This window comes from Aquarana catesbeiana, linkage group LG02, assembly GCF_042186555.1.
Source record: "Aquarana catesbeiana isolate 2022-GZ linkage group LG02, ASM4218655v1, whole genome shotgun sequence".
Classification (NCBI taxonomy): Eukaryota; Metazoa; Chordata; class Amphibia; order Anura; family Ranidae; genus Aquarana; species Aquarana catesbeiana.
This window is the reverse complement of record NC_133325.1, coordinates 242650665-242794843: the sequence shown is the minus strand read 5'-3', so window position 1 is coordinate 242794843 and position 144179 is coordinate 242650665. Positions and strand designations below refer to the sequence as shown.

Sequence of the window (144179 nt, the reverse complement as noted above, 5' to 3'; positions counted from 1 at the left end):
ACACAGTGGTCTTGACACGTCCGCACTTGGTCGGTGACGTCAGACACCGACCAAGTGGGGGGCCTATGAGGCCAGCCAGTCCAGTCTCACATCAGCTGGATGACAGGGGCGACCATTGTGCGCTCTTATTTTGTGCAAGGTAAATTTAGCTTTCCCTACAATGCATGATCTGACCTCTGTCTTGACTGTGTGCAAAAGTGTCTCTTTCGGTTCTTTTTTGGGTTGTTTCAGCCTTCTCCAGTGTAACTGTTTATATATCTTTCAATATTCCCTTGTCTTCTACTTAATCATCACCGATTTACTGCTTAACCCCACCAACATCACTTGCTAATCTGTTTACAGTTGTTCCCATATACCTCAGTATACTCGAATTGCTTTGCATCTTTTTTCATAGTGGACAGTTCAGTGCCGGGTTTACACGTTCAACTTGCAATTTGAATTACTGGCGCCCCTGTACCCATACCTTGTTTTAAGCAGAGTTTATGTAAGTACCCTTGAGGCTATGTTAGCCCCCTATATTGGACAATGTTATGTCCAATTATATTCATTTTCTAAAAATTATTTTAATCTTTGACACAGCTTGGCCCTTGTATTCCCCCGGTAGCCGCACAGAACCCCCCTCTGTCACGCTTACTGGACTGGCCCGGGTGTGTGCATCCTACCAGGCTCCCTTTAGTAAGTTGGTTGGGACGTATAGGCTGGGAGGGCTTTGAACCATGACACATGATCTGGAATATGTAATTGTTATGTCTATTACTTGACCACTGATTATTGTTTATGTATTTATTACTACTAGAGCCATTGTTTACACTGGTGACCATACAACCCCTGAGGAAGTCAATGTTGGCGAAACATGTAGGGACGTGATATGCATCAGTGACCACCTCATAGAAAATGGATACTATGGCCAGTACCAGTTAATATATGTACTCTGCTTTTTCCTTTATGTGCCTTATTTCTTTGCAATGTACCCTTGTGATAAAATGTATACTTTTAAAGAAATCTTTTAACTTTTACATTTTTAAATCTTTTTTACTTTTAAATCTGTACTTGTTTATATGTGGCACCATTATAATCCCTAACAAAATCCCCTTCCTTTGATTGGGTATATGTAAGGGTATACAACATTTTTGCTTTTATTTTGCATATTAGTCCATATAGATTTATCACTTTACTGATAATGTCATTTCTTTTGTATTTTGTATTTACTGGCTTATTTATCAAAATGTATGTATATCTAAACATGTTTTCATTTTTGAATAGAGAGCTGAATGGTTACATTTATTTTTTTCTCATTGTCTGTTACCCATTGGGTAGAATTCTCTCTACTTCCAGTTTTCCAGAGTTGCAATAGAAAGTGAAATAGCAGTTCTCAGAGTATGGGGAATGCCTTTTTAGATAGTTGTCACCCTAACAGGTGTTCGCCTTAAGAGATTTCCACCTCTTGTTATGGTGACAACTGTAAAATTTTGGATATCCCCCACATTCTGTCCACATGACAATAGCCACCAGGGCAAACAAAGAGGGTGAATCTCTGCATTTGGGAACATAAAGCAATAGAAACCTGACAGAGGCTGTAACCCTTCTTTACGCAAAAACAAATAAAACATTTTGGCTGTAGATACTTAAAGCAGTCCAAAGGGCAATGTTATTCAGAGTATAGTACCCTGCAGTAACTAATCAAATTTCACACACCTGAAGTCAAATGAGGTGATTTCTGATTGGTTTCCTACACTTAGCCATGGCTGGCACTACCACTAGGCGAACTAGGCAGCTGCCTAGGCCACAGCCACGGCCAATAGTTTCATAGGGAGGAGAGTGTGCAGAGTGGCTATCACTCATACTGCTACTGAATTCTGCTTTGGTACATTTCACTGTGTCAGTGGGATACCGGCTGCTGGGATGCTATCTCCATTCCCACGCCTGGCAATAGAAGGAAGAGCAGCACTGTCACACAGAGTCCCTTCTCATAGCATACGTATTTACCTATTAGAAGCCTTAGTAAAGTACAGAGATTGGATTATACGTAGACGGAATGGCTCTGTTTCCAGGAAGTAGTACTGAGCTATACAGTGAACACAGCTGTAACCTTTCTAGCTTAGTTTGTTCCTTTTCCTTCACTGAAGGTAAGGACATCTTGGGTCCTATTCCCACTCCCCTTTTATTTTGACTACCTCTCCATGCATAGACCTCTATTATCAGCTCCGACCTGCTTAGCCAGCTTGTCTGCCTGGATTAGCGGGATCATGTCCAAGCAGAGCGTCACTGTGGTCCAGACTACCACCAACAGCAGTCCAATGATGAGAAAACACCACTCAAGGTGTGAGTGTTGCAAGTCTAGTGTTGCTTCCAAAGCAGAGATGCCCGCTTGGCTCGCCTCCGAGATCAACAGGGTAAATTGAATGAATGGTTGCACACTCAGGAAAGATGGCAAAATATTTATTGTAGTGATCAACAAATAAAAGCATAAACAGCACAGCAAGCACCAGAGCACCAGGAGATAAAAATGTTAACGCGTTTCACACAGATAACAGCATGCTAAAATGCGTTAACATTTTTATCTCCTGGTGCTTGCTATGCTGTATATGCTTTTATTTGTTGATCACTACAATAATGATTTTGGCATACGGCCAAAAGCAGCAGTGGCCAGTAGAGCATCCTGGGACTGGTGGAAAGAGAATATTCCGGCTCTATCTCAGCCATACTGAAGCTGTGCCAAGAGGGTAAGAATCCGCTCTCCTCTGCTTTATGAGTGTAATCCAGAAACTTTGTCATCAGGGTGCTGGATGTAACCAATAGTTGTGCTAATGTTTGTAGTGGAAGAACTCACAGCAGCTTCATTACAGGTTGCCTTTCTAATTATAAAACTACTGTTGAGATTCTTTGTCAAATCTGCACCAAGCTGCAGTTATTAGTGTTATTAACCTGTTATTGATCATGTTACACATATGCGGTCGAAAAGAGGGTGCACGTTAATGTCCACACGCTGCCCATATGTGTCTATGGGCAGCAGAGCTTTCTGTGCTGAGAACATGCACAATGTGCGCTCCCAGCACAGTGACTGAGCTGTCAGGCAGCTCTCAGACTCCTCTAATGGTCAAAAGCCAGCAGGACCAGCTCCCAATCATGTGACCACTGTGAAGAGCAATCACAGTTATCACGTGATCATCTGGCCCAGCTGGGGCTGGGCTGGAAGGGGTTAAATCCTAACATTTTATTAACAATCCTAGCAGCTCTTGTTTGGGGCTTTCTCTTCTTTAAAACTTTTGATTTCTTCTTAATTCCTCAGATCTTAAAGTGGAACTTCACTTACTATAAGAAGTTCCACTGATTCTCCTCCTCAGCCTCCCCTTTTGTGTGTATTTTTTTTTATTCTTTTTTTTTTTTTTTCTTACAGGTACGCGCTCCAATTCGAGTGGAAGTGCAGGTCCCCGCTCCCCATCCACAACCTCCTAGGACACATCACAACACTGCAGGACCATTTCAAAAGTGCAACACGGCATGTACGACGTACATGCACAGAGGGGAGCTGGCAGTGAAGTCGCAGGAAGTCACAGTCGGCTTCTCACAGTCAACATGGGAGTGCCAGGGACCTAAAGACCAGATAAGAACAGGCCCAGGTGAGAACAGCGCTGGATTCGGCACAGGTAAGTGTCTTTTTATTAAAAGTCAGCAGTATTTGTAGCTGCTCATTTTTATTTATTATATTTTTTATTTTTTACTGAAGTACCGCTTTAGGATCGCTTCTCTAGGTTTTAATTACCACTGCCACTGACCACCAAAGTGTATGTGGAAGAGGTTAATTAACACTGTCACTGACCATCAATGCAGGAAGGGGGTTAAAGTGATTGTGAATGCAAAAAAATGTCCCCACCAGCACTTCTGGCTCCTTCCCTCCGGTAAGTGCTATGTGGGCTTTTTATGAATGGGCTGAAAATCACACTGCAGGGGTATGCACAGAAATGTGCATGTTGCTATGTGATTTTGGTGTGAACCAGCCCTTAAAATTCATAATAGATGGGGGGGGGGGTGCGCAGTATAGCATGTTCGCCCTGGGAACTGAGTTTCCCTACTCTCTGCTGGCTTCCCCACACACTCCGTCGATGTTCTGCAAACAGCTGCAGGATTGGATGATGTTAGCTGGAGACAAAGCCATCTCCTGCAAACTTCAGCCAATGCCACGATGAAAAGGTATCCAGCCAATGGAGTGCTGGAGAAGCCATGCTGCGAGCAACATCACTTCCTCCCAGCTCCCCAATCTGTCGCCACGTGGAGCTAACATTGCCAAGGAGGTGAAAAAAGCATCCCTGCACAGGCTGCATTTGCTATATGTTAATAAATGTATCAGTAGTTGACTTGGACTGCAAATCTTTTGCTCTTTTTAATATAATACTGTTTTCAAAAATGTTTAAGTTTTTTTATTTTTTTGAGGGGGTGGGGGCAAGTAGCTGGTCTTGCCTAGGGTGCAAAATAGTGTAGCACCGACCTTGCACTTAACACATTAAAATGGCTCTACCATAGCTCGGGCAAGGATTAAATCATTTAGGGGCACTCTAGGGGGTGAGAATCCATCCACCTCACTTCAAATAAGCTATGCTGGTAATGCAACTGTCCAAAGGTATCTGCGTTACTACTTCATGCAGATGCCTTAGTGTGGTTCCATGCATTAAGGTAAAAAACCTTCTGTCGGCAGCTAATAGCTTTGCAGGAGCATTGTGTATGGAAAATGTCCATGATGGAGGGGAGAGAGACACCAATAATCTTTTTAGCAGTCTTCACTAGCCTCTGCAGGGTCTTGCGGGCAGCAGTACTGCAGTTCCCATACCAGACAATGATGCAGCTGGTCAGCATGCTCTCAATGGATCCCCTATAGCATGTAGTAAAGATGGGTGGAGGGAGACTGGCTTTTTTAAGGCGGTGGAGAAAATATATGCGCTGTTGTGCCTTCTTGGTTAGTGACGTGATGTTTGTTGTCCAGGTAAAATCCTCTGAGATGTGCACTCCCAGGAATTCAATCTATCCACAGTCAAGCTGTCGATGGTCAGTGGGGGGTGATCAACAGAATTTCTCCTGACATCCATCACAACCTCCTTTTGTTTTGCTTACATTAAGGGACAGGTTGTTTGTACTACACCACTTAACCAGTTGTGCCACTTCCTCTCTGTAGAGTGTTTCATCATTGTTGCTGATGAATAAACCTACATAACCCCAAAGCCCAATCTCAGTCCAGCACTATGCACAAGATCAGCGGCTCTCTCCACTCTCTCTTTCCTCACTGGCCATTGAGGCAGCAGTGAGAGCCATTGGTTGTCAAGCACAGCCTATGAGGGGAGATCGGGGGCGGGGCAGAGGCACGCTATGTGTGTGAATGAACAATGGTTTAAGCTCGTATGAGTGTCCTCATAGTGAGCGGCACTCAGCAAAGGTGAAGGAGCCAGGAGCACCGGTGGGTTACCCGAGAACAGGAGGTTTGGAGCTGCTCTGTGTAAAAGGTAAGTATACCATGTCTTGTTATTTTTTTTAAAAATGTTCCCTTTACAATCACTTTAAGACAGTACATATGTTACTGGCCAGATCACCAGGTGAAATAAAGGAAAGAGCCTAAAAAAAATAAAACAAATGCAGCCACAACATCAATGGATTTGGGGTTTAATACCACTTTGGGTATGTGTGCCACTTCAATTCTTCGAGAGAGTCACATGAAATGTTTCTCTATCCATCGTTTTTGGTAACACATCTACCTTCTGTGCTTAGCCTTATTTATTACCCCTCTATAAAATTATTTGAAAATGCGCTTTGATGATACCATTCCACCATAGTGAAGATGAAGGTTTTACAACAATATCTTCACTGAGTAGGATGTACAATAGCATTATGTATTGTAGATTCTTATATCAAACATAGTCATGTACATATTTTTGCTATGTAACTAAAAATGAATTACAAAACAATGTTTACATTAGCCTGATTAGATTCCAATAAATGTTTAACTTAATGTATCTTTAGCATCATGTTGCTATTTTTAGCTTCCCTATTTCCATTATTGTGCCATGCAGTAAACTGCTGCAGTAGGAGTATCTCATTTCAGTATGGTTTATAGCAGCTATTGATCCAGATTTGCAAAGCTTCTATCCTGGTCTACATACAACATTAGCATCATACATCAATTTTACATCAAAGAATTTGATGTTGTATTGTATATATTATTAATTTTGTAATTTCTAATATTTGTAGTTGTCAGCAGCATTTCCTATGCGATAGGTGTGACTTGAACTGTTTGTTTCCAGCTTGCCTAATTAATTAGATTGGTGCATACAATTTAATGCTGGGTACACATGGGCAGAAATTCAGATGAAAATGATTAGTTTGGCAAGAACCAGCTGACTTTTGACCCATATGTACAGCTCCCTGTCTCATCAGTGCCATCTTAAGAGCATTATAGGCCCCCAGGCAATACAGTGCGCTGGAGCCCTGTCTACACAATCACGCACGAGAATAAAAATGCAAATTATCAATAAGGCTAATGGTGTGTGAGAGAGAGGGGCTGCAATGGTGAGAGAGAGAGGGGCTGCAATGGTGAGAGAGAGAGAGGGGCTGCAATGGTGTTTGGACCAGTGCAGCCTCACCAGTGCACATCTATGCAGCCTGACCAGTGCAGCCTCACCAGTGTGCAGCTATGCAGCCTGACCAGTGCAGCCTCACCAGTGTGCAGCTATGCAGCCTGACCAGTGCAGCCTCAACAGTGTGCAGCTATGCAGCCTGACCAGTGCAGCCTCACCAGTGCACATCTATGCAGCCTGACCAGTGTGCAGCCTCAACAGTGTGCATCAATGCAGCCTGAACAGTGTGCAGCCTCAACAGTGTGCACCAATGCTGCCTGACCAGTGTGCAGCCTCAACAGTGTGCATCAATGCAGCCTCAACAGTGTGCATCAATGCAGCCTCAACAGTGTGCATCAATGCAGCCTCAACAGTATGAATCAATGCAGCCTCAACAGTGTGCATCAATGCAGCCTGACCAGTGTGCAGCTTCAACAGTGTGCGTTAATGCAGCCTGACCAGTGTGCAGATATGCAGCTGACCAGTGTCCATCAGTGAGAGAAAAAAAATCCAGCACCTTAATTCTTCTGCCGTTCTCCCTCTGCATGTCACTTGGTACTGGCCGCAGGCAGGAGTTTAGTGGGCAGTGCCACGCTGGTTCGAAAGAGGAATCCAGCGGCTGTTCTCCCGCCGCCCCATAGGCATATCACTCCACAGAGCAGGAACCGGTTTAGTGGGCGGCGCCATGATCGGAAGGAGGAGCATCGCTTTGCGGCTGCCGGCGTTGTTTCTTTTCAGGTGGCAACAGCAAGCACCTAGCCCAAAGCGGCCCCAAGGCACTGAGGGCAGCCGGCCTACCGGGAAATTTCCTGCTATCCCGGTGGGCCAGTCCGGCCCTGGCACTGAGTGCAGGCGGCCTTGGCTGGGGTCGCTGGTCAGATAGGGCCCCCCGGGCAACTGCCCACCGTGCCCATGCGAAAAGATGGCCCAGTTTTTTTGCGTTAAGCTGCTGAGTTGAAGGAAAGAAAAAAAAAAACGTATAGCGTGTACCAGGCTTAAGGCCAGGCAATACGTGGTTCAAATCTCAGGCGGTTCAGCAGTAACTGGCATAGATTTGAACCATTAGTAGGTAGGCTGAATGTACCAAGTTGATCGACTGATCAACTTGGGTACAACCAGCTTGCTGGATTCTCTTGTGATTATCCCTAGCGACTATAGTCACTAGGGATAATCACTGTCTTCTCCCGGCGGGGATGGCTTCCCCTGCCCCCCCCTCCCCCCATGGAAAAAGACAATGGACCCGTGGTTGCAGGAAATAAATTTGCTCCGTGTATGGCCAGCCTAATGCCCCGTACACACGGTCGGACTTTGTTCGGACATTCCAACAACAAAATCCTAGGATTTTTTCCGACGGATGTTGGCTCAAACTTGTCTTGCATACACACGGTCACACAAAGTTGTCGGAAAATCCGATCATTCTAAACGCGGTGACGTAAAACACGTACGTCGGGACTATAAACGGGGCAGTGACCAATAGCTTTCATCCCTTTATTTATTCTGAGCATGCGTGGCACTTTGTCCATCGGATTTGTGTACACACGATCGGAATTTCTGACAATGGATTTTGTTGTCGGAAAATTTTATATCCTGCTCTCAAACTTTGTGTGTCGGAAAATCCGATGGAAAATGTGTGATGGAGCCTACACACGGTCGGAATTTCCAACAACAAGGTCCTATCACACATTTTCCGTCGGAAAATCCGACCGTGTGTACGGGGCATAAGACACATTACAATTCAAGAGAAACAAGGAAAATTACTTTGCAAAATGTTAACACTGTCTAGTAAATAATGCAGGCATGCTTAAAGGGCAAGAAAGCCTTCAGATAAAGTATATTTACCCACTCTGCTTAACCTGCTGATCTAAACTGCTCTCCTTACTTGATTATCACAGCTGTGTCCTGCTGCATTGTTAAATCCTAAAGCTGAAAACGGTTGCCATTGACTGAATCTTTATGGTGAGCCCCATAGACTTCTATTAGACCAATCATCTGTGCATATCAAGTTTCGGGAGCTGCCATTGCTTACTTGTTGGATCTGGGGTTCATATCCAGATCTGGCTTTACTACCTAAACCATCATGGAGCCCGTGAAAACTGAAAATTCTAAACAAGGATGATAGTCCCTTACAAGCAAAGTCATCACTTTAACACCTCGTACACACGATACGGAAATCAGAAGAGAAAATTTGTATTCTGTGGATTTTCGGATCCTTAGTACGGTGATTTCGACAGCCGATTTGACTTTTTCGTCAGACAAAAGCTGGATGTTCAGACTATAACATTTTTGTCAGATGTGAACTCAAAGTCTGATTTTCAGACGGTCAATACAGAAATCGTCACACAAAAGTTGCAAGAACAAACACGCATGATCGGAATCAAGGAACGACTGGGAAGAGTCTTGTAAACTACTGTTTGCAATCTAGAATTAACATTCGTGATGCAGCAATTGATGAAATGTCGAAATGCAGTGCATATGCCCATCTTATTTAATGGGATAATAATGAAGCTGCTTTGCTGGTGATACTGATGTAGTTATGCCAAACGTATTTTAAAAGGCTTTTGTTTTGTACGATCTGAAAATCGCAAATCAAGGATCACCAAACTTCTACTAACACGAAATTAGCAGAAGGAGCCCAAAGGTGGCGCTTGAGAAATTAACTTCCTCTTTATGCTCTCATAGTACGTCACTATGTTTGTGTTTGTCAAACGACAATTTGCAGATAGTATGCTAGACAAAATCCTGCACACGTGCTTTTGACAAAAGTCAGACGCTCGGTCGTACAACAATTGAACCGTGTGTACGAGGCCTAAGTCCTATAGGACCAATATACCAAATACTATTTAAAAAATTGTAATGAACATAGAGTTAAAGAGAACACATATATATAAAAAAAAAAAAAAAAAAAAAACTTGCAGATCCTTTTAATGCTTTAGAAAATCAGGCCCATAGAAATATGTCGATATTGATTTGGTGAAAACTAAAGGCTGTGTTGTCATGGCTAGAAATAACATAATTGCCTAGGGTGGATGGTACGTCTGAGCTCTCGGAGTAGTGCTAGCCTCTCAGCTGTTTGGCCTCACTGTGTACAGGTTTCCCACATTTTGTCTGAAAGCAGAAAACCTTTTGAAAAGCTTAGCTCATCTTCTCCCACACTTACTTTTTCTGAAATGGATTAGACATTATTTTGATATGGAAGATTTTTAGTTAATTCAGTGCCTTTAAAGTGGATCCCCAGGCTAATGCTGCCTGTCCCTGACCTGATAAAAGTACATTCTGTCTATGTTCCCTATATAGATAACATGTTTTACATTATTTTATGGTACTTTATATTTTAGACATTGATCTTTTAGACACAAGATATTTCAAATATAGGGGTGTAAACTAAAATCCTCCTCTGTATATGCCAAATCTACTTTATCACTTTGTGCTGACTATGCATCAATATCCAACTACATTGCTAGACTGGATTTCATTAATTACTGCTGTTAGCACAACAAAGCTGTTGTAATTTACATGAGAGTGTTTTTTTTTTTGGTTCTACCCAAAAAATACAATCCTTTTAGGGGATGAGCTATAATTAAAGATGATATGATCAAGTCTACAATTACATACCCTTCCCTCTGTGGAAATGTAAATTGTAGACTAAAAGCTTTCTTGTAAGACAGCAGATGCAGATGTAATTGTTTAAAATATTTAACACATTTGCTGCCAGCACAATTAAGGCTGAAAGAGCTCACTAATGCCCAACCTATTATCAAAATAATATCTTTAAACATCACAGTGAGTTTAGATACTGAAAGCCTGTAGTACCTGTTTTTCTGCTGTTTTTGTACCTCTTGGTATGGCAGTGTTCCTAAAATTCACGCCCTCAAGCCATTTTGTGATATTAAAGAGTGGTCTTAAGATTAAAAAATGATATGTGCAATCCTTATAAATACAGTTCAAGGGTCTGATTAAAGATTAATTTCAAGTATGGTATATTTTTTACAAAGTTACATTAGTCTAGCTTAGACCACGGTAACTATGTATATACCATACCTGGCCAATGTCTCTGAAGGCTGGCAATCACTGAAGTAGACAGAGCTACTCTAGGGATCTCCACTTGCTTTCATGTCCTGCACTTAGTGGCCAGCCTGATGCATTGGGAACACATGAGGTTGGCCACTCAGCATGGGCACCATTGTGTACTTCAGTGATTACCAGTTTCCAGGGACATTGGCCAAGTTTGGTAAATGTATAATTAGGATATGCATATTAGGTACCCTCTTAACTAATGACACCACAACACAACTTATTCACTCCCCATCTCCCACCTTGACTACTGCAACTCACCCTTCTTACTGGCCTACCTTTACACAGGCTATCCTCCCTTCAGTCTATGATGAATGCTGCTGCTAGACTTCTATACCATACTACTGGATTTGCGGCTACTCCCCCTCTCTGCCATTCTCTCCACTGGCTTCCGCTAACCCAAGATATAGAATTCAAAACACTAACCAAAACATACAGAGCCATCCACGTTTTTTTTTACCTCAGCTAAATCACCAATCTCATCTGTAGATATTGCCCAAATTGTCCACTCTGTTCCTCCCAAAACATCCTGCTCTTTAGCTCCCCTGTTACCTCCGTCCATGCTTACCTCCAGAACCTCTCCAGAACCTCTCCAATCTGCTGGAACTCCCTACCCCAGTATGTCCAGTTAGCTCCTAACCTGTCCACCTTTGGGTGATCCTTAAAAACTCATTTATTCAGGGAAGCCAACCCACCTCCACCTATAAACTGCTCTGGCCACCTCCATCAAATCATCTCCGACAGCTATTACCCATTGTACCACCTTCCTCTCCCTTTAGATTGTAGGCTCCATGAGCAGTGCCTTCCTATTCCTTCTGCATTGAACTGCATTGTAATTGTACTGTCTACCTTTGTATTATAAATACTCTATAATAATAATATTAATAAAAATTATATTTGTCCAACCTGAACTAATGTAACTATGTAAAAATATTCCATATTTCATTAATAAGGCCTGAAGTTAGGTTAACACAAACATCATGTCCAGGTGTATTTTAAATTGTATTTTCCCGTTGGCAGCCAAATTGGTATTACACCTTTTTTCTATCTGTTATGCCCTGTACACACGGTCGGATTTTCTGACGGAAAATGTGTGATAGGACCTTGTTGTCGGAAATTCCGATCGTGTGTACACAAATCCGACACACAAAGAGCCACGCATGCTCGGAATAAATTAAGAGAGGAAAGCTATTGGCTACTTCCCCGTTTATAGTCCCGACGTACGTGTTTTATGTCACCGCGTTCAGTACGATCAGATTTTCCAACAACTTTGTGTGACCGTGTGTATACAAGACACGTTTGAGCCAACATCTGGCGGAAAAAATCCATAGATTTTGTTGTCGGAATGTCCGATCAATGTCCGACCGTGTGTACAGGGCATTACATGTTCTCTTTCACATAGCATAACTAAAAAAAAAAATATTGCCTACATTTTTCTTGATTTTCTTGATATTTTTGGAAAATTCCAATTTGGAAGTTTTCCTCTGCTTTTTAAAAAGGGCTGGGGAGATTAGCACAGCTAAACACATTTGTGCTGTGGTGGCAGATCACATTATGACTTGTAAATTAGATTCAAACTCTGTACTAACAAAGGGTTAACGATCTAAAAGCTGGGCTTCTGAATTCTATGTTAAAGAAGAACTGCAGTCTGTTCACATATTTTGTAATAAAAACATCTTTGCCATTCTGAAGCTTCCCTCCAACCATTTTGCGTATTATTTTATACATACTGTGATTCTGTACGTGCTAAATATTCTGCAGAAATCCCTCTCCACTGAGTCTGGCTGCAACCATTTTAACTGTGTGCAGCTGAAGGTGCTGCCTGTTCACTTCCTGTATTTACACAGACACACAGGGGCACACCTCCAGCTCTGCAGCTCTTATTGGCCCTCTTATGACTCATCCTCCCTCCCTTCCTGGAAAACTCTCACGAGAGTGAGAAAGCTGTGCATGATGTCATAAGCCTAAGCTTTTTACCAGACAAGAAACGGGACGTGGGCTGTATAAGGTATTTACTGGCAGAAAAAAACATGTTTTACTATCCAAAGTTAAAACAAGAATGGCAGAAGATTTAATAGATGGAAAGTTGAAAAAATGACTGAAGGTCTGCTTTAATGAGGTGAAACTCAGTGTGTCCCTTGTTGTCAGTGGAAATTCCTATCATTGTTCAAAGTAGCTTGAAGTCTGCACAGGGCCTGTTCCAAACACCTAGAAAGGTAAAAATACATATTATTTAAAACATTTTTTAGACGTGCTGTCCTGTTCCTCCCTCCTTCTCGGCAACCAATCAGAACGCTTCTTGCTTCCTGATTGGCGGAGAGACGATTCAGTGTTAGAATAGCGAATATTTCGCTATTCTAACACACCTGGGTAGGCTCCGAGCGCAATGCTCTGCGTCCAGAGCCCACCCTATTTTAAAGCCTATCAGAGCCTCTGCCTCTAATCAGGTGCTTCAAAAAACAAAAACCTGCCGCTGTAATTCATGCACCCAGTATCCTGAAAGGGGCCAGACGCATGAATAGGGGGTGGCGGCAGCGATGGAAAGGGGAGGCAGGACCTGTGCACCCTTAATGGACATGCCGCCCCTGGTTGTGTGTCTCTCAAATTTATAGAATCCAAACATCCCTCATTTCATGGGGCAGTTTTATGTGTTGAACATTTGTGTTTGGAGTGTATGTCATATAAAGGCTTCATTTTTCAAAACGGAACAACTATACCTAAAAAAAGAAAATCAAAACCTATGAATATACTTTGTTTGTGCCCATAGATGGCAAAGGTGGCTTTTCCCTGGACAGTTTTTTGCTGCACATTATTTCCACTATTGGCCATCTAAAACAATGTTATGTATAATAGATGTGATCCTAGCAGAAGGATGTTGCTTTGGGCATTAAAAGCTGTGCGGCCCCAGTGATGGAAATTCAGCCCTGAATGTCCCAATGGCTTTTTAAGTAAATGTTTTAAAAAACCAGAAGCATTTAAAAATGTGATGTTAAATGACTCGTAAAAAAATGTCCATAATTCATTACCGTCTGCTTAAATACTCCATTTGAGCAATATCATGTTCTTGGGACTGGATGTTAATTCTAGTATACACTGACACAAAAAACATAAAAATGTAAAAACCGCAACATAATAATTAGGATTACAAACTGATATGCTTTTTCTTTTTTTTTAGGCTTATTGCAGAATTCACATGTTCTAATGTACTCTTACTGCTGCTACCAGTACATCAACTGTATTTAATTAGCCTTACAAGTACATTCTCTTCTTTTTACTCAGGCAAAGCAACTCCCCTGGATGTATTTCAAGCTACCCACACATCTGCCAGTTACAAGGCAAATTTTAGCTGATTTTAGCCCTGACCTGGTTATCACAGCCCTGTTTACCACAGCATTTTAATATCCATTCATATATAAAATAAGTGAAATGAAAGCTTCAAGCATGTGATGAACATATTTTTCATTGAGTTTATTAATCAACCTATTACATATAATTACTCAAGAACCCATGATGCATTTTTGTCGGAGACAGGGCTGCTTTTCCTATTTATGGCAAAGAACCCCCCCCCCCCCCACACACACACATATTTCGTGACAGCTGTTATGAAAGAAGGAGCAAAAGAGGTTTTTGTTCCTTTATTGAATTCTCTGCATGAAGGTAAAAAAAATCCTCACTACCTAGCCAACCCTACATCGCTAAACACTTAGCTGATCTGTCACCGATCCAACGCTGTTCCATCTGCAATATCGCTCCTCACTCTTCCTGGTCTCAAAGGAGATGCAGGCTGCAGAAGAAACCATTGGCTCCTGCTGCTGTCAGTAAAACTCCTATGAGGAGAGTGCGGGGGTGTGGCTTACTGGTGTTGTGTCTATGGACACACACAGCCCAGAATAGGACCAAGCTTGCACAAATGCCCCTTAGCAGCGCCGGTGGGAAACTGCCAAAGAGGAGGTGCAGGGTCGCTCTATGCAAAATCATTGCACAGAGCAGGTTAATATAACCTCTTTTTTATGTTTACACAATTCCAAATCGTGTGGCAATCACTGCATACATAACATGCAATGCAAGTTTGGGTGCCATTATCCTTTATTCCCACCCCAAATGCTGCAATTCTGCAGACGTTTGTCACACGACAGGATCAAGCAGCAGCCGCAAACCGCACCTTTAAAATTTGTGAGAAGCTTGTAGCCTGAAAAGGACAAGCGTGCCTAGGGCAGTCTGCTGAAATACATTGTTTGTGTATTTTGTGCAACAACTACATCAACCAGTAGATGGCAGTGTTTATAAGTTTGTAGCAGCATCTATAGTTAAACTCTATCTGTCTATCTCTATAATAAAAAGTTCCTGTCTGCAGTTAAACAGCAGCAAAGCCCATGTGGACTGTGCACTGTTTGTTCTGGAGGGCTTGTGACGGGAGTCACTTTAGGCAGGAGGCTTGTGGCACCCAGCTTACCTTAGAGACCACTGGAAACTCCTTGTCTGGCTCCCCCAGCCCCTCCTATGTGTAAATAACCCTGTGTCTATTAGAGGCACAGGGTGACTGAGAACCACAGTCTGGTCTGCACTAACCAGACTCACCGTACAACCACACCGGACTCAGCATTTTGGGTTACCCCTGTTATCCAGGGTTCTATATGTGTGGTTTGTGTTGAAAGAATTAAGGGGCACTTTCACTTGGGACAGTAACATGTCTGAACAATATCCCCCAAGAAATATATGAAGATAAATTAATTCCACCTTTCCAACTGCTGGAATATTGTATGAGCTTGGTCTCATAGACAGTTGTAGACTTTTTACGAGATTGTTTGAGGTGTGGCAGTATCCCATTGTTCTATTGTTCCTGTCTGCCTTGGCAACCTATTATGGAATGTATATGTGTTTCTAGCATGTAGACCAGGGGCAGGGTGGAGAGAGGGGCCTAAGACGGTCTACTGATGAAAAGTTTGAATATACCTGTGTGTCATGTTACTGTAGTAGGTAAAGTTTAACCTGCCTTGTGTCATTATGCAGAGAAGGGGGAATTGTCCTCTGAGTGTATATCTCTTTGTGCCTGTGTTTGAATAAACGGTCTTATGCTTCTCTTCTCTTCCTACACTGATGCCTTAACAAGTGACTGGGTGGGCTAAGGGACCTTGGATCATGCTGGTATCGGGCAAAGGAAGCTTTTACGGTGGACATACTCCTCTTGACTATGGGTCTGTTACATTGGTGGTAGCAGTGGGATTATGTTTCCTTCCTGTGAACACGTCCAAACCACCACGGGATCCAAGGTCTGGATAGCAGGAGAGAAGAGGTACAGATACCAGCTGCCGTGGAAGAGGAATTCAGAAGGAGGTTGCGAGAGATGCAGATACAGCACAGGGGACCAGTATGAGAGCAGGCCCTGCTGGAATGGTATGATTCTGTCCACCGCCAACTCTGGAAGAAATCGCTAGCTCGCAAGCAGCACCACCAGGGAAAAATTCTCCCCTCCATCCATGTAAGGTACTGGTCGCAGTATGAAGTGCGAGTGCTGTTATTGGGGGAACAACCAAACAAGGAGTGGACAACTGAGTTAAGCAAGCTGATCCAGGCAGAGATGCGGTTGGACAATAGATACACTGGTATGTAGCTCAAGTGTGCCCGTGGACAGTGGATGACAGCCCAATGGAAGGCTTTGACTATAGCGGCATGGGACTGTTGTACTGGAGGCTGATCCCTGACCCTGGCTTTGGGAGTGATCTGGAGTGGGGTTGGGAGGAAATCATCGAGTGCAAATACCGAAGACTGAATGTCTTGGAAGTGTTCTGGGCACAAGAAGATTTGGAGTTTCTGGCCTTTCGGGAATGGGAGCTGGAGATCGCCTAAAGACAGCTGTTAGACTCTGCTCAGCAGCAGGGTGGGGCTCCCTTTGCCTGGGACTATCCAGAAGTACCAGCCGACAGTCCTGAAATCACAGCTGAAGTGTCGGCAATGGGGAAGAGTAACAGTGTGCTTTGCTCACCTACAGCTATAGAAGCGGAGCTCTTATGGTGGATGCAGCAAGTTTAACTCATCTGGACAAACCTGTTTTTTGCACAGGATGAGCTTGGGCGGAGGAATACGTTCACCCAGCAGCCGGTTAAGGGTACGGGAGATGGAGCAGCTGGCTCATCTTCCTATTTGTGGTTCAAGGGCTCGGGAGAAGAGGAAGCCAATCTCATTCGCCAGCCACAGATCACAGAAAGTATGGATTTAATTGACTTTTCATGGAAGGATGTAACATTCGCTGAAATTCAAATTGAAGTGCTAACAACAGGGCAGAGCTCTGATAGTCTCTGCCCAGCACCAGTAACGTCTTCTGGGTTTTACGGACAGGAGATGGTAAACCTCTATCACCAGACACCAGTTCCAGAGACTAGGGAATTATTCGACTTTTCTGCTGAGAAGGAACAACCTGGTGAGCCTTCAGCAGAAGGCTGGCTTTAGAGCATGGCGCTGTTGACCTCTGCCCACAACAATCAACTCCGCAGGAGCTCCAGGGAGAGAATGCAATTGGCACCTCACTGCAGCTTGAGCTGATATCGGTGGATGAGACTGCGGTCTCCATTGACAGTAACCCAGCAGAAGACCTTGCAATAGGGCAGAGTGCTGCTGGCCTTTGCCCTCAACTAACAGAAGAAGGAATTCCTGTGGAACTGGATGGGATTTCATTCTCCACCTGTATACCCCAGGGATGCTGGGCAGTTGGCCCAGATCCCCAACAGCATGATGGAGTGAACTCAGCCACCCTGTCTTCTCTCCAGCGACTGAAAGGATTTCAGGGGGAAGGACCAGTCCGCACTTCTTCCCAGCAGCGGGTATGTTCTACGAGAGAGACAAAGTTTGGCTGGGTGAGTGTTGCTCTGTTTGGGACAATGTGTTTGTGGTACTGTGTGAGTACAGGCATTGGGGGACTGGAACTATTAACTAACTTCGAAGTCAACCCATTTGGGGTGTCCTTCTTTGTTAGTCTTCTGTCGAAAGACTTTGGAGTCACTTTGGGCGGAGGCTTGTGGAACCCAGCTTACTTTAGAGAGCCCTGGAAACTCCTTGTCCAGCTCCCCCGGCTCCTCCTATGTGTAAGTCACCCTGTGTCTATTAGGGGCACAGGGTGACCGAGAACCCCAGTCTGGGCTGCACTAACCAGACTCACCGTACAACCACACTGCACTCAGCATTTCGTGTTGCCCCTGTTATCCAGGGTTCCATATGTGTGGTTTGTGTTGAAAGAATTAAGGGGCTCTTTCACTCGGGACAGTACCATGTCTGAACAATATCCCTCAAGAAATATATGAATATAAATGAATATTGTATGAGCTTGGTCTCATAGTCTGTTGTAGACTTTTTACTAGATTGTTTGAGGTGATGCACTATTCTTCAACTACCAACCAATAAACAAACTGCACCAAAAGTGTGAATTCACTAGTGGCTTGTTCACACCACATGCAGTGCAATACTTTTTTTTCTGCATCAAAAAAGCATGGAAACTAGGGCTTTCAATGGTATAATTCACACCAGTGCAGTGCGTTCCAGTGGGTTTCAGTTCCGGGATAAAAAGTACAACTTGCTGCTTTTATACTGCACAGAATTATACTGCAATGCGGTAAAAAGCATCAAAAATGCATCAAAAAGCACTGAACCCCAGTACAGTGAAAAAACTGGAAAACAGAAGAAAAAAACACATATGGAATGCATATGGAAACTAAACAAAAATAAACTGGAATGCATCAAAAACTTGTTAAAAGCATGCATACATGCAGAAAAGCATGCGGAACAAATCTGGTGGATGTTTTTGTGGTGTGAACTGATGAGTTGTTGTTTTAAAATTAGTGAACACGAACTTTAAGGCAAATCCCATTAAAGTGGTAGTAAACGCTCCAATTTTATTTTTAACTACAGGTAAGCTTATAATAAAGTAGATTGAATGAATATCTTCTAAACATGCACCGTTTAGGAGATATTCTTGTGAGCAGCCGCCGGTGATTTCACCGACACATGTGCTCTGCAGAAACGGCATACCACGCCATTCCTTCACATACCACAACTTTCTCTCTTTTTTTGGACTTTTAATATGGCTTTATTTATTATTTATGTATTTTTTTAGACGATGATGTTTTTTTATTTTATGACACATATTGTGTTACTACAGTATACAATGAATTGATTATTTAACCATTTGCATAATTATTGAATTTACACATTTTTGGTGCACTTTGTTTATTGGTTGGTATTTGAAGAATAGCACCTTCTCATCCAGTCCCCATCAACTCTTCTCTACCTTTAACTCTCTACTTCGTCCTCCACTGCCTCCACCCACTAACTCACTCACTGCCCAGGAGATCGCCAATCACTTCAAAAATAAGATTGATTCAATTTGTGATGAAATCTCCCCCCCTTAACACCCCATGTCAACAAGTACAACCAACACTCCCCTTATTCAACACTGCTACTATAGGCAAGGTTGCCAAACTTATTTCTAACGTCCATCTAACCACTTGTCCCCTGGACCCTGTTGCTTCGCAAATACTACAGTCACCCTCTGACTCTATCCTACACTCTCTAACTCGCATCTTCAATCGCTCTCTCTGTTCTGCATCTTCCCCAACTCTCTAAAACATGCTCCAGTCTCCCTCATACTTAAAAAGCCTTCCATGGACCCTACCAATCTTAACAATCTATGCCCTATCTCTTTGCTCCCCTTTTTCTTTAAACTTCTTGAACGCCTGGTCTACAACTAACTGAGACCAACTCATTAGGAATAACCCTCTTGATCCACCTCAGTCTGAACAGAACTCCACAGAAAACTGCTCTTTTAAAACTCACAAATTACTTACTAACAGCAAAAACCAATGGACACTTTTCTGTACTCCTACATCTGGACCTTTTGGCTGCCTTTCACACCATTGGCCACCTCTCCTCCTCAAAAAACTTTACTCCTTTGGTCTCTGTGACTGCGCTCCTTACTGGCTCTCCTCTTTTCCCACTGCACCTTCAGTGTCACTTACAATTCTACTTCCTCCTCTCCTCTTCCTTTCTCCATCAGGGTCCCCCAAGTTTCTGTTCTTGGACCTCTCCTATTTTCAATCTACACATCCTGCCTGGGTCAGCTGACAACACACAAATCTCTTCACCCCTCAGCTCACTCCATCAGCCTCCTCATACATCATTAATTTACTAACAGACATATCTGTCTATTGTTGGCTAAACACATTCACCTCATTTAAAGTCCTGGGGCGATTTCCTGTTGCATATCTGTCTAGATGTCACACTACTTCCTCATACTCAATTTGTCCAAATCCAAGCTTATAATATTTCCTCCCCCACGTGCCTCTTCCCCTGACTTCTCTGTCAAGAGCAATGGCACAACCATCAACCCTTCCCCGCATGTCAGGGTGCTAGGTGTTATCCTGGTCTCTAAATTCTCCTTTCTTCCTTTTCCAAAATATGTCCCTTCCTAACCAATAAGACCACAAAGCTCCTGATTCACTCCCTGGTTATCTCTCACCTCGACTACTGCAACTCCCTCCTCATTGGCTTACCTTTAAATAAGTTATCCCCCTTCAGTCCACTACGAATGCTGCTGCCAGACTCATCCACATTACAAACCGCTCAGTGCCTGCTACCCCTCTCTGCCAATCCATCCATTGGCTGCCACTCATCCAACAAATTAAATGAAAAATGCTAATAACTTACAAAGCCATCCACAACTCTGCCCCCAGCTACATCACTAACCTAGTCTCAAAATATCAACCAAATCGTCCTCTTTATTCCTCCATAGACCTCCTGATCTCTTGCTCCCTCATCATCTCCTCCCATACTCACCTCCAGGACTTCTCCCAAGCCTTTCCCATCTTTTTGGAATCCTATACCCCAATCTGTCTTACTATGTCCAGCTCTATCCACTTTTAGGTGATCCCTGAAGCTCTTCCTCTTCAGAGAAGCCCATCCTGCCTCCACCTAACAACTGTACTTTAATTTTCTTCATCAGCTCATCCCCCACAGCTATTACCTTTTGTATCACTTGACCCACCCTTCTAGATTGTAAGCGCTAATGATTCATCCTGTATTGAATTGTATTCAAATAAAAAGAAAAAGGTGTGGGGCAAGCAGGATTTTTGTGGTACCATCACAAGACATTACAATAGTATCAAAGAATTTATTTTTATTTAACACTGTTGTTAAAAAAAATATACATTAAATTGACATAGTAAGTCCTCTAGAATGGTCAATAACCCTCTGATATGAGGTTATTCAAACCTATGGATACCTCCAAGAGTCATATGGACATTAGAAAAGTCACACTCTCAACATGTTTAGCGGTTGCCCACTTCTTCAGAAGAGGAAAACAAACAAATGGAAGAGAGGACCATACACTGAGGAGCTGAGTGTAAGCTGAGGAGTAATGGTCTGCAGTAAGAGCTGTGATGGAGGAAGAGAGATCTGTATATACCAGAGTGTATATAAGTTGTTCCAATTCTTTGTTCTAAAAGTCGTTCCAATTGATTGTTCTAAAATTCACTGGGCATCCCAAGCTTCCTATACCCCATCCAAGTTCAATCCCCTCAATAAAACAGAAAAAACAAAGCTAATGGAATGTTCATTGCCTTGGAGTGACTGAGGACTTGAATGCTGGGCTGGGCAGGGTGACAGGTGGGCTACAACACTTAGCAGCCCTAACGGGGGTACCGCTACATATATAATACAGTTCAGAGTATATAGTGCAGTCCTTATAGTATATATAATACAATTCAGAGTGTATAGTGCAGTCCGTATAGTGTATATAATACAGTTCAGAGTTTATAGGGCAGTCCGTATAGTATATATAATACAATTCAGAGTATATAGGGCAGTCCGTATAGTATATATAATACAGTTCAGAGTATATAGGGCAGTCCGTATAGTATATATAATACAGTTCATTACTACACTAAAAAGAGGCCCGCAAGCCCTGCCTGCAAAAAGCAGTTGCTAAGGCCTGGCTGAGCCAGTGTCAGGCCTAACCATGCGGTGCTAGCTGTGCCTGGGAGCTCAAGCAAGTAGAGTGCTGGAGGAGCTGAGGAGTAATGGGCTGCAGTAACAGTTGAGCTGGAGGAAGAGAGATCTGTATATACCCAAGTGTATATGAGTTGTTCCAATTCTTTGTTCTAAATGTTGTCTCACTTGATTGTTCTAAAATTCTCTGGGCATTCCATACTTTCTATACCCCATCCAAGTTCAATCCCCTCAATAAAACAAAAAAAAAAAAATGAAAGCTAATGGACTGTTCATTGCCTTGAAGTGACTGAGGACTTGAATACCGGGCTGGGCAGGGTGACAGGTGGGCCACAACACTTATTAGCCCTTACGAGGGTACCACTACATATATAATACAGTTCAGAGTATATAGTGTAGTCAGTGTAGTATATATAATACATTGCAGAGTATATAGTGCAGTCAGTGTAGTATATATAATACAGTGGAGAATATACAATGCAGTCAGTGTAGTATATATAATACAGTGCAGGGTATATAGTGCAGTGCAGAATATATAATTGCATTTTTTCTCATTGATACATGTCCCCTAGGGCAGTATCCAGGTCCCCATGCACTTTTTATGGCAATAACTTCCATAGAAGCCTTTAAAATTAGCATTTTTGATTTTTCATAATTCGTGTCCCAAAGACTTTAGTAGGGTTCTCATATTCGCTAGAACTTTTTGCCTGTTCGCAGTGTTCTGGTGCGAGCCGAACCAGGGCATATTCGGGCCATCCCTAATTGTTGGGGATCTTGCACATTATATGCTGGACACTATATGTAATATATTTTTTTGCACATTGACAATTGACAATTCGGGCCATCCCTAATTGTTGGGGATTTTGCACATTATATGCTGGACACTATATGTAATATATTTTTTTGCACATTGACAATTGACAATTCGGGCCATCCCTAATTGTTGGGGATCTTGCACATTATATGCTGGACACTATATTTAATATATTTTTTTGCACATTGACAATTGATGAAATTGAAATGTCACATAATTTATAGATTTATTGATTTATGAATTGTACAGCATATGTGATAGACATTGTATGAAGTATCGCACATTCTCACTGATTTGAAGTGCAAAACCTGGTGCAGCTCTGCATAGAAACTAATCAGCTTCCAGGGATTTTTGTCAAAGCTTAATTGAACAAGCTGAAGTTAGAAGCCGATTGGCTAACATGTAAAGCTGCACCAAATAAAGTTTGGTTAGGAAACTGTAATGAATTCTGATTGCTATCTCTCCAGGCAATCAACCCCTTGACTTTTTTTGTCTTACATTTAATTTTGTGGTTGATTTGGGTTCAGCAGTCACTTTTAGCTGGTGTCCCCTCCAGAGCAAACCATTTTTTTAATTCATTTTTTGCAAGGCTTTTTTAAGTACATTGGTTTCAAAATTGGTTATTTGAGTTTTTTTTAAATTTATGTTGATAGGGCATTTTTTTAGGTTAAACTGTTTTTTTGCTTTAAAAATCTTCCCTTTTAAAAAGTAGGCTTTTGTTTCAGGGTTTGGAATGTTGGGGTTCCAGGATTTATTGTCAAAGCTAAATTGAACAAGCTGATGTTAGAAACTGATTGGCTACCATGAACAGCTGCACCAGATTCTGAGTACTCCAATTTTAGCAAATCCCACCCATAGTGTGAATGGGCTCTAGTAGATTAAAAAAAAATTGACAGTTGCACACCTCACATTTTCCATAATAATAAAAACAAAATAAGTAGGAATATGGTTATTTATTAGTCCTTATATTGAAATACATAATACAGTAACAGTATAAAATAAAGTGAATAAGGTATATAAGGAAATTGCTTTAAAACTTTAAAATGATAGCTGAGGCAGATAAAAATGATAGATTATAGTTGATTTATGTTAGGTAAACTAAACATGTTCTGTCTAGAACATAAAAACTCAATGCAGACTTATATTTAAACATTAGCAGTTATACATAGAACAGAGGGCTAAGATACTTTCCTGTTCTGGAGAAAATGCTGCTCTTGGCTTCTTTTAGTGCTGATCACATATCTGAAGACTTAGACACAGGTATGAGATCTCAGTTTAAAGAGAGGATCGGAGTTTAAATCGGCTCATCATCTCTTGCAGCAGAGACTGTGAAAGGCAAGTATTTTAGCCCATCTCAGCAAGACAGTAGTTCGGGTTAACTTTAAATCTGACTGCTAATGGCAGCTAATCATTCTCTTATGTTCTAGTTTTCAGAAGTCAGTCATAGTGAATTTTTTGGATACATATTATTAAAAGATTAGATATGGTACTCAAAGTACTTAAAGTAAAGTTGTACAGGACAGTGATTTACTAATAACATTAAGTAGTTTACAGATGGTAGTTACAGAGGCAATTATTGATAGTATCCAAAGAAGTAACCAAACAACAAATTGTATGCCATCTGAAAAAAGCACATTGCATAAAAGCCGATAAAGAGTGCATTTTAAAAATGTTAGAAGTCAGTTGTTACTAACCTCCTAATAATATGTAGTCTATCAAGAGAAAACTCTCATAAAACAATGACAGATTCCCGGTACCAAAAACATAGCTCACCTATATGTAGCACTCTTGCAAAATTTGATTTGAATATTAATTCAAATATTTATAAAGACACTCTGTTAAAGAAAAATTCCAGGCCAATATATACATAATACTCTTTAGTCTGTAGACAGAAGTAGTGAAGTAAAGTAGAAATATTTTGCCAGGTAAAATGGGTAGAATCATCCCCAAACATGCATTCCAATTAGGCATATGTTTGCCTATATATTTTTTTTTTTACATCGTTTTATTTATATAATTAATTTATAATTTGCACATTAAAATTATGCAACTAACTGGGTTTGATTTACTAAAGGCAATTATGATTTTCACTTTGGAAGTGAAGTTGCGTTCTGCAAGGGAAATATCCCAAGAGCTTAGTGAAAGAGGCGGAGCTTCACTTTGTAAAGAATACCCAATCACGTGCAAGAAAAAAAAAACTGAATTTTTGCTTGCAGTTACACATGACTGGATGATGGAAGTCAGCAGAACTTCACCTCAAACACTATGCTCAAGGGTAATTGCCCTTGCAAAGTGCAACTGCAGTTGCAAAGTGGACAGTCTGATAGCCTTTAGTAAATCAACCCCAATGCATGCAACATTCTGTCTTGCTACAGTAAGCAAATAGATTTTTTTTCCCCAACATTTCCTATATGGGGGTAAGTTAATGACATAATTGGCAATTATAAGTCCAATTTTCCAGAGGACTGGGAAATCTTAGAAACCAGGTTACATTATGAACATTCTTTTAGTATACATATTTTGAAAAAGTCCTGAGAAAATTTTGTCATGGGTTTAAAGGAGTGTCTTCTTTTTTTTTTTTTTTTTTGACTGACAGGGTCCATGTTATGTCATAGATGTACAATTTGATGGTGTATAAACAGCCTTGCTTTTTATTAAGCAATTATTTATGTGTCGACTGCATTTGAATTTCATTATTGTTTCTGCAGATATCTAATGCTAAACCACAGCAATCCTATTTGTGTTCTTGGTTAGGGAACAGAGAACAGCTCTTTCATTCCATAATTCAAACGATACAACAACAGCATGTTCTTGGCTTTATTATTAATTGGGAACCATTGTTTTCTGTACATCACATTTTTTTTTATTCTAAAATAAGTTCTATATTAAAAATAGAAAGTTGTAAATCTTTATTGAGGAAAGTCAATAGTTCTTCCCCAGCCTTTATACATTATAACCCCAGCCATATTTAGTTACACAAGAAAAGCTATATATTGACATTGTCCGTATTTGATCTTCTATTGTTGGATATCAGATCCTCAATTTAGATGATCCATTTCTCTGAAAGAGAAAATACAGCTTGTAAGTCTACATGCAGATGGGAACACAAACTAAACTCTCAGAGCACATCAGTTTTACGGACAGCTGGATAAATAATCTGATCTGTTTAATAAAAGAAAGCTTGTATACTAAATCGCCAGAGCTAATCTGATTTGTAAAATGCCTGCTGTTAGACTTACAATGTGTTCTACAGTTCACAGCTGGCAGAATGTCTTTTTCATGCCATTCACTTAATTTTCTGCTGCACACATGTATATAATAAAAAAGCGCTACTCCAAACTTATAGCAACCAATCATTCATCACCTTGTACCTGTTTAGGGTAAAGGTGTAACCATTTAGTGTAAATGCATCCATTTAAAAAAATAAATTAAAATACATTTATTGCCAAACCAGTTTCAATTACAGTTCCATTTTAAGAATTTAACACCACTCGGTCTCAAATAAAAGTAACATAAGACCATCATGTATATTTGGCTGAAAACATTCAACCAAATATACATGATGGTATTATGTTACTTTTATTATAGACCGAATGGTGTTAAATTCCTAAAATGGAACGGTAATTGAAACTGGTTTGACAATAAATGTATTTTCATTTATTTTTTTTAAATGGATGAATTTTTAAACCCAACTTTTACATCATTGTATATACGGTATACATATATATATAATGTATGTATAGGATTTCTAGAGCACTATGGGATAGCTACAAAGAAAGCATAGCCAAGTACTTTCATTTCATACATTCTGATACCCATTAAACAACAGATAGAATTGAGTCAATTGTGCAAGTAACTTTAACATGAGCTACTGATCTCTGCAACTTCCACCTTTTCTCAACACAGGTAAGGAGCTTACTTTGTAAAGCGCTGCACAAACTGTTGGTGCTATATAAATCCTGTTTAATAATAATAATACTTTGTTGTATTTGGATTTTGCATTTTACAGCTTACCTCTAGCAGAAAAATAGCATGGTTCACAGTGAATAGTTTGTTTATAGATCCACATGCTGTCACCAGCTTTTAGATTTCCCAAGGAACCAGAACATGCTTCACACTGAAATACAAGAGATATGTTCATGTAGCTAAGATATAGAGACAAAAGCCATGTAATGTATAAACATGCTTTGTTTGCAATGATAGACATAGAGATGTTTCCCCTACAATGATGCATGGGCTAATATCTATATGTCAGCTGTAATGCAGAGACTCACCAAAGTTAATTGTATAATACACCTGTTGTAGTGAAAACGGCTTCCCTGTTCTTAGTAAGGAAGATGCAACATTTGTTTCTGAGAGTGATTCCAATGCCCAGCACACAGATTATAACCATCTAGGGCAGTGATGGCAAATCTTGGCACCCCAGATGTTTTGGAACTACATTTCCCATGATGCTCAACTATGCTGCAGAGTGCATGAGTATCATGGGAAATGTAGTTCCAAAACATCTTGGGTGCCAAGGTTCGCCATCACTGATCTAGGGTGTTATTGGGCAGACAACCAGGTTAGGACTGGGTCATTTATGACCAACCTTGTTCATAGCATTAGAGCAGTGACTCCTTACCCCTTGGTAGGTTACTGTACATAAAAAGACACTGTACCATAGATGGATGAAGTCTTGAGCTAAGGGAAGAACTCGTGCACAAGTTCTGTTTCTTGTCACCTGAGTCTATTGGGATTACATTTCACAGTGGATTAGTGAAACTCTCTAATATTTGCACTTGGCAAAGAAATGTTTTTGTGTATGTGTTTACAAAAATCCCAACTTACACCATAGTGAAATATGTAATGGAGTAAAACTGGACCTAGCAAAAAAACTGTATCTTGGTAGATCATTATTCAAACTAATGCCCTGTACACACGGTTGGACATTGATCGGACATTCCGACAACAAAATCCATGGATTTTTTCCGACGGATGTTGGCTCAAACTTGTCTTCCATACACACGGTCACACAAAGTTATCGGAAAATCCGATCGTTCTGAACGCGGTGATGTAAAACACATACATCGGGACTATAAACGGGGCAGTAGCCAATAGCTTTTGTCTCTTAATTTATTCTGAGCATGCGTGGCACTTTGTGCGTCGGATTTGTGTACACACACGATCAGAATTATTATAAATATTATAGCAAGCTCTCAAACTTTGTGTGTCGGAAATTCTGATGGAAAATGTGTGATAGAGCCCACACATGGTCGGAATTTCCGACAACAGGGTCCCATCACACATTTTCCATCGGAAAATCCGACCGTGTGTACAGGGCATTATAGTGCAGCTGAAGCCAAAACCTTTTTTTTGTTTGTTTTGTACAAAGTGTGAAAGGGTCAATACTGCCTTGGAGTATTTTCCTGTAATCATTGGGAAGTTTTACCCTGATTTACTGTGTGGTACCTGAGACAGAAGAACAGAACTCTCCCAATCAGGGGCACAGAGGAATAAAACACTTTGTAAAAGTAGAATGGGGAAGCTGAAAGTCTCTGCCTTGTTTTTGTTGTTATCTGTGTCCCGTATGGAAAGATATTTAAACTTTCTCTTTGGTTTCCAGAGCACAGATGTAAAATCAGATGTAAAATGATTACAGATGGTTACTAGATGTAAAATCTCCTCAATAGGGGCACAGCTGACAATGAAAACCTAACACTGACCATAGCCCAATTGAGTGCTATGTCATACCTTCCAACATTCTGAGATGGGAATGAGGGATACCTATTAGCAAACGTATGTAGGCATAGGACACACCCCCTGCCACGCCCACCTTAAAGAAGAATTGTGCAAAAAAAAGATTGGTTAAACCCACAAGTGCTTTTTTTTCCCACTACTATTCCTTTATACTGGCTTTTAGAATTTAGAAATGCCCTAATTTAGGAAACTGGATGAAAATTTTAGCACTATAAAAGACTTTTTGAAAATAAATAGTGCATTTTATATACAACTATACAGATTAGAGCAAAATGAGGGACAAATGAGGAGAAAAGTGGGACAGCGTGACTTTGTTCCAAATCAGGAACAGTCCCTCAAAATCAGGGACAGTTGGGAGCTATGGCTATGCTATAAGGTGAATGTTATACAGCAACTCCATCTAAAGTGTTGGATTCAGACCAATTAAGCAGAGCTATGTATGGAGAAGATATGATAATCCTTGGCAATCATAACAATTAATGGCTAAATACTCACACTCCTGTACAACTCTAATCACGATTAGTTATATTTACCTTAAAGCATGTTGCATGGCAGCTTATGCTTAAATCTTTAAGGATCATTTTGGCTTCAATGCCAAGTGGCTTCCGACAGTAAGTACACAAGTCCTTTTCAATAACAGATCTATTTAATATAAAATAGTCATCAGTTCACACATTGTTATACATACAAACCAATGTACTGTTTTTATCATGTGTTCTAAAAACTAAGTGCAAGAGTAGAAAAACTCATGACGGTCATGTAAAACTCAGTAACATTTCCTCTAAACTCAAACTATAGCATTTAGGTATATACTGATACAGCACATTTACTCATAACAGCTATATTGACACTTACTTTTTGTTACCACATGACAGAGGACAAAAGCTATTTACTTGCATGCTATAATGATGCATTTCAAGCATAGACTAGTATTAGAGAACTTCTGTTCACACCCTTTGTTTTTCTTAATATGAACATTAGCATAGACTTTTACCCACTTTGGGACCTTTCTAGGACATATCTCCAAGTAGGCTTCTCTCCCCCTGCCTCTGCTGTTATTACCAGCAATTACCTGCTGTCAGAATGGCAGGAAAAATGACACTGCACGTGCCATTGAGTAATAAAAAAATTGATAATCTATTGTTAAATTGTATTTACCTCTTCTTTCATATGCAGATCAAAGCTATGTCATTTGATGGCATTTGGCATATGGCATTAATAAAAAAAAGGTTTATTAAATAAAATGTTCCTATTTATCCCATTATTAGCCCTTAGTTAAAGCGTTTGTTACCCCAAAACATATTCCTGATATGTGCCTGCTGTACCATGTACTTGTATGAGAAAGTATCCTGTTCTCTTTGCATGCTTCCTCTATGTGAAATCACTGGTGTTCCTGTCAGTCCCTCTGCTTTCCTATTAAAAACTGGCCACACTAAGCAGGAGAACACACCGTGGTCAGTTCTCTAGCTAGGCTGGGAACTCAGAGTGTTCTCCTCCAATGCTTAGACTTGTCCTGACATGCCCCCGCTGCACAGCCATTCACTGGGAAGCTCACTGTGCTGCTGCTTCTCCTCCCCCCATCTCTTATGCAGCTGAGAACAGAGGGAATGTGATCACTTATAAAAAAAGGGAAAAAAGGTATTTATAATGTATTTTTATATCTATACACAAATGTTTTGCCTTTCATTTCTATTTTAAACTGAATGGGTTGTTTTACAAGGTGAACGTTTACAATCACTTTACCTACTTACCTACTCCCTTCCCCCCAAAGCATTCTCCCCTTAGTTATTCTTTTTATGAAGATTTTTAATATTACTTTTTTTTTACTGTTATTTTTTTTTCTATTTTAATTTACTTTGTTTTCTTTTTTCCAAAAGATGAAAAAAAAATACAAAAACATATTTCACTTACAAAAACTCTGCCATGCTTTCTACCAGAAAAAAATTATTTTAGTGGTATTTTAAGCAGTATGAATTATGGAATAAAATGTATAGTTTTGTTACAGTGAAAATACTTTTTTTAACCCAACATTGGTCAAAATAAGCATAAAATTTTTGAATACCCTCATGTCTTTTTGGCTGTAGGTTACACAGAAAATAAAATAGTATTTGCAGGATGATGTTACCAGAAGAAAGCTTTGCCCTTACCGATCAGAAGTTGAATAGACCGTTTTAATTGAATTTGATAGAATTGATTGTCCATATGTATTAGGTGAGGATTTCCTGTTAAAATAAATAGATAAAATATGGACAAAATACCAGCGTAAATTATTATTAACAAGGTAATAAAAATAATGAATTGCAATAACTTATTGCTACCAATTATAACATAGCTTTAGTTAGCCTTACTACACCAAGGGCTCATATACTAAATTTTGACTTGAGCTTACCTAAAGTGAAGTGAACATGTGTGCCTTCCAACATCCGATCATGCAGGTTTATTTCACATGTTAGTAAATCAGACCACTAACCACTAATATCTAGATTGTTATTATGAGTACGTGCACAGCATTGATTTGTTATTTTTAGATGTTTTCAGTTGATACTATGTATAATGTATGTTGTATTATATGTGTAGTAGTCATCAGCCAAATTAACATCACATTATGTGCACTTAAAGAGGAATCACAGCTTATACCTAACTAGCCTTAAAACTGTCCCCTTCCAACTTCTAACATCTATACTTACCTATTTTCAGACTGGGTATGTGATCTCTCCTGTGTTAGCCAGCAGCAGCTGCAGGGGAGAGGAGAGAGTGCTCCGACAATGGCTAATAAAGCCTAGAGAGTGCTCTGACAATGGGTAGTATAAGCCATATTAAGGTTAAAGTACTAAAGGAGTAGAGCATGTTCACTTTGAAAGTGAATCTTCACTTTGCAAAGGAATAGGTATTTGGGTCAGTATACAAGTGAAGCTGTGCTGTTGTCAATCATCCAATCATGTGCAAGTAAAATTCCTGTTTTTCTTTTCCTTGTGAGTGATTGGGTACTCTTTGCCCACTTCATTTTTACCATATTCATTAAGCTAAGTGAAAAATCCCTTTTAAAGATAAAATCCCCTTGCAAAGTGAATATATCAAGTCCATTGTGTCTTGGCTGGCTATTGGCTCTTACATGGAAGACTAAAATCAAATAAGAACCTGATCTGATCTGATTGATTCTACAGAGGAAGAACACATACCTACCCTTTCAATGTTACAGTTTACAGTAAAGAATGTTCACATGTGGCCTCATTATTAGAGTTAGATTTTATATGTACCATTATTTTATACTCCTACCATAGACTAGCCAGATGTCAGATTTATATTTACTGGAGTGCATAAAAAACTGCTCAAAATGATGAGACATTTGTGCCACAGAAAAATCGAGTTTTTAGCATTTTGTTGTACAACATATGGTGATCAACCAATACATAAAACAAGTATGCTGTACTTTGTAGGTTTACCATGAATCTTGTGTGTAGTTAACATTGGATCGAGCGCTTGGTCCATCAGTAATGTCTTTATAAGTTGTTGTTGTGGTTGTTGTAGGACGACGGGATGGAGCTTCACTATTGTCATCTGAAAGTTTGTAGGTTGTTGTGGTAGTCGAACCTCTGAATGGAGAATCTTGGGAGTCATTGGTGGAATTGTAAGTCCTGGATGTGCTAGAACGTCTGCTGGGGACATCAGAGTTGTCGCTTGTAACATTGTATGTGGTAGTTGTAGTTGAGCTACGGGATGTAGTATTGCTGCTATTAGCAGGATATTTGGTTGTCCTAAAAAGATTAAATGATGCATTTTAGGTTCATCATATAGTATACATTAGGGACCTTAGATTGTAAGTTCTTTGAGGGTAGGGACTGATGTGAATGCACAATATATATGTAAAGCACTACTTAAATTGTTGGTGCAATATAAGTACCTGTAATAAAAAATATAATAATACATCTTAAAAGTACAGTGACTACAAACAGTTGCTAAAGACTCCTTGAACACTGCAAACAGAGGCAAACAAAAATTATACTGGAGAGCTACAGCCATGTCCAGAGTCCAAAATCTAATCATTAAATACATTTACAAAGTTTTTTGTTTTGACTTAACCCACCTTTGCTGTAAAATCATTGCTTCAGCTAATCTTTTTTCTCAGACTACTTAGATTACTTTCACAATGGGGCTGCGGCCACGGTAGCACTACAGCTCATTTTAGCAGTGCTTAGCGCTGTTTAAGCGGTGCTTTTCGGCCGCTAGCGGGGTGCTTTTAACTCCCGCTAGCGACCGAAGAAGGGGTTAAAACCACCCGTGTTGCGGCACTTCTGAAGCGCTTTTCAGGCACTTCGGAAGCACTGCCCATTCATTTCAATGGGCAGGGCATTTTGGGAGCACTGTATACAGCGCTCCCAAACCTCCCCAAAGATGCTTTCTCTAAAGTCCTGCAAGTGTACCGCCCCATGTGAAAGGTTTTCACATTCGGGCGGCATTGGAGGCAGTTTTCAGGTGCTTTACAGGTGCTATTTCTAGCGCTAAAACGCCTGAAAACTGCCTCAGTGTGAAAGGAGCCTAAGTCATATCTGTTGCATTCCAGCATACTAAGCTTGATGTTGTCAGTATACCTTTTGTTCCACCAGCCCCTCCCTATTAGATTTTAAGCTTGAAAGAGCAGGGCCCTCCTAACCCACTTGTATTGAATTGTGTTGTTGCTGTATTGTCTCTCTTTATATTGTAAAGCGCTGCGCAAACTGTTGGCACTATATAAATCCTGTATAATAATAACAGGAGTTGACATTACTACTGCTTTAGAAAGGTAGAGTACTCTTGAGCTTAACCTTCCAAGTCAAATTTTGGCTCTGTTGTTCGAACCTCCAGAACCAGGAGATGGCAGTAAATTTACGCCAGAAAGAAGCTCTGCCTGTGAGACCAACTAACATGATCAGGTAACAACAACAATAGCACTCACCACATCACTATTTATTTGAGAAATAGTTTGTTTAGCAATGAAGGCCACCTCAGTAGACAGGGCAAATTCTTCACCAAAGAAGGAAAAGGAAATGCAAAGACGCACCACACATGAACACATGCAGTTTTGGAATAAATGCATTACATTTTAACCAGCAATTACCTGCAATTTTGGAATGAATGAATTACATTTTTAACAGCAATTACCTACGAGAATACAGCCTTGATAAAGGGATCCCTGAAACATGTTGCCCTTACATTTACATCCCATAATAAGCCATTCCATCTTGTATTGTTTGGAACCTCTTTTGCATCTACTGTATTTAATCAATTCTATTTCAACTTGTGTTTTCAGGCCTTCCCCTTTTCGTTAACATAAGCGATAGGACAGCTTCTGTAAAAGTGAAGTCTCTCACATGGCAATCTGTATTGAATGGTGCAGCTTCTCATATGTATGCCAAATTCTATCCAATTCACTTTACAATCACACAGTAATGGCTAGTTAAACAAAGCTATTGGCCCAGAAAAGGCCGTAAAACACACAGCGGAAATAGGTTGGACAGCTCTGTTCAAGAAAACCGACTTCTAAATATTCAGATATGAGTTACACCCCCCTTTACTGTATTAGTTCTTGTCTGGTCCCTGACCTCGATTGATATTTATAAGCAAACATTTTCAGTGTTTGCCACATAAACAACTTTATCAGCAAATATATGTAGCGCTGGTAGATTTGCAATCTACCGCAGATTAGGTAAATTTAGTAAATTGTGTGTTAGGAAGGTTAAAAGTTTGCCTCTGTTCCAGCTTGGCTGACGTTGTGTGTGCTTCCGTGCTGACTGGTGGGTGTCGCTGTTACCATTAGTCAGTGTTGGAAGGGCAACGTGTCGAAGTGTATAGATGCTCCTCTGTCTCGGAGGCAAGCTCGGTGGAGGTGGTCCTCCGAGTTGCATTCTGGGCGAGGGTATTTATGGGACAGATGCCATGTTCTAAGGTCGTTTTGCAGCCACCTGCTGGCCCTCCTGGCCGACAGGTATGCATTAAGGAGCTACCTCGTGGTCCTCCGATCAGGAGGCCCACAATGCTAAGGCACAGGGGTGGGTCCAGAAGCTTGTCTGGGGCCTACCACCGCAGCCGAGGAATGGTCCTGAGCTGTCGGTCCTGTGTGATGAAGCTGGACAGCCGAGGAGATCCCAGGGGAGGACCCGTCTTGGAGAGATCATGCAGCGTGCTGGTCTATAGAGGGGCCTGGTGACTCGGCTGGAGGACGTATCCAAAAGAAGCAACCATACAGCATAGTGTCGCCGGTTCGGCTTAAAGGTTCAGGCACTGTGACTGACTGTTTACTGCAGAAGATCTGATACATCCTGTGGCAGAGGATTGTGCAGATTTACCCCCCCAAATAAGTCTGTGGCAGAGACTTTCGATTCGTGCTGCATGCTGGCTGCTAGACCGGTGAGAGAGGCCTATCCAGGCGAGCAAAGAGTGTGTCCCATGAGGGGAATGCATTCCACATAATTATCTGAATCCTACCGGGGCATTTGTCACTAAGATTTTCGCAAGAAGATATTTGAGTTTCTCCTGAGAGTTTCCTTTTCCGTCTCTTTCCTGCTACTTCCTAAAGTTTGACTGTTCAATAAAGCATTGAAAACGTACTCCAGTGTTGGTGCGTGTGTCGTCCAGCAGTAAACTCAACGGAATCCCTAGACCCGGTACCGGTGAAACAGAGGGAAGCAAAGTGAAGGTAACAAACCCACTTAAACCAGCAGCTCCACCGTGAGTTAGTGCTACATATAATTTCTAAAATAATTTACAGATTCTCAGGACAGACCTTTTAAAATTAAATTGGAGATGAATTGAAGCTAAATCCCAGCCTCAGATTCTTTCCATACAGATCCAGTTTCTCCCGGACCGGTAGCTAAAACTTTAGGATTCATATCACGTGTCACCATGTGGAAAATATGGTATCCTGGCTAATCTAACAAGATATATTAAAGCTCTTTGTGTGAAGCCTTCAGCTTTTTTTTATAATATAATCACAGAGAGAAGAATGTATTCCTGTTACCAGGTGGATGATAGACCCTCTCAGTGTTACTGCATTGAAAAGCCTGATGCCCCGTACACACGATCAGAAATTCCGCCAGCAAAAGTCTGATGTGAGCTTTTGGTCGGAAATTCTGACCGTGTGTATGCTCCATCAGACTTTTGCTGGCGGAAAGATTGAGAGCAGGTTTTCTATTTTTTCGACGGAAAAAGTTACGATCAAAATTCCGATCGTCTGTAGCAATTCCGTTGCGCAAAATTCCTACGCATGCTCGGAAACAATTCGATGCATGCTCGGAAGCATTGAACTTCATTCATGGTCGAAAATTCAGAGACCTTTTGTGTGACCGTGTGTATGCTAGCCAAGCTTGAGCGGAAATTCCGTCTGAAAAACCATCCAAGACCAAAACCAATAGTATTAATAGATCTTAAGCGAACAACAAATTAAAGAGAACAAGTTAGAAATGGGCATTTGTATCTCCATTCTTAAAGCAGAACTATAGGCAAAACTTTTTTTTCAATTTTGGATAGAGTAGGGGAGGGTCATATGTTTTTTTTTTGCCATCTGTCTCCCATTGGGGAGATTTACCTTCACTTCCTGTTCCACAGACAAAACAGGAAGTGAGAGGAAATCCCTGCAAACAAAGGCGATCACTTGACCCCCCCCCCCACACTGGGTCACCAGAATTAAGGAGATTTCCCCCCTATTCCTTGGACAGACCCAAATTTGGGACTCTTTCTATTTTACTTTCAATGATTATGGTAAAAGAGAAAAATGGAGAGGGTGAATTTCCCTAATGGGGGCAGAGGTAGCAAAAAAAAACCCTAACAGGTATTCTAAACCCTGTCCGCTCTGTCCAAAACTTTAAAAAAGTTTGCCTTTATGTATACTTTAAACTTTTACAACAGAGTTGCCTTAACTCTAAGGGCAAGTGTGTGTGCTGCAATTGTAATCTATTTTGCCAATACAAGGCTGCAAGACTGTGAAGTTTAGCTGGCCATACTATGTATCTTTTCTTTCAGAAGGCTTAAAAAAGAAAAAGAAAACCAGATTTCCCTATTCTAATGTTTTCATTTTTACTCATACTTTACTTCACTTTACTTTTATTCTCACACTCCATGTACAGTTTCCCCTCTTTGTTTTGTTTTTCCTATTGTTTTTTCCTCCCACTCCCACCTCCCCTTTTCCTTTTCCTCACCATCTTTCACTATCCACCACACACACACCAGACAGTTCTTATTAGTGACTGCCGATGATGCTCTTATACTCCCCCAGGCACATGGGTTCTCTGTCTTCATGACTAAGCTCCGAGCGGCGGAGCAAAACATGGAGGCATGGCCTGGAGGGAGCCTAGGCTGAGGTTGTCACTTCACCACTGAATACCTTCGTTGATGTCCGGCAACAGGGGATTTTTTCCACCGGGGAATTTAGCTCAGCCTTTCTCAACCTTTTTACCCCAGGGGAGCCTTAAAATAATTTTCAGGTATCGGGGGAACCTCTGATGAAACCCATTCATTGGGGGTCAGTGGGAACAATGCCCCTTTGGTGGTCAGTGAGAAGAATGCCCTTTTTTACAGTGGTGGTAAGAATGGCCCCCTTACAGAGAGCTATCAAGATCATTGGTGTGATACCACTGGCTCCTCCAAGTGACATTGGCTCAGAACTATGTAGGCACCATCAAACAGGAGGTAAATCGGCCACAGCTCAGGGAACCCCTAGCCACCTCTGGAGGAACCCTAGGGTTCCACTTTACCCTCTTTAAGAATGGCTGCTCTAGCTGTTCAAGAAGAGTCAGTCATTAGATTGACTCCTCCTGAACAGGAATTGCCATAGATAACTCAGAATTCTGCCGGTCCCTGCTGAGCCTGACACATTTCTATCTATCTATGGCCAGTTCACACACTCTCTGCTAGAGGAGGCCAACACTTTTAATTAAAACACATTTTCAACACCTTTTTTATATGGCAAGTTTATGTTTGTCTTTTATCAGTAATGAGCCCAGACAGTGGATAGGACAGCATTTCAGGGGGAGAATTCACGCAAATAAAAAAATAACTCTTTGGAAGAAAATAGTAACAATTCAAGAATGAAGATATAGATTGTTATAAATGCCCTTTGCTCTGTTAAAACATTATCATAAGAATGTAATACTTTGTATCTATTAACTTTTGAAAAACATTAACCTGCCTATGCTTTTGAGCATATAGTCAGTGAACAATTCATTATTTTGCCAGCGTTGCAGGCCTTTTACAATAAAAATTGATCCTCTTAACAAGGCCATTCTCTAGCAGCAAACGATAAAGCAGATGCGTTGTGTCTGAATGGCTCTATTTGTGTACTATAGCAGAACAACGCATTCACAGTCTAAATTTAGAATGCATTGCTCGAACCCAGCTGAAATTAGTAACAATTGCTCATCCTTCACTCATTTTCATATGCCTGTTAATTATTTCCATGGTCTCTAAAAGCGTTTGTTATCACATTTACACCACATACAAATTCAAATCTTCCATTCGGAAATGCATTCAGTACAATTATTTCTAGCTTTCTTCACATAAGAACATGGCCTGATCATGATAAGCAGCCTTATTAAAATAAAACAGCGCTGATTAAAAAAAAAAACATGTAAATTCAGAAATATGTTGACCACCATTTTTTATCTCCTTCTGGAAATGCAAGTTGACTGGATGCGACCCTGACTCTATAGCTTCAATACAATGAGTCACTGACCCAGAACAAATATGCCAATGAGGACAGTCTTAATCTGGCCATAAATGGATTGAAATTTGGTTGGTTCAGCAGGGACCAGCCAAATTTCCAACCATCCTTCAATCAGCACATGTAATGCAACCAAGTGCTGATCAGTGTATTCTCAGGAAGAGGTAGTCCTGCTGTCGGTATACAATGACACAGCTGGGATGATTCCTGCATTCAACTTTAATGTGCGATTGGGGGAATTGGTTTAGTTCTTTTGTTCAGCCTGCTGGCTAACAAAAACAACTGAGCAATGTATGGGCAGATTTAGGAACATCAAGAGTCTTTTATGCCTCTTTGCCTCAAGAAATTTGAGGCACATATAGAAGCTACAGGGTAAGTCAGGCAAATAGCTTTTTCAAAAAATATAGGCAATAGCAGCCTCCATATTTTTAATTTTAATTAATTCAGAATGACCTCTACTAAGAATACTCAATTAAATCACATCTGTGACATAGCTTATTTTTAAAATCATTACATCTACACTTGCCACACGTTCATCTCTCGTCTTATGAATTGCTCACCTCTGCCTGCCCTTTAGTAGGCTGTATCAGCCAGTACTTCTGAGTATGGTGTAAACATGCTCACACAACACTGCTCTCCCACAATGCAGTGTTGCTTGGAACCTGAATAGACTACCTCCATACTGGGCACTGTCACAGGGAGCATGCCAACCCATATGTCAATACCAAGTTTCAGAAAGTCAGTGGGTCTGAAAACAATGATTGGCATTTGTAGAGGAAAGCGAAATGTCTAATCACAATACATCTGACTGTGGCACATTGCCTTTCATCTAACCTATTATGTCAATGCTCATATAGTTTATTCTCAACTCAACATTTAGATTTTTTTTCTCACTTTTGTTTCTAGTGACAATAGACACCAAAACAAGTAGAGAATAAACTCTTCTCTGCTTTGTCCAAAACTACAAAAAAAAAAAAAAAAAAATAACGTTTTCACCTTAGATACACTTTAAGAATAATTTATCAAACTTGCTCTGCAGAAATAATATCTTATGTATAATTAATATTCTCACCCTTTGTTTCTTTCTCCTGCTATGGCAATTAAGTCATCCAAATCTTGATTTCTTCAATGTACCAGTAAAAGAAAATTTAGAGAGGTATAACTAAACATTAGCATTTTGGAAAACATGATCCCATTACTCAAATAATGTTAAGGGTACAGTCCATCAAAAATGTATTTTTTAATTTTTGGTGGATGCTAGAGATTTAAACCACCTGACGACTTATTATATACTGTAAATAAAGTATCTGGATTTAAGATCCTGGATCTTCACGCCTACTGTTACCATTATGAGAGGTTCACCTTCTCATCCTAGACTCGCAGATGGACAAGGACAGAGTTTGGTATTACGGACTAACCCTTTAATACAAATAAGCATGGGTCTTCATTTGCAACCATATACAGAATTCTTCTGCTGGATGGAATCACCCCACCACAATCTGATCATAGTCATTACCTGAGCCAAAGTAGACATTAGTTATTTCAAAAGAAATTATATTTGTTTTGGGCAATTTTACATGTGTTTTTACATGTTTTTAGACCAATAAATAATATCAGTTTTTTACTAATTCCAAAAAATCCTTTCTTTTACAAATAACATTTAATGCAAAATGCTCTTCTGACAGGTTTTGCAGAGCATTATGACTTTTCTAAACAGAGTACAAGAATACCATTGCACACTTGCTCTTGAACTTTTGCTTACCCATTGTAGCCACAGGCTGCATGCTTGACACTGCTTACTGCCTTCTGTCATGTACCTCTGCAGCCAGCTGGAACTGACCTTGACTCAAATTCTCAACAAAGACCCTGTCTTCTGAATTGCTATCTCCACTGCTCAACTATTTACAGTCTCAGCCTATAACTCTGATCCTGTCTCCTGAATTGGTACCTTGTTGCTTGACAGTTACCAACCTTGGCGTGCCACCTATGAAGCCAAGTGAGGCAGCTGCCCCAAGCGGCACTCATGGAGGCACAGTGGGGGTATCCAAAGTTCGGCCCTGTGTATGTTCAGCCCAGGGTCACACAATATCCCTGGTTGTTATAGTGCAGGTGGCTGCCTGCACCATAACAACAAAGGGCATGGTGCTGCCTGGCCCCCTGCGTCCTAGCAACCAATAATGTTGTGCTTTACAAGCATCTTAGCAACCAATGTCACTGTGCACTGCCAACATTCTAGCAACCAAAGGGGAGTGGGTAGGTGGTTTAGGCATACCACCCCCCTTCTATTTCTGCCTAATCTGGTAGATTGGCAGTAAGACCCCTTTCACACCGAGGGCATTTTGCAGGCGCTATAGCGTTAAAAATAGCGCCTGCAATCCGCCCTCAAACAGCTGCTCCATTGTCTCCAGGGCTTTCACACTGGAGTGGTGCGCTGGCAGGATGTTGGGAAAAGTCCTGCCAGCAGCTTCTTTGGAGCGGTGAAGGAGCGATGTGTTTACCGCTCCTCCACCGCTGCTCCCCATTGAAATCAATGGGGCAGCGCTGTGATACCACTGGCAAAACGCCGCTATTGCGGCACATTGCGGGCAGTTTTAACCCTTTCTTGGCCGCTAGTGGGGGGGTAAAATCGCCCGCTAGCGACCGAAATGCGCCGCAAATCCAACGGTAAAACGCCAATAAAAATAGCACCATTTTACCGCCGACGCTATGGGCGGCTCGGTGTGAAAGCCGTCTAACATATTTAGTGACTACATTTCCTGTTCTTCTTTCTATAAATCCAATTACACTTCCCAATCAGGTGGGTTTTGAGTGTATTATATTTTTTAAATCGTATGGTATTCTTTATGTATGTCTTTGGGTACCTTTGATCTTAGGTGGAATGAATTGTATGCTAGGGATTTTCAGATATCTTCTTCAGTGAGGACAGTTTAGGGCAATTTAGAGAAGCAACAAAGCTCTCATTATATGGCACTAAGTTTTTTCCATCTTCAGTACAAGTATAGTCATCTCATAAGCTTTTTCTACACATTGTCACAATAATCTTCTAAGCCAGATTAGGATAAGAAATACTAAAAATGTTTATTTCATAGGAGTTGATCCTAGCTGAGGGGTGTCCTTAGGGGGCTAGGTTTGGGTGCTTACAGGTTTCAGCAACATAAATCCAGACCTGAATGTATTTTCATTATTATTATTTCATTATGGTGTTTATTGCTCTGTTAAAGGGTAAGTTTAGTGTTACATGCATGAGTTAGGCTGAGGTTAGTTTAGTTAGGGATTAATTTAGGTTAGGACAAAAGCTGAATTTAAAAAATATCTAAAGGCAAACATTTCTTTACTTTGGATTCACCCCATTTTCAGTCCCAAAGATAGTGGACACTAAGAAAGAGAGCGAATCCATCTGACGGGGACATAGAGAGGAATTAACTTTACAGGGGTCTGGACCTTTCCCTGCTCTATTCAAATCTAAAAATAAAAGGTTTGGCTATAAATACACTTTTAGTCATTAAGTGAGTGTCACTTTTTCAGGTGTGATAAGTAAATAATGTGGTAAAAGCTGGTCATGCTTCAAATATGTGTAACCCTTTTGGGCAACAAAACTCCCAATTCAGGAAAAAAAATGCTGATTTTTGGAAGCCAAAGACAAACACATTAACCTCAAAATGGCACATAACAGTTGTATAATAAAAATTATACAGTATATACTAAGAAAGTGCATATTAATAGCACAATCTCACTTTACTTATGAAAAACCTGAATGACAGTTGATTCAATCAATGAGCAAGTGTAAAAAAAAAAACAGTCCGGGTAAGTCCTGGAAATTTCACCTCAATCTGAATGTGTGTTTAAAGTGAATAAAGTTTTGGCACCCTGGTGAAACTACAGAAAGTCACACCCATAATTAAATTAAAAGGGCAATACCATAGAAAAGTGGACTTGCAATGTATAAGTGATGACAAGTGGAATTACCCACAAGTTTTTTTTTTAAATCTTTCTTATAGGCTCCACCAGTGAGAGCTCTGCACCACCTCCTGAGACAATCATATAGGGTTTCCTGCTATCTCTAGATTTATTTTACATTATGGATGAAACAGCTATATACCTCTCCCATTCATGATTTTGCAGTGGTGGTAGTGAGAATCGTGGGATGCAGAGATACCACTGTAAGGGCCCCTTCACACCACTAATCTTCTGTGATTATATCTTATAAATCTATTACTTATACAGTTTACTTACCCTTTATTTGTACTGATAGTGTTAGTATTTTTAATGTCAATAAGGTTGTCAAGGTTTTGTGGCCTGAAAAATATACATGCATTATTGTTTAATAGAACACTCACACTTGCACATTCATGTTTAAACAAAGCAAAACACACAAATTGTTATAATCATTTAAAGGACACCTCTACTGAGAGCAATACAGAGGCAGTCACTGTTGACCTCCTTCTAACTATATTAGTTTCCTGGCTGGCTCTGGAATCAGTACTTTCTTAGTCACTGATCTGCAACAATTATGGAGATTATAAAGCTGGAATGAATTTATAACTCCCAATCTGCATACTTTTCAGGCAGCAAGCATTTTTAGAACAGGACACAAAAGCAGTCTCCATATTCTCTCAGAAAAGTTTTTTTGTGAAACAGTAGTTAGAAGAACATACACTTAGTTGGCAGCAGCAAAATTATCTAAATGCCAGTTAGTCTTCCTAATATCCCCATGCCACTCCTCACAGTGGGGTGGCTGTATGGGCTGGCTGAAGCTGTGGTCTATGGATGTTAGAGTAGGGAGTGGGATTTCTAAGTAAATATAGGGTAAAATGCAAACCATAGACATTCATTGCCAAAAGCCAAGATAGACTCTCAGCTGTGCCTTAGTATACCATAAACCTAGATTAATAACAGAATACAAAAATAAGTATCTTCAGTAGTATAAGCTTTCTTTACACATTGTAACAATAAACTGAGCCCGTATAGGATCAGTAAAACAAGGAAATGATTGGCATAAAGTATTTGATCCTAGTGGGGTACTACCTTGGAAACTACAGTATGTTTCTTTGTATACACGATCCAGTGATGGTAATCAGCTTTGAATATAATGGATATAATGAATATTACCATGATAGTTAGGTTTAGATTTGGGACACATTTAGAGGTTAGAATCAGGTTAAAAGTTAGACTTATGAGTCAGACAGTTAGACTAATAGTAAAGGTTTAGGGGTTAATTTAGGTTTAAGGGCAATGGTGACCTTATGGGCCCATTCCCAACCATGGAAATATGCACATTACCGTAACACATGTTAACACACCATAGCGCATTAGTGCAATATGGTGCTGCTCATTTCATGCGTCGTGGAGCACTATTTTTCTAAAAATTCTACACATGCTTCGTTTTGCCTGTTCTGATGCATTGGCAGCCCATTGGAATAAAAGGAATCCCTTAAAGCGGTGGTAAAGTCACTACTGAGAAATCCTGTAATCCTTTCTTGCAGGAAGATATAATGTGCAGCATCTGTGTTTTAAAAAAAAAAAAAATTCTGAAAAATACTTTATTTTACAGCGCCACTGGGCACTCACATGACCTGCCGGCACTCTCCTTCTCCAATCTTAGCACTGCAGTGGTAGGGGCTGAGCAAGAGGAGGGGAGCAGCGGGAGGTCACGTGAGCACCCAGCAGTGCTGTAAATAAGGTATTTTGTGGAATCACTTTTTAGGGATCAGTGACACTAAAACAGTGATCAGTGCTAACAAATATGCAGTGTCACTGTACTAATGACACTAGCTGAGAAGGGGTTAACATCAGGGGCGATCAAAAGGTTAACTGTGTGCCTAGTCTGTGATTCAGTGTAGTGGGGAGGTGCTTTTACTAGTGGAAGGCATGGATCTGTGTCCTTGCTTTACAAGAACACAGGATCCATGCCTTCTGTACTCACAGAACGGCAATCTGCTTTGTTTACGTAGGCAGACTGCCATTCTGTCTGTTTACCGAAGCATTGGCGGGTGCCGGTGGATATCAAGTCCGCCGTACCTGCCGATCAACTCCCGCTGTGTAGATTCACAGCGGGAGTGGGCCGCTGGTGGTGCGCACACGCACCCCAGACTCGGATGAGTCAGATCACGTACTAAGTCACACCCATAATTCAAATAAAAGGGCAACACCATAAAAAGTGGTCTTGCAATGTATATGTGGTGACAAGTGGAATGACCCACAAGTTTTTTTTAATCTTTCTTATAGGCTCCACCAGTGAGATCTCTGCGCCATCTCCTGAGGCCATCATATAGGTTTTCCTGCTATCTCTATATTTATTTTACATTATGGATGAAACAGCTGAATACATCTCCCATTCATGCTCTTGTAATGGTGGTAGTGAGAATCTTGGGATGCAGAGATACCACTGTAAGGGCCCCTTCACACCACAATGAGATGCACTGCAGCACATTTTTACATGTTTTTACATGTTAACGCTTGTTGCGGCATACTGTGTTGGGCAGCCTATTCAAAATAAAGGGACCATAATATACCTCTATGAAAAAACATTTGCCGTTTGCAATGTTTTGCAGCTTATCATGCAGGACACTATGGGTTGCGCTGCACTACGATGCATTGCAGCACCCCTGTATTTTAAAGGTACGTTGGGTGCCATTTACAATGAATTAACCCACAGAGCGCAACACACATGCATTAACACAACATGATTTCTGTTGCATTGTAGGGTGCCGCCCAGATTTGAATTGGCTACCTTAGCACAATGCATATTAGTGCATGATATAAATGCACATAAATGCCCGTGCTTTGGACATACCACAGTGGACCGCCTTGGTTTAAATGAACCCTTACCCCTCCGACTACTAATCTTCTGTGCTTATGTCATATAAATCTATTATTTATACAGTTTACTTACCCTTTATTTGTACTGATAGTGTTAGTATTTTTAATTTCAATAAGGTTGTCAAGATTTTGTGGCCTGAAAAATATACATGCATTATTGTTTAATAGAACACTCACACTTGCACATTCATGTTTAAACAAAGCAAAACACACAATACAGAGGCAGTCACTGCTGACCTCCTTCTAACTATATTAGTTTCCTGGCTGGCTCTTGATTCAGTACTTTCTTAGTCACTGATCTGAAACAATTATGGAGATTATAACTCCCAATCTGCATACTTTTCAGGCAGCAAGCATTTTTAGAACAGGACACAAAAGCAGTCTCCATATTCTCTCAGTAAAGGTTTTTCATGAAACGGTAGTTAGAAGAACATACACTTAGTTGGCAGCATTAAAGTTATCTAAATGCCAGTTAGTCTTCCTAATATCCCCATGCCACTCCTTACAGTGGGGTGGCTGTATGGGCTGGCTGAAGCTGTGGTCTGTGGATGTTAGAGTAGTGAGTGGGATTTCTAAGTAAATATAGGGTAAAATGCAAACCATAGACATTCATTGCCAAAAAGCCAAGATAGACTCTCAGCGGTGCCTTAGTATACCATAAACCTAGACTAATAACAGAATACAAAAATAAGTATCTTCAGTAGTATAAGCTTTCTTTACACATTGTAACAATAAACTGAGCCCGTATAGGATCAGTAAAACAAGGAAATGATTGGCATAAAGTATTTGATCCTAGTGGGGTACTACCTTGGAAACTACAGTATGTTTCTTTGTATACACGATCCAGTGATGGTAACCAGCTTTGAATATAATGGATATAATGAATATATATAATGGATATAATGAATACCATGATAGTTAGGTTTAGATTTGGGTCACATTTAGAGGTTAGAATCAGGTTAAAAGTTAGACTTATGAGTTAGACAGTTAGACTGATAGTAAAGATTTAGGAGTTAATTTAGGTTTAAGGGCAATGGAAACCTTATGGGCCCATTCCCAACCATGGAAATATGCACATTACCGCAAGACATGTTAACACACCATAACGCATTAGTGCATTGTAGTGCTGCTCATTTCATGCGTGGTGATGCACTATTTTACTAAAAATTCTACATGTGCTTCGTTTTGCCTGTTCTGATGCATTGGCAGCCCATTGAAATAAATTGAATCCCTTAAAGTGGTTGTAAAGTCACTACTGAGAAAACCTGTAATCCTCTCTTACAGGAAGATATAATGTGCAGTATCTGTGTTTTTTTTTAATTATTCCGCAAAATATCTTATTTTAGAGTGCAGCTGGGCACTCACATGACCTGCCGGCGCTCACCTTCTCCAGTCTTAGCACTACAGTGGTAGGGGCTGAGCGAGAGGAGGAGAGCAGTGAGAGGGTAAGTTAGCACCCAGCAGTGCTGTAGATAAGGTATTTTGTGGAATCACTTTTTGGGGACCAGTGACACTAATACATTAATCAATGCTAAAAAATATGCACTGTCACTGTACTAATGACACCAGCTGAGAAGGGGTTAACATCAGGGGCAAGCAAAAGGTTTAACTGTGTGCCTAGCCTGTGATTCAGTGTAGTGGGGGGAGGTGCTTTTACTAGTGGAAGGCATGGATCGGTGTTCTTGCTTTACAAGAACACAGGATTCATGCCTTCTATACTCACAGAACGACGATCTGCCTTGTTTACGTAGGCAGACTGCCGTTCTGCCTGCCTACCGAAGCATCAGCGGGTGCTGGCAGACTTCAAGTCCACCGTACCTGCCGATCAGCTCCCGCTGTGTAGAATCAGTGGGAGTGGGCCGCCGGTGGTGCGCGCATGCATCCCCGACTCGGAAGTGTCAGATCACACAGTAAATGTACGGTGAGCGAAAGTTCAGGATCTTTTTTTTTTTTTTTTTTTGTTTTTTAGGGTTACAACCACTTTAAGACAAAGTGGATTAACTAAATGTACCACAAGAAGCCAAAAACTAGAACACACTACACACGTTGCAATCTGAATATACAATACCCTTTAGCTCTACCATCACCTGTAAAGCAAGGGGCTGCAGGATTGTATATTAATTCAATGGATAGTTTAGGTTCTCATGGTTTTAGGAAAATTTAAACCAAGATTTTACAGTCAGTTTGTAACTTAACACACCAACCGCAGTATAGCACACATTTTTTTAATAATAAAATGTTATAAACTCTAATAAACAGCATTTTAACAAACTACAATCAATGAATCTGCCATTGTTTTAAGCAGCCAATTGGACTAAGGATAAATTGAAAACAGAACTGGAAAACCTAACTCAACCTAATTGGGTTTTTGAGAGAATAAAGTTTTGGCAGCCCAGTAAACCTTTAGAGCCTCATCCCATGAGAGTTAAAGAGCCACCCACACCAAAAGTGGTTTTCCACTGTGGAAATTTGACTGATTTACCCACAAGTTTTTTTTTTAGATTCTTCTATCTCCGAGGTATAAAGAAACTATCAACATCCACCCAAATCAGAGTTTATCTAAAGTAATTATCAAATAAATCTAATAATTCATATGTTGTACTTACCCCTTATTTGTACTAGCAGTGTTAGTATTTTTAATTTCAATTAGATTGTCAAAATTTTGAGTCCTGAAAAATATATGTAGTATTGTTAAATAAAGCACTGAATCTAACACAAGAATATTAGAAAAATGAAATGCACAGATTATTACAGCCATTTAAAGGACTCATATCAAGAAATATGGGGTTGCCACTGCTGAACTCCTTTAAAAAATATTAGTTTCCTGGCTGACTCTTGTTCAGTATTTTCTGAGTCACCAAACTCAGAGCTACCAATCTGCCAATCTGTTTGTGGTCAGTGCCTCAGAAAAATATGAAAATCTGGCACCTAGAATTTTTCTCAGTACAAGTTTCTTTTAGGGTGAAATATTAGGGGGAAATTGAGAGAAGCATATGCATGGTTAGCAAACATCAGCAAACTGACATTTATGCTGTCTAATAATACTGTGCCTCCAGGCTTCACCCTGAGGTGATTGTATGGATTGGTTGAGGTGGTTGATTGGCTAGTACAAGGGAGAAAAATTGGTGTAGTAGATTACATTTCTGGATAGGTATTGGGTTATAATGTACAGTATACTAAGCTGTGACCTATGCACTGCCAAGAAGCCAAGTATACCATAAAAGTAGTCTGACAACCACCGAATATATTTACAAAATACAAAAAAAATATCTTTAATGTTATAAAGAGGGACAGATGGCAAAAGAAGAACTGACATCCGTTTTATCCCTTTTTATACCCTAAAGTATATAACTAATGACAAATATTTTTTTAGTTGTGGAAAGAGTAGAGCGGGATTAAAAAAGGTTTTCTTTTCTGTCTTTGCCCCATTAGAGAGATTCACTCTCTCTATTTGTCATGTTTACCCAAATTTTGGGATGTCCTCAAGATTGAAGAAATCTTCTATTGGGGACACTAGTTGTGGTGGCTCTGGTGACAACCAGGGATTCCTTCACTTTGGGGGATTTCCTCTCACTTCCTGTTTAGGCTATGGGACAAGAAGTGCATGGCATGCTCCCCTATGGGACACAAATGGCAAAAAAAAAACTATAATCCTCCCTTGCTTTATTCAAAATGAAAAACAAAGGTTTTGCCTTTAGTTCTTTTAATGCAGTTTGGTATTCTTTACGTCCCAAAGACTTTACCCCACCTTTTAGTCCCTAAAACACGATTAATGTCTCAGGGAAAAAGCTAAAAATAAAATCAGGGTGCATGATAATAATAAGTGATATATATCTCACTTTTGTTAAAACAAGCCTCGGGAAAAAAAGGTCCCCTAATGAGTCAGACCTACATAGCTTTCTCTTTCTGTATGTTTAACACACAGTCCAATTCTCTGCCTGCACATAGTGTTGACATCCTCCTTCTCTCCACTACCCTTGTTATGTTTTCATTTTAGGGGTACATAATAGCTGTAGTGGGGGGTGAGGCTACTGTGCAAGGGTGCATGGATTATAAGACTGGCTTCTCACATACTGTAGATGTCTGTTCATCTGTGTACCTATAGTAATTTCCACATATTTCAGCTATAATAATTATTTGACGCCAACACTGGGATTGCTAAATTTGGCAGATTCCATTGAAAAAAAGTTTCCTTCCTCCTTCCCATTCCTAGTTCAGCTGAATATTTTCCAAGCAAAAATCTCTATATTAAAGTAGTTGTACTATAGCAGCAGTAGTAATATTGAAGTAGCAGTAGTTGAATAAGAGGTAATAGTAGCAGTAGTAGCAGTGCCAGTAGTAGTAGTAGTTTTTATGATTATTAATATGTTAAGCAAGATAATTACCGTACCTGGACTTCGCTGCAGGTTTTTTTATGTCAATGAAGTCGCTGAGTTGATCTTCCCTAGAATATATATATATATATATACTTCTATGAGATAAGATATGAATTTGTGTTTACTGTGTACAATACTGTACTGCAAATACCGAGAGAAGAATGTACTAAATGGAATGGTGGAAATGACGGAAAGTATCAGATTATTAAAACCTTAGTGAAATTATCTTTAAAAGAATAACCAAATGTATATGTACGTTGTTTAATATTGTATAAAAATATTTGCTATGTGAAAGGCTTCAATGGTATATTGTGCATACTGCGTACCTAGTAGACTGGTTTTTGGTACTAGAAGTCAGTGATGGTAGTTTTTGGTGCAGGACATTCAGTGTCTTAAAGAGGAATAAAAGTTTTTCCCCAAATAAAAAGAGAGAACACGGCAAAAGCTGGTTCCCTTCAGACTCTCTCTCTCTCTCTTGGACCATTATGCCATCCATTACAATAAATGAGCAATAGGTGGAGTTGGAGGTGGGAGAGTTGGGTCCAAAGCTCAACTATTACATGGACTGCCATGATTTGAATTTTAATCTACATGTCTATACTTTTTAATGTACTGATTGGATTGACATGAGGTAACCTGTGATTTTATAATGTTTCATGGTTTTAAAGTTTGTATTGCTCATATTTATGACATTTACTATAAGAATCTTTTCTTTTCTGCAGATTCTGCTTAAATGTATTGTCAAAATTCTTTATACTTCTGTTACCATACTTGTTTTTACAATGGATCAATACATTCTCCCACCTTCACTTACAAGCTCAAATTTCTATTGCCATATATTTCTATCTTAATCTTATTGTATTATTTCTTAGCATAATAAATGTAAAAGAAATATATATATTTTGTTCCACCTTTTACGAGTATTCTTTGCAGTGTCTGAAATTTCAATAAGGTCATCCAGTTGATCGCTTAAAAAAAGATGAGTGTTAAAAAGGAAAATTAATTGATGTTAATAAAGTGAAAGAGAAAATATTGATGTAATTAAAAAGACAGAGAGAGCAAGAGAAAGCATAATTAATTGATATAGATGTTTAAATATTAATATATATTTTTTTCAGATCTATTAATAATGATTTACACTTAAAGTGGTATTAACCCCAAAAGCAAACATTTATTATATTATAGCTCATCATTTCTTAGATGTGGTTTCTGCATTAGTTTTCTTTTTTAAGCTTTATTTTCACCTATTTGAACCTTCCACTAAGTCCTTTTTTTTTTGAACAGAACGAGGGGGTTGATTTACTAAAATTGGAAAGTGCAAAGTCTGGTGCAAATGTGCATGGTAGGCAATCAGCCTCTAACTTCAGCTTGTTCACTTAAGCTTTGACAAAAAAAAAAACTTGAAGCTGATTGGTTTCTATGCAGCTCTGCACACTCTCTTTTTATGTAAACCCTTATCACAAAAGGAAAAATAAAACTGTTTACTGTAAATGCTTATACAGTGTTAAGCCTGGAACACATTAGAAGTTATTTTTCATTCAACCAAGTGGACTGAGCTTAAAAAAAACGGAGCAATCTTGAATTAACACAAGCGATGTTAGTGCAGCAATCTCCCCCATTGTGCCTTTATGTTCTGACAGAGAGATTGCCCCCTCCCCATCCAGAACACACTGATCAGCGCTGGCAGATATTGGCCGGCAGCGCTGATCAGATGCAGGTCGGAAACTGGTTTTCCAGCATGCCCATTTGAGAGAAGCTGAAGTTGTGAGATTGGCTTCTGTAGAACACACAGCTTTACACACAGGCCGAAAGTCGGTCGGTTTAGCAGGAATTTGGCAGATTTTCGGCCCATGTGTATGAGGCTTTAGCTAGGGTTTTGCTTCAATTTGTTTTGTGGATCTAAATCTGCTGGTACAACTAACAACTAACAGTCCCATCCCCCAGGTTGACAATGCTGCTATCCAAAGGTGTCTCTGTTGCTCCTTCATCCAGCATGTAGACACCCTAGTTCATAAAGTGTATTACTGGCCAGATCACCGGGGAAAAAACTAAAAAAATAAGAGCCCTTGCACACTGGGGCGGTTTGCAGGCGCTATTGCGCTAATAATAGCGCCTGCAAACCGCCCCGAAAGTGCCGCTGCTGTCATCCCAGTGTGAAAGCCCCGAGGGCTTGCACACTGGAGCGATGCGCTGGCAGGACGGTAAAAAAAGTCCTGCCAGCAGCATCTTCGGAGCGGTGAAGGAGCGGTGTGTATACCGCTCCTTTACCACTCCTGCCCATTGAAATCAATGGGACGGCGCGGCTATACCGCCGGCAATGCGCCTCTGCAGAGGCGCTTTGCGGTGGTATTTAACCCTTTCTCGGCCGCTAGCGGGGGGTAAAACCGCCCCGCTAGCGGCCGCATACCGACGGTAAAACGCTGCTAATAATAGCGGCGTTTTACCGCCGACGCCGCCCCCCGCCCCAGTGTGCAAGGGCTCTAAAAGTATGCATCCCCCACATCCACTGTTTGGAGTAGACTACTATATATATATATATAACAATGTATATAGTGATTATATATATATATAAAACATAAGATGAATTACCTCTCAAACATCTACCAAAACTACCAAAAAATTGAGAAAAGTAAAATGTACCCACATGTGTCTAAAGCCAGCTATATATGGATCAAAACTGTGTCTTTCCAGTATGGAACGGACAAATTTTGCCCCGCCTCCTTGCGATGGAATGTTGGCTGCCAGGAAAAGCACATTGGGCGTGGCTTTTATACACACCCTGATGTGCGCCATGACGTTATGTGCAGGCTCACCCAGCAAAAGCACGCACCCTCCCAGGCCCGCCACACAGTGCAGGTGCACACTGTACACCCCAAGCTCGCCCGAGTACTGTTCAGCCAGCTTTGGAACTGCACATGCACAGTTCCAAAGCCGACTTGCAGCCATATTTTTTAGAGGCAGTCGTTGCCCTTTTCTGGACATGTGTGAACAGGTAAAAATCTGACATTTTTTACAAACTGTCCATTGTTCAGCTTTTTTCTAAATAGGACTGCACAAATAAATAGAAGCCAATAGTGAACCAATAAGCCTTGAATCTTTGTTTTATTATGCATCTCCTTTCTGTACTATAGGTTCAAGAATTTCATCATTTAGTATACCTTTTCACACCCTTGTTTGCAGTGGGTTTGATGTCTATCAGATTGTCCATATTTTGAGCTCTGCTAAAAAATCAAAATGCAAACTTACAATGTAATGTACATCAACACAGAATAGTGTTACTAAAAGCCTTATTCAATAAAGAAAGCACATTTTTTAAAGGGAATGCATTAAGTTTATGTATATATTTTCCACGTGTTATATGATCAGGACCAAATTGAAGATAAAAATAAACATAATATTTTTTTTTAATCAGGTGAAGAGAATATAGCTGATATGTGATTATCTAATGTTCATTTCAAGCCAGCAGGTGAAGTGATATGCTTTTAGACATGCAAATCTATCTATTCATAGCTGTTCTTTGTAAAAAAAAAAATATTCTTTACAGAGCTCAATAGCTCAAGCTCACGTTTTGCACAGAACTAAATGAGTCAGATAAGTGATACACAAAGTGGCTCTAAAGGCTGAAGGTTTTTTACCTCCATGAATTCTTTGCATAAAGATAAAAAACCTTCTATGTGCAGCAGTAATCTCAGCAACCCCTAATACATAAAGTATTAATATGCAGCACTAATCTGATGTTTCATATACCATAACATATAATGGCATATGTAACATTAGATTAGCGCTGCGTTTGATTTGCAATCAACAAATGCTTGTTGGCTGTTTTTTTATGAATTTCTACTACAGTTAAAGTGGATAATTTGTGGTTTTATATAACCCCTAATACTTACCTGAGCCCCATCTTGCTCCAGCGATCTGCATGAGAGCATCGGTTCTTCGGGACTCTCCCTCCTCACTGGCTGGGACAGCCGTGGGGGCCATTGGCTCCTGCTGATGTCAATCACAGCCAGCCAGCCAATGAGGAGAAAGAGGAGGCAGGGCCAAGGCACGGCTCCATGTTTGAGTAGACATGCAAAGCAGCAGCTTGGGAGCATGCCTGCTTGCATGCCTCCATTGCAAGCTGCTTGATCTGGGGGCACTTGACAGGAGGTAGGGGCCAGGAGCGCCGGGACTGCTCTGTGCAAAACCACTGCATAGAGCAGATGAGTATGACATGTTTGTTATTTTTTTTTATTTGCCTTTAATATAATTTTAAGTGGTTTCTTGTTGTGGTGATATTTTTTCTTCTCCTTTTATAAAAGCCATAAGGCTCTGTGAATCTTGTGCCATGGGTTCACAATGGAGTTGATTTACTAAAACTGGAGCATGCAAAATCTGGTGCAGTTATGCAAAGTAACCAATCAGCTTCCAGATTTTTTGTTAAAGCTTAATTGAACAAGCTGAACTTAGAAGCTGATTGGCTACCATGCACAGCTGCACCAGATGTTGCACTCTCCAGTTTTAGTAAATCAATGCCTGTGTTTTAAAGGAAATTTAAACCTTATCTAGATTACATTTAGTTTGCTAAAATACTGCATATTGTAAGAAATCTCTGTGTTTTTTCTTTATTCGTAAGATATCGTTTTCACATTTTTAATCTTTTTTTGCATCTAGGTGCTGCTCCTCCAGCATTTTTCAGCCATTTCCTCTGTACACGTATGTGCTCCAACATCGGCTGAACATCATAGCTGTGGACCAGTTTAGTGATAGTGACAGTGATGAACAATGCCTGCACAATGTGTGTCAGCACAGCCGCTTGTAGTTTCAACCAGGGAGCATAACAGGAAGTATCTGAACAAGGACCTTAGTGACAAGATCACCCTGTGTATGCTTTTAACAAAAGCTGCAGACTTAAATAGATTCTAAGCATCTTTTGAAATTACATAGACATACTAAAATTTATGAGATATTAGTAGTTAGATTAGGATCTGCTTTAAATGTTTATTTGTAAAATAAATATAGTTTAAAAATTATAAACTATATTAGGTAAATTACAAACTATTTTAAGTAAATTAAAACAAATTGCCCAAATCCTTATTAATTTCCCCTTAAATGCAATGTCCCAAAGCAGCCAATTAGATGTCTAATGCTTGCATGTAAAATCATAGTTTCCCCCCTTTTTTTCACTACATTATTTATAAACTTGCTTGGTTTTATTCGCCTTTTTTAAAGTACACATGTTAACAGTGGCAAGGTTATAAACCACAAATCTTATCAATGTGAGCCATATTAGATAGCAACTGGCAGAGAGCTACTCTACTCTGACATCACTTATGGTTCATGAGGTTCAGGCGGCGGAACGCACGCCAAACCGCCATCTTGTTGGTGGGGTGAAAGGTGACACAGAAAGAGCAGCACACTGTTGGATCCTGCTGGTGCCAGCTAAGGCACATACAAATGTGAATGGACATTTATACGTTTTTTGTGGACATATAATATACAATAAAAGAGGGTTGCACTGTGATCTTGCCATTTTTGGTTTACTACTGTTTATGAGGATACGTGGAGGAAGATAAGTGAAGAATTGACCTTACCACTACTCGTCTTCTAGACCCCCTAAAAAGTGTTACTAGACCCACCTAACCCTGGATCTAGGATTCTGGTGAGTCATAACCACATAGGGGGATGGAGAATGAGCACAAGGCAAACCACATCTGTATGGAGTGTGAAGAGCACGTTTGAAATCAGTTTATATACATGGACTTTTGACACTATTGAACTTTTCAGTGTTTACACACCTTAATCGAAGATGTCAATACAGTCTATGAACTTTAATTGGCGTCAGAATCACGTGGGATCACGTTATTGTCTGCACTTTGTACAGAGTCAGTCACAGCTTGAGTTTTGAAGACTCATTTTATTTGTGGATATTTTATTATTATTTATGATCAAAGGTCTTTTATAGCACCTAGCACTCAAGTTGTGTATCATTTGGTAGTACTGTGTAAATTACACAGGAATTGTGTAGAACAGTAAGGGTGACACCATAAGTATTCACATATCTATCAGGAACACCTGTGGCGCAGTATATACATTTGCTTTGATCTACTCTAACAACAGCACTCAGTTTTTAATATACCCTGTAAATGAAATGTCAGACAAGTACTGTGCACACACTGACAGCTTGCCACAGGCAACATCAAAGATTGCTGTGAGACACATAGCTCGCAAACCTACATACACGCATATAGTCCAGATATGTCTTTTAGGCATGTTCATATTTGCTACAGAACAGGACGTATTGTTATGCAAAGGTCACAATTACATATCAGTCAAGTTGCAATGTAATCACTTATTGTTAATCATTGTTGAGATAGATTTGCATATTATTGGACACCTACAAACAGACAGCACAGCTTTTGTATGGATTATTTGCACTGCATGGATGATACAGAAGAGAAATGCAACATGACCAGTCTATTGCACCAGTTTCCTTTCACAACCTTTACAATATTGTTTACTGCAGTCATCGCTGTGACATGATGATCACCTTCAACCTGCATATAAACACTGCAGAAGTATCTGCAGTGCCACCTGTTAAATGCTGCAATTGCTAAATGCCATTACAGCATTAGAAAAAATAAGGATAATAAAAAGTCAAAGAATTATGATAGAAATAAATATAGCAGAAAAAACAGAGCAGGGTGTGATGTCCTTAAAAAATATAGAAATTATTTAGGTATGCAAATTAGTCAGAATGTCAAGTTAAAGCAGAGTTCCACCCAAAAGCGCTTATCTAAAAGCTTCACTGCCAGTTTCTCTTACAGGCATTGGCAGCGGCAGCACCTGAGAGCCAATGGAAACATCGGCTGGGGTGCCAACATCGCTGGATTCCAGGACAGGTAAGTGTCCTAATATTAAAAGTCAGCAGCTACAGTATGTATAGCTGATGACTTTTCATTTTTTGCTGTGGGGGGGGGGGGGGCTGCTAAATTTGGAATGGACATTTATGCATCAATGATCGCTGATCATGAAAGGGTCAAGAAATTGCAGATTCAGCAAAAAGTAATACATTTACATGAACATACTATAAAAAAATTATTTAAGGAAAATGTTTTTGACAGAATCCTGAATATGCAAGGGAGTTTGCCTGGCAAACTCAACAAAACAGTTAATTAATATTGGTGCATGACTGAAATTAAGCAGTAACTCTTTTTTCTGTAATACGGTTTAACAATATTATTATTCAATGTACCTTTTCACTCCTTTATCTACAGTAGATTTGATATCAATCAGATTATCCACATTTTGAGTTCTGCCAATAAATCAAAACACAAATGTAACATTTATGTAAAGTAGCATGGGCACATATAATTCATAGCAGCTTGGTTTTATTTGATAGAAACTATGGCATTAACAAGCCACTGGTCTTATGAGCTTTTTGGCCATATTCCCTTAGCACTGTAGCAGTAGACTACATTAGATCTCAAAGCAGCTTTCAGTGGTCCTGTGTTGAAATTGATGCTAATCATGTAAATATTTGGGGAAAATGTGCTTGTTTCATAGTTTACAAGAACTGTATAATGGAAAAATGGGGAGCTTCTGCCTGAGAGATCACCAGTACACTCTTGTTCTTTAAATCACCATCCAGAAGAGGTATACAACGGGGCTGGAGTAGCACTTGGAGTAGAAGCCGTCTCAGATAACAAGAAATATGCAGAAAAGGCACTTCCGGGACCATTGTGGAATGCACGTGGAACACGTGGAACGCACAGACCACAAATGATGTCAATAAGGGGGCAGTGATGCATTTTGGAGCATGTGCAGAAGATCCTTCTTCAAACCCATCTTGTTTTGATGGAGGAGCTTCTACAATGCATTCTGGAAGAACAGCATCAGGAGCCTGTATGATTCACTTGATGAGCCTGCTTAACATTTCACTCCTGTAAGTGTTTTTAACAAATTGTGTTACTAAAATCCTTGGTGTACTGCACATAGATGTGCCTTTTCTATATATTTCTAGGAACTGTATAATGTTGTACACATTCAAACAGACAACTATCGATGAACAAGTAACATCAGGGACAGCTGAGAGACACTCGTGGCTCATAAGCCATTGGTTTTAGACCATTTATCCTACACACTTCAATTTTTTAATAAATGCTAAATAAACTCTCATTATACCTGTATGCTATATGTAATACATAACATAAAGTCAGAAATCCACTTTCAGCAAGTTAGAGTAAGCACACTAAACATAGTTCATTTCTTCAACAGCCTTATGCAGAAAAAATAATCCTTTGTTTGGTTGAATAAAGAGCACACGATTACTCTGCTGATGCCAGGCGTGGACTCCTTGTGGAACCTTTGTAGGGTTTCCATATTTGGTAATCCAAAGTGTTGACTACTATTCCCCTTTGTTAAAGCACCCACCCACAGGGTTTCTGTAGAGTATATTATCATGTCATATCATGTCATATATCTTATTATCCCTTATATCCTTTTTATTATCCCTTTCTACTTATGAACAAATAAGAGACAAGTAAACACAGCTTATTTAACAAATATAAGTTCAAAAACAGAAAGAGAACAGAAAAAAACCCCACTAAAAGCATTAATTAAATGCAAATAAACCTTTGCATAACAAATCTGCATATTGATTTTGTGAATACCTAAAACTGTACAATACTAGTCTCAATATTGTTCCTAAATTCATATTAAGAGTAAAGACTTGCACCACCTACATATATTCCATTTTAAAAAATTGGAAAATATCTATTGGTTTTAAATATTGTGTGCTAGTATGCTAAAAGTCAGTTGCTAGGGAATTTGCAAAATACTGTATTATACTGTATTATTTACATTACATTATTATATATATAACCATGTGAGGCAGCGCTGTAACCTAAATAATAAATGTCATAAATTACCAATCATTTTTATGAAAATCAAACTCCTAAAATAAAGTCTTTAATGGAAAGTCTCATATAACAACACCCCTTTTCAGTGCAAAGAAAACTATAATCCAGCAACAAAATCATGATCACGTGATTCCACTCTTCTTTTATCACCGCAAGTGAAGCCTCTCACACTCATCTTCAGTCTCAATCACTGACTAATATTGCCTCTCATTTAAATGATTGGCAAAAGGCACTCAAAATAGTTGTCATCATCCTCACACTGCGCCTGTGCTCCTCCAGATCATCTCTTCTTTAAAATGTCCCCAAGCAGCTCATAATAAAAGAGAGAGAGGCCTTGGATAGTGTGGTAGCATCAAAAGAAAACATTTATTCCATCCCAATTAAAAACATACTCACAAAAATAGTAAAAACTAGCCCATCAAATGTACAAAATTTTCAAATACAAAAAATCATTGTGTCCACTAGCCGCCTCATACCTGCCTCTGTGCACAGCACTCGGCATCTCACCCGGTCCTCCGATCCAAGAGTCCTGGCACATCACTTCCCGGATGGGTCTGACATCACTTCCTGGTTACCGCCCAGACTAGCCTTTTCACGTTTCATCATTACGACTTTTTACAAAAGGCTGAGAGGCAATATTAGTCGTTGAGTGAGACTGAAGATGGGTGTGAGGGGTATCACTTGCAGAGATAAAGGAAGAGTGGAATCATGGGATTGTGAATTTGTTGCTGTTAATTAGACTATCATTTTCTTTGCACAATATACGGATGTTGTTATATGGGACTTTCTATTAAGGACTTTATTTTAGGAGTTTGGTTTTTATACCAATGATTGTTTGGTAATTTTTTACATTTATTATTTAGGTCACAGCGCTGTCTCACATGGCTATGTGATTGTGGTATATGAGGATTTATTTTGTTTTAAAGGTAGCAGCGTTGAACTGATTGATTTAGCACATATTGACATTATTAAGGATATTTCTGTGGCACGGTAGTTATTGCAAATTGGATTTGCAACACACAATTATTGGTTAAACACTGTATTGTTTACATTTTTAGCTTTTGAGGTATATGTCATGGCTGGATCACTGCTTCACAGAACCCCATGTATACTGTAAAGCTGTAGCTCTTTTATCCACAGAGAGAATTGTACTATCCAGCATAAACAAAAATATACATTTATACAATACAGAGCAGCAATATAGCCACGACATAGACTTCAGCAGAGGTAATGTTTGTTTACACTCCATAAATATAAAAAATCCCTTTTGTAAATTTTATAAGAAAACAGCCAAACATATTTATAACATTTTACTACTCGATCTTCACGTTCTAAACATTACATATATAAATGACACTGATGCACCACAGAAAAATTACTTCTAGAGTGGATAAATAAGCAACTTCATAATTTTTTTATAAAGAGTTCAGTTGAAGGCTTTTTATTCTAAGTTCTACTAGCCTGTATTATACTAACAGAATAATTCAAACAGTATGTTGGAACACCATATGTAACACTAATGAAATGTTGCATGATTTCATAGCTTACCCCCTGCTGCTTACAACTTTAGGGTTTGATACTTCAATGAGATTATCCAGATCTTGACTTCTGTAACCAAAAATACAGTTGTAAATGTAAAAATGCAGTTGTCAATTATTTTTCACATTCATAACCAGATGTGCTTTACATTGACAATAAAACGTGAATGTGTTTTACTGTGTATAATGTTACCAAAAGTTGGAGTGTAACCATCTATATTGGACCTTGGCTTGGATGTGTACAGCCAATGCCCAGCTGCAAAAGAGAATATTGTGACAACACAAAAATCTCACCAATTACTAGAGGCCAGCCAGTAAGAATTAGTCACAATGGGGTTGATTTATTAAAACGGGAAAGTGCAAAATCTGGTGCAGCTGTGTATGGTAGCCAATCATCTTCTAACTTCATCTTGTTCAATTAAGCTTTGCCCCAAAAAACTGGAAGATGATTGGTTTCTATGCAGACCTGCACCAGATTTTGCACTCTCCAGTTTTTGTAAATCAACTCAATGAGTTTGGGACAGGTAAAATAACACTTAGCAAGTGAATTCATTTGTAGCCGTAGCTTACCCCTTGCTTTTCACAACTCTAGAGCTTGATACGTCAATGAGATTATCCAGATCTTGACTTCTGTAACCAAATTTACAATTGCACAGTCAATAATTACTCACATTCATAACTCCAAACTGGAGATAAAGACAGCCTGTTGTCAGGCTTTGAATAATGAGGTAGTTACATATTCTTAGGCAGTAAATTCATCTTGAATTAAGCTTTCACTGACCACTGTAACTGTAGGCACTGCTGAGCAAATTATCTCCAAAGTTCATAGCTGTTCTATCAGGGGTTTAACTCATTCTGCTTCCCTGTTTACATTAGAGAATGGAGGTCTGGAAAGCTGCTGTCATTGGAAGGGGGGAGCTCTGCCTGACAGAACAACTTCAATACTTTTTCTGTGACCCATGATAAATGCTTAAGGGTCCTCACTCAGGCTGTCAAGGTCTGGTGAGTTAGATGCCACTGACTAGTGAGGGTGCAGGCTGAGGAAAGGTCCATCCAGACCCAATGTATACTGCAGAAATAGGAAGCGATAGCCCAGCCAAGGCTTACCTCACCCAGCCTGAGTGATTAGCAGGTATTACTTTTGCTGTTAACTTTGAGGTTTCATTTTTATTTTTTTAAATACCTCAATCATGCAAAATACTGCATTGCAGTCATTATATGGAGCTAACGAGCTTAGGAAATCACTGCACTTAGAATAATATAACCAGAATTTGTGAAGGATGGACAAATGCTTGTCACATTCTTCCAACATTTTTTCTTTTAACTGCTTGTTTGTGAGCGGGGCCCAGAGTGGGGTGCTCATAAAGGAATGTAGGCACACGGAGACCAGATGTTGCGGTAATGTATATTTAACAGAAAAGTTCTGACAAGGTGGTATCAGAGTCACTGCAACATGGCCAGCCTGGCACAGCAGCACTTATAAGGAGTTGCAGAGAATTCCTGCAGCACTGATCATGCAGATAGCACTCAACAGAGGAGGTGGCTGGATGGCAACAAGGAGCCTGAAGATAGAGCAGCTCCTAGCTGATGACAGAGAAGAGCGGACCCTAAACTGTACATCCTCTATGGGAACCTATTCCACTGTTAGACACATTGGGTTTGAAAACTGGAGAGTGCAAAATCTGGTGCAGCTGTGTATGGTAGCCAAACAGCTTGACATAATTAGTGACATAATTTCTAGCCGTAGCTTACCCCTTGCTTTTCACAACTCTAGAACTAGAAACATCAATGAGATTATCCAGATCTTGACTTCTGTAACCAAATTTACAATTGCACAGTCAATAATTACTCACATTCATAACTCCAAGCTGGAGATAAAGACAGCCTGTTGTCAGGCTTTGAACACTGAGGTAGTTACATATTCTTAGGCAGTACTGTAAATGAGTTTTAAATTAAGCTTTCACTGACCACTGTAACTGTAGGCACTGCTGAACAAATTATCTCCAAAGTTCATAGCTGTTCTATCAGGGGTTTAACTCACTCTGCTTCCCTGTTTACATTAGAGATTGGAGGTCTGGAAAGCTGAAGGGGGGAGCGCTGCCTGACAGAACAACTTCAATACCTTTTCTGTGACCCATGATAAATGCTTAAGGGTCCTCACTCAGGCTGTCAAGGTTCAGTGAGTTGGATGCCACTGACTAGTGAGGAAAGGTCCATCCAGACCCAAAGCATACTGCAGAAATAGGTAGCGATAGCCCAGCCATGGCTTACCTCACTTGCCTGAGTGTTTAGCAGGTATTACTTTTGCTGTTAACTTTGAGGTTTCATTTTTTTTCTAAAATACCTCAATCATACAAAATACTGCATTACAGCCATTATATGGAGCTGGCGAGCTTAGGAAATCACTGCACTTTGAATAATATGACCATAATTTGTGAAGGATGGACAAATGCTTGTCACGTTTGTCCAACATTTTTTCTTTTAACTGCTTGTTTGTGAGCGGGGCCCAGAGTGGGGTGCTCATAGAGGAGTGAAGGCACATGGAGACCAGATATTGCGATAATGTATATTTAACAGAAAAGTTCTGACAAGGTGGTATCGGAGTCACTGCAACATGGTCAGCCTGGCACAGCAGCACTTACAAGGAGTTGCAGAGAATTGGCATTATCCAATCAGACAGCTGCCCCCCTAGTGACACCTTCACCAATGCCCAGCTGCAAAAGAGAATTTTGTGACAACACAAAAATCTCACCAATCACTAGAGGCCAGCCAGTAAGAATTAGTCACAATGGGGTTGATTTATTAAAACTGGAAAGTGCAAAATCTGGTGCAGCTGTGTATGGTAGCCAATCATCTTCTAACTTCATCTTGTTCAATTAAGCTTTGCCCCAAAAAACTGGAAGATGATTGGTTTCTATGCAGACCTGCACCAGATTTTGCACTCTCCAGTTTTTGTAAATCAACCCAATGAGTTTTGGACAGGTAAAATAACACTTAGCAAGTGAATTCATTTGTAGCCGTAGCTTACCCCTTGCTTTTCACAACTCTAGAGCTTGATACGTCAATGAGATTATCCAGATCTTGACTTCTGTAACCAAATTTACAATTGCACAGTCAATAATTACTCACATTCGTAACTCCAAACTGGAGATAAAGACAGCCTGTTGTCAGGCTTTGAATATTGAGGTAGTTACATATTCTTAGGCAGTAAATTCATCTTGAATTAAGCTTTCACTGGCCACTGTAACTGTAGGCACTGCTGAGCAAATTATCTCCAAAGTTCATAGCTGTTCTATCAGGGGTTTTACTCATTCTGCTTCCCTGTTTACATTAGAGAATGGAGGTCTGGAAAGCTGCTGTCATTGGAAGGGGGGAGCTCTGCCTGACAGAACAACTTCAATACTTTTTCTGTGACCCATGATAAATGCTTAAGGGTCCTCACTCAGGCTGTCAAGGTCTGGTGAGTTAGATGCCACTGACTAGTGAGGGTGCAGGCTGAGGAAAGGTCCATCCAGACCCAATGTATACTGCAGAAATAGGAAGCGATAGCCCAGCCAAGGCTTACCTCACCGGGCCTGAGTGATTAGCAGGTATTACTTTTGCTGTTAACTTTGAGGTTTCATTTTTATTTTTTTAAATACCTCAATCATGCAAAATACTGCATTGCAGTCATTATATGGAGCTAACGAGCTTAGGAAATCACTGCACTTAGAATAATATGACCAGAATTTGTGAAGGATGGACAAATGCTTGTCACATTCTTCCAACATTTTTTCTTTTAACTGCTTGTTTGTGAGCGGGGCCCAGAGTGGGGTGCTCATAAAGGAATGTAGGCACACGGAGACCAGATGTTGCAGTAATGTATATTTAACAGAAAAGTTCTGACAAGGTGGTATCAGAGTCACTGCAACATGGCCAGCCTGGCACAGCAGCACTTATAAGGAGTTGCAGAGAATTCCTGCAGCACTGATCATGCAGATAGCACTCAACAGAGGAGGTGGCTGGATGGCAACAAGGGGCCTGAAGATAGAGCAGCTCCTAGCTGATGACAGAGAAGAGCGGACCCTAAACTGTCCCTCCTCTATGGGAACCTATTCCACTGTTAGACACATTGGGTTTGAAAACTGGAGAGTGCAAAATCTGGTGCAGCTGTGTATGGTAGCCAATCAGCTTGACATAGTTAGTGACATCATTTCTAGCCATAGCTTACCCCTTGCTTTTCACAACTCTAGAACTAGAAACATCAATGAGATTATCCAGATCTTGACTTCTGTAACCAAATTTACAATTGCACAGTCAATAATTACTCACATTCATAACTCCAAGCTGGAGATAAAGACAGTCTGTTGTCAGGCTTTGAACACTGAGGTAGTTACATATTCTTAGGCAGTACTGTAAATGATTTTTAAATTAAGCTTTCACTGACCACTGTAACTGTAGGCACTGCTGAACAAATTATCTCCAAAGTTCATAGCTGTTCTATCAGGGGTTTAACTCACTCTGCTTCCCTGTTTACATTAGAGATTGGAGGTCTGGAAAGCTGCTATCATTGGAAGGGGGGAGCCCTGCCTGACAGAACAACTTCAATACTTTTTCTGTGACCCATGATAAATGATTAAGGGTCCTCACTCAGGCTGTCAAGGTTCAGTGAGTTGGATGCCACTGACTAGTGAGGAAAGGTCCATCCAGACCCAAAGCATACTGCAGAAATAGGTAGCGATAGCCCAGCCACGGCTTACCTCACCTGGCCTGAGTGTTTAGCAGGTATTACTTTTGCTGTTAACTTTGAGGTTTCATTTTTTTTTCTAAAATACCTCAATCATACAATATACTGCATTACAGCCATTATATGGAGCTGACAAGCTTAGGAAATCACTGCACTTAGAATAATATGACCATAATTTATGAAGGATGGACAAATGCTTGTCACGTTTGTCCAACATTTTTTCTTTTAACTGCTTGTTTGTGAGCGGGGCCCAGAGTGGGGTTGCTCATAGAGGAGTGAAGGCACACGGAGACCAGATATTGCGATAATGTATATTTAACAGAAAAGTTCTGACAAGGTGGTATCAGAGTCACTGCAACATGGCCAGCCTGGCACAGTAGCACTTACAAAGGAGTTGCAGAGAATTCCCGTAACACTGATAATGCAGATAGCATTCAACAGAGGAGGTGGCTGGATGGCAACAAGGTGCCTGAAGATGGAGCAGCTCCTAGCTGATGACAGAGAAGAGTGGACCCTACACTGTCCCTCCTCTACGGGAACCTCTTCCAGTTAAACACACTGGGGTTTATTTACTAAAACTGGATAGTGCAAAATCTGGTGCAGCTGTGCACCAATCAGCTTCTAATTTCAGCTTGTTCAATTAAGCTTTGACAAAAAAAACCTTGAAGCTGATTGGTTGCAATGCAGAGCTGCACCAGATTTTGCACTCTCCAGTATTAGTAAATTAACCCAATGAGTTTGGGACATGTAAAATAACACTTAGCAAGTGACATAATTTCCAGCCGTAGCTTACCCCTTGCTTTTCACAACTCTAGAGCTAGAAACGTCAATGAGATTATCCAGATCTTGACTTCTGTAACCAAATTTACAATTGCACAGTCAAAAATTACTCACATTCATAACTCCAAGCTGGAGATAAAGACAGCCTGTTGTCAGGCTTTGAACATTGAGGTAGTTACATATTCTTAGGCAGTACTGTAAATGAGTTTTAAATTAAGCTTTCACTGAGCGCTGTAACTGTAGGCACTGCCGATCAAATTATCTCCAAAGTTCATAGCTGTTCTATCAGGGGTTTAACTCACTCTGCTTCCCTGTTTACATTAGAGATTGGAGGTCTGGAAAGCTGCTATCATTGGAAGGGGGGAGCTCTGCTTGACAGAACAACTTCAATACCTTTTCTGTGACCCATGATAAATGCTTAAGGATCCTCACTCAGGCTGCCAAGGTCTGGTGAGTTGGATGCCACTGACTAGTGAGGAAAGGTCCATCCAGACCCAAAGCATATTGCAGAAATAGGAAGCGATAGCCCAGCCACAGCTTACCTCACCCGGCCTGAGTGATTAGCAGATATTACTTTTACTGTTAACTTTGAGGTTTCATATTATTTTCTAAAATACCTCAATCGTAAAAAATACTGCATTACAGCCATTATATGGAGCTGACGAGCTTAGGAAATCACTGCACTTAGAATAATATGACCAGAATTTGTGAAGGATGGACAAATGCTTGTCACGTTTGTCCAACATTTTTTCTTTACCTGCTTGTTTGTGAGCGGGGCCCACAGTGGGGTGCTCATAGAGGAGTGAAGGCACATGGAGACCAGATATTGCGATAATGTATATTTAACAGAAAAGTTCTGACAAGGTGGTATCAGAGTCACTGCAACATGGCCAGCCTGGCACAGCAGCACTTACAAGGAGTTGCAGAGAATTGGCATAATCCAATCAGACAGCTGCCCCCTTAGTGACTCCTTCAGGGGCAAGAGGAACATGGGTTCCTCTTGCCCTCCGCTACCGGACAGTGCCACCTATGCAGGGAGGTCGAACTACACTTGCCTATATATGCATATGATGTATGATCGACAATCGTAGATGGAATAATATACAAAAAGATTAATGTTAAAAAAATTTACATTTTTGGTTGTACAAATCAGTTTTTGTGGTTGTTGCTTGTCACGTTTAGGAAAGCTCAGATTATTTGGACATTATTCCCTTTTAGCCACAGGAAAGGGATCGGTGCTGAGCCTGTACCCCAATATATTTTTGGGCCAAATTAGAGAGAAAAGCTGCAGCAGATCTGGAAGATCTGTGATTGCAACAACAATATCATATCTAAATGTCTTTAGTTAGCTTTTGGTAAAAGATCTGCACATTTGTCACCAGTTTTAGAAAAATGCACATGCAGTATTTTACATGGGTGATCTTCTTTGCATGAACCACACTTAATGTGTATAATTGCTTCATAATTTTACATTTATGATATCTGATTGATGATACTGATCATTAAACATTATTTTTTCTTTTTGTACTACCTCATTGAATTTGTATACAAATTCCTACTTTCATTGGTAATACCTTTGCTTTCGGTCAACTGCACTTCTTCTTTCTCCACTGTCAAGTATAACAGGCTTAGAAGGGTATGCCGGCCTAAAATAAATATATATATATATATACATATGATAATTATATTTATCACTGTACCATATATCAGTGCATGTTTATTTTTCATTAAGTATGCAACCACCAATGAATTATACAGTATATACACCAATGTTCAAAAAACATTAGGTATGAATCTACTATTGTCACACCTATAGAAAATAAAGTAATAATTTAAAAGCTCCATGCTGAAAATATAATGATTCCAGCATTCAGTATTTTCAGCAAGTGAATTTATGCCTGTGTTAGAAGGAGCTTAAAGCCGTTCAAAGGCAGCGAAAATGCATCTCTTTCCTGACTCATTGAAATGGAAAGCATTTGGGATCCATGCATAGTAACTTTTATCAGATGTTTTTTCACATAGGTGTTTTGCTTTATGATTTTTTTTTAAAAAACAGTTAGTTCATTTACAATTACATTCAGTTTTCCTTGAAAGCTGACATGTTGAATCAGCTATTGACTTCCTATAATTTGCAGATACAGTAGACAAAATCTTTTCAGTTCAAATCTCTGCCCATCTGTTGCAAACTCTGCTGCAACCATATTGAAGTTGATTTTTCATTTTCCACCATGGAGAATGCAGAATCAGCAGTGATACCTCCTCTCCACAAACAGAAAAATAAGAAACCTGTGTGGAAAAAGTTTAATGTTTTCTTTGTGGACAAGAGAAGTAGAAACCTTTGTGAGGAAAGTGAAATGTTCTCTGAATGGGCAGGAGAAGGAGAAAACTTTAAGCAGAATGTGAAATGTCCTCTGCATGGTCAGCAGAATGAGAACCCTTTGTGGAGAATGTGAAATGTTCTATGCATGGACAGGAGATTGAGAAACCTTTGAGGAGAATGTGAAATGTCCTCTGCATGGACAGGAGTACAAAAAATATTTGTGGATTTGTGGATTACCTCTGCATGGACAGGGGAACAGAAACCTTTGTGGAGAAATAAAATGTCCTCTGCATGGGCAGGACAATGAGAAACCTTTGAGGAGTAAATTAAATGTCCTTTGCAGGGATAAGAGAACAAGAAACCTTTATCAAAACATGTATTTGTTGGAATCCAAGGTCATCTTTAGCATTGGGATTCCTGAGAGACATGAAAAAATTAGACATGCTATCTGCCAATAGAACTTAACCAAAAAGTGCATTTTATGCACCCAAAAATATAGAAAATATACCAAATCAAATCATTATTTAACCAATAAAAATGTCAAAGCAATAACTCTAAGGCCAATAGTAAAATAACACGTTATCGCCTCCGATTCCGCAACATGTCTGGTTGACGAACGGCTGTTCAGAAACAAACTGAAAAACACAAAATGAAAAACACAGAAATAAAAGCGCAAATCAACACTCACCAAACTTCTACTAACACGAAATTAGCAGAAGGAGCCCAAACGGTGGCGCTAAAGAGCTGAAAAACCACGTAGTATGTCTAGTACGCACTACGTTCGTAACTGTTGGCCAACATTTGTGTGACCGTGTGTATGCAAGACAAGTTTAAGCCAATGCCCTTCGGACAAAATTCCACGGTTTTGTTGGCAGAAAGTCCAATCATGTGTATGAGGCATAAGAGGAAATCTCCCCAACAGGGACCCAGACAACAAAAAAATGTGACAAAAACTCTAACTTTCCCTTGCTGTTTCCAAAACAGACTTTTTTTAGCTAAATGTTTTGACAGGATCTGTGCCAGCAACATTCTGTGAATGTTATTCTTTACTTTTTAGCACCATCATATTCAGTACAGTTGTACAAACTAATATATATAATATAAAACATTTACCTGCTGTCAATTCTGGCTGGTGGAGAAGTGGGTAGGCTAGGTTTTTCTTCTGTTTTTTCAAATCTAAAAATGACAAAGCACAGGGTACAACTTAATCTCATGAGCATGAAGTACAAAATACATCACTTAATTGCAGGATGCCAATGTGGGAGCTTTTGTTGGAGTCTCTCTCTTAGCTATGTACTGCTTACAGCAGTGACATTGTAGTTCATATGCTGTGTGTGCAATCAGAATGGTGAGCTGTTACTATAGCAACCCTCAAAATGTAAATGTCTATCGTTTCCAGAACTGATTATATTAAAACTAACTGAGTGATATTAACCCACACACTTCCTCACAGGAGACCACCCATACTGTTACATGCTATTAATATTCGTGTTTGTAGCATCCCAAAGGTGACACTTTTTTTTTTTTTTTTTTCATTTATCCGATAAATGAGTATGCCTTGGGGTATCAGTTAACAGTGGAGTTCTTTTACTAAAGCCGAAGAGTGCAAAATCAGGCTCACTTCTACATAGCTTCCAGGTTGTGTTGCCAAAGCTTGATTGAACAAGTTGAGATTAGAAGCCGATTGGTTTCTATGCAGACGTGAGCCTGATTTTGCACTCTCCAGCTTTAGAAAATTATCCCCAGTGTGTTTTGTCTTATTTTTACCTTTGCTTTTTAGTGTAATTTGTATTTGCTCTATGTATATTATGTACTACATTATATCCACAGCTGGAAAAATATTTAAAGTGGACTGCCACCCAAAACTGACCACCAAGGTAAGAGAGTCCTACAATAACCACTCTGCACAGTGCACATGTTGACATACTGTTGACCACTGCACTCTGCAAGCTGTGCTGTATATTACACACTGCTGATTGCTGTACTTGTTAACCTTTTTTAAACCAGTGTTCTTTGAAGCTGAGCTGCCAAAACCAACAGCGCTGGTATGCATCGGTTAACTTGAAAATGACTCTATGATTCATTTTTCCAATTGAGCGGGTCTGAGATCTAGGAAGATACACAGTTGCAATTTATAGTTCTCTGCTGCAAAGTTGGTAAAGGGCCTTTTACATTTTAACTTTTAAAGTCATATTGCGGTCACAAAGGGGTTAATTTGTGCATTAAACAATCCTGACCACTGTATTCTGTATACTGTATTGAATGTTATATAGTCCTGAATACTCTACACTGTAAGCTGTGTTGTACATTACATACTCTTTACTAAAGAGTTCATTGGTTGCTTAGTTGTCCCCAACTGTTTTAAAAAAGTTATTCTTGCTGTCTGTGTCCACACCAGGGAGATTTGTCCTGGTGACCATTATTACTAGGACATTTATTATGAGTTTTGTGGGTACAAGGACTTTGGCTTGTGTGTGCAATAAATGGAAAAGAAGAAAGGTAACAGCGCTCTCTGCAGGGACAACTTAATATATACACCAGGTCCACTCACAGGTGTCGAGGCTCGATGTGTCCCAACACACTCCAATGCAACAGTAATAAGGAGAGCCGGTAAAACTGTAATCCTTGAAGTGACGTTTATTGGTACATCAGAGTGACAATAAAACAATAAAGCTGACGCGTTTCGGCAATAGCCTTAGTCGTACGAGCTACCACTAAGGCTATTGCCGAAACGCGTCAACTTTATTGTTTTATTGTCACTCTGATGTACCAATAAACGTCACTTCAAAGTTTACAGTTTTGCCGCCTCTCCTTATTACTGTGTGCAATAAATACAGTGAGTGGGCTCAGGTTCTTTTTAACGCAATCTTCATCCTCAGACACTCTCAGTGTTTAATGAAATCTGGTTATACCCACCATTTACAAATCTATCTCCTTTTGTGACAAAGGATGCCCTAGGTCTTTGACAATTCTTGCAATGCTCCTAAACTCTAGAGCCCATTTCTGTCTCAGGATATCCCATTATCCTCCTGCCTACAAGTTCCAGCACTCTAAAGCCTCATACACATGATCGGATTGTTGACCAACAAAACCGTGGACTTTTGTCCAAAGGGCGTTGGCCCAAACTTGTCTTGCATACACACGGCACACAATTGTTGGCCAACAAATACGAACATAGTGACGTACTACGTTGTTTTTCAGCTTTTTAGCGCCAGCCTTTGGGCTCCTTCTGCTAATTTTGTGTTAGTAGAAGTTTAGTGAGTGTTGATTCACTCTTTTCATTTCGCACTTTTCAGTTCGCTTCTGAACAGCTGTTCATCAACCAGCCCAACCGATGTTGCGGAATCAGAGGAGATAACCTGTTTTTTATTATTGGCCTTGGAGTTATTGCTTTGACATTATTTTTTTGGTTGAATAATGATTTGATTTGGTATATTTTCTATATTTTTGGATGCATAGAATGCACTTTTTGGTTGAGTTCTATTGGCAAATAGAATGTCTAATTTTATTTGTTTTCTTTTTTTAATGCACAATAAAAAAAATGTGTAGAATAATACTTGGCTATGTATTTTACTTCAGATGACAGTTTGGGAGTAGGCAGTTACATTTTAAAAAATTCAATGTAAAAATACAATGTAAAATTGACAAGGGACACCAACACAGTTGTATCTTTGATCTTAAAAACTTTGGGATAATGGTGTTGTGGTAACTTGCCCAAATAGAAAAAAAATCATAATAATATTATTCTTGATATCACTAGAAAAAAAAAAGCCTTTGAAAATTTGTTTGCCATAACCCAATCAGTATCACCAGCAAAGCAGCTTCATTATTATCCCATTAAAGAAGAAGAGAATGTGCGCTGCATTTGGAGATTTCATAATTTACCATGTCACAAATGTTAATTCTCCATTACGAGCGCTAGTTTACAAGACCAACCGCTTCTGGCTCGTCCTTGCTTCCAAGCATGTGTGTTTGTACTTTGGACTTTTGTCCGACAAACTTGTGTACACACGCTCGGAAAATCCGACAACACACATTTGTCCGCAGAAAATTTTAAAACCTGCTATCCAACATTTGTCTGCGGAAAATCCGACAACAACTGTCCGATGGAGCATACACACGGTCGGATTATCCGCCAACAGCCTGACATCAGCCTGTCGGAATATCCGATCGTGTGTACGAGGCTTATGAATCACAAAATCCTCTAAATATATATAATGTATTAAAAATGTATAACCAGTAGCCCTGCATGTCCCTGATACCAACACTTAACTGACCACAAAACACACCAGAGATGCATACAACAATTGCAGGCGCACACCATATCCACATAAAGATCACTTATTGATTTTATTATATATATATATATATATATATATATATATATATATATACACACACATATACATACAAAGAGAGAGATACATTAGTGGCAATTAATTAAAAGCAACTATTGGCAACTAGCAACAATACCTTGATCTGGCACTGTCAATAAAATTGGTCCTTGTTGGCATATCTGTAGTCCTGGTGTCCGATGAGTAGATGGTGCTAGATATACACACAAAGAAATATAAGGATTCCTTGAGTCATTTTTTCATATGAAATGCCAAGTGAAACATTAAATATTGATGGATAACCATAACTTTACATAACATACTACTGTAAAACTTTTCTATAGCTATCCATAAAATAAGGCCTTATATGAAGTACAAAGCATTGATATTTTATCTGTAATAAAGCGGTGACCTGCAAATACTTTTTCCTATAACAATGTTTTAGAGCAGGGATTTTTGGTTCGCTTTGGGACACCTTACAACAGTTCAACTGATTCTATTGTTTTTCTTTTCTAAATGTCCAATCCATAGTAGACAGTTTCCATATCTTGGATTGATAACTAGTAATTCAAAAATGACTATATGCAAACTTTGCAAACAGCTCTATATTCTTTGTTGTGTCTTGCAAGTTAGCAGTTTCAGGGATCACAGAGGCATAGAGAAATAATACGCAGGGCTCCAAACCCTAGCCATACTCTATCTGATGTGGAATATATACTTTGCATCTGCGTAGATTCTGGCAATATGGTCGGGATCCTTCCAGAGCCTGGAGCAGGTCTGTAATGGGCTAAAGCCCGCTGTAGGTTGATTCTGGGTAAGGACAGCAAAAGTAAGTGCGTTCCTGTGACCCAGAAAAGTAGTATGAACAAAAAAGCTTTGGCTATACTCTTTCAATCCAGTTGTGCCAGGGGGGGTTATTTACTAAAGGCAAATCCACTTTGCACTACAAGTGCAAACTACAAGTGTAAAGTTCACATGAAATTACACTGAAAGTGCACTTGGAAGTAAAGTCGCTGTAGATCCGAGGGGGACATGCAAGGAAGATAAAAAACAGCATTTTAGCTTGCACATGATTGGATGATAAAATCAGCAGAGCTTCCCCTCATTTCAGATCTACCCCTCAGATCTACAGCGACTACACTTCCAAGTGCATTTTCAATGTAATTTCAAGTGTAGTTTGCACTCGTAGTGCAAAGTGGATTTGCCTTTCGTAAATAACCCCCAGGGTCTCTTTAATGTGGTTAGTTATACTGTATAAGAAATGGATTCCTATCAATTATATTATACAAATGTAATCAAAATGGAGAAATATTTTATTCTATAAGTTAAGCTATGTTGATTATAACAGATGTTCCTAATTATTTTGATCTGATTTCCTTTCTTGTTTTACTTAATAAGCAGTAATAAAGTTGTTAATAAAAGATCTTACATTTTTTGTCCATCTGGTTTGCTAGGAACAGCCCTGTAGATGAGTAAAAAATAACATAATTACTTAATAGACATTGCAACATTGTAATTTGTAGTAAATGAATCTTTATCCACAAATGCAGTCTATTTAACTATAAGACCCCTTTCACACTGGGGCGGTTTGCAGGCGGTATTGCGCTAAAAATACCGCCTGCAAACCGCCCCTAAACAGCCTCCGCTGTTTGTTCAGTGTGAAAGCCCGAGGGCTTTCACAATGAAGCGGTACGCTGGCAGGACGGTGAAAAAAGTCCTGCAAACGGCTTCTTTGGAGCGGTGAAGGAGCAGTGTATTCACCGCTCCTAAACCGCTCCTGCCCATTGAAATCAATGGGACAGCGCGGCTATACCGCGGCAATACGGCGGCTATAGCCACGCTGTACGAGTGATTTTAACCCTTTTTCGGCCGTCAGCGGGGGTTAAAACCGCACCGCTAGCGGCCGAATACAGCTGCAAGAACGACGGTACAGTAGCGCTAAAAATAGCGCTGTTGTACCGCCGACGCCCCCACCGCCCCAGTGTGAAAGGGGCCTTAAACCCCTTTCACACTGGGGCGGTTTGCAGGTGTTATTGCGCTAAAAATAGCGCCTGCAAACCGCCCCTAAACAGCCTCCGCTGTTTGTTCAGTGTGAAAGCCCGAGGGCTTTCACACTGAAGCGGTGCGCTGGCAGGAGAAGAAAAAATCTCCTGTCAGCCGCTTCTTTGGAGCGGTGAAGGAGCGGTGTATTCACCGCTTCTAAACCGCTCCTGCCCATTGAAATTAATGGGACAGCGCGGCTATACCGCGGTAATACCGCGGCTATAGCCGTGCTATACGAGGGGTTTTAACCCTTTTTCGGCTGCCAGCGGGGGGTTAAAACCGCACCGCTAGCGGCCGAATACTGCGGTAAAACAGCGCTAAATATAGCGCTGTTTTACCGCCGACGCCCCCTACCGCCCCAGTGTGAAAGGGGCCTAATTGTCCATCTTTACTATACATTAATCAATTAAATAAACTATGATAATGTCTCTATTATCACAGTTCATCTTTTCTCTTCACACCACTGCTGGAAAAAAGTTTTAGCCTGTTTAAGTGGCTGAATTAACACGGTGATAAGCCATGGTAAGAAGCAGTGAAATATCACTGTGGTGTGCAGAGAAAAGGTTAGAGAGAAGGGGGCAGAGAAGGCTTTTAAGGCATTTGTGAAAGGAAACATATGATCCTGATAGAAAGGGTCATAGGTTAATCTTCCCCCACATGTGACTAAAGCTAGGTACACACAGTTTTTCTTTTGTTCAAGCAGCAGGTTGAAGGAAAAAAAACGTACAGACCCCTGCATCAACACAAACGATGTAGATGCATGGACTCCCTCCCTGTTAGAATACACTGATTAGCACTTGCAGCCACTGGCTGCAATCACTGATCGATTGCTGGTTTTGTAGCATGACTGTTTGACAAAAGCTGGTTGTCAGACCAGTTTCTGAACAGACAGCAGTACACATGGACCGAAATTTGCCCAGTTCCTGCTAAACCCACAAATTTTGGTCCGTGTGTACTGGGATTTACAAATAAAGCCGCATAGATAGCCCCATATTATTATTATTTCTATAATAAAAGTTCCCCCACACAGTAGAATTATTATGTTAAAGCTTATGAGAGGAAACATTTTTTTTGCACAGTAAAAAGAAATGTGTGTGTGTGTGTGTGTGTATGTATATTTGTATACATATAGATATGCACCATATTACCAAAAGTATTGGGACACCTGCCTTTACACGCACATGAACTTTAATGGCATCCCAGTCTTAGTCTGCAGGGTTCAATATTGAGTTGGCCCACACTTTACAGCTAGACAAGCTTCAGCTCTTCTGGGAAGACAGTCCACGAGATTTAGAAGTGTGTCTATGGGAATGTTTGACCATTCTTCCAGAAGCACATTTGTGAGGTCAGGCAGTAATGTTCGATAAGAAGGCCTGGTTTGCAATCTCCACTCTAATTCATCCCAAAGGTGTTCTATCTGGTTGAGGTCAGGACACTGTGCAGGCCAGTCAAGTTCCTTCACCCCAAACTTGTGTCTCTATGGACCTTGCTTTGTGCACTGGTCCAAATCATTTGGTGGAGGGGGGATTATGTTGTGGTATTGTTTTTCAGGGGTTGGGCTTGGCATACCAAGACATTTTGGACAATTTCATGTTCCCAACTTTGTGGGAATAGTTTGGGGATGGCCCCTTCCTGTTCCAACATGACTGCGCACCAGAGCACAAATCAAGGTCAATATGACATGGATGAGCGAGTTTGGGTTAGAGGAACTTGACTGGCCTGCACAGACCAAACCTGAACACACTGGGATGGATGTGTTCTCATGCCTAGTGTAGTCAGTTTGCAATAGGAAAGCAGGGGAGCTGGCAGGATCACCAGGTTTTTCACACAGGAAGGAATACAAAGAGAACAAGATACTTTTTAACAAGTACATGGTACAACAGACACATATCAGGAATATAAAATGTTAGGGTAACTAGGTTTTTAGGGTTTTCTAGGTGTCTGGTTCACACTATACAGGCATACCCCACTTTTAAGTACACAATGGGGTTTATTTACTAAAGCTGGAAAGTGCAAAATCAGGCTCACTGCTGCACAGAAACCAATGAGCTTCTAACCCCAGCTTGTTCAATTAAGCTTTGGTAATAAAGCCTGGAAGCTCGTTGGTTTCTATGCAGAAGTGAGCCTGATTTTGCACTTTCCAGCTTTAGTAAATAAACCCCATTGTGTACTTAAAAGTGGGGTATGCCTGTATCATAGTTTATCACAACGTACTGTAGCGCATAGCATTGTCACTTTTTTAAAAAAAGGAAGAAGAAAAATAGTAAACTGAGTCATACGTTGTAACAGGGCGTTGCACCACCCCTACACAATGCACACCAGTATATATTTTAGCACGTGGGCTGGTGTGAATTAGCCCTTAAAACAAAAAAATAAAAAACAAAACTTAAACACTGAGATGCATTGTTATAATGCACACCAGTACATTCGTTATAAGCATCATAAAGTGTGCTTCCTTGTGTGAACAAAATTAAGTGGGCTCCTTGAGGGTAGGGACCGATGTGCGGAATGCTGCGCTATATGGGTACCTTAAATAAAAATAGGGATGATTGCAAACACGCACCCACACTCACTCAGGTTGAACTGGATGGACTGGTGTCTTTATTCAACCTTACTATGTAATTATGTACCTATGTAAGAACACTCACAAAGGTGATGTGTGAAAAGTCTTATGAGTGGATAAAACCGCTCAGTGTGCGTCTTCAGCCCACATCCAGCAGCATAGGAATCCAAAGGCCAGCAAGATGGCCATCCGGTAACGTCCAGGACCAGCCTGGAGTGCAAGCAGGAAATGACGTCACACAATGACAGTCTATTCAGCTGATGCGCCTTTTCACAAATCACCTTTGTGAGTGTTCTTAATCTTGCTGCTACACTTACAAGCCATTTTCTTCTTCTTTGTTGTCTTTTTTCTTTATCTATATAAATCCTTTATCCCAAAAGGAAAAAACTGTAACTGATTATAAAGTATTAGCTGGAGTTTCAATTTTGCTTCAATTTGTTAGTGTATCTAAATTTACTAGTACATCTAACACTTCCCTCCCCCTAAACTGACAATGCTGCTGTCCAAAGGTGTCTCCTGTGCTCATTCATCTACATTTGTGTCTCACTAATACAGGAGGCGCATTACTGGCCAGACCAACAGGTGAAAACAGAGGGGGAAAAAGCCTAAGAAAAGAAAACTGTTGCAGCCATGTCATCTAATGATTGGTAGGCTGTAATTTATGACATTGTTGGTTTTGGCCTCAATACCGCTTTAATATGTAAAATGGTCACTTTCTGAATCTTTTCTCAGCTTTTACCTAGAGAATGCCTTTATCATCAAGTCTGACTTGGTGATGTGCCTAGGGGTCTTTTATCCATATTCATTGTGGTGATAAAACGTTTTTGTCTATCACCATTTATTAAACAAGTCCATTCCAATTACTTTCTTTGTACTTATCACCGAGAATTCAAGAATTCATGGTGAAGAGAAGGAACAAAAAAAAAAAATCCAGTTTTTTAGTTCCTACCTGACTTTTATGGACCTATGGACCTATCACTGTGAGAAGCTCTGGAAATTCTTAACCCTGCTTATCATCAGCGTTTCACTGTATTGAACATACATGTAATGTGTTTGTGCAATTTCTATGCGGTGTAATTGGTGCACAGTGGCTATTTTACATGGTACAAACCATCAACTTGACATCAGATTGGTCTGAACCCCTTTTTTCATGTGTTAAGTTGTACATTGTGAGATTTACACCTCAGCGGTGTGCAGTTTTTCGGTACTTCTGCACAGAAATGCATATATGTTATATTTTTTCATGTACACTATAACATCAATATTTTTCTTACGGTTTGGTTTCTGTGGTTGTTGTGATGGTTGTGTTCCTGTTTGTTGGAGCCCAGGACTTCCTGCATAGAATAAAATAAAGTTTTAACCAGGATTTCACTGCTACTATGCATGTCTTGTACCAATTATTTAATCAGGAACAGATTTGTAATGAAGATTTGTAAGACAATGTGTAAGACAATGTTCCCTGTATAATAAAGACAAATCCAATTGTGCTGAATAGCTAATTATTCTGCATTCATGCTGATTTTTATTCTTCAGCATAGAAAACCTTTATCGCACAATGAATCTTAAGCATTTTGTCCATCTAAATCAGTATGGATAAAAATGTGTGAATAAGCCTTCATGCCTAAAAAAAAGATGTGTTGTCTTAAAGGGACTCTATTATCAAATATGTGAAAATGTAATTGTTTATATACAGAGCACACAAATTCTTTAAATGTCTTTAATTTTCCAAATAAATGAAAAAAAAACATTCCATTGGTTATGTAATTGCATTAGAATAGACCAGGAACTGGTGTTACAAGATAAGACAAGGTATGCAATGGAAAAAATATACTTTATACTCTGTGTTTGCCATAGACAATGTGCAGAACGGAAAAATTTGTTTTGTTTCATTTCGGATAGATTCGTTATGTTACTAATTTCCTTTTGTTGATTTGTTTCGGAATTTGTTTAGTTTCCTTAAATTTTGTTAATTTTCTAACGACTTCCAGATTTTTGGAACGATTTGAATTTGGATTGGTCGAAAAATGATCAGCCAATTCAAATTCTGTGTCAAGAATAGCTGCTTGTTAAGGAGCGGGCCGGAAAGCCAGCCGGCATGCTCTTAACTAGAGGTCGACCGATATGGGTTTTTCTCTGGTTGATACCGATAATTAGAAATCGCGGTGGCTGATGGCCGATGGCCGATATATGATGCCGATTTTTTGGGGCCGATATGTTAGGCCGATTTTTTTTTTTTTTCTCCTTCATCTCATAAAATCTAACAGTTAGACCCCTTTCACACTGGGGCGTTTTTCAGGCGCTTTTGGGCTAAAAATAGCATCTGTAAAGTGTCTGAAAAACGGCTCCCCTGCAGTCTCAGTGTGAAAGCCCAAGTGCTTTCACACTGAGGCGATGCGCTGGCAGGATGTAAAAAAAAGTCCTGCAAGCAGCATCTTTGGAGTGGTGTATACTGCTGCTCCACCACTCCTGCTCATTGAAATGAATGCGCACCGCTGCCGAAGCGCCTGCAAGCATTTCGGCAGCGGCGCATTTAACCCCTTCCTCGGCCGCTAGCTGGGTTATAAGTGCCCCGCTAGCAGCCGAATGGTGCCGCTAAAATGACGATAAAGCGCCGCTAAAACTAGCAGTGATTTACCGTCAACGCCTGCCCGCTCCAGTGTGAAAGCAACCTTAAGTGATACAGAAATTTTTTTACATTTAAACATTTATTAAACAAAACAAACCTCCAATCAGTTCACTTGTATGTATAATTTAGATTAAAAAAAAAACTAAAAAAAAACTATATCTTAAACATTAAATACACAAAAACAGGTAATCAAAACTTTTGGACGAAAAAAAATGGCCTAACTTTACTGCTAAGTTTTTTTTTAAAATTCATTAGTGTATTGCGTTTGAAAGACCGCTGCGCAAATACTGTGTGACATAAAATATTGCAGCAACTGCTATTTTATTCCCTAGGGTCTCTGCTAAAAAAAAAAATCGGCTAATGCCGATTAAATAAAAAACGCCAAATATTGGCTGGTATATTGGCCGGCCAATATATCGGTCGACCTCTACTCTTAACAACCAATGATTCATCAGCAGTCAGCAGATTTCCTGGCTGACAGTTGAAATGTAAACAAAAGAATACCGACAATGAAAAAGTCTGGAAAAAACAGCGTGAGGTTGTCCCCATTCATACCAGTTCTTTTGGGTCTGGTATGGTTTTTAAGAGGAACCCCATGCCAAAATAAAAATGGCGTGGGGGGGCCCCCCAAAATCCATTCAAGACCCTCACCTGAGCATGTAGCTTGGAAGGCCAGGAAAAACGGGGGTTGAGCAAGGTCCCACCCCCTTCTGAACCATACCAGACTACATACTCTCAACATGGTTTGGTGCCTTAAAGGCCGGGGGGGCCTAGTAGTACCCCTACACATTCACCAAAAAAGTCAAAGTTACTAAGAATACAACAACAGTTTTTGACAAGTCTTTTATTAAAAAAGATAACATAAAAATACCGAACACGAATGGAAAACAAAAAACCGCACCCGCCAAACATGGCTTTTCCCATCCAGGGACACAGCCAAATGATAGGCACACATAAGGGCTGGGTTACACAGTGACATAACTGGGTGACCCAACCCCCATGTCTACCTCTCATTGGGCGAGTGTCATTAAAAGGGAGAGATTTTCCGGTGATGTCACTGTGTAACCCCGCCCCATGTTTATCTGTCACTCAGGATTGACACTCTCCCAATGGGAGGGTAGACATGGGGGTGGGGTCACCCTTTTCCTACATGAAGTGGGGTTGATTTACTTAAGGCAAATAGGTTGCTCACATAGGAAGTGGCATTTTGCAAGGGAATTTGCTTGGTGAATGTAGTGATGCTCTAGTGACTTTAAAACTCAATCACGAACAAGTAAATATTTATTTTTTCAACGTTTCCTATAATGTGATTGGATAATCATCGCACAGTGAAATGTCAGCACATTCCCTAAGCAGGTAGACATTTGCCTGAAATGCTGATGTTTAATAGGAAAAAATGATTCCAAACCAGCCCATGCAAACTGTTATGCTGTCTATTAATTATGGTTCAGCCTCTCTTTTTTATCATTATTAAAATCAATAATCACGATTACATATAAACATGAAAGTAATCGTTCACACATTTTTAGGTATTATCTATTGTCTGTGTCAGAATTTATGCTGACGCCTTATAAATTACAGTGACAAAAATAAATGCAACAATGATAATAACACAGGATGCAAAGAGAACACTACAAGCATTCATGTAGATTTCTTCCATGACGAGTACAATGCAGTGAATGAAGCCAAAGTAAGCAAAGCTTGTCCAGTACAAACTCTGATTCATACAGTTATTCTTTAAAAAAAAAAAAAAAGGCTGAACAAAGAGTTCTCAGACATGAAATCTTTTACTCCAGCCCAGTAATAGGCTCCTGTGCCACCTGCATTTTAGCACTTTACATTGTATCACTTGTGATTGTGAACATACAGTATCTCACAAAAGTGAGTACATCCCTCACATTTTTGTAAATATTTTATTATATCTTTTCATGTGACACTGAAGAAATGACACATTGCTACAATGTAAAGTAGTGAGTGTACAGCTTGTATAACAGTGTAAATTTTCTGTCCCCTCAAAATACCTCAACACACAGCCATTAATGTCTAAACTGCTGGCAACAAAAGTGAGTACACCCCTAAGTGAAAATGTCCAAATTGGGCCCAATTAGCCATTTTACCTCCCCGGTGTCATGTGACTCGTTAATGTTACAAGGTCTCGGGTGTGAAAGGGGAGCAGGTGTGTTAAATTTGGTGTTATCGCTCTCACTCTCTCACACTGGTCACTGGAAGTTCAACAAGGCATCTCATGGCAAAGAACTCTCTGAGGATCTGAGAAAAAGAAATGTTGCTCTACATAAAGATGGCCTAGGCTATAAGAAGATTGCCAAGACCCTAAAACTGAGCTGCAGCACGGTAGCCAAGACCATACAGCGGTTTAACAGGACAGGTTCCACTCAGAACAGAGTTCGCCATGGTCAACCAAAGAAGCTGAGTGCATGTGCCCAGCGTCATATCCAGACGTTGTCTTTGGGAAATAGACGTATGAGTGCTGCCAGCATTGCTGCAGAGGTTGAAGGGGTGGGGGGTCAGCCTGTCAGTGCCCAGACCATTCTCCGTACACTGCATCAAATTGGTCTGCATGGCTGTCGTCCCAGAAGGAAGCCTCTTCTAAAGATGATGCACAAGAAAGCCTGCAAACAATTTTCTGAAGACAAGCAGACTAAGGACATGGATTACTGTAACCATGTCCTGTGGTCTGATGAGACCAAGATAAACTTACCTGGTTCAGATGGTGTCAAGCGTGTGTGGCGGCAACCAGGTGAGGAGTACAAAGACAAGTGTGTCTTGTCTACAGTCAAGCATGGTGGTGGGAGTGTCATGGTCTGGGGCTGCATGAGTGCTGCTGGCACTGGGAAGCTACAGTTCATTTAGGGAACCATGAATGCCAACATGTACTGTGCCATACTGAAGCAGAGCATGATCCCCGCAGGGCAGTATTCCAACATGATAATGACCCCAAACACACCTCCAAGATGACCACTGTCTTGCTAAAGAAGCTGAGGGTAAAGGTGATGGACTGGCCAAGCATGTCTCCAGACCTAAACCCTATTGAGCATCTGCGGAACATCCTCAAACGTAAGGTGAAGGAGCGTAAAGGTCTCCAACATCCACCAGCTCCGTTAGATCGTCATGAAGGAGTGGAAGAGGACTCCAGTGGCAACCTATGAAGCCCTGGTGAACTCCATGCCCAAAAGTGTTAAGTCAGTGATGGAAAATAATGATGGCCACATAAAATATTGGCACTTTGGGCCCAATTTGGACATTTTCACTTACGGGTGTGCTCACTTTTGTTGCCAGTGATTTAGACAATAATGGCTGTGTGTTGAGTTATTTTGAGGGGACAGAAAATTTACCCTGTTATAGAAGCTGTACACTCACTACTTTACATTGTAGCAAAGTGTAATTTCTTCAGTTTTGTCACATGAAAAAATATAATAAAAAAATTACAAAAATGTGAGGGGTGTACTCACTTTTGTGAGATACTGTATCTGCAGAAGAGTAATATGCATGTGAACTGCTAAATTGTTAAATGCTAAATGTGATGCATAAGATGGAAAGCTATTGTTTCCAATTAATGATTTTAACAAATGGCAGAGCCAGAACCATTTGTGCAGTGGGGACCTCTGCTAACTTAGCTAGTCACTGACATCAAAGATTTGTTTAGCTGGGCTCACACTGACCACTATAATTAGAGGCATTATTACATTGCCCTCCAATATAAAACCTAGTAAACACTATTAGTTTTTTTTTTCGTTCAACCCAGTGGGCTGAACGAAAAAAAAAAGAACTGAAGAGCTTGGGATGAGCCACTGTACTAAATATACGATCGGCAGACCTTGTTCTGGTCACGCCCCTTTGACAGAATGGCCAGCTTCTGTTGGACCAGCTGCCATGCACACTGGCCAAATGTTGGACAGTTTCTATTGAACCAGCCAATGTCGCCCAATATTCGGCCCTTGTGTACCTCCCATAAGTGGGCACTTTACTTCTTACCATCAATGTTAGGGGACATTGCTACCAGTGATGGCCGGTGGTATATTTTCTTGGGAGGGTGGGGGCGGCAAACAGTGCACAGCCAGCCATGGGGTTTCTTCACCAATGACCACCAATGTAAGGGCCACTACTGTGACTATCAATGTCATTCAAATAATGTACAGACAATAGGAATACAGCTATGATAGCTCATTTTTGATAGCTCTCAGTCTACTAAAGAACAATGCAGTAGTAAGTGTAAATGCAGTAGTAAGTGTAAATTATGTATCATTACCTTCCACAAACTGAAAGTTATTTTTTACATGTAATTATGACATATTGGGGTTGGTTTACTAAATGCAAATAGACTTTGCACATTTTCCCCAGAGCTTAGTGAATGTGATGTAACTGTTGATTTCCATCATCCAATCAGGTGCAAGCAAAAATGTTATTTTTATATTTTCCTTGCACCTGATTGGGTATTCTTTACAAAGTAAAGCTTTGCCACATTCACCAAGCTCTGGGGATAACTGTCTTTAGTACATCAGCCCCATTATATCTTTATACGTATAATTAGTATGTCTCACCATTTGGTTTAGAAAAATCTGGCCTGAGTAGAAAATTTGACCTCTTATTATTAAAAATGTCATTTCCTAACAGAATTGCCTCTCTATACCAAATACTTGTCAGGATTAAATTCTTTTTGATTTTAACTAGCATTTAGCCGCATTCAGCAGACTTTTGAAAGCACTACCAGAAGCTTGTTAAAGTATTTTGAAGCCTACTGAAAGCTAGTTTAAAGACATCCCTACTATTCATTCTTTAGTAAAGCTGTGCAAAGCTAGTTGAATGTTTTGTAAATGCCTACTGAAGATGATGCCCTATAAACACCCCTCAACTCACTCCATCAGTCTCCTCACGCATCACTAACTTACTAACCGACATATCTGTACGGATGTCACACCACTTCCTCAAACTCAACTTGTCCAAAACCGAGTTTATAATATTTCCTCCCCCACGTGCCTCTTCCCCTGACTTCTCTGTGAAGAGCAATGGCAAAACCATCCACCCATCCCCACATGTCAGGGTACTAGGTGTTATTTTGGACTCTGAACTCTCCTTTCAGCCCCACATCCAATCACTTTCCAAAGCTTGCCGCCTCAACCTCCGCAACATCTCTAAACTACGTCCCTTTCTAACCAACGAAACCACAAAGCTCCTGATTCACTCCCTGGTTATCTCTCGCCTCGACTACTGCAACTCCCTCCTCATTGGCTTACCTTTAAATAGACTATCCCCCCTTCAGTCCATCATGAATGCTGCTGTCAGACTCATCCACCTTACAAACCGCTCAGTGTCTGCTACGCCTCTCTGCCAATCCATCCATTAGCTGCCACTCGCCCAACAAATTAAATTCAAAATACTAACAATAAGTTACAAAGCCATCCACAACTCTGCCCCCAGCTACATCACTAACCTAGTCTCAAAATACCAACCTAATCGCCAACTCCGTTCCTCCCAAGACCTCCTGCTCTCTAGCTCCCTCATCACCTCCTCCCATATCCGCCTCCAGGACTTCTCCTGAGCCTCCCCTATCCTCTGGAATTCCCTACCCCAATCTGTCAGACTGTCTCCAAATTTATCCACTTATAGGCGATCCCTAAAAACTTTCCTCTTCAGAGAAGCCTATCCTGCCTCCATCTAACAACTGCACTATTTTCCCCACAGCTATTACCCTTTTGTATAATTTGACCCTCCCTCCTAGATTGTAAGTAACGAGCAGGGCCCTCTGATTCCTCCTGTATTGAATTGTATTGTAACTGTACTGTCTGCCCTAATGTTGTAAAACACTGCGTAAACTGTTGGCTCTATATAAATCCTGTATAATAATAATAATAAGCTCATGTTTATAATGTAAGAATAGATTAAACAAATTAGGACCTCTAAAGCTGCAGGGGATAATTTTAACAAGTAGGCACATATAGAGTCTTTTTCTTACCTTCCCAAGCCACCTATCTTGTGTGTCCCACTCCTCCCAACTTTTATATATTATTCAACTGGCTAGTCTTCCTATCACACACAAAGTGATTGAAAACTGTCTTTTTTTTAATAATAAACATGTCACACTTATCTGCTCTGTGCAATGGTTTTGCACAGAGCAGCCCCAATCCTCCTTTTCTAGGATCCCCTGTCAGGGCTCCACCTCTTCTGTGAGTCCCTCCATAGGAAGCACTATGGGGGCACTCATGCGTGCTCGATCCTGAGCTACACTGCCTATGTCTATAGACACAGACAGCAGAACTATGCCAATGGTTCCTGATGCTTTTTTTTGTCCTGTAAGGAGAAATATAGAGGAGAGAGCCACTGATCTCAGGAACATTGCTGGATCGAGATCAGGCTCAGGTAAGTATAAGGAGGAGCTGGGGGATCCTGTTGCACAGAAGGTTTTTAACTTTAACGCAGAGAATGCATTATGGTAAAAAACCTTCTGCTTTTAGAACCACTTTAAAAGTTTCAGACACCTAAGCCCCACAAGACCCAACCACCCTGGGGGTAGAGAGGCTGAAAGCAATAGCTTGGTTAGTATATCAGTAGTACAACTTGAAGCAATGAGCAGTTGGACTTTACTATAATCTTATTCTGCTAGCAGTTCAGTTCTAGGTGTACCAAATCTGAGGGAGTGAACTTTATCTGCACTGGCAGTTCTGACACCCTGACCAGAGTCTAAGCTGATAATGCAGAAATCATCCCTGTGCAATTGTATAATAAAGAAATTCTCCAACACTTGCAGATGCATTAGGACTGTCAGAATATAGTGATGCCAAGTCAAAAGTGTATATTACTAGTACTATTAAGAATATAACAGCAAATGGAAGGAATTCATGGTCAGCTGTACTGTATCTATTCTGTAACTAAGATATAACCTACAAGTCAGAAAAGGATGCTGAGATCACATGCTTTTAACACAGGCAATGTAATCTGCCTACATCATTTAAAACATCATTTATTCAATAGATCCAAATTCCCACCCAGGTAGTGATGTATGCCTGCCTACTAATGTATTGCTTGTTTTAGCGTAATTATTAACCGCTTCAGCTCTGGAAGATTCTACCTCCTTCCTGACCAGAGCACTTTTTGCGATTCGGCACTGCATCACAATTGCGCAGTCATGCGACGTTGCACCCAAACAAAATTGACGTCCTTTTTTCCCACAAATAGAGCTTTTATTTGGTGGTATTTGATCACCTCTGCATATTTTTTTTTTTTTTTTTGCGCTATAACCAAAAAAAGAGGGACAATTTTGAAAAAAGCGCATTATTTTTTACTTTTTGCTATAATAAATATCCCCCAAAAATATATTAAAAAAACAATTTTTTTCCTCAGTTTAGGCCAATATGTATTCTTCTACATATTTTTGGTAAAAAAAAAATCACAATAAGCGTATAATGATTGGTTTGCGCAAAAGTTATAGCGTCTACAAAATAGGGGATAGATTTATAGCATTTTTATTATTAATTTTTGTTTTACTAGTAATGGCGGCAATCTGCAATTTTTATTGTGACTGCGACATTATGGCAGACACATCGGACAATTTTGACACATTTTTGGGACCATTGGCATTAATACAGCAATCAGTGTGATTAAAAATGCATTGATTACTGTAAAAATGTCTTTGGCAGTGAAGGGGTTAACACTAAGGGGCAGTGAAGGAGTTAAGTGTGTCCTAGTTTGTGTTCTAACTGAAGGGGGATGGGGACTGTGCAGGGAAGATAACAGATCGCTGTTCACACTCTGAATGAACAGACGATCTGTCACTTCTCCCCTCAGAGAACCGGCAATTGTGCGTTTACACACACAGTTCCGGGTTCTCCGTGTCTCAGCGGCGATCGCGGGAGCCTGGCGGTGCGCGCGTCCCCTAGTGGCCATAGGGCAAAGCGACGTTACATAACGTCATTTCGCCCAGCTGTGCCATTGTGCCGCAGTACAACTGTAGTAAACCGCAGTAAATGGTCGGCATGTGGTTAATTTGTAATAATGAGTGTCTGAGTTCTTTAACTGTAGTATACATATATCTTTACTAACCTTCATTCCTCTGGAATACCCTACCCCAATCTGTCAGACTATCTCCAAATCTACTTTTAGGTGATCCCTGAAAACTTTTCTCTTCGGAGAAGCCTATCCTGCCTCCACCTAACAACTGTTCTTTTATTTTCTTCATCTGATCACCCCCCACAGTTATTACCCTTTCATATCACTTGACCCTCCCTCCTAGATTGTAAGCTCTAATAAGCAGGGCCCTCTGATTCTTCCTGTATTGAATTGTATTGAAACTGTACTGTCTGCCCTAATGTTGTAAAGCGCTGCACAAACTGTTGGCGCTATATAAATCCTGTATAATAATAATAATTAAAATCACTTACTTGTATGGTATATACTATATAAGATATGCATAAGAGCAAATAACAGAAAAGCGCATACCCGAGTAACAACAAGCCACTTGGGCTTCCTATTGAATGAGTAAAATATTAATAGTATGAGTGCAGAAACGATTTACAGACCACTTTGTGCTGACAGAAAAGGTCACAGTAATCTCTGAGGGCATGCACTTTGGCTAGATCACTATGTTAAGGGACATTCAGGAGATGCAGCAGTCAAGAGTAATGGAGACAGATTAATATTGGACTGCAGATGTAGCTATTGTGTTTCCATGCCATTTTTACTGTATGACAGGATGGTAAAATGATCAAGATCTATCAGTATTAGTATATACAGTGTACTAGCACTTAACTGTTCCATTCAAAATCCCAAACAATTTGGATGACTTGCATAGGAGAAGAAAGCTGTCATTATTAAATAGCCACAGGATCAGATTTCAAGCTTTGTCATTGTTGGCGTAGTCAAGAAAAATAAAATTCTAAATATATATAACTACTGCAGAAAATTAACAACAATATCGTTTTAAGTAAACTTGTCACAAACGTAGGCATTAACTTTAGCACACTTTACCCTTCCTGAAAACTGCATGTCAAATAATAGATAAGTGGATTCAGAGATATCCTTTCAGCACTTGGAGGTAAATGCAGATTTCTAATTTTCCTGTAAGGGCTGAGCTTGGCCTCAACACTTTCAAAGCCTAAATGTGATGGGCAACCTTAGCCACCAATTGATAGGCATATGGGGCAGTGCCAAACTCAACTTTGGATGTGTTAATCCTTTTTAAATATTGGGTGGTATTACCAAAAAGTGGTGCAGGCATGGTGCTTGCACCACTCTTCTAAACATAAAATATAGAGCAGATTCTGCTCCTAATTAACAAAAGGGGCTTAAGCCCATTTATTAATTAGGAGCAACCAGTTCTCTGTTCTGTGGCTGTGACAGATATAGCACACGGCACAGAGAACAGAATGATGGAGCCAAATGCTCCAGTCTCTCTGCCTGTACCTGCCTCCTGTTCAGCTCAGAGCGGGAGAGAGGAAGATGGTTGTTAACCCTGCAGGCTCTGCTCATGTAGTGTGCTCACTGCACGGGCAGAGAGAGATGTGAGTAGTCTGCTGACAGTTCATATCCCGTATAAAAGGTCACACCTGGTGGGGATCTGCAGCAGTTTTCTATATGGAAAGCTTATGTATTTCTTCTGTTAAATAGGTGCAGACCCTGCGCCAGTTTTTATTTCACTCTGAAATAGAAACTGGTGTGGGTGGCTCAGATAGACCTGAAACAGGCCTGTCTGCATAGTTAATGTGGCACAAGCCACTTCTGATAGTTTCCTGCACCATTATAATGATGCAGGGAATTTAGTTATTTCCCTGGATTATTCTTATTTAAAGTGACACTAAACTATTTTTTTTTTACATCAATTGTAACAATGGCTCTATTTTTCTCTTGTTTAAAAAGTCTATTTCCACTGATTTCAGGCTTCTTTTGTCCTGTGCATACTCCCTATTCTCCTCTTCCTCCAGTGAGGTTGAAAGAAATCCTGGATAGCCGCACTCTGGGATAAGGACATCTTTATTTCAATAGAATCCAAAAATACAGTCAATTGCAGAGACGTACAGGGTGGTAGACTGCTAACATGTTTCACATCATTTGGATGCTTATTCGTAGCTCCAAATTATGTGAAACGCGTTAGCAGTCTACCACCCTGTACGTCTCTGCAATTGACTGTATTGTTGGATTTTATTGAAATTAAGATGTCCTTATCCCAGAGTGCGGCTATCCAGGATTTCTTTCTACCTCACTGCAAACCAGCAAAGCCAGCACCTGGAACCAGTTCTTAGGGCGGTGTCACTCCAGAGCAAGAGTGTTTGTGAGCTGCATTTCCTTTTTTCCTCTCCTCTTCCTCCACTCTACATTAAAACAAGCCTCTGGGTTTAGCATAAATCACAAAATCAGAATGAAAATGCAAGTGCCTCCACGTACTTGTGCTGTTCAGAGTGCCTAGGGTACCCCCAAAGGTTGGGACATGGAAACACAGCTATTATGTCCATGCTGTGATGCAACCATTCCCTCTTCCCTCACCACCCTATTAGCCATAAGGCCAGCCATACAATTGGCGACCAATAGGAAGATGATTGGAGAGGTAAGAAATAAGCAATACTGTAACAATGAAAGCTGTGGGCACTCTTTGCATTGATACAGTGACTTCAGTTCTTTGGTTTATTTTCCCTGACAAACCCACAGGTGCTCATTAAAGTGGTATTAAACCCAGAAACATGAAATATTATTATTATAATACAGGACTTATATGTTGTGGTGGCTGGTGCTCAAAATTTTCAGGCGGGTGGCAAACAAACCTGGCCCCCCCACTCGCACTACCCCCCAGCGCTCGCTCGCACTAAACCCCCCTGGCAGTGCCTCGATTGGGAAGGTGGCGATCCACTCGCACTACCCCCCCACCCTGGTGCCTGATTGATCGGGTTAGTGGCGATTCATTCGCACTACCCCCCGGCGCTCGACTGAATGTTTATGAATGTGGAGATCCATGTGGGGAGGAGGTTGCCGAGGGGAGAGCCGGGGCCGTTGCTTCTCCTCCTGGCCAAACAGGAAGCAGGTCCTGAGACCCGATTGGCTGGGAGTCCTAAGACTCCCGGCCAATCGGGTCTCAGGACCCGCTTCCTGATTGGCCGGGAGGAGAAGCAGGAAGACATTAGCAAATAATAATTTGCTAGTGTCCCACAAGTGGGTGGGCTCGGGGAGCAGTGCTCTGTGTCCTGAGGCCCACCCTTTTTTAAGCCAATTAGAGCCTCAGGCTCTAATCACGTGCTTAAAAAAAACCCCACATTGAAATCCATGCATCCGGCACCCTACATTGATATCAGGGGCCGGCGCATGGATTAGGAGGCGGCGCCCCTGCTTCCCTAATGAGCGGACCATCACTGATATAGTGCTAATAGTTTGTGCAGTGCTTTACAATATAAAGGGGGACATTACACTACATCTTACAAACTAAAGGGAGGGGGAGGTGGTACAAAAGGTAATAGCTGTGGGAGATCATCTGATGGAGGTGGCCAGTTTTAGGTGGAGGTGAGGTAGGCTTCCCTGAATAAATGAATGTTCAAGGGTTGTCTAACGGCAGATAGGGTAGAAGCTAACTGGACATACTGGGGTAGGAAGTTTCAGAGAATGGGTGAGTTTCTGGACGAATCCTTCAGTTGGGCATGGGAAGAGGTATCAAGAGAGATGGAGAGCAAGATGTCTTGGGAGCAGTGGAGTGGATGATTTGGGTGATATCTACAGATGAGGTTGGTGATGTAGCTGGGGGCAATGTTGTGGATGCTTTTTTATGTTGTGGTTAGTATTTTTAATTTTATACATCGGGCTAGTGTAAGCCAGTGAAGGGATTGACAGAGAGGGGCAGCAGCCACAGATAGGCTGGTAAGGTTTATAAGTCTAGCGGCAGCATTCATGATAGACTGAAGGGGGGATAGCTCATGTAAAGGTAGGCCAGCGGGAACAGAGTTGCAGTAGTCAAGGGGTGAAGTCTGGAAATGTTGCAGAAGTTAAGGTGGCAAGGTTTAGCCAGTGATTGAATGTAGGGTCTGAAGAAGAGGTCAAAGTCTAGGATTACACCCAGCACCCTGATGTGTGTGGAGAGACAAATAATTGTGCTGTTGATCTCAATGGCAAAGTCATGGGGGAAGGGGAGATCAGGGCAGAGGAAATATTATAAGTTCTGTTTTAGACAGATTGAGTTTGAAGAAATGGTGTAACATTCATACTGATACTGACACTGAAGGTGCACAGAGATAGGTAGGAGGAGAACCAGGAAAGAAGAGAATCTCAGAGACCAAGGGAGTAGAGTTTATTGAGAAGGAGTGAGTGGTTGAATGTGTCAAAGGCAGTGGAAAGGTCTGAGAATATGAGTATGGTGTAATATTGCAGCTTACTAATTCTTAAAGGTAGTGGCTGTATTGGTTTTCTTTTTTTAGACTTTTTCCCTTTATTTTATTTGTTAATCCTGCCATTACAAGTCTTTTATTTTTCAACTTCCTTTAACAGACCATGCTGTTCAAGACAGGAAGACGGGATGCTTAGAATGGTCAACGTTTAATCATTTTCATTTATTAATGTTAAATCTTTATCCCAAAATGAAATAAAATGCTGCCTAAAAAGTGTTAACGAGAGTTTGGCTTTAATATAAATCAGCTTTTGCATCTAACACTCCCTCTCCCGACATTTACAGTACAATGCTATTGTGCAAAGGTATCTCCATTGCTCCTCCTTTCAGAGTAAAGGCACCCTAAGACAGGAAGTGTGTTACTGTCAGATCCCCAGGTGAAAATAAAGGATCATAAAAAAATCCTAACAAATTAATGCAGTCACCATATTTAGGGATTGATAAGCTGCAATACATTGAATTTTTGTTTTTGAGTTTAATACCATTTGAAGGACCACTAGACCTAAAATGAAAATGTTACATTATATAAGCAACTATGTAATATTACTGCATTATTGCTTCTTGTTAGTTTTTACAGAAGGTAGCACCAAAATAACTCTTCATAACATTACCCTTCTATATTCCAGGACAGGAAGCAAAATTTGGAACTGAAGTTTGAAATTGGAGCAAGGAAAACTAGAAAAAATTTGCAAAGCCAATAAGGTTTTATCGTTCAAATTCAGTTTGCTGCAATTTTCATAACTTTTGTAAATTAGATTTTGTCTCAAAATGCCACATTCTAATTCAAAATATAACTTTTCTGATAATCTTCTGAACTTTTACATTTTTATCTATAAAAACTCTTAAAACATACTTTACGTGAGGATGATTTGTGTTTACTGCCACTTAATGACAAGAAGAGTTCAGTAGACATTAGCAGAACTTTGATGAAAGTAATTGTGAGATCTTAGCAGACATACTGACCTCTTTAGAGGGAAAAATTATTTTTCTGTTAGGATGGAGGCTTTTTCAGCCAATATTATTCTGCTGCTGAAATAAGAGCAGATCTGGAGATGCCTATAGACATGCTTGCTAATAGGATCCTGCAATGCCTGCTGCCCAAAGAAAATATCTTTAACCCTTTAGATCATTTGCACACTTAATACACAAAGAGGGGTGAAACGTTACAAGAATACGGCACTCATTTGCAAAAATACCTCTTTGATTCCTCAGTGGTGGTAGTTGTTGTTGTTGTTGTTGTCTTGTTACTGGGAGCCCAAGATTGCCTGGTGAGTGGTGAATAAGTAATATTTATTCTTAATATGATGAAACAAAATACTAGTGCAGCAATATTAAGTATATACATAAATGCCTCCATACCTTTTGTTGATGGGGTCTGACTCACTGTTAAAAGAGATGAGAAAGATGTAGAATTATGTGCCATGATTAGAAAAACAATAAACCCGAGCCAACAGATAGATGCTCAAGATTTTTAAAGTGAACTTGTGTTCAAGTCATGCAGACTAAGTATTTACATTTTCCGAACAAGCAGTAAAATTACTTTAAAACAAGACCTCATTCACCTCTGTGTCTATATGCACTGTGGAAAAAAATATTTTTAAAAGTTCATAACACATGCAGTAAAATCTTAGTTTTTTTCTCTGACAGCAAATCTTGGCAGGCTGCCAACCTTCTAATGTGAACATTAACAGGCATTTCGTGTTAGAAACCAACTAAAACCCAACTCTAGGATCTCTGTTATGATCATTGAGAATTTAAGAATAAATAACTTCACTGAAAAACAGCTAAAGAGGTAATGAATGCCTTGTTTTAAATTGCTTTTTTAAATGCTTTTTGATAATATGTAAATAGGATTATGTCCATCGTCTGGCCACCAGTGCACCTAAAAAGTGACACTGTAACTAAACATAATTATCTGGATTTTTTTTATTGTAGATGTTTATGGAATATAATTTGGAATACAGTGGTTATGGGTATGTGTGTGAGCTGCTCAGTCTGTATTGGAATGATGTCCTGTGCCCACCGCTATGAGCCTTGGCCGGGAATGGAGCTCGTCCATGCTCCAGGCAATGGTAGAGAGTGACTAGGTGTCCCAGGAGCCACACATAAAGTCAAGACATGCTGTATGATACTGAATGGCAGTCTTAGCCTGGACCCCCGCCGGGTTATGCCCCCAACACATTTCACTCCACCAACCAGAGCTTACTCATGTGGAACAGCAGGTCTTGATGTGCTGCTCCCAGGACACTTAGTCCCTCTCTATCATAGTATTTACAGGCATGCCATGTAAAAATTTTATGATTTGCTCTTCTTAAAAAGTACATTGTCCTATAGCATTTTATATGACAGGAAATGTTGTAACTATTTTCTGACCTATATAAACAAAGTATTATGGAACAAAATCTGAATAAACTATGTTTTATAGCAAAATGATTAGGATTTTACAAAATTATGTATACATTTAAACATTTCTACCAAGTTAGATTGTTAATGACATGTCAGTTAATAAAAATTAGTTGGATCTTTGTTACTATTCACCGTTAAGACAATTTGTTAAGTAAAAAAGCCTTCATAGCCAAGTATCAGATTATTTAGGTTGTACAAACATAAAGTGTATCTTTTTGTTAAAGGAATAAGGTTTAGGGTATGCTTTCAGCAGGTGGAAAACTATGATTATTCATTCTGTCAAAAAGTTTGTTTTCTTGTATATCTAACATCTTTTTGGTTGTACATATGCATATATAAGACATTCATGATATATAGTGTATTGGTAATATATATTGCTAAGCAGGCAAGCAATAAATCAATAAAGCAATGCAAAGCAAGAATGCATCTTTTCTGCTTGTGTGCTGTGCTGTGAGTGCGAGCTGCTCACTAGAAACAGGAGCTCATTGATACATTCCTTTCGGACTGGCACTGAGCTAATCAGCAAACTTGTTCCCTTTTCAGAATTGCAATCAATTAAAATATGCTGTATCCACTCAAGCATTCCTTTATCTAATCATCAAATACCACAAATTTGTTAGGACTTTACTACAGGGTGAAGGTTGGCTTATTAGTCATCCTGTAATTCAGATTATTGGAAATTCCCAATAGGAATGAGAATGCTCTATTTAATTGGGGACACAATGCAATCTAATGCAAGGTACCTTATTTCCCACAGCCCTCTATTAAAAAAAACAGGGCCCCTGTCCCAATGTGCAGTAGATGACCTTACTTTGATAATCAGGAAAATACAGTTGTTCCCATACACTGGTATCAAGCCTTTAAATGGGGGAGAAGCACTGCCAAGCACTATAGCCATCTGCAAAAAGCTTGCAATTTGTGTCAAATAAAAGTAATAATGTAGAAATTCAATGCTCTAATGCATAGCTAAGCGCTCCTTGATTTTCAAGACTACCTCATGGGCATTCTTTCCAGTGTTGCAGATTTATTTCCTCTTTCAGATGTATTTCTCAATGAAATTCTGTAGGAAAATATGGAACCATAGATTTAAATAAAGTCGTCACAGATTATTTTATCAATGATCTGAACCATGCTCATAAATTGCAGATTCGTTGTTAGAGCTGATCCACATGGCCGAATGTAGATTGTACTATTGTAATCTCAAGCAGGAACTGCATGTATGTGCACTTCAGAGTGATGGGCAATCGTTACAAAATTAACATTTTTGAACTTGTGTTGAGATATACTTGTGTTGAGAGATAAGTTGGTTATTATTGCAGATCTTTTGAAAATGGTCTATTCGCCTTTGGTAAATCCACCCCTAAAAGTATTAAAGACCTGCATGTTAGCCAAGATATTTGCATTTTCTGAAGGAGGGCAGCCACCTTTAAGTTTACCTTGGTACAGATTTCTTTTTGTTCTAATCCTTGAAATGGACTGTAAACTTCTACAGCTTTGTAACTGCACAATGAATTGCCTGGTTCACATGGGTCAAAACTGGGCCACTGGGCACATTTTATGTGGGATAAAATAAGCCATTTTAAAAAAGTTTTCTGATTTAATTAGAAAATGTTTAACCTATGCAGACCCTCATTTCCATTCTACTGAGTAAACAAGTTAGGCCACCACTACAGGTTTCACATTTTTGAAGTTGGAAAAATTGAGCCACCAAGTTCTTCTGTGGCTTCACCAACAGGCATGGTACTGGTACCCATGGGGGCTGCCTTAGAGATCATTGCAAAGTTTGATGGACAAAAGATACCCTTAACTGACAAGGTTGAGAAACTTAAGGCTGTAGCATGGCTGTACCATGATCACCAGGCCTAGCTAGTAGATTTGATCATTCATTTAATGGAGGGCAGTGTTATTGCAGTCCTTGTTCAGAAACGCAATGTTTTGAATATTGTGAATGAGGGGGTGGTAGAAAGTTTATATGGTGCAGTCATGACCCTGGCTAACTTGTGGAAAAAATTTCTGGAGAGAATCTGCAAAAGTTAGGGGACCATTTGGAGAAGGTAGATGGACCAGGGTGAAACGTGGTAGTCAACAATGATAAGCTCTTTCAGGAAAAATATATTTCAGGGATTAGGTGGACACATCAAATGGCAGAGGTCATCAGATGGAATCCAGTCTATGACTATACCTGTTCAAGCATAGGAAAGAGTGCTTTGCAATGCCATACTAGTCGCATATGCAACTCATGAGAAAACATGTCTACAGTTTATGGCAATCTTGCTCAAAAAGGCTGATTAATCACATCCTGCGTGAGATTACAATAGCATAATCAAACGTTATGTGTGTATATCAATCTTTACAATACTTTTCTGTTAGGCTTTTAAATTTAATAAAAGTAAATAAAAAATAGAATGTGTAGAAACATGTACAGGCATAAGTTAAAGAAAATGTGTAAAAGACAGTAACCTTTTCTTTTTGCTTCTTGTTGTGTCAGCTTTGTGCGTGCTATGTAGTAAATTGCGTGGTATAAACAGTATGGGGGAGATTTACTAAAACAGAATCTGGTGCAGCTGTGCATAGTAACCAGTCAGCTTCCAGGTTTTACTGTCAAAGCTTAATTGAACAAGTTGAAGTTAGAAGCTGATTGGTTACTATGCACAGCTGCACCAGATTCTGTGTGCACCAGATTTAGTAAATCTCCCCCTATGTTTCTTTGTGTCTGTCAGGAAATACTTTGTGCTAGATAGTACTCAGCGAATACTTGCAATGAGTATCAGGAAGGATAATAATAGTAGTAAGGTGTAGAGGATTTTTTTTATATTAAAGTCTATTAATGACTAATGAAACTGTTATAGACTAACCACATAAATTAAATGGGCTAAACAATGAATGATGATTGAGACATAAAAGTCAGAATAAAAGTATGAGTTATAACATTACTGTTTAACATTAATAATGTTAGATTACAAAATTAAATTCAGTAAGTAGTGTTACATGTCAGAAAAAAATATATATTAGTAAATAACTAGTGTAAAGAGCATGCAGATTAAATTATTCATCATTTAGATACATTGTAACAATAAAATGCTTTACCAATACTTTTGAATGCTGTTTAATTTTTAAAGGGTAAGTTCACCTTTACAGAAAAATCTGTAAGGTGAACTTACACAAGACCCCCTCCTCACCCCCGCCGGTCCCGCTGACCTGGAGAGCGGCGATCACTTGCTAGCAGACTTTGTATAGTCACCTAACTGGTCCGGGGTTTAGAAATCCCCTCGGGTTAATCTCCAAAACGTACCTCGTCAGGAGGTACAGTTAGGAGCATTTTAACTGGTCAGTGCCCATCATTCAGGACCCGTGTAACCCGTCCTGTCACCGCTGGCGAAGAGATGAGAAAGCCGCGGGATTTCAAATCCCCTGACTGGTAAAGCGGCAATACGATGTGTCAGAACTGACGATTGTCGCTCACCAGGTTAGCTGGACCGGGTGCGATGCGGACAGGGTCCAGTGTAAGTTCACCAACAGATTTTCTGTAAAGATGAACTTACACTTTAAACATACCTGTTTTGTGCTAGGTGTAAAAATATATGTTAAAATACAGTTATCAACTAGCAAAGGCCCATATTTGCTTTCTGTTTTTCTGGTTTGTGGCCTCATGCAATATTCTTTATTTTCTTTGTGTAGCGCAGATCCGGGACTGGTCTGGCTGTTTGGTCCCAGGTTCCATTCCCTGATAGGCACATAACAGCCAGGTACACGGTAGTTCACAGTCACGCGAGTCAGAAAACGGGCTGTGTATGTCTTTTTGCAATTTAATTTGGTGAAAGAACTTGGATGGGGTGAGGGTGAGCCTTGGGATACTTCAAAAAAATCTAAATCTGATCTGCTCCTTCAGGGTGAGAACCATCCTCTTGAATATGAAGGGATACTAGATTCCAAACAGGAATTCCTCAACAGGAGTATAATCCTGGATGCACTGCTGTAAGCTCTCTGAAATAGGGCAAAGAAAAGTCTTTGGAATCCACATGGCAGGAACTCACTGTGTCTTGTATCGCCACCTGCAGAAACAATCACCTTCTGTACTTGTTGCCTGTGTCCTAGACCCTCAGATGAGCATTCTGCATGCTTTCAGGATGCTATGCCAGAGGTCCCCCAGCCCAAGCAGGAGCTGGGACCCCAAAAAAAAATTCTTTCAAGCTACAGGCAGTCTCCCAGGAATGCCTCAGGCTGGGTCTTACTCCCCCAGGAACAAGAGGAAGCTGTTCTAGGTACCAGCCTATTCATCCCCTCTCAGCACCCTGCTGGTCACTCACTCTCCTGACCAGGGATTGGCTGAAGAGGTATGAATATGCAGGCCAGGGTCACAGGTCTCCCCCCACTATAACCCAGAGTTCAGTGAGATGCAGAGGAAAGTAGTTGAGCATGCACCAGCAGAAAATAAAACAGACACTAACAAATGATAACTTCTCTCCCTGATTACAGGAAGGGCCAAAAACAAAATTTACCTATGACTAGTAGCCCACTGAGGGGTGCTACATTTGTTTTATCCACTTATTTCATATGGCGCACACAAATATGTCACTGCAAATGATACTTGTGTTATGTTGGCCATAGGTGTTAGAGGGTGGAGGTGGTAGCACAAAATGATGACTGAAAGGCATCTTTTCTAGAGATCCTGTTAGAAACATGCATACTTAGATCACCCAGGTGTGTAAGCTTACACCTATAAAGAAAGAAGGGTGGTAGACACCATCTGACACTGGCCTAATACAAGGAAAAAAAGTAGCAGTCTTTTGAAAATATCTAATGCATAAAATATATAAACACATAGAGCTGGGGCTGGGTCCTGCCCCCTCTTTCTCCTCAATGGCTCACTGGCTGTGAATGACAGTAGCGGGAGCCAATGGCTAAGCCAATGAGGAGGGAGAGTCCCCGTGCACATCGCTGGATAAAGATCTGGCTCAGGTAAGTATTGGGGGGGGGGGGCTACTACACAGAGAAAGTTTTTTACCTTCATGGATAAAATTCATGAAGGTAAAAAACCTTCAGCCTTTACGAACACTTTAATTAAAGTGAACCTTTCCATTCTCCAAACTTCTAAGCACTAAACACTCTTGCTTCCCCCAAACCAGCAGTCTAATCAGATCTGAAACTTATATTCAAATTTTGTCTTTTGTCAAAAGTGAGCGGGTAGGGGGTAGGCCCTAGGACAGTAATGGCGAACCTTGGCACCCCAGATGTTTTGGAACTAGATTTCCCATGATACTCAACTCAACATCAGAGTGCATGAGCATCATGGGAAATTTAGTTCCAAAACATCTGGGGTTCCAAGGTTCGCCATCACTGCCCTAGGCTATGACAGAAAAGCCAAAAGTGTTTTTGACATGCCTGACTTTACCTTCTCTAAGCTGTTAGAAAGGCAAAATGGTGGCTCACAGTGAGGAAATAACCTGGCCCTAAAGGACAGACTAGAACAATGTTCTTGCTTATTGATTTTGAACCAGGGAATTTTTACAGGCTGAATAGTTTACATTCAGCAGAGATGAACACCGACAAAGGAAAAGGTTGCTATTGCTATGATTAGGAAACAACTAATAAAACAAGAAGATTTTAACTTACCTTATTGGTCTGTGGTGACTCATACTTCACTGCCTTGAAGAGCTTTCGGTGCTGCAGTTATCTAATACACCAGCATCACCTGTTAGGTGCTGTAGTTCCTCCTGCTGGCCTTATTCAACACACCCAAAAGTATACAATAACAGTGGCACCCAGAGCTTTTCAAGACAGGGAAATTTAACACACCGCCCTCGGGAAAAGTATGTACAAAGCTTCTTTTTTTACAGGCTGCCTATTCTTCAAATTAGTTTTACATATGAACAGTAAAGCCTAGTACACACTATTCATTTTTTCTATTCAACCCAGCGGGCTGAATGAAAAAAAATGAAGAGCTCAGGAGGAGCCACTGTACTAAAAATCCAATGTTAGTACAGCGACCCCCCCCCCCCCCCCCCCCGCTGAGCTATTGTGTTCTGACAGGTGGATGCCTGGATTCCTAAAATTCTGATTGATAACATTTTTTAAAGCAGGCAGCTGATCTTATATACAGCCTCTATACAATACCCTTTGCGTTTACCAACAATGTGTGGTAGTATGGCCTACAGAAATAGTCTATTGATAGCCAAACAGTAAGGCCCTCACAGAACAAAAGGAGGTACTACCTGTGACCAACTTTAATCCAAATTCCTGAAGATGGTCTATTGGCTGAAACATGCGTGGGGGCAGAGACTTTAGTGCTGACTTAAAGCGCTGCATGATATCGGTCAACGGCGGCTTTCTATGTGAGTTACAGCAGTTTTTGCATTGAAATATCAGTTTGTTTGTTTGGCATGCTATGTATGTGAGCCTCATGGTGCAATAACTGCTATACTATTACCATCTTTGCTGGCTCCCGTGTGAGCTTTATTTGCTGCAACTTGGATCGGTGCTGGGAACTGAGGAGGAGAGAACTGTGCATGAAATCATATGCTACCCTGTAGGATATCTACTTAAAAAAGGAGCTTCAGTTTCCCCCTCAAAAATTTTAAAATGAGCAGCTACAAATACTGTAGCTGCTGATTTTTAATAAAAGGATACTTACCTGTCCAGGGATCCAGCGCTGTCCTCACCCGGCTTCCCACTGCACATATGCTTTGCGAATGGTTCTGCAGTCTTCTGGGAGCTGTGATGTGTCCCAGAAGGCTGAGGGTGAAGAGAGGGGAGGGGAATGAACTTCTTCTCAGATTGCCACTGTTAAAACCAGGCATCCACTCCCACCCCCCACCCCCCCAAAAAACAATAAGTGCAAAAAGGTTAGGAAAGGATGAGGCAAAAAAGCCCCCTTTTGGGTGAAGTTCCAATTTAAGATGACATGCTAAGCTTGCTACACATTGTGTAGCACATTTTCTGGTGAGTATTCATTTCATGAGGTGGTGGCTGGTGCTTCTTTACACTGCTTCTTTACACTGAAAGTAAGGACTTTTTTGCACTTTATGCATTTTAATACATATATATACTTTATTTTTATTGTGATATTATACTACACTTTAGGATTGACATATTTATATTTCTATAGATTTTTTTACTTTATATAGATATGTGACTAATTGTTGCAGTTTGTGAGTAATTCACAGAATTGTGATTGTGTGGCGCTGCAGGTGATTATCTTTATGTGAGCAACTTTAGGCTAACTCAAAATTTAAGGAATGTTCACAGAGCCCAGCAAACACTTGACACAATGAACAGAAAACAGTACCTGTCCAGAGCATCATCTGACTTGAATCTGTTGTGTATTGATGTCTTCTCTTCTTTGTCATTGGCCCTAGAAAACAAATGTAAACAGCTCAGGACATATTATTGTAAAGCCAACGAATCAAACAGATATGTACAGTGCATTTCTATTTTGACAGTAGATTTGTAGAGCATAGTTTGGATATGTCCTATCACATGTAAAAATAACTGGGTTATACTGTAACTGTATATAAATGTAACTGCATTGTTTAAATGAATTACACTTTTGTACGCTTTTATAACTGCCCCCTTAGTACTATCCACCATCTACCCAATGCATTAATCATTGCAAACTACTATAAAACATATTCACTGATGGTAGCTTACCCCATACTGTTAACATTGTCCTCTGCTAATTCCCTCCACTGTTGGAGGGGTGTGGCTTTGCTGCACCCCTGATGCATATTGAATTCTGCCATTGCAAATCCCTCCTCTCAAGCAACAATCCCCATTAGAGAAACCACTCTACTGCATGTCCATATTGATGATTTTCCTTATGATGCCAAGACAGTAGTAGTACTCTTTGCTGCCAAACTTGAGGTGGGACTAAATGTACAAAACAAAAATCTCAGGCAGGCCTTTTATTGCTGAAGCAACATGCAATGTCTCTTCTGCAATAAAATGCACTTACCTGCCTGTTCATAATCCTTGGAGGTAGGTAAACAGAGCTGCGCATGCGCTGCTCCTTTCAAATTTCCGGCACAGTGCCAGTGTGCTGGGATGAATGACTCCCATGCATATGCGGGGCAATCAACATGGTCAAAGACCAGCACCCAGAGGAAGCCAGGGAAAGTATGCCATCAAAGGGACCTTGCAGCCATCAGAACATTGGGGAATAGGTTAATATTTCTGCCTTTATTTTCACTTTAATGCCACAAACAGATTTTACTTTTCTATCCCTCTGGGCCTTATAGATGTGATTAGAGAATTAAACCTTCATTGGTTCTATGAACAAACGTTTGCCCTGAAAAATAATAATTATGTCACATTTGAGTCCAACATTTAATGTTATGACATCTGAATGTTAGCAGGTAATCACGGGCTCCCCCAATAGGGACTTAGCTTCAATCTATACTCTGTTGGTCATAGGACCATGGCTTTGTATTCTTCATATTTTGGCATGTTATTTTGCTTATGTGTCACCAAAACAATGTGACAAATGCAACTGTTTATATTGTTAAAACCTTAATGAGGAGCATTTGAATAATAAAATGAACATTGGAGGAAAGGAAAGTTATTATGGTGTTATGTTACACATAAAAACATATAACAACTGATTATGGGATCAGGGAATTGGTTAGGGTTTTTCTATCAGTATATCTAATAGCATTTGCAGAGACAGAATAGTTTGTATTACTTGTCCAGATTTTCCTGGGATTTGTATCTGTTTAGTAAACTTTTCCCAAAGTTTTCTTCTTTCCTGAAAAATATGAAAAAATAATATTCATGCATACATTTAATGTCAAAAAAATTATAAAAACACTCAAATGTAAAACGGGGCATGGGAAGACTAAAGGGTGCCAAACAATAACAAGAAGATTTGTTTATGCATATTCTGAATTCTAATGTTATTATATCTCGAAAAAATTATGGTTTTGATTTGAAATATTGCAGCAACACTGCTGGAAAAAATGCTGAATGTTATGATAGCTATGGCTAGGCAATGCAGCTCTGTCTACATCGGTGAACGTGTGAACTCCAGGGCCCTAGAATGAATCTGATTGTGTGCATGTTCACTTTCTTACATCTTGTCCTCTTCATCTTCTGGCCGCGTTTTTATCCAGCTACTGTCCTTTAGCAAAGTTCTTCTCTTGTTTACATCTTGTATCACATTGTCTCTGCTTACAGATCCCAGGGTATTACTTTTAGCATCTGCCAGAAACACAATAAAGAAAAATACAGGTCAGAGAACTTTTAGAGAAAACGTGTATAGACCTGAATAATGTCACCTATCACCTCATCAAGGTAGTGATTGATTAAAGAGGAATATAATTTCTACAGTAGATTTAAAGAATTAAAAGATTAAAAAATATACAGTACAACTATTTTTTAAAAGGTGAGGATGGCTTGTCAAAGTAGAATAGAACATGCACCACTGCAGCTCCCATACTAACCTGGCTCTCATTAAGCTTATACAGGCTACCAATGAGCCAAGATGTGTAAAAACCTGGCTACCAAACTTACTCCTGGAAGGATCATCAATTCCATTTTTTGATTCCTCCTAGCAAAAATCTCCCTTGCCACTGAACGCTCCAGCAAAAAAGACATGATCAACAAGTACCAATGTGGCATGGCTCACTGCCTCATGCTGCTGCTCACACCAGTACCCACTACAGCAGCCCCTTTTCCACTCTCAGAGCTGGCCAAATACAGACCTACCAGGGCTACCAAGTCGAGACAGTAAGAGATCCTCAGAGGAGGGATACCATGGGCTCCCAATCGACTGCTAATGGATTTATTCCAGCTTAGTATAAACCTAGGCTGAACCATAAAGCCAGTTCTCAAATTGCTCAGAAAACGAGACATAAAATATTGCTTGAGCTATCCCTTTCAACTGGTAGCATACAACAATTGGAAATCAGCCAGCCATGTTTCACTATCTGGGTGACCTGCCCTATCTCCTAGGGACTTTTGAACTCCCACACGTCTCACTCCCCGACTTTCCAATTAAACCTCTTCCTCCGGGTCTCCCCAAACACATATTCTGGAAAATTTTCTCCCAACAACAAATCAAGCCCAGCAACTACAATGTCAAAAAAATCCATACCTTCCCAATGGATCAGATTCAAGATGCCTCAGGTGCGGGAAGAAATTAACATATTGCCTTGTTAAACTCCTATGCTGATCTTGTAGTATTCCCCAAACATCCTCCTCCTTGGAACATCACACCTTCTCCTAATACCCCTATCTCAACCTTTCTTTTAAGTCAGTATCCACTTTACTTGCTTTCTGACTAATTGGCCTGCATCGAAATAGGGTTTTTTTCAGCACTCTTTATAACATCCACAAAGCACATTGCTCTGAATTATCTTTCTGTGGCCTTGTAAGGCTTCAAACTACATTTAACTAATTGTTGGAACACAATCCCACATTCATGGGTTTATCTTTAAGACCAGTTACCGTGTTCTTAAGATGACCACTCCCACTCTCTAGCCCCAAATAATTTGTAAATTGTACAGAAACAGGTATATTATCAATATACAAAAAAATATGGTACCACTGCCTCTCTTACCAGGTATGGCAAGCTACAGAAATGTAAGCAACCTTATTGATGACAAGTGACCTGAGCAGATATGCAATTCTACTCTTAGGCTACCCAAAGCCCCAATAGGTTCTCCTAGGTATTTGTACTTAGGTCCCTGAGTAAATTGTATGTATATGTCTGAATACACCTAAGAGTGAATCAAAGATTTTTTGCAACCTGCACAAAAATAAAGTTCATATACTGTCTTTACAAGAAACCTATTTCAATGGTAATGCCCCCAATCTTTCAAAACAAATATAATCTTCTATGAGTGCATTGCCCCAACTCTATTACTATATTCTGTGGAGTATCCATAACCTTCTAAAAGAACCTTCCCTGTACTATTTTTAACTCTGTTAGAGATGGCCAAGGCAGGTTGCTGTTCTTTCCTAAAATTATCTCTTTACAACACTACCTACACAAAACAAAACAGCAAGACGCCTCTCAAAGGCATAGAGGCACCAGGACTTTCAGGGATGTAGAGTTGTCACTGAGGTGAGCACATGCACAATGTTAGGATAAATAATTATTTTTATTGTACAATTGATTTAAAAACAGAATTTGAATATAAAAACATCCAAAAACTATACAAATGTAAATTTGTCACAGCGGCTCAATGTTACAACTTTGAAGTTTGTCATATACATGAATAACACTTATTCATGTATATGCTATAATGTAATGTATTATGCAATGTCACAAAATTGCTGAGTGTATTATATTTCTTTTGATATTTGATAATTCTCTAGATGCATATAAAAATTCCTTGAAGAAGCACAAATACTCTGCGAAGCACGTTGGAATATATGCACAATGTGAAGTTGAAACTACCTTCATGACAAACTTCAAAGTTGTAACATTAAACCGCTGTGACAAATATATGTTTGTATATTTTTTGGATGTTTTTTTTTTTTTCAAATTCTGTTTTTAAACTATTTGCACAATAAAAGGTATTTTTTATCCTAACATTGTGTATGTCCTCACCTCAGTGACAACGCTACATCCCTGAAAGTCCTGGCGCCTCTCTGCCTTTGAGAGGCATGTTGCTGTTTTGTTTCGGTTTACTACATTATATAGGATGTGGATGTGGATAGTTGTCCCTGGAACTGGCTAGTATTAGATTTATAGATAAACACTACCTACACAATTGTTAATGTCTATTTTGCTCACCATCTACCCAGACTTCTTAAATTAATTTCCAATAGCCCAGATACTCTGGTCTGACTCAACTTTTTACGGCTATAGGACATCTCTCAAACTATCACCTAGTTTACGGTAACTCAAACTAATGACAAAACATCTTCTTCCATTCAATTGCATTCCACAAAGGATATTTATACTTAATGGAGCCCATTTTACAGAGAGGCTTCAAGCCATGGCCCTGCCCTATGCCAATATAAGTCATTGCACACGGCAGACCCAGCATTACACTGGGAGATCGCGTTGAGTCAAAATCGGAAGAAGAACCCAGCAAAAGAGCAGAAGATAGCGGAGAGAGAGGACAGTGCAGAGAGAGGACAGCGCAGAGAGGAGAAGAACCAGAGAGGGGAGAAGGACCGGAGAGGAGAGAACACGTCGCTACAGAAGAGGGAGAAGAGCCGGAGCTGCCTTAATAAAATACTTTAAAAACCTGTGTAGTGTGTTTATTTTTGACACTTTTTTTTTAGGTGAATGGGTAGGGGTACGATGTACCCCATAATAACATAAAAAATACCACGCTATATCGCTATATCACATATGTGAAAAAATGATTAATAAATTGAAAATGGAAATTTGAAAATATTATTATATCCTAAAGTAGTGAAAATAAAATAAAAAAATTAATAAAAACAAAAGCAAAAAACCAAAGCAGCTGCTAAAGGTGAGATACACATGAAAATAATTAGGAACAGTAGGTAGCAGCGCTAACAGCAGTAATATTTAACCCAAGTGCTTTGACATAAATTGTGATAACTAACATAAAAGTACATGAGTTGTAGAAAAAATGTCCATCTGTATAGTTAAAAAGTGCCTTGGGGTAAGCAAGCATTCTGTGTGGTGTCTTCACTGTGGGTGCGGTGGAGGATCCATTTAATCAGTGTATTGGAAGAATATCCACATTGGTTTAAGGCTTTGAACACTTTTTAACTATACAGATGGACATTTTTTCTACAACTCATGTACTTTTATATTAGTTATCACAATTTATGTCTAAGCACTTGGGTTAAATATTACTGCTGTTAGCGCTGCTACCTACTGTTCCTAACGATGTACCCCATACTCATTCACCTAGGGTGGGGGGCCGCAGACCCCGACAACCACTGGGCAAGGGTTGTCGTGAAGAGGCCCTTGTCCTTATCAACATGGAGACAAGGTGCTTTGGGGTGGGGGGGGCGCAGAGGCCCCCCCTGCCCCAAAGTACTAACCCCCCCATGTTGAGGGCATATGGCCTGGTATGGTCCAGGAGGGGGTGCGCTCGCTCTTCCTCCCTCGCCTGATCAGCCGGGCTACGTGCTCGGATAAGGGTCTGGTATGGATCTTGGGGGAAGCTCACACAAAATTTTGGCGGGGTTCCCCTTCAAGATTTGCAGCACACAAGTCGCACCGCAAGTCGGAGCATCTGGATCCGACTTCTGGTGAGACTTCTATTCAAATTAATGGGCTCCCATAGGCAACCATTGATTTTTAATAGAGACAGAGAAACACTGAACAAGGCATAACACTGTGTATACATCGTTAAACCTCGTTAAATCGCGTTTAACAACTTTTAACGGTGTCTGGCGTTTTTTACAGCTCTAGTGCTGGAGCCTCAGAATGCACTGATCCTGTTTTTTTTTTTGGAGTTTAAAAATGCCTATGCCACTTACAGCTCCTAAACGCCTTGGTGGGCATGAGGCCATAGGCTGACATGGAGGTGTTTTTAAGCTGTGAAAAATGCTCCTAAAAGCAGCTGTAAAAACGTCCGTGGGCATGAGGCTTCTTTATATCGGGTAAAAAATTTGTACAGGTACGTCACTTACAGTAAGTGGTTAAAGTGATATTAAACTCAAAACCAAAACTGTATTATATAGCAATTTACCAATTTTTTAATGTGGTGGTTGCATTATTTTTATTTTTTTTGTTTTTTATTTAGTTTTTTTATCTGTATTATCACTGGGGATCCAGTCAGAAAGTCTGCTGTTTTTCAACTTCCTTTAACAGACCAAGAGGTCTATGAAACGTGGCAGTTAGAGGGTTAGGACAAACCATTTAACACTGACAGGGGTGCTTGCAATAGTCAGCTTTTATGCATTTAAAAGCCATCCCTGCCAGGAGAAGACAGTGGTTATTGCTAGCAGCTATAGCAGCCAATAGCGATAATCGCAGGTAAAACCTAGCATGCTGGTTGTACCCAAGTTGATTGATCAATCAACTTGGTACATTCAGCCTGTCCATACATGGTTTGAATCTTGTCCGGTTCCTGTTGACCTGGTCAAGATTCGAACTGTGTATGGCCTGCCTAATTCTACCCTCTCCACAGAATGACAATGCTGCTGTCCAAGGGTGTCTCTGTTTCTAAGACAGGAAGTGTGTTACTGGCAAGATCAGTCTGTAAAAATAAGGGGGGAAAAAAAATGAAAAAAAACGGAAACAAACACAACCACCACAGTTAAAGTGGAAGTTCACCCTAATGCTAAAATCTCTAAATCTACCGGCATCCACAATCTAAGACTTAGCTATCTAACCCTGTAAAAAATAAATCGCTATACGTACCATTTCTGAAGCTGATCTGGTCCGGTCTCCAGCGGCGGAAGCTCTGCAGAAGAGACAGCTGACGACGGCTGGGAAATGCCTGGAAAGTGACGTCACCCATAGAGTTACTATGGGGCTTCTGTTGTCGGCTGCCTTTTCTGCACCCACCTACACAGAGAAGCCGCCACTGGCAGCTCAGCGTGGGACCAGACCTATCAAGCCCTGTATTCTTTACAGGGCTTGATAGGTTAGTATTAAATTGTGGATGCCTGTAGATTTTGAGATTTTAGTATTAGGGTGAACTTCCACTTTAAGGATTGGTAAGCTGCAATACCGTATATAATTTTTTTGTTTTTTGGCTTAATACTGCTTTAATTGCTCCTGGGTTAAGGCATACCTTGAATTTGTGGTACAATGGTATTACATATGTTTTGTGAAAGATTAACTAAAAGAATTGGTTGTGCTCAATTAATGTATCATTTAGTCATTACCGCTTCCAAATTTGTTAAAGGTGTAAGTAGACATCTTGCTGAACAGTTTCTTTATATCTGGTAAAAAAGAAAAACAAAACAAAAAACATATTAACATTTTGATAAATTAAGTCTATGATTTAATTTATGATACCTGCACTCTACATATGCTGCCTACATTGTTAGTTTCCTACAATCATGATATTTACTGGTTTTACTAATCATTTAATAATAACCATTTAATAAAAATTACAAAGACAAATAATTCAACTCCACTTTTGTACCTCAGCACAAAATAAACATAACCACCCGCCCAAATAAAAAAAAAAAGAAAAGCATTATGTTATTCCATGGTCCATTTTAAGCTGATGACACACAAGACAAATAGTGATGGGAGCCACAGCTCTCTGCCTCAACTACAAAGGGTATGATTCCATAGGAACAAACAGGCAGCCACTTAGCTATTCTGCCGCTGGCAATTTTGACAAATTCTCAGTACAGGCGGTCCCCTGGGTTACAAACATCCAACTTACAAATGACTCATACTTACAAACGGAGGGAGACGACAGGAAGTGAGAGGGAATCTACCCCTAGGAAGGGAAATTCTCTCCTGTAAGAGTTATCATGGGAAAGGTGTCTCCACTGAAGCTTTATCACCAATCCTTGTTTCCACAACAACCCAAAATTTTCAAAATTCAAATCACAGGGACGAAAAGTGAGGTGAAATCTTCTGAACAGGGGTACAGACAACCAAACAAACGTTACAGGGGCATTAAAGTGTTACTAAACCCACAACAGTAAAATCAGTGTGTATATGCAGCATAGCATGCTTGTTATACTCATTGGGCAACTTAAGGGGTTAATCCTCTGCATTGTGTAAAAAGGCTGTTTTATCCTGTATACACACATCCTTCCATCCTGCACTGGGGAAGGCCAGCTAACGCAGGCAGGGTAGCCAACCTGCACATGCTCAGTTTTGTCTTTTGTGCTGGAGAGAACAGTTACTTGTTCTCAGAGATAGCCAGGTCACATGATATTGGCATCACACTTGTGGGCGCGTACACAGGCTGTAGTGAAAATCTCCTCCTACCTGAACTCCCAGCACTGGAGAAACTGTGCAGTTTATCATGTGACCGTGGTATACAGATCATCCAAAAAGGTATATAGTGGAAGTATTTTAATGTAAAAAGAAGATTTATAAGCTGTGGGCGCTGTGGGGGGGGGGGGGGTGAACTACTTTCATATTACTGGGTTTAGTAACACCTTAACCCTTTCCTATGTGATCAAAAAAAAATGTAAAAATTATTTTTTTTAGCTGGAGTTACACTTAAAAAATGTACCTGTTCCGATACAAATTTAACTTAAGAACAAACCTACAGACCCTATCTTGTTTGTAACCAGGGGACTATCTGTAACAGGAATGCTAGTGGCAGAGTCACCTGTGTGTCATCAGCCTTACATTTTCATAATTCTAATATCTTTTGCAATATTAAATTTCTAGGCCAATGGTAATCATAGTAAAAATGCCTCTGTCCACTCTCTACCCTGGACAGCTGTACGTGTGCCTCTTCTAGTTACAATGCAGTGAATCGTATTTAGCTAAAATTCAATACAGACAAGTTCAATACAGATACAGATAAGTTTAAGTACGTAAGATTTTCCATGTGCATAACTCTGGATTAAATCCAACATAATCAAGGTATGCTATAAAACTATGCCATGGAAAGTGTAACCCTCAGTATTAAATTTTTTTTTAACTACTCGATCTTTCCAGATAGTTAGGACATTTACTTAGATCATAAATCATAGTAGTGTAAAAGATAAGGTGACTAAGGTACCACACCTCATTAAAATATGTAGAGACACAGAGTGAAACTGGCGGGTTCTTTAGTTGTACTGCATCTTGCCAAATAATTCTCTGACCCGATCCTGTCAAGTGACAAAGAGAAATGTGGGTAGGGCTGCAGCCTTGCCCTTGTCCTACCTGCTCTCTTTAGTATATGAGTAATCTCTGCAGTACTGGCTAATTAACATGGGATGTATGAAGTGGTATCATCTGCTATTCATGCAAAATATATTTGGTACGGTTCCACAGAGATGTTTGTAATTTGTAGTATGTGTAATTCTTATACAATGTTAAAGTGGCAAAATGATTTGAGGACATCTGCAACACAGCTAGTGCAACGTCTAATGCCCCGTACACACGGTCGGACATTGATCGGACATTCCGACAACAAAATCCCTGGATGTTGGCTCAAACTTGTCTTGCCTACACACGGTCACACAAAGTTGTCAGAAAATCCGATCGTTCTGAACGCAGTGACATAAAACACGTACGTCGGGACTATAAACAGGGCAGTAGCCAATAGCTTTCATCTCTTAATTTATTCTGAGCATGCGTGGCACTTTGTGCGTCGGATTTGTGTACACACGATCGGAATTTCCGACAACGGATTTTGTTGTCGGAAAATTTTATAGCCTGCTCTCAAACTTTGTGTGTCGGAAATTCCTATGGAAAATGTGTGATGGAGCCTACACACGGTCAGAATTTCCGACAACAAGGTCCTATCACACATTTTCCATCGGAAAATCCGACCATGTGTACGGGGCATAACTGTTTTACACATACAATTTTAACAATAATAATAAATGTAAAATGAATACTATGTTACATTAATATGTATTTTTCTAGCTTGGATATACTAAAGAACAGAAACAACCCCTGACAGTTTTTTATTTCTGTCTGCATTCCTGCTGGAGAGCTTCATCCTCTCTATTTGTCCTGATGTCATCTGGGCGGAAAGTGATACAAAATCCACAATTTGTCACCATAACAAAAGATGAATGAGAATTATTCAATGAAGCAATAATGGGACAAGGTCCTTTAGTACCCAAAGTGAAAAGGCCAAAGTACACACCTCCCACCCACCCATGAACTGTACACTACTTCAGCAGCTTAAAGCCTAGTACACACAGGGCGAATGATGCGTGGCATTAGTTGGTTCAATAGAAACTGACTGACATTCGGCCTGTGTGTACTGCAGTCACTGCAACAGAAGCCAGTGTTCTATCGAGAAATGCCCTCCATTGAAAAATGTCCCGATGGATCTGCACATGCGAAGTACCAAACGACACTCCACCTGATATGTTGACTAGCTGGCGTGATGTCAACACAGCGCATGCGCAGATCGTCAGTGGAATTTTCGTTTGGCCAGTTTTTGTCAAAGGGGAATGCCCAAAAAAGGTTTGCTGATTGGCTCCCAATCTGCACTCTTAACCAATGACTGAGAGTGCTGGCCGTAGTGTTCTGGCAGGGAGTAGTCCTCCTGTCAGAACACAATAGAACAGCAGTGTGATCGCTGTACTAACATTGAATAGTTAGTACAGCGGCTCCTCCTGAGCTGTCAGTCAACTACTAGTGTGTACTAGGCTTAAGTTACAGGTCATGCCCTGTATATACCCTCCTTCTGCCAAAATGCCCAAGGTGACCATCTCCTTTGTCTACCCCTCAGCCCTGCCCTGCCCTCAGCCCATCTCTGCAATAAAACCATCTGTTCCAGTGACAACCATCTAAAGTAAGATTTCTTCTCAATTATGGAAAGATTTCCACTCACTTCCCATTGCATCTCTGGGACAGGATTTAAAGGATTGTCTCCCCAATATCTACTTGGGGAAGTCAGCCTTCCAGATGAGATGAGAGTTCTCACATCTTATTTTTTCACTAGAGAGAAAACCCTGTATACAGTCACATTGTGGTCACTGTACAGACTACAGAGGTTTATTCTCACCAATCCATCATCCCTGTTAGGCCTCTTGCACATGGGCGACTGAGCCCATACAAATCAAATTCCAGAGTCGTTCTTCCATCCTAAATGAAAGTTCAATGAGCAGAAACCCCTGTCCTTATAACTTCTTGTGGACTGAACTGAAAACTCAGACAATGTTATCAGTTTCTCAGCTATCTACTGTGAGCTACAAAGAAACTTTTCTATATGTAATGTGTTTAGAAGCGGTAGGATTTTGTAGTCCAAAAAAGGCCAGCAGCCTAGGGTGACGGCAATGATAGATACAGAACAGCATACCTTCCAACTTTCTTGGAATGAGGGACAAGTAGCAAAATAATGTAGGCATAGGACATACCCCCTAACACCTCACACTTAAAGTAGAATTATACTTAAAAAAGTGCATTTTTACCCGTACTATTCCTTTTATACTGGATTTTTTGACATTTACAAATGCAGCAATTTAGAAATTGGATGAAAGGTTTAGCACTTTAAAACACTTTTTGATAGATAAGTACCGTATATACTCAAGTATAGGTGGTGCCGAATATAAGCCGAGGTCTCTAATTTACCACAAAAACTGGGAAAAATTTATTGACCCGAGTATAAGCCCAGGGTGAGAAATGAAGCAGCTACTGTAAGTGGAAAAAGAGGGTCAACAATGCCCATCTGCAGCTGCATGTCTCCCTGTGTCCTGTGCATACCTCCCTGTGTCCTGTGCATGCCTACCTGTGCAGATCTGCCTACCTTACTGTGTCCTGTGTATACCTCCCTGTGTCCTGTGCATACCTCTATGTGTCCTGTGCAGCCTACCTGTGTGCTGTGCATGTGTCCTGTGCAGCCTACCTGTGTCCTGTGCAGCCTACCTGTGTCCTGTGCATGTGTCCCTGTATCCTGTGCATGTATCCCTGTGTCCTGTGCATGTGTCCTGTGCATGTTTCCCTGTGTCCTGTGCAGCCTACCTGTGTCCTGCGCATGCCTCTGTGTGGCAATCTGCATCCTCCGTGTGCCGCTCTGCATCCACCGATCAGCGTGTGATAATACCATTCAGACGGCCATTCCACTGTTCAAAAGCTGCGCCTCCTCCTCGTCTGTGATAGGCAGAACACTCCATTTCCCAGCAGTCAGCGGTCAGCCTATCACGGACATCCGCTCATCCTCATACCACGGACGAGGATGAGAGAATGTCCGTGATAGGCTGACTGCTGGGAAATGGAGTGTTCTGCCTGTCACAGACGAAGAGGAGGCGCAGCTTTTGAACAGTGGAATGGCCGCCGAATGGTATTATCACACGCTGGCCGCCGTCTGTCTGCATGACATGCTGATCATGTAGGCAGACGGCGGTGACTCCAGTATAAGTCGAGGGGGGCACTTTCAGCCTAAAAAAAAGACTGAAAATCTCGACTTATACTTGAGTGTATACGGTAGTACATTTTATATACAATAGATCAGACCAAAATGAGGGACAAATAAGGAGGAAAGAGGGATAGAGGGAATTTGTTTCAAATCAGGAACAGTCCCTCAAAATCAGGGACAGTTGGGAGCTATGCAGTGCAGTGAGTGATCATTGTCATCCTAGAACAAGAAGTATATTACTGGCAGGATTACCAGGTGAAAATAAAAGAAAGGGTCTTTAAAAATAAAAATAATTAGGTTGCAAGACAAATGATTTTTGTATTTGGGTTTAGGTACAATTTAAAGCAGAGTTCCAGGCATTTTTACTCTAATATATGGCCAGATTTAGGCAGTAATGTAGCTATTACAGCACAGACTGACTGAAGAACATATTTGCTATAATAGTTAGGATTTTCTTTCTTTATTTACTATTGGTGTTCTTCAATGCTTTACAGGTAACATATCCCATTATCATCCGTACCTTCTTTCTAGGAGCTGGCATTGTAAACACAAACAGGAAGACACCCACATAAACATGAAAAGTAAATTTGAACGTCAACGCTTTGATTTTGTAATAAATCTTGGAATAAATATGGTCGGAGGCAGGGGCGTTGCTAGGGGGTGGCTATTGGGGCTATAGCCCCGAATCTGGGGCCCATAGCCCCGAGTCTCTTGCCGCAGGGTCCCTGCCTAACCAACGGGTTGCGGCTGCAGCGGCAGGTGGGCTGGCTGCATAAGAGAGGCGGATAAGAGGAAAGAAGCAAGCTCTTCACAGCCGGGCCTCTTCAATTTGGGAGCGAGGTGTAGCGAACAGCAGAGAGATGACATAATCTCTCACTGTCCGCCACAAATCGGCGCTCTTCCTCCCTCACAGCACGATCATTGTGGAGATCCACTTTGCAGCCAGACCCCCTTGCTTCAATGTCAGAGGTGCGGGGGGGAGCAGCAAGATGACATCATCTCTCACTGCCCACCTGGCATCACTGCTCTCCTGCTCTCACTAAATGGACCAGTGCTGTCAGCCTGCCACCAATGCAGCGTCAATGCACATTTGGTGGCACTGGTTGGCATGGCAAGTGACAATCCACATCAGCCGGCAAATGACAACCCACATCTGGTGGCCGGTGACGTGACAAGTGACAATCTGCAAATGGTGGCAAGAGATGTGGCAAGTGACAATCTGCAAATGGTGGCAGGAGACGTGGCAAGTGACAATCCACATCTGCTGCCAGGTGAAAGTGGCAAGTGACAATCCACCTCTGGTGGCAGGCGAATTGGCAAGTGACAATCCACATCTAGTGGCAGGTGACGGTGGCAAGTAACACGCTGCATCTGGTGACAGGCGACAGTGGCAAGTGACATGCTGCATCTGGTGGCAGGAGATGTGGCAAGTGACACGCCCAGGGCTCCCACTGATTCTGCAGTATGGTGAGTTGAACCACTTCATTATATATTAGAATGTAACAATAGAAATAATTCACTTCAATCACCCTGACACCATATCAACCATTATGCCATGATGATTGATGCGCCAACACCAGCCATCGCCCATGAAAAATTGCTTAACACTGGTCCACCCCCCCACCCCGCGGGCATGCAAAAAAGGTTGGTGACCGCTGCTATGGGCTCTAGCCCCAGATCTTTTGCAGACCTAGCAACTCCCCTGGTCGGAGGGAAGCAATGCTAAGCACTCTGCTCACCATGCTGCGGTCATAGTATGATATGGTAAGATTGTCGGTTTAACCTACAAGAAAATTATAATTTGGCAAACTCAACTACAAATGCAAAGACTATTCTTTAGTTGATTGATACTTTTGATACTTCCTCTGCCTTAGGACTGCAAACTTTGGTGTAGTAAACTGAAGATTACTGACACTGAAAATAACCCTTGACTACTAATCCAAGTTTTACTTTTCTCCAGTTTCTTATCGCTAAGAGGAATAAATCGAATAGATAGAAAGAGATAAAATGCCAGAAAGAGGAAAGTGAGACAATCAATCAGGAGACACTGGGAGAAAATGCAAATCAAAAACTTACTCATGGCAGCCTCTCGCCATCCACTGGAATACAGCTCATTCAAAGAAATGACCCGAGCAACAATACACATGTGCAGTAGTATGAGGAGGACCTTGCCTGGATGGTTTGTTTGCCATGGCTGTGCAGTGCTGAGCAAGATTATACAGTGAAGATTGCAGAGAAGTCAATTACCAGATATGCTGCACTTGGGGCGGTAGCGGTTTACTTAAAGGACAACTTCAAAGTACTTAAAAGTACTTAAAAAGTACTTAAAAGGTACTTAAAATAAAACCCGTCCTTCAAAGACTATAGGTCTGATAAGCATTCTTAACACATGGGGTTTCATACCACTATTTGCTTAAGCCTGGTACACACTGTGAGTTTTTTTTTTCTCGCTCAACCCAGTGTGCTGAACGAAAAAAACCAGAGGAGCTTAAGAGGAGCTGGCTGAACTAACTATGTGATGTTGGTACAGCGATCTACCCTCTGAGCTATTGTGTTCTGACAGGGGGGACGCTGATTAGATGTTGATCAGAAGCCGGTTTTCCAGCATGCCCTTTCAGCTAGCTTCTGTTGGACAGGCTGATGTACACGTAGGGCAAATGTTGGCTGGTTTCTCTTGAACCTACCGATACCAGACGATATTTGCCCTGTGTGTGCCAGGCTTTAATTCCGCAGCACCCAACAATAGCTGCAAAGATGGACAATCTTAATTGTAGGCAATAGATGCAATTTGTAGTATCACAGTGCCTTGGAGAAAAGCTTTGCATAGTCTTGTCAGAAGGAATAGAATGATGCATCAACACAAGGTAGCAGGAGAATATTCAGACCCTGAACAATGAGAAATGATATATAAACAAGATTTTATAGTTTATGATCAGAACTGTCAGTGTCAATGGCTCGCTTTACCCATGGCTAGCATTGCAAGTGTGCCTCTCCCTTATGTAAATATTTCTTCCAGCTTCTTAGTTCTTTACCTGAATAGAACTATTAAGCCCTTGCCCTTACATTGAACCTGATATCTCATCTAATTACTCTCTGTGTACTCCTATAATCCACCCTGGTCTACTGAGAATAGTATACCAAATTAAGCCATGATGTATTAATCAGGGTATTATGAATTCAAAGACTACGGAAAACAAAAACCAAAAATCTGCATGCTACAAAACTAGCAAAATGAAAAAAGTATAATAAAATACATGAGTATTTTATTTTACACAAAATGCATAAATATTGATACCTGAACATGCACACTAAAAGACAATAAATATTAGCCACTCTCTATACTCAATAATGTAATTAAATTGCGATACCTATGAACCCAATTAATGTGAAATTTGTATCAATAAAACAAAACAAAAGATAATGTGAAGGAAAAGCAGCTACTCAAAACTCTAACTGACATAAATCAAAACTCTATATATGAGAGGAGCTCTTATAACTGTCCATCCAAAATGGTGAATGTGAACAAAAAAGTCCATTTATAAGCAAAATATATTCGAATGGGATGAAATGTAGAGATTTGCTTCTTGAAATAACAATCGCCACTGTGCCATCACCTCAAGGAAAATAATTCACCAAATACAGAATTCTAGAATAGTGACACAGAACTACAGTATATTACTGCATTGTACACAGGAGCCTGCTCTGCCATACCAATACAGAAGTTTAGCTACAGGTACAAAGAATAAACATAAGGACTTGGAAAAGGGTCTCCTTCATGCTTCAACCAAACACAGGACCATATGTAAGATTCAAACATTAAGCAAGGTAGGGTATTTTTTCCTTATTAAGGAAGGTGTGTGAAAGCTCTCAGAACTCCCCTCACTGAGCTCTGCAGATTCAGCTTTCCGCCCACTTTTTCCAGAACTCTCTGACAAGCTGTAAATTCTGAATTTTGAACGGATGTAGAGAAAAGAAGACTGCAGATAAAAAGGTACAACTTATGCAGGAGGATTTGTTTCATTTCTGTCTATAACCTGGAGCCAGTCACTTCACTGGGTATATGAGGTGTGTCTAAAAAGGTTTGCTGAATGGTACCTGACAAAACAAAACAGAAGATACAAACAAATTACCTTTATTGGCCTTCAAAAATCGCCATCCTTTACAACACACTTTTGGCAACGTTCATAAAGCTTCCAGTCAGCAAAAGCCTCTTTAGGAATCAATCGCAGAACCACTGTCACACATTCTTGGATTGTCGCATGGAAGACGGTGAACGCCATTCCATCGATTGCCGATTGGATTCCAGATCGAACTGGTAGCACCAGGTCTCATTCCCAGTGACGATGGTTCACAGAAAGGATGGATCCTGGTCACACATGGTAATGGAATTTCCAGAGGTTTCCAATAATTTAGCTTTCTGTCCGCCTGTCAGCTTGTGCGGCACAAACTGGGAACAGATCTTCTGCCTACCCAAAGCTTCGCAGATGATGGGGTGCACCGTGTTCTTGCTAATGCCCAATTCCTCCACCATCAATTGAAGCGTCAGTTGCAGATCTCGTGCCAGCATTTGTCACACTCACTTGATCATGTCTAGGGTTCTGCTTGTCGATGGCTGACCTGAACATGGCTCATCCTCAGTCTATCTTTCCCATCGCAAAAGTACTTGAACCAGTCGTAAACACATCTTCTGCTTACTGCTTCCGTCCCGTACACTTGTGCCAACATTTCATGCATCTCCGTTGTCATTTTCCCTAATTTTAGCAGAACTTGATGTTCATTCATTGCTCCATTGCACTATGACCCTACCTCTCACACTGACTATGTTCGACTGCCCGCAGTGGGTTTACCCTGACAGTCACGTGTACTCCACGCTAGGTGGTGCTTCTCGACATGTCTCTGGATAACCATGGGCATGCATGCGCACCTGGCCCATGTTGCTGTTGATATTTCGGACCACTTACTGAACTTTTTAGACACACCTTGTATGTAAGCGTTTACAACCACTTTAATTGAATGGACCCAGGAGCTACTGCAGCCCTTGTAACCCTTGTAGTCATGCTCTAAGTTAAAAAACAAGTCCTGCTTCATATAAAATGAAGATTGAGATTATATTAATTATGTATAGTTATATTATATGTGACATACATTTGCACTGTTGATGGTATTACTTTCATTCTTCTGTGTTGCACATAAGCATTTAACTGCTGTTTCCATGTCCATTCTCATTTTATCTCCATTAAAGTCACCAAAGAACAAGTTATGAGATCGGACAACTCCTTAATGCCAATGGGTCTGGCAGATGCTCTACAGCACACTAGAATAAGCAGTTTTACAAGTCTGAAAACCTGTTTTGATTGTTTGTGTTCCTTGAAAATGTATTGTATTCTGACTGCTAGTGTTCCTTTTAAAGCTATGACCAAAAGGCTTTGCCTATACCCATTTCCTACTCTCTCCAACACCCTGTAATGTAAAGCATAAACACAAATACTTTTCTAAGCAAAGCCCTCAGGTGCAAAGACTTGAATAGGAGTAGTCAGATTGCTCTTGCATATCTGATTTCTGTCTTTTCTCTATTAGTCCTATCAAAAGTACTGCACAATTGTACTTAGATAACTTCCAAGTTCCATTCTGTATATATTGGGTCACTCACATAAAATACTGGTTTTCATCAGGTAGGGTTGCTAAGGGCAACACAGATAGTAAAGCAACCTAGACAATGAGTCATTGGAGGATGTACCTGTCTGGTATTTAAACAATTTCTATCTCTTTGGACTTAAAGGGTTGATAAACTACAAAGAGGCTGTTCACTTTGCAAAGGAATTTTTACTTTGCAAGGTAATTTTCTCATAGCTTAGTGAATCTGGTAAAAATCCACATTGCAAAGATTACCCAGTCATGTGCAAGAAAAAAAAACAGTATTTTTGCTTTGATTGGATGATTGAAGTCAGCAGAGCTTCACTGCATTCAGTAAACTAAGGGTAGAATATTTTTTATAGTATATCTATAGCCAAAACTTTTTAAAGCTTTGGATAGAGTGGGAAATAATTGGAAAAACTCCTGACAGGTTTGCTGCTATCAGAAGCTCTGTTGGAGAAATAACCTCACTTCCTGTCTGGTAAAAAGGTTGTCCCCAGGCAGTGGCGTCGCTAGGGGGAGGCTATTGGGGCTATAGCCCCGAATCTGGGGCCCATAGCCCCGAGTCTCTTACCATAGGGGTCCCTGCCTAACCAGCAGGCCATGGCCTCTCTGCAGCTGGGCCACAGGTGCGGTGAGCGGGCGGGCTGCATGACAGAGCCGGACAGGCGGATCAGAGAAGCGAGCGGGCTGACGAGCAGAGATGATATCATCTTTCTCCGCCCGCCCTGCATCATCGCTCTTCCGCCCTCACAGCCGGGCCTCTTCAAAGTTGGACGTGAGGCAGGGAGCAGCGAGATGACATCATCTCTCACTGCCCATTCCGCATCACTGCACTACTGCCCTCTCTCAGAACCGACAACTGCACCTGCCTCTGTGCTAAATGGACCAGTGCTGCCAGCCTGCCAGCAATGCAGCGACAATGCACATTTGGTGGCACTGGTTGGCATGGCAAGTGACAATCTGCAAACAGTGGCAGGTGATGTGGCAAGTGATCATCCACATCTGGTGGTAGGCGACAATCCGCATCTGGTGGCAGGCGACGTAGCAGGTGACAATCTACATTTGCTGGCAGGCGGCATGGTGACAATCCGCTGCTCGCACCTCATCACCAGCCATGCTGGAGGGGACACTAGAGCCGCTGCTCGCACCATGCCACCCACCATACTGGAGGAGACACCAGAGCCGCTGCCCGCACCTCGCCACCTAGATCGGGCCTGCCCGCCATGCTGGGGGGACACTGGAGCAGCTTCCTGCACCCCGCCACCTAGATGGGGTAAAGACAGACTCACAGACAGCAGGGGGGGTTTGCTAGAGCCACTTCGGGGGTGGGGGTTGGTAGTGTCACACCACCGGCCTCCCGGGGGGGTGGTTGTTTTCCGCCCCCCCCAAAAAAAATCAACAGGCACCACTTATTGTGAAAACTAAAAAACTTATATATTACAGTTTTTATTATAAAATTGTGATGGTGCTAATATTTGTTTTTTTTTTACTTTGTAACTATGAGCAAAATCTAATGTGACATATATGATGCAGTCTGCCAATATAATTAACACAACAGTTTTTGTTTTTTCTGAGTCCCCCTGTAACATAGTTTTATTACCTGTTGATGAATGGAAGAAGCATACACTTGTCCCCTGAAATACACACTTCGATGCAGATGACTGTAATAAGTAAGTAAACAAGATTTTGCCAATGTTAAGTTTCAACCATTTGGCTAAATGGTGGGCAGAAAGACCAGGGGGGTTGAAACTTGAACATTACCAAAATCTTGCTTGCTTATTGGTCTCACTCAGGTGTGTAATGCACAGAGACTGGCTTATATTTCACTGCTAAGGTAGAATGGTAAGTTTGTGAATGCTGATAAATCTTTTTAGCATGTCCGCCAACTGGCTAACACGTGGGCGGGAGAAATAGAAGGGGAGTGGCAGGGGCAACTTTCCTCAGCTGCATTGAATCCTGGGACTTGTAGCGCACAGAAAAGTATTGGTGTACTTGTTCCTCCACAAAAGCCTGCATGGTCAGTTAGTGAGTAAGCACCCAGTATTTTGGTTGAATTTAGCAACAGATTAAGGGCACGCTCACACGGGACTGGTTTAAGTAAACCATGTCTGAGTTTACTTGTCCCCCCTCCCTACTCCCCTGATGGTCTGCACTCACACTAGACTTTAAACAAGTAGTCCCAGGAACACTTATATTATCTCCCCTGCTAACCAGATCAGTGATCCCTGCTTCTGTACATAGTCATTTATGGAGAGCTCTAAGCTTTGGCATGGTTTGCACTCACACTGCAGCAAACTGATCAGGACCATAAGTGGAACAACCACCGGGAAAAACGTTTCAAAGTGGTCCTAGGCTCAGTGTGTGCTGATCCTGGGCACAGTGCTGATCCTGGGCACTGTTCAGAGCACTCACACTACACAAACGAACAGGCCCAAGGGGCTAAATTGCAGCCAGGACTAGTTCAAAGTGCTGGTATGAGTACACACTTAAATAAGCACAATCCCAACTGATGGGGAATAAAAGCTTTAGAATGTATTTTGCTGATTTAATAAGTGTGCTAGGCTTGTTAGAATATTTATTTTAAAACAAACCTGCAGTTTTCCTATAAAATACTCATAGACCTCTACTCTGCATATATTCTGACTTGTTGGAATTATCTATAGATGTTGGTCCAACAAAAAGGACCATTTCAGATGGACAAAAATCAGCTTCTATTGGATATTTCTGCTGTGAAATTTATGTAATATGATAAAAAAATTCAATATGAAAAGCAGCAATCGGCCAAAAAATAAATCAGTCTATTAACTGAACACATGTTTTAATGTTAAAAAATTCTAATGGAATAATAAATTGTGTGATGTCAGATCTTTTGAAGATGGGCAATTATCTGATCTCTCCTCATTAATACTGAGACCTGCCAGTGTATTGGTAGATGAAAGCTGCTCATTCATAGCCCGCTAAAATTAGGTAGTTTTACCATTTGCAATTATTATATGATACTTATAATTTTTAAAAGCAGCAGAGAAACTTTGGATATTAGACAGTTAGGAGGGTTGATCCATTTATACAAGAAACTTATTGCTAATATCATTCATTTATACTGTCCACTCCTTGATCTGAAGCTCGGCTGATTCATTAAAAGGCTGAATCAGTTGGAGTAAAGCAGGCCTAGACAATGAGATTTTGCAGGAGAGAAAATTGCAGGATTACCCCATCAACACTGTCAACACGGTTAGAGGCGGGTAATCGTTCCTCTATATGCAGACAAACTCTGTGCTATGGCTGCATACAGACTGGCTGACTACCAGCCAAAACTCCACAAAAATGAGCAGATGAGCAGATACATGTGAAGAGCAGTGGTGCCTGCCAGGGCTGCTGTTAGAAATCACGGGGCTCAATACAGCCTACCTGACAGCCCCCCTAGCCAGAAAGGACTGAGGACATAGGTTTATCAGCAGTAGCTTTCTTTGCAGCCTCAGTTGCAAAGATGAATGAATTGGAAGCGCTTGGAAGCTTCTTGCTCATTCACAAGCTGAAGCATAGTAAACACAGTTCATTAAGCTTCAGTGATGAATGCACACAGGAGTGATGGGTACCCATCACTCACTGTGTTCATTTCAAAATGGAAGGGGCCAATAAATTATATCTTTACTGGCCCATTCCCCTGCTCTTCATCCATACTGAAACATCCATGTATGCCCACAGCAGCTGCCAGCAGGAGAGGAGGGAGGCTGGAAGCACTGCAGGGGAAAAGGGCACACAGGGGGCCCAGACAACAGATGCAAGGGGTGCATGTGCTTGAACCAATCCCCTGCAGTGCAGCCAGAGGGAGAAGCTGTCAGCATTGCAGGGGAAGGCAGAAGAGGATTGGTGTCTGTAATATGACAGTGCAACCAGCCCTCCTGCTCAACAGGTGCCTGGGCCCCCCCTTTTGAACTGATGGGGCCTGGGCCCAGTACAGGAGGGCTGGCTTTACTGCCTGATCAGCAGCCCTGGTGCCTGCGATTGTTTTGTAAATTACAAATCTGACAGCTGCTGCTAGTTACACAAAAAGGTTGATATACTATAGGCAACTATATACTGTGCACTGCAAGTACACTTGCTCCAGAGCTTAGTAAATGAGGTAAAGCTTCACTTTGCAAAGAATACTCAATCACATGCAAGGGAAATAAAAAAACAGCATTTTTTGCTTGTACATGATTGGATGATAGAAATCAGCAGAGCTTTCCCTCATTTCAGAGATTCACCTCAGATCTAGAGCAACTGCACTTGCAGGATACCACTTTGTGTAAATCAACCTCATTGTGTGCACAAGCAGTGTTTACAAAACCCATGGCCGCAGATATTTGGTCTTCTGAACGTAGCTTTAGCCAATACTAGCAATGGGCAGTTCTGATAAATGTGTGACCTCAAACTCCTAGACTGGGCAAAGCTTTATGTGTTCAGTATGTGTACTGTAAAGCTGACCATACAAATGGTAATCTGATCAAATGTTCAAATTTTTTATTCCATTTTTCAAAAATCAAAAAAAAAACAAGAGTTGGGATTGCAATGGACCGGATTGATGTGACGTAAAAAATCAGGATGCTTCCCACGATATTGCTGTTTTTTCTTATTTTGATTTAATTTCAGTTTAGTCTCAATTTCCCATTATGATTGAGAGGCTGAGCCAAGAGCCGAACCTGGATTGGCTCTTGTGATGTCAGCCGACAGTGGACTTAAACCTGTTATCGGCTGAATCTGGGTCACAGGAGTGCAGAACTTAGTGCATTCTTGTGACCCACAGGAGAAGTATGGCAAAAAGAGCTTTGGCCATGATTTTCCTTTAATGCAGAAGAGACTTTGTATGTCTCTACTGCAATAAAATCCTGCCTGATCTCAATTGATTTCTTTTTAGGTTAAAGGGGTTGTAAAGGTTTCTGTTTTTTCACCTTAATGCATCCTATGCATTAAGGTGAAAAAACACCTGTCAGTGACCGCCTCCCGAGTCCCCCGTTTCACTTATCTGAACCCTCTAACTTGACCCAGAGGGGACACGCTGTCTCTCTGCCTGGGGTTCTCCGCTCTTGATTGGATAGATGGATAGCAGCGCAACCATTGGCTCCCGCTGCTGTCAATCAAATCCAATGACGCAAGCTCCAGGGAGCAGGGCCGAGTCCTGCATTGGGCCTCTATAGACGCTGAATTCTGGACTCAGGAGCGCGTCCGCAAGGTGACCCCCTCAGGCAAGCGCTTCTCCGAGGGGGTTCAGATCAGATGTGGGGAGGAGCTGCTGGGGGACCCCAGAAGAGGAGGATCGGGGCCACTCTGTGCAGAACAAGCTGCACAGTGGAGGTAAGTATGATATGTTTGTTATTTAAAAAAAAATCCCTTTTCAATCACTTTAAAGTTCCACTTTACTACTGCCAGAAAACTATTGTTTCCTTATTGGTTTCCCCAGAATAAATCTCCTTATTGCCACCCAATGTATTCATACAGTTGATGTTAGATTAAAATAAAAGACACCCTTACAATTTAGGGTTAACAAAATCCCTACTTGATATTCTTTCTTCATTACATACAATAGCTCTGAAGTATAATGTTTCATAGATGATCTTTTACAAGCTTTTGTTGCAGATTATACCTTTGAAAGCATTCTCTTCTTTTCTCAATGTGAAAACAATAGGAGGCTGTGGAGAACACACCTTTTATACTTACAGATATCTAGGACATTAGACTGACTTGTGACTGATATATACTGTATTATAATTGCTTCAATTCTGGTGCTACTTTTATCATTAAAGTGTATATTTAGTTAACATTTTGGAATTTTGGATAGAGTGCCAAATAATCAGACCCCCCCTATCAGATTTGTACTGCTATCAAGGCTCAGTTGTAGAGATGCCCCTCACTGTCATGGTGATAACTATTTCAGTGTGTCAGGGTAGGCAACCTCAGCCCTCCAGCTGTGGTGAAGCTCCAAGTCCCATGAGACATTGCAAGACCCTAACAATCACAGGTATGACTCACAGTGGTGTAGTGGGTAGCACTCTTGCCTAGCAGTAAAAAGGGTCGCTGGTTCGAATCCCAACCACGACACTACCTGCCTGGAGTTTGCATGTTCTCCCTGTTCCTGCGTGGGTTTCCCCCAGGTACTCTGGTTTCCTCCCACACTCCAAAGACACGCTAGTAGGTTAATTGGCTTCTGTCCAAAATTGGCCCTGGTATATGAATGTGAGTTGGGGACCTTGGATTGTGGGCTCCTTGAGGGTAAGGACCGATGTGGGTGTACGATGTATGTGTGGAGTGCTGCGTAAATTGACGGCACTATATGGGTACCTTAAATAAATAGGGATAATTGTAGACATGCACCCACACTCACTCAACCTTACTAACTATGTAACCATGACTCCTAGAGGCAGAGGCATGATGGGTTTTGTAGTTTTAAAACAGCTGGAGTGCCGAGGTTGTCTACCCCTAAAAATGTCTAATTATTAGTACCTATTAATGAAAAGTTTGAGTCTTATTTAACCGCTGTGGTACCCACTCTGAAAGAGCTTTTGCAAAACCATTGGAATTAGAACTGTTTCACCAGACAGGAAGTGAGGGGAAAATCTGCAACAAGGTTTTATGTGAATTTATGTGAATTTGTGGTGGAAACTGTTTTATGTACCTTAAAACTCCCACTTGTCATGTTGTCATGTTTGGTTAGGTGTTAATACATTAGGCAGATGGTACATTCCCATTACAGGGCACTTCATGGATTCAAGAGCCATCTTATAGATTTAGTAACAAAAAGCTGACAGGTGTCCCAGTTGATCCCATCAGCTGATAATTTCCTTTTCTCTGTACATGTACTGCAATAGTATCATCAATTACATTGTTCTTGTTTTTTTTTTTTTGTTTTTGTTTTTTTTACTCTGAGGACTACAGAGATTCTCCCCCTATGTTACAGTGAAGCCTATATGCAGTTATGGGCTGTGGGTGGTCATCACAAAACACAGTACTACCTTGTTCACCCACAAAACTGCCCAGAAACTACACCTTAATCCCAAAGAGTCATGGAACATGTAGTTGTAGTATATGCTGTGTGTTGCACACAAGAAGATCCTCCTGGTGCCCAGACATTTCAAGAAGCTTAGGAGAGAAAATCATGATGTCACAGGTATTTATTGTAATGGCCATCGTAAGATATATCGTATTTAGGGGAAGCATGTTAATCTTGAAATTAAGCTTTAATGATGATCATACCCATTACAATTTTCGGTAATTGCAACTACTTTACATCTGTCTTTGACTGCAAAAATGGTCAAATTAATCAATGCAACCTACCAACAAGAGTTTCTATATTTCTATGTGTATTGCTTTGGAAGGGATGGTAGTAGAATATGTTAATTTTTTGGATCATTCTTGCGAACTTAGTTGAAGGACTGAAATTACCAGAAAATTGCCATGTGTATGGCCAGTCAGGATAAGGTGGGAGAATTCAGGAGGAATAAAGGAATATAATAGAATAAATAGAGATGGAGGAAAGAAATAAGTTAATAGATAAATGTAATAGTTAAAAAGTGTTAAAAATCTTCATTGCTTACAGTATATGCAATGGCTATATGTTAAGTGATTCAAAGATGGACTGGATTGTGATATACAAAGGAACATGTCACAAATAAATACCCATTGTTAATAATGTGTTCATTAAGCAACCAATTAGGAGGAACATAATGAAGCTAGGTCCACTACTTATGAAACAACCATTAGAATTCCTTCAATAGACACAGACTCTTTGATGCTTAGTAAATAATAAAACAAAGCCAGTTTTTTTGCCTAAAGAAAGAAAACTGATATTGGATTCTTGGCAGATATCAGTTTTTAAATTATGGGTGTAAATATCACAATTTTTTCCCCTGCATCTATAACATCCTTTCTTAACCTTTGTTCCCTGGAGGAACTCCAAAAACAACTGTTAGCTTGCAAAAACATATAATACAATTTCTGGTATATTAGTGTGGTCAGTAAATTGTAGCTAACAGGAAGAATTTACCACCCAGAGACCCCCCCCCCCCACCGCTCTACATGACAAAATTATTTTCAACAATGATTATAAAAGTAAATAAATAATAATAAATGCCAGAAAAGCAACATACACTGTAAAAGCTATAGTGTCTCCTTACACTAGAGGCCAGTGGAGAAATGCCCTCTTACATTTGTGATCCAATGAAAAGTGCCCTCTTACAATGCTGGTTCAACGTAGGGGTGACCCCTTACGTTACATAGTTACATAGTTAGTAAGGTTGAATAAAGCACCAGTCCATCCTGAGTGAGTGTGGTTGCGTGTCTACAATTATCCCTATTTGTTTAAGGTACCCATATAGCACCGTCAATTTATGCAGTGCTCCATACATACATCGCACCCTATCCTCAAGGAGCCCACAATCCAAGGTCCCCAATTCACATTCATATACTAGGGCCAATTTTGGACAGAAGCCAATTAACCTACCAGCATGTCTTTTGGAGTGTGGGAGGAAACCGGAGTACCCGGAGGAAACCCACACAGGCACAGGGAGAACATGCAAACTCCAGGCAGGTAGTGTTGTGGTTGGAATTTGAACCAGCGACCCTTTTTACTGCTAGGTGAGCGTGCTACCCACTACACCACTGTGCCGCCCTAACATTGAATGTCAATGCAAGATGTCTTCCTTACAGTGATGACCAGCATAGGTGGGGTATTAAGAAATAGCTGGAGAAACCCTAGGGTTCCACAGGGCCCTGGTTGAGAAACAGTAATCTATAATATACATAAGATATTGGAAAGTAAAAGCAGATCCCTCCTGTCTAACTGCTATCACTTCATTATTTTAAAATGAAAGGCCTTAGAATCTTGTGTGCCGCTATAGGTAAAACAGATACTATTTTCTGTGAAAAGCCAGAGCCTTTCCCATGATACAGCAAGGTGAGAACCTCATATTCAGGAATTACAAGATTTATATTACAGTGCTGTGTCCCCAATGCATACAGAAGCAGGTACTTCCATTGTGCAGATAAAATAAAGATTATCTCTTATGAGGAGCGGAGAGGTTTAAGTCTTGTTGTAGAGTAAATGAAATAACACTATACATATACAAGACATAAAAAAATATATTTATTATCAATGTCTTATAAAACCATTGATGCTCATAAGACATATTTTACCCATGTTGCACTATAAACAGGACCTGAATGTCATTATTAAAAATATCCTTAGTTATCACTGAAATAATTCACATTTGTTGTGCCTACTGGTAATGTGTCTATAAAACTCATACTGTACATTTCCCTAGGAGTTAGACAGTCACCAAATGGTATGACATCTAATTCCTATCAATCATGTATAGTTTTTATAGTGCTTATAGTGAAAAGCTTGTATGTAATTACAGCAGAAATACTTCCAATAAAACTTGACAGTAAACTAATGTGACTGTTTAACAACAGATCAACCCAGTGAAGCTAGAATGCACTTGTACTGGCGTGCCCCCAAAAAGCTTTGAAGCCATTGCTTTGTCGGGATGAACATCCAAACTGGGCCTTTTATTAAAGATGAATTTTATGACGATCTACACCTCCCACTTCAAAGCCTCTTGGCAGGAAATATAAAACACCCATTTTTCGAAATAATCACGTACCGCATGGTATACATCTGGAGTTAAAAGATGAGATTTTCAGAGCATGATTTAAAAAAAACGAGACATTAACTGCACAGCAACCAAAGATTAGCGTTAAAAAAAATTGCCAAAAAAGGGTTACCAAAAGCTGATTTGCCATTCAACAAGACCAACAATACATTTTCATATACTGATGATGATATTGACCCAGCAAACTATCAGAAGCCAGTTGGGACAGTATGATGGTTAGTACTGAATTCTGTATGTTTGCTGTATTTATGTCTGTGGTTCAGTTTCCACCAAGAATAATATCTGCATTAAGTTTGTACCATTAATCGGAGTGAGTTTCCCCTTGGTACCCAGATTTGCGGTAATGTTTGTTACTATGCCACCAAAAGAGATGTTAGATTGAAAGATTCTTTGCTTCATAGATTGTTCTGCTTTGTTCCATATATTCTTCAATACAATGCAGAGTATGTAGAGAGGTACAGTACTGTGCAAAAGTTTTAGGCAGATTTGAAAAAATGCCATAAATCAAGAATGCTTTCAGAAATAGAAATGTTAATAGTTTATTTTTTATCACATAACAAAATGGTAAGTAAATGAACAGAAGAGAACTCAAATCAAATCAATATTTGGTGTGACCACCCTTTGCCTCCAAAACAGCATCAATTCTTCAATTCTTCTAGGTACACTTGCACAGTTTTTGAAGGAAATCAGCAGGTAGGTTGTTCCAAACATCTTGGAGAACTAACCACAGATCTTTTGTGGATGTAGCTGCCTGAAATCCTTACGCGTCTTCATATCATCCCAGACAGATTCAATGTTGAGATCAGGGCTCTGTGGAGGCCAAACCATCACCTATCAGGAATCTTTGTTCTTCTTTACACTGAAAATAGTTCTAACTGACATTAGCTCTATGTTTGGGGTCTGCAAATGGAGTTGGAGATTTGGTCAGGATCAATGGTGTCCTCAGTGCTGAGAAATACAGGCAGATACTTATCCATCATGTCATATCATCAGGGAGGTGTGCGGTTGGCCCCAAATTTATTCTGCAGCAGAACAATGATCCTAATCATACAGCCAATGCCAAAAAATACTATATTCAGTGTAAAGAAGAACAAGGAGTCCTAGAGGAAATCAAGAATTGATGCTGTTTTGAAGGCAAAGGGTGTGCACACCAAATATTGATTTGATTTGGATTTCTATTCTGTTCATTTACTTTCCATTTTGTTAATTGATAAAAATAAACCATTAACACTTATATTTCTGAAAGCATTCTTAATTTACAGATTTTTTTCAGATCTGCTTAAAACTTTTGCACAGTTGTGTACACTCACCAGCTGCTTTATTGGGTACACTTGTTCAATTGCTTGGTAACACAATCTGCTTATCAGCCAATCACATAGCAGCAACTCAATGCATTTAGGCATCTAGACATGGTGAAGACAACTTGCTGAAGTTTAAACCGAGCATCAGAATAATGAAGAAAGGGGATTTAAGTGACTTTGAACGTGGCATGGTTGTTGGTACCAGACGGGCTGGTCTGAGTATTTCAAAAACTGCTGATCTACTGGGATTTTCACGCACAGCCATCTCTAGGGTTTACAGAGAATGGTCCGAAAAAGAGAAAATATCCAGTGAGCAGCAATTGTGTGAATGAAAAAGCCTTGTTGATGTCAGAGGTCAGAGGAGAATGGGCATACTGGTTCAAGATTATAGTCAGTAACTCAAATAACCACTCATTACAACCAAGGTATGCAGAATACCATCTCTGAATGCACAACACATTGAACCTTACAGCAGATGGGCTACAGCAGCAGAAGACCACACCAGGTGCCACTCCTGTCAGCTAAGAACAGGAAACTGAAGCTACAATTCGCACAGGCTCAACAAAATTGGACAATAGAATATTGGAAAAACATTGCCTGGTCTAATGAGTCTCGATTTCAGCTGCAACATTCAGATGGTAGGGTCAGAATTTGGCATAAACATGAATCCATCCTGCCTTGTATCAATGGTTCAGGCTGGTGGTGTAATGGTGTGGGGGATATTTTCTTGACACACTTTTGGTCCCTTAGTACCAATTGAGCATCGTTTAAATGCCACAACCTACCTGAGTATTGTTGCTGACCATGTCCATCCCTTTATAACTGCAGTGTACCAATCTTCTGATGTCACTTTCAGCAGGATAATGGACCATGTCCCAAAGCTCAAATCATCTCAAACTGGTTTCTTGAACATGACAATGAGATCACTGTACTCTAATGGCCTCCACAGTTACCAGATCTCAATCCCATATAGCACCTTTGGGATGTGGTGGAACAGGAGATTCGCATCATGGATGTGCAGTCGACAAATCTGCAGCAACTGCATGATGCTATCATGTCATAATGGACCTTAATTTCTGAGGAATGTTTCCAGAACCTTGCTAAATCTACGCAATGAAGAATTAAGGCAGTTCTGAAGGCAAAAGGGGGTCCAACCCGGTACTAGCATAGTGTACCTAATAAAGTGGCCAGTGAGTGTATATAACGAAATAAGGAAAAAGCTGCTAGTTATAAAAAAAACTACAGCCTAGCTCACAATTGCCGCTCATTTGGAGGGACTGACCCTCTTTTGAGACCACATGCTTCTATCCCTTGTGCAGCCCCAGTTGTCTCTCTTTTTGGTCTGATGTGCAGATCTCCATTCAAAAAGTACTATTTTACTACCAAAATCGTTATGCAGCACTAAACTCCCCTGAGCCTTACCTCCAACATTCCCCAGGGCTTGCCCACAGGCCATCGCACCAAATCCACACACCGGCCACCGTACCTGTACGCACTCACCCCCCCCTTAATCCTGTATATATGCCAGCCCCCCCGCACCTGTATATATTCCATCCCCCCACATCTGTATATATGTCAGTCCACCTTATTCCTGTATATATGTCAGCCCCCCCATACCTGTATATATGCCAGCCCCCCACACCTGTATATACATTTCAGCCCCCCTAACACCTGTATATATGTCAGCCCCCCACCTGTATATATACCAGCTCCGCTCCCACCTGTATGTATGTCAGCCCCACCCCCCACCCCTGTATATATGTCAGCCCCCTACACACACCCACCTGTATATATGTCTGCCCCCCCATACCTGTATGTTTACCAGCCCCCCCACACATGTATATATGCCAGCCCCCCTCACACCTGTATATATGTCACTCCCACCCCCCCGCACACACACACCTCTATATATGTCAGCCCCACACCTGTATGTATACTAGCCCCCCTCACACCTGAATATATGTCAGCTCCACCCCACACACATGTATATATGTCAGCCCCCCCCACACCTGTATGTAAACCAGCCCCCCTCACACCTGTATATATGTCACTCCCACCCCCCCCACACACACCTGTATATATGTCAGCCCCCAACCTGTATATATGCCAGCCCCCCTCCCACCTGTATATATGTCAGCCCCACCCCCCCACACCTGTATATATGTCAGCCTTCCACACACACACGCCTGTATATATGTTAGCCCCCTTCACACCTGTATTTATGTCAGCCCCCCCCCCCGTATATATATGTCAGCCCCATACATACACAAATCTGTAAATACACAAGCCTCTGGCCCCTCCCTGTACACAAACAGCCCCCTCCCTTTACTTCACAGCCCCTACTTGTAAAGAAGGCCTTCCTACTTAGTCCCAGCTCGTTTTCACAAAGCTCACATGTTGCTAACACAGAGGAGCACAGTACAAGCAGCTCACATGAGTGGTGCACATGCACATAGTAGCCAGAGGTGGCAGTAAAGAGCTTGATGTCTGAGCTCAATGACACAGAGCAGCAGAAGCTGCAAGATCGTTTCTATAGTGCACAACACGGCTCCCCTTCACCCGTCCTGCCTTCTTCTGGCCCGGGTAGGCCCCTCGGGCCACTGGGCCTCAGTTGTATGTTGTATCGGCTGATCACCCCTGATGGCAGCCCTGGGTATGGCTACAGTGGTTTTCCCAATTTAGTAATTAACTGAAGCTTACCCAGGTCCACAAGAGCTCACAGCAGCCAGGAGATTGGTTTGCTACCTTTTGCACTGTTATTAACCGGTTCAATACTGGGCATTTTCACCCCCTTCCTTCCCAGACCAATTTTTAGTTTTCAGCGCTGTCGCATTTTAAACGACAATTGCGCGGTTGTGCGACGTTGTACCTAAACAAAATTGACGTCCTTTTTTCCCCCACAAATAGAGCTTTCTTTTGGTGGTATTTGATCACCTCTGCGGTTTTTATTTTTTGCGCTATAAATAAAAGAAGAGCAACAATTTTGAAAAAAACACAATATTTTTTACTTTTTGCTATAATAAATATCCAAATGTAACCACTTGACGACCGCCTCACGCCGATTTACGTCGGCAAGGTGGCACGGACAGGCAAAATCACGTACATATACGTGATTTGCCTTCCGCGGGTGGGGGGTCCGATCGGACCCCCCCCGGTGCCCGAGGCGGTCGTCTTCTGTCCCACGGCGATCGGAGATGAGGGGGAGGCCATCCGTTCGTGGCCCCCCCCTCGCGATCGCCGCTGGCCAATCACATCATTCCTTTGCTGCTGTATGCTAAACAGCAGCAAAGGAAATGATGTCATCTCTCCTCGGCTCGGTAATTTCCGTTCCGGCCCGAGGAGAGAAGACAGGTATGTGAGTGCACCAACACTACACACACAGTAGAACATGCCAGGCACACAAAACACCCCGATCCCCCCCCCGATCACCCCCCAATCACCCCCCCCCGTCACAAACTGACACCAGCAGTTTTTTTGTTTTTTTGTTTTTTTTTTTCTGATTACTGCATTGGTGTCAGTTTGTGACAGTTACAGTGTTGGGACAGTTAGTATTACCCCCCTGTAGGTCTAGGATACCCCCCTAACCCCCCCTAATAAAGTTTTAACCCCTTGATCACCCCCTGTCACCAGTGTCGCTAAGCGATTATTTTTCTGATCGCTGTATTAGTGTCGCTGGTGACGCTAGTTAGGGACCTAAATATTTAGGTTCGCCGTCAGCGTTTTATAGCGACAGGGACCCCCATATACTATCTAATAAATGTTTTAACCCCTTGATGGCCCCCTAGTTAACCCTTTCACCACTGATCACCGTATAACTGTTACGGGTGACGCTGGTTAGTTTGTTTATTTTTTATAGTGTCAGGGCACCCGCCGTTTATTACCGAATAAAGGTTTAGCCCCCTGATCGCCCGGCGGTGATATGCGTCGCCCCAGGCAGCGTCAGATTAGCGCCAGTACCGCTAACACCCACGCACGCAGCATACGCCTCCCTTAGTGGTATAGTATCTGATCGGATCAATATCTGATCCGATCAGATCTATACTAGCGTCCCCAGCAGTTTAGGGTTCCCAAACACGCAGTGTTAGCGGGATCAGCCCAGATACCTGCTAGCACCTGCGTTTTGCCCCTCCGCCCGGCCCAGCCCAAGTGCTGTATCGATCGATCACTGTCACTTACAAAACACTAAACGCATAACTGCAGCGTTCGCAGAGTCAGGCCTGATCCCTGCGATCGCTAACAGTTTTTTTGGTAGCATTTTGGTGAACTGGCAAGCACCAGCCCCAGGCAGCGTCAGGTTAGCGCCAGTAGCGCTAACACCCACGCACGCACCGTACACCTCCCTTAGTGGTATAGTATCTGAACGGATCAATATCTGGTCCAATCAGATCTATACTAGCGTCCCCAGCAGTTTAGGGTTCCCAAAAACGCAGTGTTAGCGGGATCAGCCCAGATACCTGCTAGCACCTGCGTTTTGCCCCTCCGCCCGGCCCGGCCCGGCCCAGCCCACCCAAGTGCAGTATCGATCGATCACTGTCACTTACAAAACACTAAATGCATAACTGCAGCGTTCGCAGAGTCAGGCCTGATCCCTGCGATCGCTAACAGTTTTTTTGGTAGTATTTTGGTGAACTGGCAAGCACCAGCCCCAAGCAGCGTCAGATTAGCGCCAGTACCGCTAACACCCACGCACGCAGCATACGCCTCCCTTAGTGGTATAGTATCTGATCGGATCAATATCTGATCCGATCAGATCTATACTGGCGTCCCCAGCAGTTTAGGGTTCCCAAAAACGCAGTGTTAGCGGGATCAGCCCAGATACCTGCTAGCACCTGCATTTTGCCCCTCCGCCTGGCCCAGCCCACCCAAGTGCAGTATCGATCGATCACTGTCACTTACAAAACACTTAACGCATAACTGCAGCGTTCGCAGAGTCAGGCCTGATCCCTGCGATCGTTTACAGTTTTTTTTGTAGCTTTTTATTGAACTGGCAAGCGCCAGCGGCCTAGTACACCCCGGTCGTAGTCAAACCAGCACTGCAGTAACACTTGGTGACGTGGCGAGTCCCATAAGTGCAGTTCAAGCTGGTGAGGTGACAAGCACAAGTAGTGTCGCGCTGCCACCAAGAAGACAAACACAGGCCCGTCGTGCCCATAATGCCCTTCCTGCTGCATTAGCCAATCCTAATTGGGAACCCACCACTTCTGCAGCGCCCGTACTTCCCCCATTCACATCCCCAACCAAATGCAGTCGGCTGCATGAGAGGCATTTTCTTTATGTCCTCCCGAGTACCCCTACCCAACGAACCCCCCCAAAAAAGATGTTGTGTCTGCAGCAAGCGCGGATATAGGCGTGACACCCTCTATTATTGTCCCTCCTGTCCTGACAATCCTGGTCTTTGCATTGGTGAATGTTTTGAACGCTACCATTCATTAGTTGAGTATTAGCGTAGGGTACAGCATTGCACAGACTAGGCACACTTTCACAGGGTCTCCCAAGATGCCATCGCATTTTGAGAGACCCGAACCTGGAACCGGTTACCGTTATAAAAGTTAGTTACAAAAAAAGTGTAAAAAAAAATAAATAAATATAAAATAAAAAAAAATAGTTGTCGTTTTATTGTTCTCTCTCTATTCTCTCTCTCTTGTTCTGCTCTTTTTTACTGTATTCTATTCTGCAATGTTTTATTGTTATTATGTTTTATCATGTTTCCTTTTCAGGTATGCAATTTTTTATACTTTACCGTTTACTGTGCTTTATTGTTAACCATTTTTTTGTCTTCAGGTACGCCATTCACGACTTTGAATGGTTATACCAGAATGATGCCTGCAGGTTTAGGTATCATCTTGGTATCATTCTTTTCAGCCAGCGGTCGGCTTTCATGTAAAAGCAATCCTAGTGGCTAATTAGCCTCTAGACTGCTTTTACAAGCCGTGGGAGGGAATGCCCCCCCCCCCACCGCCTTCCTTGTTTTTCTCTGGCTCTCCTGTCTCAACAGGGAACCTGAGAATGCAGCCGGTGATTCAGCCAGCTGACCATAGAGCTGATCAGAGACCAGAGTGGCTCCAAAAATCTCTATGGCCTAAGAAACCGGAAGCTACGAGCATTTTATGACTTAGATTTCGCCGGATGTAAATAGCGCCATTGGGAAATTGGGGAAGCATTTTATCACACCGATCTTGGTGTCATCAGATGCTTTGAGGGCAGAGGAGAGATCTAGGGTCTAATAGACCCCAATTTTTTCAAAAAAGAGTACCTGTCACTACCTATTGCTATCATAGGGGATATTTACATTCCCCGAGATAACAATAAAAATGATTAAAAAAAAAAAAAAAATGAAAGGAACAGTTTAAAAATAAGATAAAAAAGCAAAAAAATAATAAAGAAAAAAAAAAAAAAAAAAAAGCACCCCTGTCGCCCCCTGCTCTCGCTCTAAGGCGAACGCAAGCGGCGGACTGTCGTCAAACGTAAACAGCAATTGCACCATGCATGTGAGGTATCGCCGCGAAGGTCAGATCGAGGGCAGTAATTTTTGCAGTAGACCTCCTCTGTAAATCTAAAGTGGTAACCTGTAAAGGCTTTTAAAGGCTTTTTAAAATGTATTTATTTTGTTGCCACTGCACGTTTGTGCGCAATTTTAAAGCATGTCATGTTTGGTATCCATGTACTCGGCCTAAGATCATCTTTTTTATTTAATCAAACATTTGGGCAATATAGTGTGTTTTAGTGCATTAAAATTTAAAAAAGTGTGTTTTTTCCCCAAAAAATGCGTTTGAAAAATCGCTGCGCAAATACTGTGTGAAAAAAAAAAATTAAACACCCACCATTTTAATCTGTAGGGCATTTGCTTTAAAAAAATATATAATGTTTGGGGGTTCAAAGTAATTTTTTTGGAAAAAAAAATAACTTTTTCATGTAAACAATGAGTGTCAGAAAGGGCTTTGTCTTCAAGTGGTTAGAAGAGTTGGTGATGTGTGACATAAGCTTCTAAATGTTGTGCATAAAATGCCAGGACAGTTCGAAACCCCCCCCAAATGACCCCATTTTGGAAAGTAGACACCCCAAGCTATTTGCTGAGAGGCATGTCGAGTCCATTGAATATTTTATATTGTGACACAAGTTGCGGGAAAGAGACAAATTTTTATTTTTTTTTTGCACAAAGTTATCACTAAATGATATATTGCTCAAACATGCCATGGGAATATGTGAAATTACACCCCAAAATACATTCTGCTGCTTCTTCTGAGTACGGGGATACCACATGTGTGAGACTTTTTGGGAGCCTAGCCGCGTACGGGACCCCGAAAACCAAGCACCGCCTTCAGGCTTTCTAAGGGCGTGAATTTTTGATTTCACTCTTCACTGCCTATCACAGTTTCGGAGGCCATGGAAAGCCCAGGTGGCACAAAACCCCCCCAAATGACCCCATTTTGGAAAGTAGACACCCAAAGCTATTTGCTGAGAGGTATAGTGAGTATTTTGCAGACCTCACTTTTTGTCACAAAGTTTTGAAAATTGAAAAAAGAAAAAAAAAAAGTTTTTTCTTGCCTTTCTTCATTTTCAAAAACAAATGAGAGCTGCAAAATACTCACCATGCCTCTCAGCAAATAGCTTGGGGTGTCTACTTTCCAAAATGGGGTCATTTGGGGGGGTTTTGTGCCACCTGGGCATTCCATGGCCTCAAAAATTTTCACCCTTAGAAATCCTGAAGGCGGTGATTGGATTTCAGGGCCCCGTACGCGGCTAGGCTCCCAAAAAGTCCCACACATGTGGTATCCCCATACTCAGGAGAAGCAGCTAAATGTATTTTGGGGTGTAATTCCACATATGCCCATGGCCTGTGTGAGCAATATATCATTTAGTGACAACTTTGTGCAAAAAAAAAAAAAAAGTGTCACTTTCCCGCAACTTGTGTCAAAATATAAAACATTCCATGGACTCAATATGCCTCTCAGCAAATAGCTTGGGGTGTCTACTTTCCAAAATGGGGTCATTTGGGGGGGTTTTGTGCCACCTGGGCATTCCATGGCCTCCGAAACTGTGATAGGCAGTGAAGAGTGAAATCAAAAATTTACACCCTTAGAAATCCTGAAGGCGGTGCTTGGTTTTCGGGGCCCCGTACGTGGCTAGGCTCCCAAAAAGTCCCACACATGTGGTATCCCCATACTCAGGAGAAGCAGCTGAATGTATTTTGGGGTGCAATTCCACATAGGCCCATGGCCTGTGTGAGCAATATATCATTTAGTGACAACTTTTTGTAAATATTTTTTTTTTTTTGTCATTATTCAATCACTTGGGACAAAAAAAATAAATATTCAATGGGTTCAACATGCCTCTCAGCAATTTCCTTGGGGTGTCTACTTTCCAAAATGGGGTCATTTGGGGGGGTTTTGTACTGCCCTGCCATTTTAGCACCTCAAGAAATGACATAGGCAGTCATAAACTAAAAGCTGTGTAAATTACAGAAAATGTACCCTAGTTCGTAGACGCTATAACTTTTGCGCAAACCAATAAATATATGCTTACTGACATTTTTTTTACCAAAGACATGTGGCCGAATACATTTTGGCCTAAATGTATGACTAAAATTTAGTTTATTGGATTTTTTTTATAACAAAAAGTAGAAAATATCATTTTTTTTCAAAATTTTCGGTATTTTTCCGTTTATAGCGCAAAAAATAAAAACTGCAGAGGTGATCAAATACCATCAAAAGAAAGCTCTATTTGTGGGAAGAAAAGGACGCAAATTTCGTTTGGGTACAGCATTGCATGACCGCGCAATTAGCAGTTAAAGCGACGCAGTGCCAAATTGGAAAAAGACCTCTGGTCCTTAGGCAGCATAATGGTCCGGGGCTCAAGTGGTTAAAAAAAATAAATAAATTTTTTCCTCAGTTTCGGCCGATACGTATTCTTCTACATATTTTTGGTAAAAAAAAACGCAATAAGCGTATATTGATTGGTTTGCGCAAAAGTTATAGCGTCTATAAAATACGGGATAGATTTATTGCATTTTTTTAAAAAAATTATTTTTTTTTTTTTTTTTACTAGTAATAGCGGCGATCACAATTTTTTTTCGTGACTGCGACATTATAGCGGACACATCGGACACTTTTGACACATTTTTGGGACCATTCACATTTATACAGCGATCAATGCTATAAAATTGCATTGATTACTGTGTAAATGTGACAGGCAGTGAAGGGGTTAACCACTAGGGGGCGGGGAGGGGTTAAATGTGTTTCCTAGGGAATGATTCTAATTGTAGGGGGAGGGGACGCACAAGGGGAGGAGACCGATCAGTGTTCCTCCGTTCTGGGAACACAAATCGCTCTCCTCAGAGCTGACAGGACGTGGATCTGTGTGTTTACATACAGAGATCCACGGTCCGGCCCGGTTAACGGGCAATCGCGGGTGCCCGGCGGACATCGCGGCCGCCGGGCACACGCACCGGGTCCCGAGCAACCAGTGTTGCCAACCTAACAGATTGAAATTTACTGACACAACACCCAAAATTTACTGGCACGGCCAAGTTTTTACTGGCATTTCCAAAAGTTACAAAATTACAGTTTTAAGTACAAAAGTTCACTATTTAGGCTACAAACAAGTACAAAATGTAATTAGCAATGTGATTTAAGGTAGATAATAAGGCAAAAAAACATATTTCTTATTTTATTTTTGATATAGTAAGTAAGTAGCTCAGGGACAGGACTCAGGAGGGCAAGAAATTAGAATGGGAGGCACACACAAGAAATTGACTCTCAAAGTGATACTGACAGCAGTGTGCAGCAGTACAGATTACCGACACGACACATCCCCTCTAGAGTCACAGTCTCGCTCCAAGCCAGGTGGTCCCTCCAGTCCAAACAGCACTGATGGTCCCGCTCCTGGCCTGCCTTGCTCCTATCCCGCAGACCCACACACAAGGCTTTGCCCGCTCTGCTTGGCTCCCTTGCACCATGACATCACAGGACATGCTCAGGCACCGCCTGCACCAGAGTCGCACTGTAGCAGGCACTTGTATGGCCTCGGCTGGCTCCGGGCCGAGCGTCACAGCCATATTTTTTACTGGCAACCTTTTATTTTTACTGGCATTTACTGGCAGGAGAAAATTGCCTGTTTTTTACTGGCTGCCAGTAAAAATACTGACGGTTGGCAACACTGCGAGCAACGCGGCCGGGAACCCGAGGCCGCCATATGGCGTCCACCCAGGATGGGACATCCCATCTGTGGACGTCATATGTCTATGGCCGGGTAGGGAAGCGGTTAAATAAGCCGTAGGGGCTTACTTAAGGAGGAGAGAATCTTTACTCAAAATATTGTGTGAATATTCACTTCCATTATCCCATTACATGAAAAGCAAATTGCTGGTCACTTTGAACAACCAACCATGTGCAGATGCTTTTCGCACAATTAGATCATTGAGGTAAATATTCACAATATTTATTTTTAGTGAACATTCTCAAAGCCTTCAGTGAATCAGCCCAAATGTCTCCTCTTTTCCTATACATAGTAACCAGAACAAATGACCATAACTAAATCTTGCAGTGTCATAAAATGGACAATAATTATATGTCTACTGCTGCTTCTCTTTAGTCCAAGAAGTCATTACTACTCCCCTTAGTTTGACAAAAATGACAAGACAATGAAAAATCTTAAGGGAGACAGAGTACAGATATGTTTGAAATGCAGTCTTTGGCTATGCATGACAATAAAAACTTACAGAACTAGTTCTTCCAGGTGAGGTTGGGTAAGCTTGTCTTTTTATAGGCTGCCTGAGTCCACAGATGGGATCACTGAACTGTCATGCGTCATTTAGGAAGAACTTAAGTAAATTCCCAAAAGAACTGTCACTAATGCTGTCACTTGTGAAAGAGGAAAAAGGGATAAAGGTGCTATAACACCAGATACAGGGCTTCTTCTGGTATGTTATCTCATTCTAGCTCCATATTTATTCTTAAACTCTATTTCCATTAATTGAGTCAAAATGCTGGTAAAGAAGTACACAATGGGTTTACTTATTGCAACTTGCATTGCTATGCAGTACAAAGATGGGCTACCCATTGCACTGCAACTTAATACAGCTTTTAATAATATGCAAATCCTTTGAAGTGCAAAAAAATCTCAGTGATGGTGAGTGGGAACCTATATGCATGTGAAAGTGTGCACACATCTCTTGTAATGTAAAATGCAAACAGGAATTGAAGTCATACTTAGGTCCACCCCTTTCCACCATCTGTATCTCTTATTAGACCATAAGCATGATGGGTGACACTATGAATCACTATAGGAGTCTGGAAGAGCCAAGTGCAAATTTAGTTCCCGAAAATGTTATTTTCATATCAGATCTCCGGGGCAGGTGGAGAACTATACAATGTATGTAAGTATACATGCAGGCACCCCTAGTAGCCTAGTTACTGCTAAGTGACCATGGGGTCATTTTAAACTGTTAGTAAACTCTTCTGAAAGTACCTCTATAGGATAAAATGCATGCAGTTTTGTGCAAATTTACAGTGAACTGGCATTTGTTTAATAAATACATTTGCTGGTACCGTTAATGTAATTCCATTTCCTGTTCTCCTTAGGAACTTTTTTTTTTGAAAGGTTAGTGGTCAACTCCACCCGGTGCCCAAAAAAGTGCACACACATAAAGAGTGACACAAAACATGCAATGTGTGTTACACGATCCTCCCTAGGAAGGACCTTACCCTGATCCCCCGGGGCGCTCCAGATGGGGACTGAGGTACTCACTATGGCCCTTCTGGCTGAAACCAGACGGACCCCGTTCTCTGGAGGGTCTGCCGAAACAGACCCACCCAAGTACTTGGCGGGGCTCCCCCGAAGGGAGATCCCATGAGAGAGGCCGAACCAAGCCAGAAGGCCATGTCTATCCCCTCCCAAGACTTTCAGGGTAGGCCCGAGGACCCACACCCTACCAGTCACACGGTGACAAATGTGTAACACAATCAACAAAAACATACAAAAAGTGACAACACAGGGGTAAATAAATAGAAAGTGGGGAGAAGGAATCAAAAATTCCTGCTGATATAGTGTCCAAATTGCTGCATGCTAATGTGCCTTTTCTCCTCCTCTGCCAAACCCATGCTGTCATCTTGCATCTCAGATCCTTCTTACTTGTTCTCTGTTGACCCACCTCATCTCACACATGAGCCATTAAACTTTAGACTCACCTGTTGAAGAAAAAGACTTTTTTTTCTCTGGGATCTCACCAAATCCCCTAGTTTAGGAAGAAAAACTCCCTGGAAGGCACTGGTGGCGTAGCCTTCCCAGAAGGCATCTGTGGGACTCTGGCTACATCACCAGTACATAAGGAGAAGAATGGGTGATATCAATGTACAGCATATTCTGTTTTATAGCAAATGCAGTTCCTAATGTCTTAAATTTTGTACAAATATAGGGACTATTGCAGGCATAGTATATCTGTGAATGACATAAGTTCTTTTATATAAAGGTAACTTGTGTTTTAATTTTACTAGCCCTTTAATATTGCTGTTTAAATACCATAATACTAATTATCTCCTTATAAAGAATACATATTCATGTTGGTAGGTATGTCTGACACAAAGTCCATACCTAAATAACTATACTAAACTTTTAATGAACACCTGCAATTAAGGCACATAAAACAGACATTTGGTAGCAAAATGACGTTGTTTTTTCAATTGAGTAGAATAAGTTTAGTTTGCACAGACAAGAAAAGATAAAGACATACTGTCCATGTTAAATTGTGATGGAGCTGTTGCAATTTGTAAAAATCTATATTCACAAATGAACAGACAAGCACTCCATACACATGCAAATATAATACAAAGCATTTAAATTTAGGAAAAAAAATACAAATGTAGAGGATTTAGCAAGCAGCCCAAAAGGGCAATATTGTGTCAAGTGAAGAAGGCCATAGCAACCATTATATACTGTTTTTGTCTAATGGAACAAGGGAAGAAAGATTTTAATCCACATATATTCCCCTCATTCATCAGTTGGAAGATTGAAATGGGTCCTGGCACTGCTTGAGGCATTCAAGGACAGGCAGTTGTATCACCACCCTTTGTTCTCAATGAGACATCTGCCTGCTCTTAATTATCATTACACAGACAGGCATAAAAAGTGCAAGATAATGTCAGTATCAACCTACCTTACAAAGACAGGGCACTCTGCAGCAAGAACAATGGTCTTATCAGGCAGACAAAGTAAGTCACCTGCTATGCAGGTATAGCCAGGCTTCTGTGAGCGAAGGAAAAAACCTCCGCAAGTCTTCTCCTTTACAGAATGTGAGTCACTCCTGTAGGAGGCAGGGGTGTGGAAAAGGGTGTCACCTGCAAATTCTTTCAATGCATTAAGGGCTTGTGTGTGTCAAAGCACTTTTGCATTTTTTACATAACTGGCGATTCAGTGCTTACTAGTCAACAACAGTCACTACTGGTATTTATATAGCAGGCTGTGCATTTACATCTACTGTATAATATATATATATATATGTATATATATACACACACACACACACACAACAGCACATCTGTAGGTAAAAAACTTTTAGTTCCTATGAGCATTGCTTGAGGGTAGATACTGAACTACCTGAAGAATGCTGCTTATCATGTTACAAGCTGTAAAGCTGGAGAATGATATTATTCGTAAAAATGTTTAACCCTATGCTTTAGATAAGACAGCCTAATTACCAAAAAGGCTCTTGATGGTATCTCATAATATATCCTTGGGTCAGCAGAGCTTGCAAACCAGTTAGATGCTCAAAATATTACTGCAAAAGCTAAGGTATGTAGTAATGTTTTGGTTTTTTTTTTGACAGTTCCTAGAGTACTAATCAGTAGCGGTTCATCCATTAGGGTCGCATGGGCGCTGCCCTCCCTATCCATGCATCCAGCCCCCTAATCTACATGCAGGGCGCCGGACGCATGGATTCCAATGAGGGGGGGGGTGTTTGGAAGCACGTGATTAGAGCCAGAGGCTCTAATAGGCTTCAAAATAGGGTGT

General features: G+C 40.7%; 1 protein-coding gene across 50 annotated transcripts; it reads right to left on the bottom strand.

The window, feature by feature from the left end:
- Positions 1-23414: 23414 nt before the first annotated feature.
- Positions 23415-143503, bottom strand: SCEL (sciellin). 50 transcript variants are annotated; one of them, XM_073614296.1, is made up of 33 exons: positions 143326-143503; positions 110296-110381; positions 108474-108530; positions 102773-102899; positions 102385-102447; positions 100993-101058; positions 94702-94767; positions 92661-92684; positions 92498-92566; positions 77580-77639; positions 73129-73161; positions 71839-71913; positions 68479-68541; positions 66620-66691; positions 65059-65118; positions 63750-63809; positions 62568-62627; positions 61292-61351; positions 60110-60169; positions 59550-59609; positions 56336-56395; positions 52260-52322; positions 50013-50069; positions 49116-49169; positions 47332-47394; positions 44799-44861; positions 42140-42202; positions 38979-39029; positions 31659-31970; positions 30363-30437; positions 28749-28857; positions 26491-26593; positions 23415-25536 (listed from the first exon to the last, which is right to left on the bottom strand). In XM_073614296.1, exons 3-33 carry the CDS (start codon positions 108505-108507, stop codon positions 25520-25522), a joined length of 2202 nt encoding a protein of 733 aa, XP_073470397.1. In that variant the 5' UTR covers positions 108508-108530; positions 110296-110381; positions 143326-143503; the 3' UTR covers positions 23415-25519. The 50 variants fall into 50 exon arrangements, with proteins under 50 accessions (XP_073470397.1, XP_073470398.1, XP_073470396.1 ...); XM_073614297.1 differs by lacking the exon at positions 110296-110381 and having other exon boundaries at positions 52260-52319; XM_073614295.1 differs by lacking the exon at positions 110296-110381 and having other exon boundaries at positions 143326-143502.
- Positions 143504-144179: the final 676 nt, after the last annotated feature.

Bases quoted from the DNA above. Each gene is read 5' to 3' on its own strand.
- SCEL (XM_073614296.1), bottom strand. From the start codon at position 108,507: ATGTCTACTTACACCTTTAACAAATTTGGAAGCG. The intron at 77,640-92,497 runs GTATTTTTGCAA...TATTCTATGCAG, and splicing joins ACCACTGAGGAATCAAAGAG to GAAGTCCTGGGCTCCAACAA. The intron at 66,692-68,478 runs GTAAATGTTTTA...TATTTATTTTAG, and splicing joins CCAGCCAGAATTGACAGCAG to GCCGGCATACCCTTCTAAGC.